A 102689-nucleotide genomic window follows, 5' to 3' on the forward strand; every position below is an offset into this window, starting at 1 on the left:
TTTGCCATTGCCTATCCACCGTCAACCCTTTGAGTGCCATTCCCCAATCAATCCTACCCAACTCGCTCCTCAGACCATCATAGTTTCCTTTATTTAAATTGAGGACCCTAGTCTCCGAGTCAACTACTTCATTCTCCATCTTAATGAAGAATTCGATCATATTATGATCGCTCCGACCCAAGGGGCCTCTTACAAGATTGCTAATTAATCCTTTCTCGTTACATAATACCCAGTCTAAGATGGCCTGATCTCTGGTTGGTTCCTCGACATATTGGTCCAGGAAACCATCCCGCAAACACTCCAGGAATTCCTCCTCCACAGTATTGTTACTCATTTGGTTGGCCCAATCTATATGTAGATTAAAGTCACCGCGGGGAACCATCGTTATCCTGGTTTCCCTCGCGTTTTGAATCCAGTCCATTACTTGAAGTGATAATGGACTGGTTTCAGTCTGAAGGATACTAGGATACCGTGACCAAATAGTGTTTCATCAATTTCTTGATGTAAGAGAGTGAGCGTTGCAATTTTATGGAGAAAATACCTCTGGTGTTAGGTACAGGAGTGGGGGATACAAGGAAGTAACACAAGGCCATGATTATGGTGTAGAGAAAAAGCATTTAGGTTTCTGGGGAGCCTTTGAGAAAAGGGAAGTCTTTACCGACTGGGTGGCTCCAGCTAAAATAAAAGGGACTGGGGTACAATAGGCAAACTGACAGAGGGGTATTTAAACTTGGAAATGTGAGGATTAGCGACCATAAAAAATAAATCACATGCCAGACAAGTAATAATCAGCAAGGGATGAACTGGGCAAAAGAGAATGAAAGAGCTGTGCACAAATGTTAGAAAGCTAACAGCAAAGATTGAATTAGATGGGTTAGTGACACAGGTATAACACGAAAAGAGCACAAATGGGATACAACATGTAAAGAGTAGAAACTGTTTAGAAGAGATAGATATAAGTGTGATGGAGGAGGTGGAGTGGCATTAAATATAAAGGAAATCATAAAGGTGCAGGGTAGACTGGACATCAAAGACTGAATCACACTGGATAGTTGAATGAGAGCCAGGAGAAATTAGTGGTAGGAATTTGCTACAGATCCTCAGAGCAAGTAGCATACAGTGATCAGATATTTTACAGGGAAATAAGAAAAGCACCCAGCAAAAGCAATGTTTTAATAATGGAGGATTTTAATTACCCAGATTTAAAATGGAGTTTGGGTAGTGCTAGTAGTAAAAGGGGAGCGTGTCATGGTTCAGTGGTAGCATTCCCAGCCGAGTCAGATGACTATGGGCTTGAGCCCTACTCCAGTCACGGTGAGCAAAGACAAAAGTCTGTCTTTGAATACTGGGTTGACATCCAGCAGGATGTGCACATCCTACAGGAGTGGAGTGGTAACTGGCGAGCAGGAGACCAGAGCTCCAGCCTCTGAGTACTGGGTTGACATCTAGCGGGGTTCTCGTATCCGATGGGGGTCGAGAGGCAAAACCCTTTCCCCCCCCCCCTCCCCCCACTCAATCCCCCCCCATTGTATTGAGGGAGTCGAGAGTCAGGCTAACATCAAGGAATAAACAGAAGGCTCGGCTGTTCAGCAACTAAGGCAATGGCCCAGAATTAGCTGGAGCAGGGCACCTCACGGCATGCCCAATTTGATTTTTTTCCCCTTAACCTTCAGCATGAAAAAAATTTGCGCTACACATTGCTGGAAGTGTAAGCTGAGGGCACCAGGGCATCTGAGACCTTGGTGAACGATGGGACCAACAATCCATCTCCTTAGCCAATGGGATTTAAGGGTAAGGGAAAGAAACAGGAATGACAGAGAAGGAAATAGGGTGAATTAGAGTTAAATTAGGAACAGAAAGAGAAATAGAGAGGGAAAGTTTTGATTGAGAGCGAGAGAAAAGAGACAAAGGAAAAGTAAGAATTTTTTTTTTTTTTTTAATTAATAACCTTCAAGAACAATTTACTACCTGCAGGAATGAGAGTCGAGTTTCAAGTGTTCCCTTTCTGAACTGGAAAGGTTGAGTGGCATTACAAGAACACAAATCGTGTCATTAAAAGGGACCTTACATCATTAAGTACCAGCCCTAACATTTTGTGGCGAGTTCAATTTGTTTAAAAGCGCAGATTTCTTGAAATTCACAGGGATGTTTGCGGGCAAGCTCCTGTTTTCATGAGGCTAATGGCGGAGTGGCGTAAATCACCCAGCAATTTGTGGCGATTTGCAACTCACGGGGTATCTCTTCCTCGCCATAAATTGCTGGATTATTTACACACTAATAACAGCGTGCAGATTAAATTTGCTGCTATTTTCCCAGCAAGTTCTAGACCAGCCATTACATTTTTTCTGTCATCGTGCCACCCACTTACATATTTTGTCCATTATTCTAATTCTGACACAGCATGCTCCATAGCTCTTATATTCTACACATTACATCTTATTTCAAAAGGTATATTTCAAATCTGCGGGCACCGTGCCAAGGAACAAGAGAAGGCTTAGCTGATTCATTCTAAGGGATTATTCCATTGTAAGAAATTGCAAAAAGGCAAGATTTCTGAAAAAGGTTTATTAACCCCTTGTGCACTGATTCCAATTCCCTCAAAGTGTTGTGCTATTTAGAATTTTGCCTATGTTTCTGATTCTGTGCAGCATTTATTTGTAAAGAAATCCAGAACAGTATTATAGCCTGTATAAAGAGGTCTAACAATGTAATATTTTCCAACATCTCAGGTGATAGAAAACATAATGGGCATCCGATGTATTCTCTGAGAAGCAATTCATCACAATCTGGTCTTTGCGAACTCAAATGTAACAGAGGATATGTTATAGAGACTCAGTCTGCTTATTGTAACTGTCGCCAAGCAAGGACAAAGTTGGAGAAAGCTCAAATTCTAACATTTTCCTGAAATGATGGGTTGGTAAGTGTTTCTGTAATTTCCTCTTCATCAACAACCAACATTGGGTCTTCCAACAGGGGCATTTGTGGATCTTAACCCTTTCACCAGCGTAAGCCTATGCAGAAATTTTAACTAAATACTACAGGATGGTTATTTGCCAGTTTTAGGATTACACTTATTTATTAAAAAAATACAATTTCTCATCTGTCAAATTTTCTGTAAACAGACAAAATCCAATGCAGTTCAACAAGGTGAATTCAAGTAACAGGCAACATGGAAATTCAACAATTCCTCTCAGTTGTCAGACATGGGGCCACAATAGCTTTTCACTAAACTTCAAAAGGGGTGAAAGCTGCAGTCATCATTTTTTTTTACCAAAATAAATCTTAGTGTTTTCATTAACACATCATAAGACAGCAGTGGAATGAGGTTTCAAAACTAAGGACCGTAGTCCTTAAATGAAAAGAAAAACACAGCAAGCTAGAACATGGAGGCCAAGTCCAAAGCCCCATTTATCCAGTTGCAGGGATTTTCTTCCACTTATGGATGTTGTCACTCACCAGGTGCTTGAACTACAATGATGTTACTAATGTCATGGCAACCGTCATGATAACCTAGCCCTGGCCCAAGAACTGATGCTAAAAATACCTTGGAAATAGATTAGAAACAGTTTACTTTCGGAAAATGTTTACTCTGATATTTCTTAAATAAAAAAATGAAACAGTATTGCATTTAGTGGGAAGCAACAACTTTGAAGTTCTAATCTTAGGCAAGTGAGCGTGGCTGCTCGTGTATCCGATTCATGATGCTATGAACTCCCTTTTCATTCAAGATCCAAGCACTGTGCTGTGTCTTGTGCTAAGAACAAACATCTGCAGAACTGGGGCGCTGTAAACCCTGATGAAAGGATGACCAATAACTGTAATAGGAACCATGAAAAAATAGTTGAACATTGCTTTCTCCAGTATATACTCAGCAGAGCATACATAATTAGATGATATCTTAAACAAGCTTTGACTTAATTCCTTTTGTCAACGATGATCAATTTAATCCTCAGGCAGAAATGGAGCTCAACTATTGTCTGTGGTGGTTTATTTTAAGTTTTCATTGATCATGTCAAATATGCAAAGATTTATACAGGTCCACTGTACAAAAAAAAGCATTTCTTCAACGATTTTGCTGAAACAATAATTTCTCTCCCCAGCATTGGTCCTTCATGTGTCCATTAAACAGATGAGGGATTTTGCTGGGTTCAAAAGGCAGATACTCTTAGATGACCATCCCAGCATTCTGATACCTTCAGCTGAAGAAATAGGTAGATTCTTTTACCTTCCCTAGATCAAATTCACCTGAAAGGAAAAAGAAACACAAAGCAATCAGTATAGGAGTGGATCAGGAAGGAAGAACTGATGCAAATCAAGTCAATTTCTCTGTGGAACTGCACGTGTCTGAAAAGACATTCCAGACTATTTATGAAAGCTCTTTCGCACTTAATGTACTGAGCTATGAATGTTTAGTGCTTTAGAAATGTTTCCTAATATGGATTAATAAAGATTTAATTAACAATATTATGGCATTAAAGGTCGTTTTTAATGAACTAATTAGCACTTGAAATGGCCATCTCCCATCAATGGCTTTTGCTCAATTTCTGGAATTCTGCAATGACTGCAGTCATTTCTTTCTCGAGGAAAGTACTATTGACTCAGAAGCACCACTGGGGTAGATCTTACACTTTCAAAGGACCTTAACATTTAGACATGGTCATCCATTGATGGTTTCTTATGAATGCTTTTTCAAATTTTGGTTCAGGGATGTTTCCCCAATCCAAGGCACCTTTCTTGATCTGGAATTTCAGAATCTTGATTGCAGTTCCTGGCTGGGCGTTGAGCCAGATTCTCGTGATGCAATGTAGCAGTTACTTGCAAACAGAAGGCGAATGTGGGGGCCTGTTTTTTGTATCATGCAGCGTACAGGCCTTCCACGAACAAAGGTGCAATATTTCATCACGTTTTCAAATGGAAGGGCTCAAAGGGAAGGAATTAAACTCGCTACAATCAATCTGCTGCAGGCGAGTGACTAGATCTAGGTCACAAAAGATTTTCTCCTGTTCCTTCCCCCATCCACCCAACTCCCAAAAAACAGATCAGTAAGCTGAGATACAGAAGCTATATTTTCAAAGCAGTGGAGTTTATATTAATATAAATTGCCCATGCTTTGTTCACATGATTTCATACTTAGGAGTACAGACACTGATGATGCTAAGCTTAAAAAGTTCAGACAGGTAAGAAAAGATACTGTGCAAGCCCAACTGTGCTTTGATTACACCAGCCCTTAGTTGCTTGTTGTTTTAATGCAATGGTTTGTCAGTGACAAAGAAAGAGGGGTCGATTTTCCTGGAGTCGTCAGGCGGGGTTTCAGGCATGTGTGTGGGGAGGGGGAATCCTGAATTCGGGGGTCCCGACACCATCCCGCCCAAAACCCCGCTCCACGCAAGTTTCAGAGGCGGTGGGTACCCGCCCCGCACTGGGACCCGCCGACCCGAGGCGGGAAGGGATTAGTGCCAATTAACTGCCTGTTAACAGGTAGTTAACAGGCAGTTTTTAGCCTAATCCCTATTTTGAGGGGTTTCGTGTGGGATTCCCGACGGCTCCAAACCACAACAGGTTAGAGCAGGCAGGCCGTCGGGTTGAAGGAGTTGGAGGGGGTCGCGATGTCGGTGTTCAGGTGAGTGATGGGTGCATGAGTGCAAAGGTAAGTGTGTTTGGTATGTCTAAAGTGTGTAAAGAACTTTTACTTACCTGTACTTACCTTAACAGCCTTTCTTCCTGTAGGCGTCGGGAGCGCATCACTCAGCCGGCACTTAAAGCTGAATGGCTGCGATCTGTGAAAAGTGACAGCCTTCAGCTTTGAGTGCTGCTGAGAGTTCTAACTGAGTCTGTGCAGAAGGACTCATGTTAGAACTCAGACTGTCAGTGTTTGGCAGCTTCAAACAGCTGTGAAACACTAATATTTCATCTGTCAAGAACTCTTGACAGATGAAATTGCAGTCTGTGACGTCACCTGTTGCCGGGTGGCCCTTAATTGGCCTGCTGAGCCCGTGGATTGGCTGGATGTCGATGTAGGCGGGTCTAAAACCCGAAAGTTGTAGTCCCGCCTTCTTCCCGACAGCTTCGGTTGACCCCAGAGTGTTCCAACCATCTGTCACTCATTCAGTACTGTTGCTCTCTGGGAATAAACTATAGAAAATACAGGAAACTACCAGATGTCTTCTTTCAGCTAATTAAACAATCTTCCAAGCTTCTTTGAGGAGCTTCATAGTTACTTGACCGCTAGACAGAAAGTATTTTACCAGCCCCTTTGGTAGCTCAGCGAGTTTATCCAGTGAATAAATCAGAAATGAGGAGGAATTTCTTCTCTCAGAGGGTCGTGAATCTTTGAAATTCTCTTCCCCAGAGAGCTGTGGAGGCTGGGTCATTGAATATATTTAAGGTGGAGATGGACAGATTTTTGAATGGTAAGGGAGTCAAGGGTTATGAGGAGCGGGCAGGGAAGTGGAGTTGAGGCCAAGATCAGATCAGCCAGATCTTATTGAATAGTGGAGCAGGCTCGAGGGGCCAAATGACCTACTCCTGCTCAAATGTCTTCTGTTCTTCTAACTGTGCATACAGGCCAGCAAGGTCCATGTTCAATCCATGTGTGGTGTTGAGTCAGCTGATCTTAGCCAGAATGATGGTAGGACACCACATCTTACGTCAGCAACCCTGGTTTAGGGTGGGCAAAAGTGGCTAGTGGGCAAAAGTGGCTAGGGTTCCAGTGACCCCTGCTGGAAAATATTGTGTGTGTATTGCGTGAGGGCGGGTTTGAGTTTGGCTGTGATACTTCCCTCGTAAAACAGCATGCAGCCACACTGTCAAGGCTCACACATGAATAACGGCTACTTAGGCAATGCACCAAAGAGTGGGATAAGTGCCAACAGAAACGGGAGAGGGAGAAATGAAAAACTGATGGCAAAAATTGTTCAGAAAAAATTCAATCCAATCAAAAAAGAGCTTTCTCTGGTTAAATGAAGTAAAGAAAAATGAGCACAGTTAATGCTCATCAAAAAACTGCTGTGATTATGCAGCTATTTTTTTCATGAAGGTATTTAATCAAATTTTTTTTCACCCTGTTACCTCTTAGAAGCCATTCATAATTGCCATCTCCTTCCGTACACCTTGTCCCTTCCAAAAAAGTACTCTAAAACCTATAGCATTTTATATAAAGAGTACATGTATTAATTAACTCCTTTGACTCAGAGTACAGATGTCTATTAATCTAATGCCAGACCTAATTTTTTCTTTTTCCTAAAGCAATTTGCTCAGTACCTGTCTTCGGAACTTTAGAGAGAAGCTCCAGCATTCTTTTGTACTCCTGAAGCCTTTTGGTTTTTCGATCGACACTGTAAAGGCAGAAATATTTGGCTGAAACCATGCTCAGATTTGTATGTTAAACAGAAAGTGCAGACAATATTGAGCATTTTTAATTCGCGCTTCTGATTGCTGTAAATCATATCTTTGAACAGATTATAATTTTGTATTGATTAAAAAGAGTGCAATACTCACGGAATGTTATGACGGTATTTGTTTACCAGGAATTTGGAAAGATCTTGAAGAATAGGTTGATTGTGTAGGGCTACAAACTGCTCACGGCAAACCTGCAACACATGTGTACAAGCACTATTCATTAACAAAACATACAGGCCACTACCTCATGGATTAAATGAGATTGGGTTGGAAGGTCTGTCTATGATGCACACTTAGGACCAAAAGCCTGCAGGAACAATAATATATAGGTCCAGTGTAATAGAGCTGCATTTCAGTAGAAATATATTCCTGAAGTACTGTATTACAAAGTAAATTGCAGAAGAGGAGAAGGAATTCATTCCTATGTTACAATTATTTTGATTGTATTAAAGGGATATTTACTGCACGGCCACTCAAGTTCTTTACTTTGTGAGATATAAATATCTCCAAATTTGCAGACGACACAAAGCTGGGTGGGAGGGTAAGCTGCGAGGAGGATGTCGGGAAACTCCAGTACGATTTGGACAGGTTGGGTGATTGGGCAGAAACATGGCAAATGCACTATAATGTGGATAAATGTGAGGTTATCCACTTTGGTGGCAAAAACAGGAAGGCAGATTATTATTTGAATGGCAATAGATTGGGAGAAGGGGAAGTGCAAAGAGACCTGGGTGTCCTTGTGCACCAGTCGCTGAAGGTAAGCATGCAGGTGCAGCAGGCGGTTAAGAGGGCAAATGGTATGTTGGCCTTCGTAGCAAGAGGGTTCGAGTACAGGAACAAGGATGTCTTGCTACAGTTGTACAGGGCCTTGGTGAGACCGCACCTTGAGTATTGTGTGCAGTTTTTGTCACCTTACCTGAGGAAGGACGTTCTTGCCATGGAGGGAGTGCAGCGAAGATTCACCAGGCTGATACCTGGGATGGCAGGAATGACGTATGAGGAGAGATTGTGTCGATTGGGCTTATACTCACTGGAGTTTAGAAGATTGAGAGGGGATCTCATCGAAACCTATAAAATTCTGTCAGGTCTGGACAGACTAGATGCAGGAAGGATGTTTCTGATGGCCGGGGAGTCCAGAACCAGGGGTCATAGTCTAAGGATAAGGGGTAAGCCATTTAGGACTGAAATGAGGAGGAATTTCTTCACCCAGAGAGTGGTGAACCTGTGGAATTCTCTGCCACAGAGGGCGGTGGAGGCCAGTTCATTAAATATATTCAAGAAAGAGTTGGATATGTTTCTTGAGGCTGAAGGGATCAAGGGATATGGGGAAAAGGCAGGGACAGGGTACTGAATTTGGATGATCAGCCATGATCACATTGAATGGCGGAGCAGGCTCGAAGGGCCAAATGGCCTACTCCTGCTCCTATCTTCTATGTTTCTATGTACTGGGATAGCTAACTGGGATAAATGTTGCTGTTTAGCGTGAAATTCCACAAGACTGGAAAGATAGAAAGACAAGCTTTAGGATCAACTGTCGATATATTACCCTATTTGTAACTTGTATAGTGAGCTTGCAATTCAACTGCAGTACAAGGTCACCCTGAAGTCATCCATTCAGTGCTTTCAGTCCACTGATCACAACGCTTACAGAAAACCTTCCTAGGATAAGACATGTTTTTGATAGCTGTTTACAAAAAGCTCAGTTAGGTAGAAAAGTCAGACTCGATTTACTGATTTCACATAAAAAATTGAAATTTTACAAATAAAAGCCTAATTACAAACATAGCTCAATCAGTGCACATTGTACAATAGTGTACATTATACTAACATTTTTGCATCGATTTGCAGCAGCTTTGGATGATCAATACAGAAGCACTTGTGTAACAAGGCCATCAGGTCACTGATCTAACTCCCAGCACCAATTTGTATTTATACAGCACCGTCATATAGAAAACATTCCACAGTATTTTACAGAAAGGAAGAAAAAATATATAGATAAAAGGAATAAAGGAGGAGAGGAAGAGACAATGAGCCATGATACAAGAATTAGGAGACGAGACGGAAAACTTGATGGAAAGGTGGCTTTTTGGGTAGGTTTTAAAGGTGGACAGAAATGTGGAGGGGGACAGGGGTTTTGGGGGAGGGTTCCAGAGAGTACAGGCTAGGCAGTTGAAGGCTCTGTCACTAATGGTGGGGCACTGGTGGCATTTGTTGTTGTTGTTGTCTGCTGGCTGAGTATCAGATGCTATAGATCTCGACCAGAGTCTGATCATGGCACCCTAACAATCATTTTAAAATCTTATTATTTAATAACACTCAAATACATCCATAAGTGGAGTTTTAAAAGAGGGATTGTACAGTGAATGTTTTACCTCCCAATACTTTAGTAAGTATTTCCATTCAGCGAATTGCGCAAAATGTGTTTATTTGTTTGGTGGTAAGGTCAGAGAAAAAGCTTGGACTTTTTCCCCCCATTTGAACACTTTGGGCAGGATTTTCATTGGGCCGTGGAGGCGGGATTGGAGGCACGTGGGGGGTTAAAATCTCGAAATCTGGGGGGGGGGGGGGCGCGAACCCATTCCGCCCCCAACCCGCCTCCATGCCAGTTTCAAAGGAGGCGGATACCTGACCTGTGCTGGGAGCCGCCTCCCCAAGGCGGGAAGGGGATTAGTGCCAATTAACTGCCTGTTAACAGGTAGTTTTTAGCCTAATCCCTATTTTTATTCCTGAAATGTGGGATTCCCGACGGCTCCAAACCACGCCAAGTTAGCGAGGCGTACCGTCGGGCTGAAGGGCTTGGAGGGTTCGAGAAGTCCAGTGTTCAGGTGAGTGATGGGTGCATGAGTGAAGAGGTAAGTGTGTTTGGTGTGTGTAAAGTGTTTAAAGAAGTTTTACTTACCTTTACAGCCTTCCTTCTTTCAGGTCTCGGGAGTCCCTCATCTCACCGGCACAGAAAGCAGAATGGCCGCGAGCTGTCAAAAGTTTCAGCATTCAGCTTTCTGTTCTGGTGAGATCTCTAAATCAGCCTGAGAGGAAGGAATTAACTTAGTGTACAGATTGTCAGTGTTTGACAGCTTCAAAGAGCTGTCAAACGCTCTCGACAAATGAAATGTCAATCTGTGACGTCACCTGTTGCCGGGTGGCTCTTAATTGGCCTGCTGACCCCGCTGGGTGGGCTCAACAAGGTCAATCAAGTGAAAATCGCGTGGGTTGGCCACAACTCGATGGAGACGGGGCTACAGCCCCGAAAGTTGTAGTCCCGCCTCCTACACGCCTCCAGTATCAAAATCCAGCCCTTTGAGTACAAGACTGCATGCAACTGTTGCTCTACCTACCTGAAGAAAATAAATGCATTTTTCCTGTCTTTCATCAGTCAATATGGGTATATTAGGGAAGGTTTTAATAAAATAAACTCTTTTGACTTGACTTTACATTTTGGTATACAATTTTCTCTTCCACTCCACCGCCACACACTATTTCCAAACAGAAGCCATGCTCCCAGGTTTGTGACAATGGCACACCATGTAAGTGATGTGGGTTTTCTCACCCTGGGATGTATTGGGGGTGATTTTCATTCAGAAGTCGGGAAGGAGGCGGGACTACAACTTTTGGGGTTGTAGTCCCGCCTCCATCGAGATGCGGCCAATCCACACGATTTTAACTTGATTGACCTTGTTGAGCCCGCCCAGCGGGTTCAGCAGGCCAATTAAGGGCCACCCGGCAACAGGTGACATCACAGACTGAAATTTCATCTGTCAAGACATTTTGACAGATGAAATATCAGTGTTTCACAGCTGTTTGAAGCTGTCAAACACTGACCGTCTTACTTCTAACCCAAGTCCTTCTACACAGACTCAGTTAGAAATCTCTCCGGCACAGAAAGCTGCAGGCTGTCACTTTTGACAGTTCGCAGCCGTTCTGCTTTCTGTGCCTGTTAGATGCTGGACTCCCGAAACCTAGAGGAAGGAAGGCTGTAAAGGTAAGTACAGGTAATTTAAACTTCTTTAGACACACCAAACACATTTACCTTTGCACTCATGCACCCATCACTCACCTGAACACCGACATCTCGACCCCTCCAAGTCCTTCAACCCGACGGCCCAACTCCTCTAACTTGGCGTGGTTTGGAGCCGTCGGGAATCCCACACTTCAAGCCTTAAAATAGGGATTAGGCTAAAAACTGCCTGTTAACTACCTGTTAACAGGCAGTTAATTGTCACTAATCCCTTCCCGCCTCGGGTAGGCGGATCCTAGTGCGGGGCGGGTGACCGCCTCCTTTGAAACTTACATGGAGGCGGGTTGGGGGCGGGATGGTGTCGGGACCCCCGAATTCAGGACTTTAACCCCCCCGCACGCCTCTAATCCCGACACCACAGGTCAGTTAAAATCGAGGCCATTGTCTCCACCCCGACACCACTGTCCCCCAGAAAACACAAAGCCAGTATTTAATGCATTCATTGGGAAATTGAGGGGCAAGGACAGCATGCTAGCAATAACAATCCATTCTGCAACTGGGGTTGTTTTATAATTATGGTGCAAAGGAAAGTTCAGAAATTTGCATCAAAAACAGGAGGGAAAACTTAGTGAAACTAGTATAGAACATTATGTACATGAAACATCCATTCTCACAATGTATACATATTTAAAAAAAATTAAAACAATAATAAACAGAAATAATGTAAGGGAGAATAGTTACCTTGTTCATGACATCTACTGTAAATGCATGCGTCCAGAAGCAGTCATGGACAGAGACAAATGTTAGCCCAGCACTGAAAAGACACAAAGTTATGTCAATGAGGTTTTCCTATTGATGCATCTATAGGACGTATCTAGTCTCAAAGTCCCGGAGCTTCTTACTTCAGTTTGTCACCAAGAAAACCTAATTTAACTTCTAAAACATTGCCTCCTTACAACCCTACCTCTTCCCCACCCTAAGGCAGCACCTCACTAATTGCTCTCATCAGCCTTCTGTCCGCCACCCTTCAAAAACTCTGGCTAATCCAAAACCCCACAGTTCATATCCCCTCTCTTACAAGGTCCAGCTCTCCCATCACCTCCATCCTTGCCCAACTCCACTGTCTCCCTGCGCCTCAGTGAATTGACTTCAAGATCATTGTCTTTAGATCCTTCTATGTGTCTGTTGCACCTCATTGAGACAATCATCCCTGCCTACACTGTCCATTCCACTGACTCTGGATTATTGTTTGATGGCCACTCCAATGTTAGAAGCTCATCATTCGGTCACTATGCCCGTCCCCTGTGATTCTCTCCCAGAAGCACTTGAGCTGTGCTACCTACCTCATTGACTTCAAAAGCTTTTAAAAAAACTTATGTCTTTCACTGTGCCTTCAGTCTTGCCCTTTGCTTCTATTGCTAGACGTCCACCTCTTCACCCCGACTCGTTTTTATGTAAGGAGCGTTATATAAAGGCAAGTTGTCGTTTACCCCCAGCCATATTATGAGCTACATAAACAGCTTGTGCAGTGGAGCCAGGGAGCGGGAAAGCTGAGGTTTATATAAAACATTTAATCAAATGGCCATAACCCTTTCCTTTTCAACAGTTGCTAGATGTACTGCTACATGACCAGGTTGTGCACTTGCTACCATTCTTCCAGTCAAGTTTCAGTTTAAAATAAAACACCAACATAAAAACACTGCAGACTTAAAAATATGAAAATATTGCAAAATAATCCATCAGAAATAACACTCTCAGTATGGACCAAACCACCACCAACAATTTACAGTACTCTTCAACTACATGCATAAATATAATTTCAATTTCCTTTTTTTGCTAATAGGATTTTTTAAAACCTTATAATAGTTTGCCATTGTAGAAAGAGATGATCTATGTGATGGTATGAAATGACATGACATGCAAACACATGGACCTGACCTGGTGTAATACACTTCAAACTAGACAAGGCTCTGGTATGCCTGCACTTGGAATATATTTTCAGTTTTGGTTTCTGGGCATGATGAAGGATATTGAGACTCGGGAAAGGGTGAAGAGGTCGGCGAGGAGCATACCAAATCTTGGGGTTCTTAGTTATGAGGATAAGCTCCAAGAGTTAGAGTCATTTACTTCGTAGTAATGCAGGCTCAGAGGGGATTATAACGTTTTTTAAATGATTAAAGAATGGGATACAGATTATTCAAAATGGACAAGGAATGCAGGACCAGAGGTCATGCCGATAAAAATCAGTGGGCAAATAAAGTATTTCTGCTTGCAGATGGTAATCATCCTCTGAAACAACGTGCTGAGCTGTGTGCTGAGTATGGGGTCTGTGTAGTCCTTTAGAAGACAAGCTAACAAGTTTCTGAAGGTGGGCATCTCCAATTATATGGAGTAAGTCTCTATTCAGGTGAGACTGCAGGGTCTCCTGGAGCTTGCTTGATTGCCTTATGGAATCAGACATTTTTTCTGAATTGGCCACAGGTTTTTTCCTCTATTTTTGTTTTCTCTTTCCCCAGGAAACAGCGTTACTAGGGGTGGCTAGATGGTGTGCAAGGTTGCACCATCGACTGGATGGGGCAGGCTTGATGGGCCTGATAGTGCAGTTGTAGGAGCCAATCTTCACTTTCAACATTGCAATGAAGTAAATTCTAATTGCCTGAAAACACACTTAGCTTGCACAATACAAGTGACTGATTTCATGGAACAAAAAAAGCAAATACAATTTAGCTTTATCTGTTCAAAAACTGTAGCCATATGCAAAGCCATTTTACTTTGTTGACGCCCGAAGGGTGACTCTTTCAAATACTCAGCAATACCTTTTGTTACTAGAAATGCTGAGATATTGTTCAGAGAGCTTAGAAAGTGTACTTATGGCATACATATGTCAAAATGATAACCTACAATTAAAGGAGCAAAGTATTAAACAAGACAGCATATAAACAGCTGATGCATTTTAATTGAGATGGTCTGGTGGAAATAGAACTCATCAGTACAGATTTGAATACATCACAAAGTTGTTTCCAGGCAATTATCTTCCATTCGGGAATGGTCTCATGAACAGGTGTCAGCGGTATATTTTATAAAAGTGCCCTTGGAACAAGTTGGTTGGAAAAATGACATGTCAGAAAATAATTTTCAGTTTGCTTTCTGAGCTCATCTAATCTCAGAACTGTATGCCAGAATCTCAGTTTGAACATTCACAGGCAACAGTACCCTTCTGTTGATTGTGAAACAATCAAATTTATACCATATGTTTGTTTTACCAGCAGGAATGGAAGGGAAAGCGTCACCTTGGGGAAAAACAGAGCCAACCAACAATTTACCTGATTTCTGTCCTCTTGCTGCTGTCCCATTCACTGATGACTTCACCCTCTATGGGGTTTCAAAGTACTTTACTTTTAGAGAGATTTTTTTTGTATTACTTTATGTAAGTTAAGACCGCCTGTATATACAATTCTTTTCTGAGGGAACAGAATGACCGCAAGGTCCCAACTAGTTTGTATACTATGTCTTGTGTCGATTTCTGTACAAGTTACAATGGGCCAAGTTTACACAGGCTCTATTGTAATGTAGGACAAGGAAAGAGTCTGAAATATTTAATAAGGCGGTCTGTTTAGCTATTTCCCCATGCAGCCATTGTGGTCGCCATCCCCAACTTAGCAGCTAAAACAAAAATCTAGGTAGACACGATTTATCTGGAAAAACTGGTTTGGAGGCAGAAATAGAATCGATGAAGCAATGATGTAACTCGATCATCAATTATATCTGTTGCAACATTTTGTTTTATACTTGTGTAAAAATAAGATTAAAATTAAGTGTATAATAGTAATAAACAGTATAGGAAAAAATTTGCAAAAAATATATAGGTTTGGAAAGTAAATTTAGTAACTTAAGGATCCAATCGCATTAAAAAAGTATATAAACAAAGCACGACACCCTAAGGAAGAAAATATTTTGCCAGTGATGAGGTTATAACCTTAAAAATACAAAAAAAATGGGTACAAACATTTCATATGTGATAAGGTTCAATTTGTAGTCTGGCTATCAGTCAATAGCTTACCTGTAGCAATAGAGTGCTGTTAGCATCATGTGAGTTGAATCAAGAGAATGAATGAAATTTGGTGGAAAAGCATTCTTCTGCTTCACTGTGTCAGGTCGTCTGCAGAAAACATAGAAAATACAAGGTCAGATTTTTATGGAGCACCATCCACTGGATTTTGGAACATGCCGTTGAATCAATACTCCACAGTGATAGTGGTTTTAGATTACACATAGTATCAGACATTATAATCAATATAATTCAATGAGAAACTTACATCTATCCATAATATATTAAAAGCCATGCTTATGACCTTCCTATCAACATTTAGTTTATTTCCTGGGTCATTTTTTTAAATGTCATCTTTTAATGAAAACATTTACAGGAAACTTTGGTTTATCCGGAGGTTAACTGTCCGGAATGCTCGAGCCACTGGCAAAAATCAGGAGCCGTTTCATTAAGTTTTTTTTCTTTTTGTTGTTTTTTTTTTACCAGTCAGGCTCTGCAAGGTCTCGCTGAAGCTGTTGCTAAGCTACAGAGACGCTTGCAAGGTACGGCCGACTGTTTAGAAGCTGTTGCTAAGCAACAGGGTTTGTTGCCAGATACGAAGCTCAAAATCTCCGTATGTTTCAACATTAGCGCTGGTTTGTCCGGCAGTTTTGATGGGACGGCAACAGCTCGGTCCCGTCGGTGCCGGATAGCAGAAAGTTTCCTGTATTGCGGTGCAACCATGTCAATATTCTTTAATGACAAAACTGTACTTCAACATTTGACAATGGTAAACCCATGTCAACATTTCACTGTCACACTCCACCAGTGAGCCAAACATCATATTCCACCCCCAGTACTGACAAACCCCAGGTACCCCTCCAAAGTGGGGGAGACCAAAGGGCCTTACAGATGCTGTCAAACCTGAGCACCCCAGCAAAATGCTGCCAAACTCCAGGAGCATCACACAAGTGCCAAACCCCTCCTCTCTCCAATACTATCAGATACCTGCCTCCAACTGGTATACTTTGGATACCATCTTGCTGTGTATCCTCAGCTTTAAAAATGGTGAGGTATAAAGGGTAAATGCATATGTGAAAGTATATATAGAAAATAAAAGCATCTTATGATGGCTTACACAGAATAATGAACAAAGTCATGGAATTCAATCTTCAAAGCTTTGGTTAAAATTTCAATATACTATAGCATGTAATAAAAACAGAATTCGACTTATTCAATGTATATCAATAGCCCCAATAAAGTATTGTGCTTACATGTCAAAATTGCCATATTGTTATAAAACAGCACATTCTCTGACTCACCAGGACTAATACCTCAGGGAATCTGCTTGCATTTTATATATTTTTGTTGAAAATTTATCATCCTATTTACACATCTAACAATAATTTTTTGCAGCACCACCTTCAACTTATGACAATTTAATTTAGAGATGAAAATGTCACACTGATGCAGTAGAGTGTGCCCCTCTGAGCTTAGGGAATGTGCATGGAATGTTAACACTGGATGACAAAAGAATGAATTCTCCCACCTGAAAAAATAAACCTGACAAGATGCCCATACATATTTAATAAAACAGGTATTTTTAGTCTCTATTAGCTAGATGAAAGAGGATGAGAGGCAGCAAATGTTGCAATCTACAGGAGACAGTGTACAAGTGGCGCTGCACTAGGCTGATTCACTCTGCAAGAGATCAAAAACAGGAGAATGGGGCAGGGGCACAGAGGATCAAAGGACTTGAATGAAGTCAAGGTAGATGTGAAGGAACAAGTAGGAAACTACAGCTAATGCATGGGACAAGACAGGCAGGTTAAAAAAAATGAGCACACTATGAATAAAAGCCTTTCCTGCATTAATGCAAGCCAGGGTTTTTTTTAAAGCACATATTATAGTAATATTGAAAAGATCACACTATAAATTGAGCATTTAACTATTTGAAGATTATACTGCCAACTTGTCAATTGCAGTAGTACTGATTTATAACCATTAGCATGAAAGCTAAAAAGTCCGTAGTCATTATAATGAAATTACATGTTTCAATGCTGATCATTAATACATAAACTGAACAAGACACATCAACGTTCCTTTTCTCTGCCTAGATTTTAAGCTAGACTTGTATATGTGAAAAACAGTGCATCAGAAAATCTTATCACACCACGCTGGACAATCACTGAAAAGCCAGCAATTTCGGATTTGTTTGCTCAAATGAGTCACACTAAATTCATTATTTTTTTCTACTTTTATCAGCTTAGTAACTTTAATCATCAATATGGCCTAGCAACTCAGAAGATATTTCTTTGGTATCGTGAACACAAGGTGAAAGAATTTACAAATCTATTATGTTACTGTTTTTTATGTTAATCCAAATGGCTTTTGCTGGTGTCAGTGTTCATCAGTATTATTCAGAATAGCATATTGTTTTAAAAATGCAATTGAACAGTTTAATGGACGCTGCAAAATTGCTATTCTATCATGCCGGACAATAAGGACACAATTTAAAATAATTCTCATGAATGCATTAGTGAGGGGCAACTGTGTAAAACCAAACATTAAGTGAAAATGAGTAAGAGTTTAATCCTATAAAATCTCTACTAAAAACAAAATAAAATATTAGATTCACAGAGAAATTCCTAAAATTTCACGAGGAATTGTCACAGTATCAGATCACTGAACATAAAATAAAATTTAGTAAGTCAAAAACCCAAGGGTTTTGCTTTGGCTCTACAGCCATGAAAACTAGTTTGTGGATTCAAGCAAAATACTGTTTATTCTAGTAAATTTCTAGTGCTTTCTCCCCATATCCCTTGATCCCCTTAGCCTTAAGAAATATATCTAACTCCTTCTTGAATATATTTAATGAATTGGCCTCCACTGCCTTCTGTGGTAGAGAATTCCACAGGTTCACCACTCTCTGGGTGAAGAAATTCCTACTCATCTCAGTCCTAAATAGCTTACCCCTTATCCTTAGACTGTGACCCCTGGTTCTGGACTCCCCGACCATCAGGAACAGCCTTCCTGCATCTAGTCTGTCTAGTCCTGCTAGAATTTTATAAGTTTCAATGAGATCCCCTCTCATTCTTCTAAACTCTCGCGAATATAAGCCCAATCGACGCAAACTTTCTTCATACGTCATTCCTGCCATCCCAGGTATCAGTCTGGTGAATCTTCGCTGCACTCCCTCCATGGCAAGAACATCCTTCCTCAGATAAGGTGACCAAAACTGCACACAATACTCAAGGGATGGTCTCACCAAGGCCCTGTACAACTGCAGCAAGACATCCTTGCTCCTGGACTCAAATCCTCTCACTATGAAGGCCAGCATACCATTTGCCTTCTTAACCGCCTGCTGCACCTGCATGCTTACCTTCAGCGACTGGTTCACAAGGACACCCAGGTCTAGTTGCACTTCCCCTTCTCCCAATCTATTGCCGTTCAGATAATAATCTGCCTTCCTGTTTTTGCCACCAAAGTGGATAACCTCGCATTTATTCACATTATACTGCATCTGCCATGCATCTGCCCAATCGCCCAAATCGTACTGGAGTTTCTCTGCATCCTCCTCACAGCACACCCAGCTTTGTGTCATCTGCAAACTTGGAGATATTACATCTAGTTCCCTTGTCTAGATCATTAATATATATTGTGATTATAAAGATAAATTACACAGCTCCTCACTAATTGCAAAAAATGACAACCCCACTTGCAACTGTTATTCCCTCAAAATTGACACCCTTAGGAGTGGACATTTATCATTTTACCACTGTGTAATGTGTTATAACATCTCCAAACAATACATTCTGTGGAATTCTTTCAGTGACTATACTAAAACAAAATTAGGCTGATCCACAGCATTTCTTAATAAAGAACACTCTGAACCATGCCACACCAGCAAAGATGTCTAATATGAATGTCCTGTTAAATGTGCACCTACTATAGTAGGCCTTCATCCCATTTCAAATATTCAATTTTAGCCTAATTTTTTTCTCTTGGAATTTCTAACTTCACGAATTTTCAAATTGACCTCAGTTTGTGCTATTACTTCCCTTACCCTGATAATGCAATTTCACTAAGATTGCAGTCATGCTCTAGCTACTAATCTCAAATCAGTAGTTACAGTATCTATTTGTAGCTGGCAGCATTGTAACTATCCTAAAATAAAAACAGAAGATGCTGGAAATACTCAGCCGGTCAGGCAGCATCTGTGGAGAGAGAGAGAGTTTGGCCCAGAACTTCGGGTCTCCACGGGTGAGTACGCACGGGGTACTCGCCCGTAGGCCCAATGGAAGTGCCGGTTTCCTGCATGCACTGCGCATGAGCAGGAAACCGGCACTTCCATTCCCCTGAAAGAAGGGGTTCAGAGGTCGAACGCGTACGCAGGAGAGGCTGCGCGTGCGCATCAAACTTATGTTTTTTTTGCAGGTTTTCCCGGGAGGATAAGTCTCCGGAATTTACACATTTAAAAAGCAGTCGTAAGGCCTGCTTTTTACAAGGTAAGTGGTGAATTAATTAAAATTAAAACATTTTTTCCACAGGTTTATTATTTTTAAATACTTTAAAGAAAGGTAAGTTTATTTTTAGCCCCGTTAGAAAGTAAAATTATTTTTTTCAAAAATTTAAATAGTTTAAAATAGTTATTTTATGTAATTTATAGTTTATTTAAAAAATGTGATGGTGTAGGAACGGAAGTTCCTATCCGAATAATGAAGTTCGACGCAGTGAAACAAAATAACCAAGTTTAATAAACAAACAACTTAACTGGTAAAACTACAGGAGCAGATGTAAACAGGTCTGTGCAGCCCCACAGCCTCTCTAAGGCTGCTACTAAATACTGGAAGCTGACGTCATGACGTCATCACGCTCACCGCGCCAACTGGGGGTCACGTGATCGGCGTCATGATGTCATCACGCGAAAATGCAAGAAACTACATACAGTTTAAAGGTGCAGTCCACAGCTGCACTACATGGTAGTTAAAGGAATGATTACTGATTGCCCAGTGTCTCTTGGTGGCTCCGCCACAATGGTTTTTTAAAAATTTATTTGAAGATTTAGTGATGTTTTGGGGCTCGTAGTATTTCTAAGTTTGACAGCACTTCCTGTCAAACTTATGAAGCATTCCCTGCTCCGATTGGCTCCCCATGGCCCACGTGATCCCAGGGGACGCTTCGAACTAACTGCGCCCCCTGGGATACGCAAGCACTGCGCACCGGCAGTTGGAGGAGGCCCAGGATCGGAATCCCACGCGGGCCCACAGCTCAACGGCCGGCGCGCAAGGTAAGTGCAGGTCAGGGGCTTACACCCGCGGGAAGCCCCCGACCCGAATTTCTGGGCCAATTGTTTCAGGTTCAGGTCTGACGAAGGGTCATCGACCTGAAACGTTAACTCTGTTTCTCTTTCCACAGATGCTGCCTGACCTTCTGAGTTATTCCAGCATTTTCTGTTTTTACTTCAGATGTCCAAAAGCAGTGTTATGCTTTTTTATCTTATTTATACTGCCTGGCTACAAATCTGACTCAAGGCCTGGAGATAGTCTGTGCATACCCGATTACATGCATGTACAAAGAATCTCCTCCTTCAATAAATTGTCAATACTTTGAGAACGTAGATGGGAGCAGCCACTTTGTCACATTTAAACATGCTCTGCTCAAGTGTCCAGGAGGTCCAACAGACCCCCTGAACATTTTCTACGCTAGGCTTGACGCCACACTGAACCTCCATCTCATGGTGTCTCGAGCTGGAGACAGTGTCCTCCAGGAGGTCTCTCACCACTTCCCCTTTGAAGTCAGATTGTGAACCCAATCCGCAGTTATAGTTACTTTTGTATCACTGCAAAGCGGAAACCACTTTGCAGCAATATAAAAGTGGCAGTTTAACATCAACAACGTATTTTCTAAGAATTCAGTGTCATACTGTGTCATTTTTACAAATGATGCTGTTGAAAATTCAAATTGCAAGAGAACATTAAGCTCCAGCAATTTAACAGAGATGACACATTGCTAAAATGATGATATTCTGCTTTTAATGCTCCAGGACAGCACAGTTAGTGAGAGGAGGGGCTGCACCCAGAATCTCAATGACAGAATGACTTTGGTCGAGCAAAGCCTATTATTCTGGTATAATTCTTTTTTCAGCCAAAGTGATCTAGAAATTGGCCAGAAGGAAGACCTCAACTCAAAACGCCCACAGAAAAATTTGAAGCTTCAAGGTCTCATTACACCTAATTGCACTATATTTACTGCAATGTTCTATTATATACTAGCTGGGGGGCCCGGCGTTGCCAGGGCAGTTTACTGGGCGGCGCGGTTCACGGCCGCCCGCTGCCGCTCACCCGCTCTGTGTCTCGGGCCGAGCAGTTGTGAGGCCCGGCCCGAGTGACCCCAACTCACCTCCCGCTCCGGCAGGCCGACGTAGCTGCCCCACTCGCTGTTGAGGAAAAGCAGGGGGAAAAAATGGCGGCTACGTTTCGGGAGGCTGCAGGATTAGGTCCCGCCCGTGACGCACCGATTGGTCAACCATCAGGTCACTGAACTGCAGGATTGGTCAACCATCATGTCACTCAACTCTATTGAGCGGTAGGATTGGTCAACTGTTAATGAGCGGATTTTTGAAATTTTTGTATACTGTCCGAACAATTTTTGTCTGACCAAAAAGTAAATACGCCTATGACACTCCCCTGATCATCAGCTTTCTTTTGATATAACATATGTGTAGGTACGCTCTATAACTTCGGACGGACAGACACCACTATCCTTTTATATATATACTAGCTCAAGTGCCCGGCGGTGCCGAGGGTCTTTTGAGGGCATGTTGTTGTTGGAAGAGAGAGCGAGCGAGCGACTGGGGGGAAGAGAGCGAGCGACCGGGGGGGAAGAGAGAGCGCGACCGGGGGGGAAGAGAGAGAGCGACCGGGGGGGAGAGAGCGCGCGACCGGGGGGAAGAGAGAGAGTGACCGGGGGGAAGAGAGAGAGCGCACGACCGGGTGGAAGAGAGCGCGCGACCGGGGGGAAGAGAGCGAGCGACCGGGGGGAAGAGAGAGCGCGACCGGGGGGAAGAGAGAGCGCGACCGGGGGGAAGAGAGCGAGCGACTGGGGGGAAGAGAGCGAGCGACCGGGGGGAAGAGAGCGAGCGACTGGGGGGGGAAGAGAGAGCGCGACTGGGGGGGGGAAGAGAGAGCGCGACTGGGGGGGGGAAGAGAGAGCGCGACTGGGGGGAAGAGAGCGCGCGACTGGGGGGAAGAGAGCGCGCGACTGGGGGGAAGAGAGAGCGCGACTGGGGGGAGGGGAGGGGAGGGGGGGGGGGAGGGGAGTCCCCGAGCCCCGCCCTCCCGAGGCCCAATCTTACGAGGCCCGAGCGCTGATCTCCCGAGCGCCGATCCCCCAAGCTCCCAAGCCCCGCCCCCCCCCCCCGAGGCTCACACCCACCCCCCCCGATCTCCGGAGGCCCGATCTCCTGAGCCCCGCCCGAGCCGGCTTCAAGAGCAGAGAGAGAGACGCCGCCGCGCAACCTACCGCGTGAGGCCCGGCCGGACTCAAGTCGCGCGCGCTGACTCCTGCCCCACCCGCCTTTACTAACATGGCGGCGATGGCGACGCTCGGCTCAGGCCCGCCCCCTCCAGCCTTCACAAAGATGGCGGAGATCGCGAGCCGCTTGTTCAGCGCGACGGGAGGTGCCTAGCTCGGGCGTGGCTGGGCAACAGAGGCCCAGGCTTACAGGCCTGGAAAAACGGTTAAAGGTAGGAAAATTCTAGATGTTACAGAAAAGTTTTACAAATTAATTAACTTTTTTTAAAAACAATGTGTGTTTTAAAAGCAACTTTTTTTTTTGCTGGAAATGTAGATTTGAAAAGAAACACGCAGAAAGCGGGAAAAAGAAATGAAAAGTTTGGAATCAAGATGGCGGCGACTCACCTCGGTTCAGAACGATAAGGCCCGCCCCCACACGCACCGATTGGTGAACCGTCAGGTCACCGAAGCGTAGGATTGGTCAGTCGTCCCGTCACTCGACTCTAGGGGGGCCCGCCCGCATGCGCCAGGAACCCGCCCCCGCCACGCAGCGATTGGTCGACCGTCGGGTCGCTCGACCGTACGATTGGTCGACCTTGACGTCACTCGATGCTAATGAGCGGAATGTTGAACCTTTTTTTGATACCGCGGGCGCAATTTTTGTCTCGCCGAAACGTAAATACGCTTATGATGGTTCTGGAATCGTAAGCTTTCTTTCAATGTAACACACGTGTAGGTACGCTCTATAACTTTCGAGTTTATACAATACAGACAGACGGAATGACAGACAGAAGAACCGCTTTATATATATATAAATAAATAAATAAGAAGATAGATAGATAAGATAGATAGATAGATAGAGTGGTGAGAGCTACAAGCATGTAGGGATCGAAGCTTTATTAACCTTTTTTCAGCTGAGGTCTGTTTAGGAGGTAAAGATTTTGTTGAACTTTAGGAGAAAGACGAAACACAAATTTGTGGAAGAGAAATCAGTGGTTTACTCATCATATTAACAAATCAGATGTTATTAGTTAAATATTACAATTGCTATGTATTAATTCCTTTACAAGGACTTCAATAACTCTCAGTGACTTTTCAAATCACACAATGAGGGTCTTTTTTGGATTACATTAAAGAGAGCAGTGGCAACCAAAGCACTGAGCTGGTGGAACTACTTAATGTTTTGTTTAAAACAGAAATAGAATTATGCACTATAAAATGTTAATAGTATTACCTACATAGATCTATTGGAATTAACTAGGTAAAAGTTCCTGGAATTATTGGCCATTTTTGGGACATTTAGTACATTAATAAAAGGGCAAACTGAAAATTATATACACTGCTCCATTATTGGTCATTTGTTAACAAATTGGGCAGTTGATTCTGAATGTACAATAATTTCCCCCTTTTGTCCAGTATTGTTGCAAAACACTGACATGCTCGGCAAAATACATGGGTAACTGCTTTATTTGTCTACTGTATTAGCACATTTTGACTCTAGCATTATTTCTAGAACAGAGATAAATACATCAGTATTTTAATTTTGGCTCACAACTTTTGCAACAGTTAAACATGCATCTATAAGACAGTGCAAGTTAGTATGCTATGAAATCAGCCTTAACTTTGGGCTTAAACTCAGCCGAAGATAAAATCTCTAATTTCTATAACTACACGGCATTGACATCCTTAAACAAAACTTATGAAATACTTACTGAGTTGCATCATGACTTATTTGCAAATTCAAATTCTGAAGATTGCTTCTGAGCTGTAAAAGAATCATTAAATATTGTTTCACTCGTTATAATATTTTAAATAAAATATACAATGACACAATTTCTAGATTATGTAACAATTGCGTTCTATTAACTTGAATTTCAATGTTTTATGTATTCCATTAAAGCATGTTTGCATTTAAAATACTGTCAAAAAACTATTGTATTTAATACATACATTTAATTCTGTAAATTGGTAAACCTCATGGAAGCAAACCTGCAATTCTGTATTTTTCATGTGCAACCCTTGAGCTTATAATTTATTTATATGATTGTATGATGTATTATATCATATATAATTGTATGAGAGATGTTGGTCGGCATTTATATTGGTCTGGTGCATCACCAAGCCATAAATAACTAAAGATTTCAGAATTGATTCCTGGTATGTGCTAAAGTAGCTGATCTCATCCAGGACAACAATTCAGACACCTTTGGGCTAGGAAGAGGTAAGCTCCCATGCCCAACTATTAGCCAGTGACCCCTGCCAGAAAAGGCATATGTGCAGACACTAGGACCAGACTGTAACATCCTCCATTTATGAATAGCCTGGCAGCACTGACTGTAACCTCATAGATGAAGAATGGCCACTTGGATAAGGTACTGGAGAGGAACCGTACCTGAGCAAGTCAGTGACTTCAGAACAAGGAAGAAAATTGGAGGTAAGGGGGGGGAAGAGAGGAAGGGGGGCAGAACAGTTGAAGAGCTGAAGGTTTTCCAATATGGTGGCACAATTACAAACATGATACAAATTTTTGCATCCAAATTGCAGTGGATAAGAAATGTTTATTCAATTGACTTCACTCTCACACACGTGATATGAGCACATTTTACAAATAAACATTAATTTGCAACCATGATTGTCAAAATGTCTTGTGCACGTCACATATTTATGAAATACAGTAGCAAAAATTTACAAAAGTTGGTCAGCATTGGTGTAATCATTCTAGTTATCTAGACAAGTTTTTATATTTATTCTAGCCTATTCCATTTAACAAGAGTCACCTTCAAGAGAGTATATTTAAAATCATTCATATTCTTGAAATAGATGTTCTTAAATTTCAAATATAAATAAAGATTTTCTTTTAAAATAGGTCATTGGTTGATGTTATATCAAATTCTGATGGCAATGTCAAAATATCACACATAGGTTACATTAATTTAAACAGTGCCATCCTTAAGTGTTTTGTTGCTCTCTTCCGTGACTAAGGATAATGTTCCAACAGCAATTAATCATTGTATAATACAACTCATTTGGCCACATTTTCATAGCACAAATAGCATAGGTTTTAATGCTTATATAATAGAATCATACACGGTAAAGCACTAGTTTTTGTGATCTATATCCATAAAAAGTGAGATTTTCAATTAACAAACAGAAAAAGCACAAAATTACAATTCATGATGTTATGCCATTATGTCATTTTAAAATCCTAAAATAACAAATACTTTAATACATATTAAGACAATCATAGTCAGGACTGTGCAACAATTCTTCTACTGGCTTTTCATCTAAACCTTAAAATAAAACTAAGCTCTACAATTCGCATAGAGCTGAAAGGTTCAGTATCACAGATCAATTTCTGTTTGCCTGAAGGAGAAAATTTGCATGATTCAGCCTATGAAGTACAGAGCCACAGAAATTTACAACACAGAAGGAGGCCATTCAGCCATCATGTCTGTGCTTGGTCTTTGCTACTCCATTTCAAAACTAATCCCTGCTCTCTCCATGCAGCGCTGTGTCATCCTCTGCTTCAAATAGGTAATAAGGTGAGCATGATTCAGTACTTTCTTCAAATACCATCTCTGTAATAGAAATTCTTGTCCAAGTACTTTTCGACTGGCTCTACCACTACAATAAGGTGACTGCACATGAATGTTCTTGAACACATTTCACAACATGTGAAACACTGGGTTTAAACTGTGTACAGGATTAGGACCTACAGAAAATTACAGTGTAAATGACTTGGACCTGTGCAGTGAACTGAGATGCTAACTTCAACAGAAGAAGCTCGAATAATTACACAACGCAGGGATGGATTAATGCCAAAAAACTAGCATAACAGTCATTAGAATACTACAGTAGCTGGAATCTTGCAAAATGCTCAAGATTTGAATTTTGCACCACTGTTAGGTCCACCAATACTAAATCTGAATTTCAAATACAGTGAAACATGTATAATCAGACACCTACAAAAAAACACTTATTGAGTAACTCAAATAACTCAGATGGTAAAGTATACAAGAGGCACCGTGAAACCACGGACACGTGCAAATTACGTACTATGGACAACCTTCAACGCACCAAGCCCTTTTACAGCTTAAAATATGGGGCACAGACTGTTGGAAAGCAGCTGTACCTGGAACTTTCACTGAGTCAGGATCACTGGTGCTTCCCCTTGCCGCTTGCTTCCTTTCTGCCCCAAAATTTTCTTGGGCCCGTCACTTTCGTTGAGGTCAGTACATGCAGGTTAGCGTGTTTTGTGTAAGAGAATGGGACGCTCTTTACCCAGCATCTATAGCGGCAGAGAAACTGCTCTATCTCTGGGATTGAGTGTCGCTTTGGATGCTGGTTAAAGAACTCCCCATTCGACAAAAAAGTTTCTTCCACAAAAACCGTTGTCGCCTCGTGCTGACCTGCATGCACTGACCTCAACAGCCTCCCGAATCAAGGAAAGCGCATGCAAACAGTGAGAGGGTCCGTCCTTTCCTGCCCGAGCACCGTGTCCATGCATTGTGTGCAGTTTTGGTCGCCTTATCTGAGGAAGGATGTTCTTACCATGGAAGGAGTTGTGAAGATTCACCAGGCTGATACCTGGGCTAGCAGGAATGACGTATGAGGAGAGATTGGGTCGATTGGCCTTGTACTCGCTGGAGTTTAGAAGAATGAGAGGGGATCTCATTGAAACTTATAAAATTCTAACAGGACTGGACAGACTAGGTGTAGGAAGGATGTCCCCGATGGTTGGGGAGTCCAGAACCAGGGGTCACAGTCTAAGGATAAGGGGTAAGCCATTTAGGACTGAAATGAGGAGGAATTTCTTCACCCAGAGAGTGGTGAACCTGTGGAATTCTCTACCACAGAAGGCAGTAGAGGCCAATTCATTAAATATATTCAAGAAGGAGTTGGATATATTTCTTAAGGCTAAAGGGATCAAGGGGTATGGGGAGAAAGCAGGGACCGGGTACTGAATTTGGATGATCAGCCATGATCGCATTGAGTGGCGGAGCAGGCTCGAGGGGCCGAATGGCCTACTCCTGCTCCTATCTTCTATGTTTCTATGTTTCATTCTTTCAGCGGCTGCTGACAGCTCCTCTCCCCCCTGACACTGCCATTGTCTTCTTTCCCTCGGCTTCTGATGGTGGATCGGCTTCTTTGAGGAGCTTTGGGATGTGAAGATGGGTGGCTGTCCCGGGTTCTCTATGTCTCTCCCAGCCATCAGTCAGTTTTCCTGCAGACTCACTGCTCAACCGGAAAACGGCAGTTTCACTCCTACACTTAATGTGACCTGTTGTATTTTCCCTCCCAAATGTCGTCAATTTGTTCTAAGACTTGCCTTTGGAAGCTTCAATATACCGGCATGACCTGCCATCACATTTCTCCCTTTTATTGTCCTGTGACTGCCCTAATGCTAGTAAGTAGAACTGAGAAACGCAGTTCATTACTGAAGTTACGCTCTGCTCCGGGTAACAGGAAACAGGAATTTAGACTGCAAAACTGTAAAGTGAACAGAGCTGAACACTGGTGTGTAGGAGGGGAGTTTAGCATTGTTACAGCTGATTAGGTGATCATAATCTAAGCTAGCTCTTAAAGATTGTTTGTAAAAGAAAATTTACATTACAATGACCATTTTGAAAATAAGTACACCCGCAAAATAGGACCGCTGATGGCAGTCCCTAAGGTATCTGTAATTTACAGGCTTCACTGTTCAGTTAACACCTATGCAGCCTCCAGTGTTCACAGCATTACATAACTAAAGATTAACCAACTAAGGGAGCTCACTGTTGAGACATAGTTCTGAGCAGTGCTCTGTTCAAGGGCCACTCGCCCAGATGTGGCTCTTGAACAAGTCACTGCTGAGGACCGTATCCATAAAGCAAATCGATGTGTTTAGACCCTTTTCATATTTTACCGATTATAAATGTCACTACAGTGGCCCATGAACAATAAAATTAAAACTGGAATGTTAAATGTCAACAATTCAATCATTCCACTCAAAAAAACCAGATTAGACTTACAGCCTACCACAAGCTATTTGTGAACAGATGGATGTTGGCATCAGTGAACACAGAAGTCAAGGAGCTCGTTTTACTAATTTGCTCAAGCCACTCTGATTTGACAAGTGTCCATGCATAAAAATAGTATGGTGGAGCAACACATTGGGACAACCCTGACTCTCTGTCTCATGACAGGGAGGGAATGACTTACAACATTGGCCCAGATTTTACCATAGGAATAACGGTGAGGCTATCAGCACTCACCGTTATAACGGAGAAAATCAGACAGCAACTTCTGGAGTACGCACATGCACAGTTAAATGCGGTAATCCGGAAGTTGCTGTCAGAGATACCCCACTCCTCCCACCTGTCTTTCCCAATCTTTATTTCGCTTTCTGTACATGATTTAAATCTAATTTATACTTCCTGATTTAGACTGTGTGTGGCTTGTGAGGATTCTTCAATCTGACTGGTTGAAGAGCCTGTTCACAGATGCCACAGGTCCACTGTAGAGGGCGCGTGCTGGATCAGACGCCGGATTAGAGGGAATCTACGCTGAGAAGCCTGCCAAAAACTCAGTGGGCAGCTGTCAGTGAGGTGAACGGCAAGTGTCATTCCATCGCCACGGATAGCAAAATTCGGGCCAATATGACAATAGGCTAGAGCTATAATAGGAAATAACAACAGAAAATGCTGGAAACTCAGCAGGCCAGGCAACATCCGTGGAGAGAAATCAGAGTCGACGTTTCGGGTCGAAACCCTTTTTCAAAACTGGAAAGGAAATGAAATAGATCGAAAGGCAGGGCTGGGACAGAACAAAAGAAGAAGAGACATTAAGAGGTATTCAAAACGAGACGAGATGGTGATAGGACTAGTGGAGATAAAAAAGACAGCTCAGATTAGGTGTGAAATGTTCTGGCAGAATGAGAGACGGCTGCCATGTGGGAGAGAGAAAAAAAAAAAGGGGGGGGGGGGGGAGGGAAAAACCAAAACAAAGGAGTGGATAAAAAATATAAGTAAAAATGTAATAGGGGCCGAGGTTATGATCTGAAATTGTTGAACTCGATATTGAGTCCGGAAGGCTGCAAAGTGCCTAGCTATAATAGGGTCAGAGAGGGTTTTGCAAGAGACACAAAAACTCTTGTGTACATACTAACAACTTGCATTGTAAAGTGGAGGAGGGGGAGCTTAATACAATGCTGTATGATACAGCCAATGGTTTTTATTTTCCTGTTTATATTTTGCCACACAGTACTGTGGTTTTCCCGATCATGACTTCTTTATACAAGCACTGAAATGACTATCTCATTATTCCATTACGATGGATGTAGCAGGATGAAATTATTGGACTGTACATCTGCTCTCAGATATGTGTGCTCTCTGCACACATATTGATTGATCGTGTCATCTCCTGTAATGTGAAAGCTAAATTGGTGACTGCTTTCCCATTCTAATTATTCTCAGCACTTGTTCTTGTGTACATCTCCAACCTTCCCATTGTCTGTCCTTGAAATCTAGTCAGCCTTCATTAAATTGTCTAGATAACAGGATGCAGGTTAGATAGAAGTAAACTGCATGCAATCGCTGGAGATGTTTAAAACACATAACTTACAAAGGTAAAAGCAAGAAAGATTAATCATATATATTACATGTCATATTAAACATGAAAATCAGTGTATCAAAAAAAAAACAGATGATGTTGCTGTTTGAAAATTTGGTCTTTTGCTCAACCGGAGCAGTTCCAATCAAACAGAAAAAATGTTGACTAATTAGCGCAGAACAAATGGCCAGGAGGAATAGTGGAGGCCAAAATCTTAAGCAGTTCAAGAGCCTGTAGGATATTATGATTGGGAGGAGGGGAGAAAAACTGCAGGTTTTCTTTTTGAGTGGATGAGGTAAGTTGGGCTGAATGTCCTCTTTCATCTGTATTCGTCTTCTGATTCCACAGGTTGAGTACTTTACCCAAGTGAGGTAATGTTTTCTTATGTGAGCCTGGGCAGTGAGGGCTATTTCACCATGGGGGGAATCACAGCCAGACCTGAACCTGTTCTCACCTGACATGCACACACAAACACTTTCTATTACAACAACCAGGGGTAGAAATATTGGCTAATTTTCCTCTTCCCAGACCCGGCCATTGAGGTCAATTATATGTCCCTGGTCTTATACTGGCTGAGATCAGTTAACTCTTCACCGACCAAGAACTGAAACTGGACTAGTCTTTCTGGATCAGGTATATACTGCCATTCTAAACAGAACCAAAGAAGGAGCTTGACTTACATTTAAAAAGACTAAGTTATAAGCATATACAAAATTTTAATGCAAAACCTGAATCACAGTCTTCAAAATAAGAGTCTTGAAAATGATGAATAAATAAAGAGTACATAGCAAGGACACCAAGTGATACAATTTATATACAAGTCTAGTGAATAACACATGAAAGACAAAGTCATTTGTGCATGACATTATGTTCAAAAATAATATGTTATAACCCAGTATGTTTTCAGTTTATGTTATGGCGATTTTTTAAAGTCAGATGGGAAGTTGCACTGGAAGTAATTAATTGCATTACCCTTGCATTTATAATTGTCAATCAGTTACTGTATATAAATATATATAAGGTTGTCCAAATAAGTTGCACAATGTAATTGAAAGTTTCAACCTCTCAGTAAGATAAGACTTTTGGAAATAAAATGGGCAGCTTCTAAAAGTTTGAATTAATCATAGAATCACAGAATGACACAGTACAGGAGGAGTGCATGTGGCCCACCGTGCCTGTGTAGAGCTATCCAATTAGTCCCACTCTCCTGCTCTTTCCCTATAGCTATGTAATTTTTTCCCCTGCATGTCGTTATTCAATTCCCTTTTGAAAGTTTCTATAGAATCTGCTTCCACCACCCTTTCAGGCAGTGCATTCCAAATCACAACAACTTGCTGTGTAAAAAAATGTTTCCTCCTGTTGCCTCTGGTTCTTTTGACAATCACCTTAAATCTGTCTCCTCTGGTCATCGACCCTTCTCCCACTGGAAAGAGTGTCTCCTTGTTTATTCTATCAAACTCGCTTGTGATTTTGAACACCTCTATCAAATCTCCTCTTAACCTTCTCTGCTCTAAGGAGAACAACCCCGGATTCTCCAGTCTCTCCACATAACTAAAGACCTCATCCCTGTGGTGTATGTGCCTTTAAGAGCAATTGTGGTGTATGTGCCTTTAAGAGCCCCAGGTGTGCGTAATGCCGGTAATTGCCACTTGGGCTATATAAGCCTGTGTATTGTGTATATCCTTTAGAACCCCCCCCCCAGACTTGCTTAGTAAATACCTATGAACCAACTCCTGTCTTCAGTGTCTTTATCTACACACGGACACTACAATCCCTGGTACCATTCTCATAAATCTCTTCTGCACCCTCTCCAAGGCCTTGACATCCTTCCCAAAGTGTGAACACAATAGTCCAGCTGAGGCCTAACCAGTGATTTATAAAGGTTTAGCGTAATTTTTTGCTTTTGTACTCTATGGGCTAGATTTTCCTGGAGCCGTCAGGCGGGGTTTCAGGCGTGTGGGGGGGGAGGGGGGGGGAAATCCTGAATTTGGGGTCCCGACACCATCCCGCCCCACGTAAGTTTCAGGGGCGGCGGGTACCCGCCCCGCACTGGGACCCGCCGAAACCAGGCGGGAAGGGATTAGTGCCAATTAACTGCCTGTTAACAGGTAGTTAACAGGCAGTTTTTAGCCTAATCCCTATTTTGAGGGGTTTCGTGTGGGTTTCCCGACGGCTCCAAACCACACCAGGTTAGAGCAGGCGGGCCGTCGGGTTGAAGGAGTTGGAGGGGTCGCGATGTCGGTGCTCAGGTGAGTGATGGGTGCATGAGTGTAAAGGTAAGTGTGTTTGGTGTGTCTAAAGTGTGTAAAGAACTTTTACTTACCTGTACTTACCTTCACAGCCTTTCTTCCTGTAGCCGTCGGGAGCCCATCACTCACCCGGAACTTAAAGCTGAATGGCTGCGATCTGTGAAAAGTGACAGCCTTCAGCTTTGAGTGTCGGTGAGAGTTCTATCTGAGTCTGTGCAGAATGACTCATGGTAGAACTCAAAGTGTCAGTGTTTCACAGCTTCAAACAGCTGTAAAACAATGATATTTCATCTGTCAAGAACTCTTGACAGATGAAATTTCAGTCTGTGACGTCACCTGTTGCCGGGTGGCCCTTAATTGGCCCGCTGAAACCGCTGGGCGGGCTCAACAAGGTCAATCAAGGGAGAATCGCGCGGATTGGCTGGACGTCGAAGTAGGCGGGTCAAAAACTCGAAAGGGGAAGTGCCGCCTTCTTCCCGACAGGTTCGGGAAAATCTACCCCTGTACCTCTATTGATAAAGCCAAGAATCCCATATGCTTTTTAACAGCCTTCTCAAATTGTTCTGCCACCTTCAAAGATTTGTGTACATACACCCCCAGTGTGGTGTATGTGCCTTTAAGAGCCCCTGTGTACTGTAATGCCGGTAGTGGCCACTCGGGCTATATAAGCCAGTATAGTGTCTTGTATCTGTTAGTTCACCTCCAGACTTTGTCCAGTAAACACCTGTAAACCAACTCCTGCATTCCGTGTCTCCATTAACACACGGACACAACAGTGGCGACGAATTGGAAACGGACTTAGCTGCAATTCGGCAGCACCTCAAGGAGATCGATTCCTCAGACGAAGGAAGAAGAATAAAAGAAAAAGAAAAAACTGTGGTTTCACCAGCTAGCCGGGCTGGTGGCAGGTACTGCAATAATCCTTCCTGGGCGGCGGGCTGGGGCTTGATCGGCTGGCTCTACAGCGGGGTCAAGCAGTGAAGGCGCAGGCAAACAGAGACGAAGGGTGGAGCACTCGGGAGATGGCCAGCTCTGCAAAGCAGGTCGGCGTTCGGACCACGCAAAGGGAGGGGAAAGTCCCAGAGAGTCCGGCGGGAACAAGTCTCCGACTATTAAAAATATTTGTATAAATAAAAACCGCGGAGAACAGTGTTGTCAGCAGCAACAGCGGCGGGAAAGCTCGGGAGGCGCCATTTTTTTTTTCAGCAAGGAAGAAAGGAAAGCGCGGGAGGCGCCATTTTTTTTCCAGGATGCCTAAGACTGGCAATATTACTGCTTTTGATAGTGATGTAGAGGATTGGACCACATATGTGGAAAGAGTGGAGGTATATTGCACAGCAAATGAAATAGAGGATGATAAAAAGGCATCGATACTCCTAAATCTAATGGGCGCAAAGACATACGGGCTGTTACGAAACTTAATCACTCCAGCCAAACCGATGGACAAGAATTTTAAGGAAATTGTTGATACCCTGCAGGAGCACTTAAACCCAACACCGCTGCTGATAGCGGAACGATTCAAATTCTTCAGGAGGAATCAGCACAAGAATGAAAGTAACGCTGATTACCTCACCGAATTAAGGAAGCTATCAAAGCACTGCCAATTCGGAGCAGGACTGGCAGATTCTCTTCGAGACAAATTCGTCTACGGTCTCCTAAGTGAAGGAACACAGAAAAGGCTACTTTCTGAGAAAGATTTAACACTGGACAAGGCTTTCAGTATGGCTGTATCATACGAAGCAGCAGCGAGAGGAGCTGCAGAGATACAGCAAAAGCCACAGGATTTCGGCACCCATGAAATGACACAGGGTTTCGAGAGATGTTATCAGTGCGGCAGATCCACCCATGACCAGAGGGACTGCTGGTTCAAGGACAAAGCATACAGGCAATGCGGAAAGATGGGACACATTGCACGTGTATGCCGATCTGGAAACAAAAAATCCACTGACCAAAAAAAAAACCAATAAAGAAAAGTACAAAAAGGTACAAATGATGACGGACAGTAGCTCTGAAGACCAGAAGAGCGATAGCGACTCCGGAAACAAGAGACTAAGCTGTCTCAAATTACATAATGTAATTGCCAAAGAAGATTACCAGACCATTTGGGTTACCCTCACGATAGCAGGGTCCCCAGTTAAAATGGAGCTAGATACAGGATCAGCTCTGACCGTCATAAGTCAACAGGATTACGAGCGGCTATTTCCGCATATACCCTTGAAAGACACATCCATTATCTTAAAAACATATACGGGGCAGAAAGTATACCCCAGAGGGAAAATAAGGGTGCCTGTTGTATACAACGGCAAGGAAATACAGAAGTTGCATTTATACGTTCTGCAAAATGGTGGTCCACCGCTGTTGGGACGTGAATGGATCAGAAAGATACGTTTAGACTGGCACTCCATTCAGGCACTGACGGTGACCAGTAAGAAAAAAAATGATGATGACGTCATACCTGGACGATTAAAAGAAATCTTGGCCAACGCCAAAGAAGTGTTCCAACAGGAACTAGGAACCTTGAAAGGCGTCACTGCCTCAATAAAGGTGGAAGATGCGGCAATTCCCAAGTTTTTTAAGGCAAGGCCGGTGCCATACGCAATTCGTCCAGCAGTTGAGGCAGAGCTGGAGAATTTGGAAAGGGCAGGCGTGTTATCCAAGATAGATTGGAGCGAGTGGGCAACACCCATCGTCCCGGTCATGAAGAAAACTTTGAATAATGATAAATCTGAAGAACAGAGAAAAATTCGCATCTGTGGGGACTTCAAGGTGACTGTAAACCCGGTCCTTCACACGGTACAGTATCCTTTTCCGAGGATAGAAGATATTTTCGCCTCACTATCCGGAGAGAAACGTTTCACAAAAATTGACTTGGCACAGGCATATCTACAGATGGAGGTTGAGGAGGCCTCTAAAAAGTATCTCACAATAAACATACACAAAGGCCTGTACCAGTAAAATCGACTGGTTTTCGGAGTAGCATCAGCTCCAGCTATCTGGCAAAGAGCTATGGAACAAGTCCTGCAAGGGATTCCTGGGACTCAATGCTACCTAGACGACATCCTTGTAACAGGAGAAAACGACAACGAGCACCTTGCCAATTTGGAGCAGGTGCTCACTAGGCTGAGAGAACAGGGCCTACGAGCAAACTGCCCCAAGTGCAAATTTTTCCAGAAACAAATATCATATTGTGGCCACATAATTAACGAAGAAGGGTTGCATAAGTCCCCTGAAAAAATTGAAGCGGTCATAAAAGCCCCAGCACCGAAAAATGTCTCACAATTAAGGTCGTTCCTGGGATTGATAAATTACTATCATAAATTTTTACTGAACTTGTCAACTGTTCTGCACCCTCTTAACGCACTGCTACAAACGGGAGTAATTTGGGAATGGAGCGAGGGCTGTAAACGTGCCTTCCATAAATGTAAAGGCTTGATCACATCCAAGGAAGTTTTGGCTCATTACAACCCATCACTGCCAATCAGACTGGCGTGCGATGCATCCCCTTACGGCGTAGGAGCAGTATTATCGCATAGATTCCCTGATGGCTCGGAGCGGCCGATAGCTTTTGCGTCACGCTCATTGAACTCAGCTGAGCGTAACTATGCCCAGGTCGACAGGGAAGCACTCAGCCTGGTATGGGGAGTGAGGAAATTCAACCATTACCTACACGGACAAAAATTTACCTTGTTGACTGACCATCAACCCCTCGTCTCCATATTCAACCCTAAAAAGGGCGTTCCCATTATGACAGCACAAAGGCTACAGAGGTGGTCCCTTTTCCTAGGGGCACACCGATATGACATAGAATACAAAGGATCAAAACAGCATGGAAATGCTGACGGTTTATCGCGTCTACCGTTGCCAACGGTAGAAGAAGCACCTACAGTGGACCCAGTGGAAATGTTCCACTCTACCATAGTAGATTGTCTACCAGTAACAAATTCTGTCATTGAAAAGGAAACGAGAAATGACCCGACTCTCTCACGAGTCTACGATTTAACGGGATGGCCAGCACATGGCGAACCACTGTTGCCAGCATTCTCGCAAAGAAGGGAACAGCTGTCAGTATGCCGAGGAACCTTGATGTGTGGATCCAGAGTGGTGATTCCACCCAAACTCCAGGATAAAGTGCTAAAGGAGCTTCACGAGGGGCATCTGGGTGGAGTGAAAATGAAGAACCTTGCCAGAGCGTTTGTGTGGTGGCCAGGTATCGATGGAGACATCGAAGAAATGACCAAGGGCTGTCTAGGATGCCAGAAGGTCCAAAACGCCCCACCACAAGCCCCTCTACATCCATGGGAGTGGCCCTCATCTCCATGGCAAAGGGTACACATCGACTTTGCTGGTCCATTTATGGACTCAATGTTCTTAATCGCGGTTGATGCACACTCCAAGTGGCCGGAGGTAATAAAGATGTCCTCCACCACCATGGAAAAAACCATCACAGTATTAAGGACCATATTTGCCAGGAATGGGCTGCCTGAACAGCACGGTGGCATAGTGGTTAGCACTGTTGCCTCACAGCGCCAGGGACCCGGGTTCAAATTCGGCCTCGGGTGACTGTCTGTGTGGAGTTTGCACATTCTCCCCGTGTTTGCGTGGGTTTCCTCCGGGTGCTCCGGTTTCCTCCCATAGTCCAAAGATGTGCGGGTTAGGTTAGATTGATTGGCCATGATAAATATTGACCCTTAGTGTTAGGGGGGATTAAATACGTGGGGTTACGGGGATAGGGCTTGGATGGGATGGCTGTCGGTGTAGGGACCGGGTGATAGGGTTTGGATGGTCAGTCATGATCTCGCTGAATGGCAGAGCAGGCTCGAAGGGCCGAATGGCCTACTCCTGCTCCTATCTTCTATGTTTCTATAATGGACCACAATTTGTGTCCGAAGAATTCAGAAAGTTCTTAAAAGACAATGGGGTTAAGCACTATACATCTGCCCCATACCATCCCGCCACCAATGGATTGGCTGAAAGGTTTGTCCAGACCTTCAAGAAGGCCATAAAGGCTATGGGTAATGAAGGCATTAATCTACAGCATAAGGTAGATAACTTCTTGTTTGCCTACAGGAATGCAACACATATGGTTACAAACCAAACTCCCGCCATGATGTTTTTCAATAGAAGACTAAGATGCCGGCTGGATTTGATCAAGCCAAACATCAGAAGGGACGTAGAGAACCGGCAATTTCAAGGCATGAATGAAAGGCCAACTAGAACCTTCCAGATAGGTCAACAAGTTTTGGCCCGGGACTACCGTACCGAGAAATGGCAGCCTGGAACTATTTGCACACGACTAGGACCGCTGATGTATACCGTGGACATTGGAGAAAGCATAATAAGGCACCATGCTGATCAGATCATAGAGTCATCCGAAAAGGGACAACCTACACCACAACTCTATACGCCTAATGATGAAGCAGAGATACCCATAGTATCTACCTCCGATCCGGTGATACTGGAACCAGATGAACCCGACACTGGCATTCAAGCCGAATCGACCTTGCCAAAAGAACCTACTACACCACCGAAAACTACTACACCACCAAGGCGTTATCCGGACCGAGTCAGGAAGCCTCCAGAGAGACTGACTTATAATTGATTAACTGCAGCAAATGTTTAGATTATTGTTCTTGTACACATGTTAATAACAATTACTTAAAATATTATGTACTGGTTGTCTAAAAGGGGAGGAATAGGGGAGGAATTGTGGTGTATGTGCCTTTAAGAGCCCCTGTGTACTGTAATGCCGGTAGTGGCCACTCGGGCTATATAAGCCTGTATAGTGTCTTGTATCTGTTAGTTCACCTCCAGACTTTGTCCAGTAAACACCTGTAAACCAACTCCTGCATTCCGTGTCTCCATTAACACACGGACACAACACCCAGGACTCTTTGTTTCAGCACCCCCTTTAAAATTGTACCATTTAGGTTTATACTGTACTGCCTCTTATCATTCGTCCTAACAAAATGCATCACTTCACGCTTCTGTGTTAAATTTCATCTGCCATCTGTCTGCCCATTTCATCAATCTGTTTAAGTTCTCCTGAGGTCTGCTACTATCCTCCTAATTGTTTACTACATTTCCGAGTTTTGTCTCTGGACTGTGTCTGAAGTATAAAGCCTTCCATTGACACAGTATCTCTCAATTTTGACAGATTGAATTATTGGTACATATCGATACTTAAACCATCCAGTGCAGTGTCATTGCCTGAACATCCATGTATTTTTTGCACAACTTGTAATCACACTGTACTGTGTTGATATGACTGGATTAGAATATGATTAAAGAAAGAAAGAACTTGAATTTATCGAACGCCTTCATGGCCTCAGGACATTCCATAGCACTTCATAGCAGGCACTTTTCAAGTGTAATCACTGATGTAATGTAGGAAACACGGCAGGCAATTTGCACACAGCAAGGTCCGACAGCAATGAGAAAGCCAGATAATCTGTTTTAGTGATGTTGGTTGAGAAACAAATATTGACCAGGACACTGGGAGAACTCCCCTGCTCTTCTTCAAATAGTGCCATGGGATCTTTTACACCCACCTGAGAGGGCAGATGGGGCCTTGGTTTAACGTCTCATCTGAAAGACGACACCTCCGACAGTGCAGCACTCCCTCGGTACTGCACTGAAGTGTCAAGTCTCTGGAGTGCAACTTGAACCCATGGCCTTCTGACGGAGAGGTGAGAGCGCTACCAACTGAGCCAATGCTGACACCTAATCATTTTGAAAAGTACAATAAGCTGTCTAAAATATCCTTTTCTTGACACTCCCGATTCCCTTTTGATTAAAGGAGAGGATTACTATTAGAGGTATCAGCAATCAATACATAAAATAAATGCCTTGCACGTAAAGGATCCATAACACCTCAAAGCATCACACATGGAGTGTCTGCCACACTTGCACCCGATTGGTTCAAATATTGCATTCATAAAAACAGCAACAATCGCATTTTCAAAATCAGCAACAATCACAACTGAACTGGTAGGATACCTGACAATAACTAGCAGCATCTATTAAAAGAGTTTCCACCCCCCCCCCCGCCCCCCCCACAAAAAAACGGACAAACTTCCTTGAGCAACAACTAGCATCTAACGGACCCCAAAATATGCTTTCTTACAGCACTTCCTCAAGGAATAGCTCAGCATATAAAGAATCAAATTTCTCTCTTCTGAACCAGTTAAGACCGTAGCCTCAAAGGAACAGTCCAAGGTACACGTAGCTCCACCTTAGCAGCTCCTTGGCTTTCATCAAGGCAATCCCTTTAAATCTACTGGGAAGGGGCTTTGGAGACATAAACATTCCCCATCTTAGTCTTTATATATTATGCATTACATGATAAGAACATAGGAATTGCAGATGAAAAAAGACCAAGTTCCATCTAGTTTGCCGTATATCATCCTAGCAACGGTAATGAAGTTGTTAACTGATCACACCAACCAATCTCTAACAATTAATCTACAACAGACCTAGAAACAGCACGAGAAAAACCCAGTGGTGGAGAGCTTTGGGAACCAGAGTAGAGGGAAGTCATGGACAGGATAGTAATAGAGAAGATGTACTAAAATGATTAGCATTACTGAAAGTTGGTAAGTCACCTGGTCCAGACAGAATGCGTCCTAGGTTTGTGAATGAAGCAAAAGTACAAATAGCAGAGGCATTGGTCACAATCTTTCAATCCTCATTGGATAAAGGAGTAGTGCCGGAGGACTGGAGTGTTGCTAATGTTATACCACTATTCAAGAAAGGGGAGAGGGATAAATCAGGCAACTACAGGCCAGTCAGCCTAACATTGGTGGTGGGGAAGTTATTGGAAACCATTATCAGGGACAAAATAAACTTTCATTTGGAAAGGCATGGCTTAATCATGAAGAGCTAGAATGGATTTGTTAAAGTCAAATCGTGCCTGACTAACTTGATTGAATTCTTTGATGAGGTAGCAGAGACGGTTGATCAAGGTAGTGCAGTAGATGGACTTCTGGAAGAATTTGACAAAGTGTCACACAGAAAGCTTATTTAGAAGACACAGGAAGCAAAAGGTAATGTTTTTCCAGACTGGGAGGTGGTTTGCAGTGGTGTTCCCCAAGGGTCAGTTCTGGGTCCGTTACTCTTTTCAATTTTTATAAACGACCTAGACTCAGGTGTATGGAGCAGCATTATAAAGTCTGCAGATGATACAAAAGTGGTAGATAGTGATGAGGATAGGTATAGGCTTCAGGATGACAGACAGGATGGTGAAATGGGCAGAAGCACGGCAGATGGATCTCAATGCAGAGAAGTGTGCAGTGATGCATTTTGGGAGGACTAATATGGAAAAACAATATACTATAAATGGCACGATTTTGAAAAGTGTAGATGAGCAGAAACCTTGGTGCCCATATACACAAATCCTTAAAGGTGGCACGACAAGTTGATAAGGTAGTTAAAAAAGCATACGAGTTACTTGGGTTTATAAAAAGAGGAATAGAATATAAAAGCAAAGAGATCATGCTCGAACTTTATAAATCACTGGTTAGGCCTGAGCTGGAGTATTGTGGACAATTCTGGGCACCACACTTTAGAGAAGATATAAAGGCCTTAGCAGGGGTACAGAGGAAGTTTACCAGGATGTTACCAGGGACAAGGGACTTCAGTTATGAGGAGAGGTTAGAAAAGTTCGGACTGTTCTCCTTGGAACAGAGAAGGTTAAGATGTGACCGAATAGATGTTTTCAAAATGATGTGAGGTTTTGATAAGAGTAGAGAAAAACTATTCCTTCTGGCGAGTGGGTTAATAACCAGCGGTGATAGATTTAAAATCACTGGCAAAAGATCTAAAGGGGAGATATGGAGAATTTTTTTCAGTCAGAGTCGTTAGGATCTGGAGCGCTCTACCTGAAAAGTTGATTCCATAAATAATTTTAAAAGGGAGTTGAACAGGTACTTGAGGATGAGGAACTTACAGGAGTGTGGGACTAAGCACGACTGCTCTTTCAAAGACCCAGCACAGGCACAATGGCATGAATGGCCTCCTTCTGTGCTGTAAGTTTCTATGGTTCTTTAGGTCCTTAGTCATCTTTTTCCTCCCAAGCTATTCCACTTACCACGTCATGTCTCAACTTATATTCATATATACGGTATCCCAAAATTTAATATTCTGAAATAAAGCTATCTAATTTGCATCTGGATGAATCAATACCAACACCATTTCCGTAGGGAGTCTGTTCCATAGATTGACCACTCGCTCGCTGAAATATTGTTTCCTCAGATTAGTTTTGATTTTAGTCCCCTTCAAGCGCAGGCAGTGTCCTCTCATGTTAGAAATTAGGGATATCTAAAATGTACATAGTTATGCGATTAAATTGTGATGCGAATAATACCGTGTTTAGATGATTGTATTACAGGAAACTTTCTGGTATCAGGCACGGACGGGACCGACGTGGTGCCGGTTCATCAACAATTCCGGATAATCGAACGCTATAGTAAAAGATACGGAGCTCAGAGCTCCGTATAAAGCAACAAACCCTGCAGCTTCAAAACAATCGGCACAAGTTGCAAGCGTCTCTGTAGCTTAGCAACAGCTTCAGCTACACCCTTGCACAGCAACAAATGGAGTAAAAAAAGTAATAAAAGTAAAAAAAGTTACCTGAACCGACTCCTGAATTTTGCCGGTGGATAGAGCGTTCCGTTATTTAGGGGCCGGTTAATCGAAAGTTTCCTGTAGAACTCGAGACAAAAGTGTCTCTTCAGACTAGTATTAGAATAGCTGGATAGATGCTTAGAACTTGCTTATGTTTTTGGTACCCTGAGGATGTTATAACATTCTGCACCATGACAAGTCACCCATGACCTTGCTTCCCAGGCTAGCTATCTGCTGTTTGCAAGTTGGGATTTCAACTTTGTTTTATGTATCTTTAATTTGACCAACTAAGGCTCAACGCCTATGTTTCTTCCATTACTGCTAATAACCATATTATAATGCTGCTAATAACCATATTATAATGCTAAGTTAGGATCTTGACTTTGTTTAACAAAGCTGCTTTAAAATGCATAAATTAACCAGTGTATGAGAATAGAATAGAAATATCTCTGGGAATTTAATGATTCATTCCATGGTACAACCGTTGACTTATAATGAGCAATATAGTACTAGAATATACATGTCTCTTTATATAAACTGCACTGTGAAACTGAAAATTGTACAATAAAATGCTCAAAAGACTGTGAAATTCCATTTGTCCCCGATGAAGTGACAATCAGCAGTCCATGGTCTGAAAGCTCTGACTAAAATGCAAAATTGACATGGGTCCTGAATTTTAAATTCACCATTTTATATCAATTTCAGTAGTACTTTAGAACAGAACTTTTGCCCAAACAGGATGAGTTATTAAAGGAATATAAAAAACATCTAAATATTATATTACTAACAGAGTAATTACTGATGTGTTCTTTAAGAACTGAAATAAATAATTAAAGATAACATTAAAAGTATGCAGCAGTACCTAGCAAGGACAAGCTTTTCTAGCTTTGGATGCTTCCAGTTTGGTCTCTTCTGGGCTAGTCTGAAACTCTTGGCTTTGATGTAAATAAATGGAACCATTTTAGGGTGCGTATGACTGTCCTGCAGAACAGGAACAGCAGGCAGTGATTCAAAATGGTGGGTCTCACTGATGGGTAAAGTGCAAGGTAAAAACAAGATATCTCCCAATCGACAAGATGTCCTAGTAACTTTTTTAGTTCATTTGAAGAAGCACTTTTATGAAGTAACTTTACTTTTTCCCTCTCTTTTAAGTGGTTATTTCATGTCAGCACTAAGATTTGAACATGTCTTTTGGATAATACAAATTCAGCATTCTGAATAATATGGAAAGATTGTAACATGATAATGAAGAGTCTGAAGAAAGGAAATCTAATGTTATTTTGGGGAGACCAAACGCAGATTGGGTGACCGCTTTGCGGAACACCTCCGTTCAGTCCGTAAGGGTGACCCCGAGCTTCCGGTCGCCTGTCATTTTAATTCACCGCTCCATTCCCACTCGGACCTCACCGTCCTTGGCCTCTTGTATTGTTCCACGGAAGCGCAACGTAAACTCGAGGAACAGCACCTCATCTTCCGATTAGGCACTCTGCAGCCTTCCGGACTCAATATCGAGTTCAACAATTTCAGATCATAACCTCGGCCCCTATTTCATTTTTTCTTGTAATTTTTCCACTCCTTTCCCCCCCCCCCCCCTTTCCTTTTGTTTCTCTCTCACACCTGGCAGCTATCTCTTGCCCTGCCAGTACACTTTACACCTAATCTCAGCCTATTACCATCTCGTCTAGCTTCTAATACCTTTTATTGTCTCTTTTACTTCTTTTGTTTCTTTTATTCTTTTGTCTGATCGCAGCCCTGCCTTCGATCTAGTTTCTTTTCTTTCCAGTTTTGAAGAAGGGTTCGACCCGAAACGTCAACTCAAATTTCTCTCCACGGATGTTGCCTGACCTGCTGAGTTTTTCCAGCATTTTCTGTTGTTAAATCTAATGTTAAGTTGATTTATATTTTTGATGTGACAAGGTTCAAGTACTGTATATGTTTATATGTACATAGTCCTATGCACTGATGCTATTAACAGACCTTCTCTTTCTTCGAAAGGAACTCAGAGGAGGAGAGAAAACTATTGGTCATGTTTGATCAAAACACTGCTAATATTTAGCTTTAATGAAGAGTTCAGGCATACAAACTGTACATGAGGTACTTGGAGAGTTAAGTTTGGTTTAAATCTACTGAAGAAATTCAAAGATGCAGATTTGAGCCCCATAATCAGGCTGTCACTTCAGTGCAGTATTGGGGGAGTGTAATATTAGCAGAGATGCTGCTGTTTGGGTGAGATGGCATTAAAGTGAGGCCTTACTCGTGTCTGATTGTTCAGGTAGAGGTTAAAGTATGCCAGGACCTGATCCTGGCAGAAATGGAGTCCATTATACCTTAAAAAGTCACTTCTCTTACTACAATCAATCAACTGCTGTTGGGAAAGAGGCATATTTGAAAAGTCAGCAATACAACTATATCTTAAAGATCTTTGGTATAGCCGACCCTTATACACTGTGACAAAATCCCTCCGCTCCTATTTCCCTCTGAGGCAAGCGCCTGGGTAGGGCCAGAATCGACGTGGATGCCTGCCTGCATATGATGCTGATTCCAGGAATTGGAGTAGCGTCATAGGTGCATCCAAGGGATAGATGGCAGTTTCTCACCATCCCAGAAGACAAATTTTCTAGTGTGTGATCTTTAAAGTTACTGAGGTGACTTTAGTGCTCATGAATAAAGTAACCAAATAAGTTCCAGCTCTTCCAGTGACAGCGCATGGGGTTTAGAAAAAAAGTACAATTTTCAACCCACACAAGTTTCATGCTGCAAACTGTAATTATAATTGAACACTCAGTACAATGCAAATTTACTTTTGTACAACATTGTGGCGGAATTAAAACCTACTGGTTTAAATCTGGTTTATTTTTCTCTAATATGCACCATACAAAGGGGAGAAAGATTAGTCGTTATTTCGGTGGGCTACAATTAATTTCTGCAAAATGCTAACTAAATAAAATGATTCAGGTTCAGTGGTAGTGATTCTAGACAATTGTTCAGCTGCGACACACTGGAAAAATATCAGTCTGAATGAGACCAAGCTGCTCTTCTCTAGTTAAACTATGATTATGTTGTAATTGTAAGATTATGTCCAAGCCACTGAAGACAAGTAATCTATGTGCAAAAGAAATTCTCTTCCCGCTAACAACAGCCACATGCTATGTGCACAGAATGATAATCTTGCCCAAGAGAAATTCTGCTTTTGCTCATCGGAAACTTCAAATTCAGAAGCTCACATGAAACAAAGTACATGAAAGATTGCTAATATGATCAATAACTGTTGAATTACAAATGCATTTAATATTTTCAACTAATGGATCCAACTGATGCCATCAGTCTGAAAACAGACTTCTGTCTAGCTGAGTGTTAGATCTTGACCGATGATAGGGTCATGAGACATACTGATGTGTGCGCCTTCGGTGTTAAAGCAGCAATGGAGAGTTGTCCACCACGGTTTGAAAGTGGATAAACATTGTTGAAAACTTCAAAGCATCAGAAAACCCAGTTAGTGGTTCAAACAGCAGCAGAATCGGTGACTGTACTGTAAGAATGGACTATTTTGAGGAATGGAGAATAGCAGACCGACGTGAAGGTTGAGAGCTACTGACCTGTCAATCAGTAATTTCCCAGAATTAGGTAGTCATCCATTATTTAAAAACACACTACAGCTGTACTTGTGGCAAAATACAGCATTCCCTCAGCTGATTTATAGTTTTTGTGGACAAAAAGGCCAGAATTTGATCCCCAAAACACAGGTGAAAATCCCATTCAATAAAAATGGAATTTGATTTAAATCAGCACCCCTACCCAAGGGGCTAAAAGGGTTAAATTGTGAGGATAGGTTGTATAGAATAGGCTTGTATTCCATTGGGATTAGAAGATGGCTGCATTTATTTGCAACACAAGTGGGTTGGACCAGATTTCCAGTTTGTCTGGAATGTGTAATTTGATCCTGACTGCTACAGAATAATTCAAGTTCTCTGCAATGTGTAATTTGATCCAGTCATTTTCAGGCAGGCAGGCTAGAGTTCAGTGTGCTGCTGTAATTGTACAGTATGGCTAAGGAAGGTGCAAATCATGTTAGAATGGTGATATGGTAGAATGCACAAAGTAGAGCTGTAGCTAGCTTTGTGAAGATCCTCTGTTATCTAGTGTTCTGCAGTTGTAATTATAGTTGTCCTTGGCTGGTAAAATAAAAGACTTTGGGAGAGAAATTCGGTATCACCCCGTTTGGGGCGCAATTATCGGCCGGGCGCAAAGTTTAGCGCCTGGCGCTAATTATCGCCTCCGACTGCAAACTTGGCTTCTATCGCCCCGGAGGTGATTGGAGCGCTAAATCAGGCGCTACACACCTCTCTTAAGGCGCTAACGCCGAGGAGCGAGGTGCTACCTCAGAGTTCTGGCGAAGCTCATGTGATGTCAGTCAGCAATGGAACACAGACACACTGGCGCCAGCCAGTTCTTAAAGGGGAGGGTCGATCTTGCTCTCCATCCACACCCTGCTCATTGCAGCCTTGACTCTCGGCCTGGAAAGACCTGTACATCAAATCTGCTGGAAAGAACAATGGAGAGGCCCAGGGAAAGAGCTCAGAGTGCAGCCCCCATAGTCTCTTCTAAATCAATGCAAGGAAGGTCAAATCAAAATGAACCTGCAAAGTGCTGCTCAGTACCCAAAACTCCTCCACACAGCGTTGAATCGCTCCAGAAGTGTCTCGCTCTCTCAGAATGCGTGGTGCAAAAATGTCGCCGACAAAGAAAGGCAGGAAGCGGTCGCCTTTAAATAGCGCTCCCCCAGTCCCTTCCCAACTGCAAAACTTTCCCCTCAACCTGTCGTTGCTAGCGGCAGGCGAAAAGGCAGGGGGCGCCACTCAATATCCAGTCCGGGGCACTACCGGGGCGTTGCACGCTCGACTGATGTCACGATCTGCGGGTGCAACAGAATTTGTTCCCCCCCCCCCCCCCCCCGATACTCTAATTAATGAGTTAGCTACTTCTTTGGAGTTTTATTTATTTTCCTTCTGGAAGTGATAAAAAATATTTAATTCAGAATGAAGAAACCAAGGTCAAGGCTACAACTTTAAGGCTGAAACGTTAATTAAAATAGGAAATGGAAAACAAGAGGAGCAAATACTCAATGGCTTTCGGATCTCAGGTGATGCTACTATAGCACAAAGCTAGTAAGGATTTGCCAGTCAATAAACCAATGGTTGCGGGCGTTGGGGTGCTTGTGTGTCTGTGCTAGTTTGCTAGAAGCATCTTCTTTCCTTCAAATACACAAATTGAAGTGGTATCTTATATTGAAATGGAATACTTTACACTCGAGTTGAATTTGAAAATATCGCGTTAAGATATCTTATTAGGTTTGAGGCAATCTAAAAATACATTTGTTCAAGCATATTAACTTGTTGTACAAACACATTGGCGTGGACTAAAATAGTTTCAGTAAACACATTTCTATTGTAAGTACTGTGCTTAATATTCAGTTTAATGACTCTGATTCATGTGACACTGTTACCTAAAAATTTAATTTGAAGTACAATAGACCTATTCATAACAGTAGTGAAATCTAACCATATTTAGTGTAGTTGGTACATATCAACTATGTTGCATCTTAGATATAATTGAATGTAATTATAACACTCCCAAATGCCAAATTGTAGGAAAATGAGTAATGTGATAATCCATAGAGGTTCATCGAACAGCGGAAGAACTCACTCATTATTTTCTAATCAAATAATCCTTATCCTTTTACTTAATCTTCACAAACTGTTTGGCTGCTCTACATTTTTGTCATTTTTTTATTGTGGGTTATATCAGTATTGACAAGCCCAAAAAAAACCACTCTGGGCAACAAGGCAGCAAGGCAGCGTGCTTCAGCAGGCCACACTTCCGGTTTCCTCTCCAGTTGGCTCTCCGGGGTCCAGGTGCATGCGCGACCGATCGATTGCTCATGCGCAGTCCCAAAACAGTCTTCAGGCTCCCCCATACAGTTGCGCATGCGCAGAAGGACCCGATATGCCTTCCAAGCAATCACTCCCTTAGAAGACTAAGGGGTGATCTAACTGAGGTGTTTAAAATGATTAAAGTATTTGATAGGGTAGATAGAGAAAAACTATTTCCTCTGGTGGTAGAGTCCAGAACAAGGAGGCATAACCTTAAACTGAGAGCTGTATCTAAGATTCAGGGGTGATATCTTGACACAAAGGGTAGTGGAAATCTGCAACTCTCCCTCCCAAAAAGCTGTTGAGGCTAGGTCAATTGAAAATTTCAAAACTGAAAGAGAGAGATTTTGTTAGGTAAGGGCTTTAAGGGATATGGATCCAAGGCAGGGAAATGGAGTTGAAATACAGAGCAGCTATGATCCAACTGAATGGCAGATCAGTTTATCAGATATACAAGTAAATTATTGTACAGTGCCCATTGTGCTTTTCATCAAGGTATAGATCTTTGTACAGTACTTACTAATGTAGTCCTGGTCCTGTGGTAAGGTTGCACAATTGGTAGTCCCAGTGGTGTCACCCACTCCACTGAACTTCCTGATCTTGCAATTAGTCGTGCACTTTCTGTCAGCCAGTCCTAAAGATAAAAAATGTTTCAAGTGAAAAGATGAAAGGAAGCAACAATTCACTGTAGCCCATGATTATTAAATTTTAATACAAAAACCCAAATGTCCAGCAATTTGTGATGGAAATCAACTGTAATAGTCCTGAGGTAATAAATCATTTGTTCATCCTTGTGGATTTCAATATGCACTTCGGCTTATCATTGTGATTATGGAACCATAAACACAGCTCAAGACCGTATGCCTAGACAGACCTGGAAGGCCTGCCATCTGCATTTTTAAGCAGCAAAATCCATTTTTGTAGCAATTTATGAATCATGATTTTTTTTTTTAATATAAAAATAGCTGCAGTGATATATGATGGGAAAGGTTAGCTGTTTGGATTCCTGATACAAAAATGGCAGCTTTCACAAAGATTGGAAGATAACACCCCAATTTTACTAAATTAAAAAGAACTCTAAGCAAATATATTTTTCCAGATTCTGCACGTAGAGGCTGGAATTAAATCGGTCAAGTATTAGTGATTTTAATTGCAGCATGTAGTTCACCTAAACATTAGTGATATTTGTACCAAGCAAAAGCTATTCGAGGCTTTTAAAGTACGGTATATGTAGCCAGAAGGAGCAAGACTGAATTTATGATCACATAATGGAGGCTATGGCCTAGAAATTGGGTTCTGGTCTTGCCAGGGCTGTAGCGCCAGAAAGTTTGCGCCAGCGGTAATGCGGCAGCGCCCGACGAAAATTCGGGTGCGCCGGGCCCAGACGGCGGCGGGCGCTAAAACCCTCCTTTAGCGCCTCAAAACGGGCGTCAACTTGGGTTTCCCGGCGCTAATCCCCCGCTGCGGCACCCGATGCGGTGCGGCAGGCGGGGGAACTGCAGGCCTCCTCCTCCTGTTAAGGAGGAGCTGCCTGCAGCCGACAACTGTCCGGCGGATTGACCCGACATCTGAGCCCGGCACCTCGGGGAAGTGCCGGGCTCGCATGAGGCACTGATCAGGGCCGCGGGGGGGGAATGCAGGAGTCCGGGAAGGGAGGTGCGGGCAGGCGGCCGCCGGCCGCCGCTCCACCTTTATGCGCCGGCGCACACTGGGGGAAGACTCTGTTGCCAGAGTCTTAGTTGCGCCTGCCACGGGCGAGGCGGGCGCAACTGAATTTCGGCTTGGGGCCGGGTTACCACGGCAACCGGGACGCTGCGCACACCGATGACGTCATCGGTGCCGGCGCAGCGCTACCGGTCTACCGCCGCGGAAGGGCCCCAGGCAATTTAGGAACCGGCGCCAATTGCAGCGCTAGGCCCTCTAGCGCCGCAAAATCGGTGCTAAGGGCACTGAATTTCTAGGCCTATGTTTTTAAAGTTAGGCACCAAAATTGAGAATAGGTAGCCGAACTTGAAAAGCTCACACTTATATTAAAACTGCAATTTTGGTCTTAACCATCGGAAAGCTCAGTATTGTTTCCAGCTTGCAAATTATGCATCATTCTATTTAACAGAAATAATTTTGAGACCAGCTTTACAAAGAAGAATGTTGTAATATTTTCATCATCAATAAGTAACATGTTGGTTTAAATGCCAATCCACACCTCTACAGGCTTTCAGCTGCAGCCCCAATCAAACAATAACTGCCTTCAGGAAGTCAATTTTTGCGCTACGCTACAAAATGGTTAAAACGTTTTTGTTCCAAATGGATCAGGTGGAATGTGCGCTGTTTAGTGTGGAGATGAGCCAGTTTTGGTCCCTGGGCCGTGCCGAGTTCGCTGCCGGGGCCTTACACAGGGTGTGAGAGACTGAGTTAGCAGAAGGTGAATGTCGGGGACCCAACCTGAATGGCAGGTGCAGCCTGTCTGAGGGTAACAGCAACAGTTTGGTGAGTGTATGTTTGAGACCAGAGAGTGACACCACAGTAAATATTAGAAAACATGCTCTAGGTGTTGGACCAACAGACAAGTTTACTACTGGTAGTAATGCCAAGGTGATCTACCAGTACAAAAAAAGCCACATTCTAGGAAACAAGAGTACAAAGAAAATGAGATCTGGTGCAAACTGAACTCATTTATCACAATGCGCCTAATCTCCTAGTCTAGTGACATTCAAGCTGCATCATGCACTACAGTAAATAACTTGCTAATTTTATCATTTCGATTTATTTAAAAAGTAGACCTGCAAATTCTTTAAAGCAGCTGTTTCAGATCATTACGACTGGTCTGTACGCTGGTGATTTGCACTTTGTATACCTTAAATTTATTGAAAGCTGTAACCTTGCTTCAACTCCCCCCTCTTGTTTTGCAACAAAAAAATTGAACGCACTGATTAAGCCATATAAGCATCAATTCCCCTGCAGTATAACCGTAGTTAGTGAAATTACCTGAATTTCCCTGGTGCCAGTAAACATCTCTTTCAGGCTGCTGAAAACCTGCTGCACCAGGTAATGAGAAGCATCCCACACATAGTCCTGAAAATTAAATAAAATCAAGCAGTTAGGTTTAATTTTCCACTTTCATTAAGGTCAGTGCACAAACAAAAGGCGGCCTGAAAGTTCCCATCAGACATGTGAAGTGCACACCTGTGGCACAGCACACAAGGGAATGTAAAGCTGCGTGACCAGACAGCACTTATTGACATATGGAGCTCCTGTAATGAATCGCCACAAAATCATTTTGTTTTGAAGATAAAATGTTCAATTAAAAACTGAATTACATTTTATTCATTTATTCATTGTAGCTTTAGTAGGCAAACACAAAATGCTACATTTTAATCTGGCTTTGTACATCAAAAGCATTTGTGCTCTGAAGCATTATCTTCGACAGACATAACTTTGCCTCCTTTCAATGCAAATTTGGACTTTCATACAAGCAACTAGGACAGGTATGGCCATATAAATTTCCAAATGTTTACTGAGGTTTTTTTTCCTGGAGTAATTTATTATTTTAATAAGTTTTCTCACTAAAAGCTTGGAATCATGTAGATAAAAGAATACAAGAGGCAGATACATTACCCATTTCCTCCATAGGCCCTTGAATAGGAAAATGGTATAATGAAAAAGGCCCAAGAGGATTTGAAAGCTTGTGCACCTTTACTTGCATCTTACTATCCTGAATCACATCTATTTCAATAGATTGGAAAGGTGAAAGTTAAACGTATAGAGAACAAATGGTGGCTTTGCAGGACAGCAAATTAGGTAGGTGATGGTGTGGCTGAGGGGTGTGCAGACATGTCAAAAGTTAAGAATGCTTTTCTTTTTCGATGTTATTTATTTTTCATCCTTTAACTGCAGGTCTTGAATTCTTACTCTTTCCTTAATTACGCTCTGTTCAATAGTACCCCTATGGCTCAATAGTATCTGATTTCAGCCAGGAGACGAGTGCAGCTCCTACAGCTGGCTTCAATGCTTCCATATTGAGAGCAGAAATGGGTTATCCAGCAACCTCCTGCTTGTGTGGACATCAGGTGGAGACAGGATTGGGCTTGGCTTTGGTGGCCCTGTAGCTGAACAACCCTATTACTTAGGGCATGGTACCGGAGGACGATCAGCACCCGTGGAAATCCCCAGTGCCTGATAATCTACATCCCAGGGTACTTAAGGAAGTGGCCCTAGATATAGTAGATGCATTGCTGGTCATCTTCCAGAACTCAACAGACTCTGGAACAGTACCCATGGATTGGAGGGTAGCCAATGTTACCCCACTATTCAAAAAAGGTGGCAGAGAAAAAGCGGGGAATTATAGACCGGTAAGCCTGACATCGGTAGTGGGGAAAATGCTAGAGTCCATTATAAAAGATGTAATAGCAGAGCACTTGGAAAGCAGTGACAGGATCGGACAAAGTCAACATGGATTTACAAAAGGTAAATCATGCTTGACTAATCTACTGGAATTTTTTGAGGATGTAACTGGTAAAATAGATAAGGGAGAACCAGTGGATGTGGTGTATTTGGACTTTCAGAAGGCTTTCGATAAGGTCCCGCATAAGAGGTTAGCGTGCAAAATTAAGGCACATGGGATTGGGGGCAAGGTATTGACTTGGATAGAGAACTGGTTGGCGGACAGAAAGCAAAGAGTTGGAATAAACGGATCGTTTTCCGAGTGGCAGGCAGTGACTAGTGGGGTACCGCAAGGATCGGTCCTAGGACCCCAGCTGTTCACAATATATATTAATGATCTGGACGAGGGAATTGGATGTAATATCTCCAAATTTGCAGACGACACAAAGCTGGGTGGGAGGGTATGCTGTGAGAAGGATGTCGTGAAACTCCAGTACGATTTGGACAGGTTGGGTGATTAGGCAGAAACATGGCAAATGCACTATAATGTGGATAAATGTGAGGTTATCCACTTTGGTGGCAAAAACAGGAAGGCAGATTATTATTTGAATGGCAATAGATTGGGAGAAGGGGAAGTGCAAAGAGACCTGGGTGTTCTTGTGCACCAGTCGCTGAAGGTAAGCATGCAGGTGCAGCAGGCGGTTAAGAAGGCAAATGGTATGTTGGCCTTCGTAGCAAGAGGGTTCGAGTACAAGAACAAGGATGTCTTGCTGCAGTTGTACAGGGCCTTGGTGAGACCGCACCTTGAGTATTGTGTGCAGTTTTGGTCACCTTACCTGAGGAAGGACGTTCTTGCCATGGAGGGAGTGCAGCGAAGATTCACCTGGGATGGCAGGAATGACGTACGAGGAGAGATTGTGTCAATTGGGCTTATACTCACTGGAGTTTAGAAGATTGAGAGGGGATCTCATCGAAACCTATAAAATTCTGTCAGGTCTGGACAGACTAGATGCAGAAAGGATGTTTCTGATGGTCGGGGAGTCCAGAACCAGGGGTCATAGTCTAAGGATAAGGGGTAAGCCATTTAGGGCTGAAATGAGGAGGAATTTCTTCACCCAGAGAGTGGTGAACCTGTGGAATTCTCTGCCACAGAAGGCAGTAGAGGTCAATTCATTAAATATATTCAAGAAAGAGTTGGATATATTTCTTAAGGCTAAAGGGATCAAGGGATATGGGGAGAAGGCAGGGACAGGGTACTGAATTTGGATGATCAGCCATGATCTCACTGAATGGCGGAGCAGGCTCGAAGGGCCGAATGGCCTACTCCTACTCCTATCTTCTATGGAACTATACCCGAGCGAGGAATAAACATCTTCAGGTAAGGAAGGAAAGGGAAATAAATTGGCAAGAAAGAAACACTCCTTTCTTCAATTCCGATGATGCTAGATTCAAGTTCGTTGCCGCGTGTGCTCCCTACCAAACAGAGCATCAGTGAGATCTGGATAATATTAAAGAAAAGATTAAGACTAAGATGAAAGTGACTAAAAACTTGCTTGAAATGTGTCAGAGCTCGGTCAGATCCTAAATGTGGCAGCAACTGATTAGAACTTAGCATTCACAATATCTATTAATGATCTAGACAAGGGAACTAGATGTAATATCTCCAAATTTGCAGACGACACAAAGCTGGGTGGGCGTGTGTGCTGTGAGGAGGATGCTGAGAAACTCCAGGATGATTTGGACAGGTTGGGTGATTGGGCAGAAGCATGGCAGATGCAATATAACGTGGATAAATGTGAGGTTATCCACTTTGGTGGCAAAAACAGGAAGACAGATAATCTGAATGGCAATAGATTGGGAGAAGGGGAAGTGCAACGAGACCTGGGTGTCCTTGTGCACCAGTCGCTGAAGGTAAGCATGCAGGTGCAGCAGGCGGTTAAGAAGGCAAATGGTATGTTGGCCTTCGTAGCGAGAGGGTTCGAGTACAGGAACAAGGATGTCTTGCTGCAGTTATACAGGGCCTTAGTGAGACCACATCTTGAGTATTGTGTGCAGTTTTGGTCGCCTTATCTGAGGAAGGATGTTCTTGCCATGGAAGGAGTTCAGCGAAGATTCACCAGGCTGATACCTGGGATGGCAGGAATGATGTATGAGGAGAGATTGGGTCGATTGGGCTTGTACCCGCTGGAGTTTAGAAGAATGAGAGGGGATCTCATTGAAACTTATAAAATTCTGGCAGGACTGGACAGACTAGATGCAGGGAGGATGTTCCCGATGGTCAGGGAATCCAGAACCAGGGGTCACAGTCTAAGGATAAGGGGTTGGCCTTTTAGGACAGAAATGAGGAGGAATTTCTTCACCCAGAGAGTGGTGAACCTGTGGAATTCTCTACCACAGAAGGCAGTAGAGGCCAATTCATTAAATATATTCAAGAAGGAGTTGGATACATTTCTTAAGGCTAAAGGGATCAAGGGGTATGGGGAGAAAGCAGGGACCGGGTACTGAATTTGGATGATCAGCCATGATCACATTGAATGGTGGAGCAGGCTCGAGGGGCCAAATAGCCTACTCCTGCTCCTATCTTCTATGTTTCTATGTTAAAAGGTAGCAAGATCAAGCAGTTAAATTTCTACCATCACATACACAAATAAGGTTTGCGAATACATCTAACAAATTATTTGACAATACCAAACAAATGAATTAAGGATGAAGACTTACAATTCCCATAGATCCTACCTATAGATTTAGCATTCAATATTGCTCGGCTTTTCCACGTGAATGCTGTCAGAGTTCACATCTTAATTATCATGGTGGCTGGCAGTTTTGTGTGCCACTTTTCATTACTGTTGTTACACAGGATTCTAATGCTCCTGTAGCCTTTACATTTTTGCATCAAGACATCCCTAAATGTTTCCTGCATTACAGCAATGATTACATTTCAACAGTACTTTATTGGCTGCAAAGCGCTTTGGGATGTCCTGAGGTCATGAAAGACACTATATAAATGTAAGTCTTTCTTTTCTTTCTATTACATCACCGTTAAGATTTTTTTCTGTTTAAAGCAAGATTACAACACTAGACCATGGAACTTCGATGCAAAATAACGAATGTGCAATAGGAAATGTGTTCTACTGAAAAGCAATATACTTTTGTTGCACAGGATTATAATACTCTTATAGCCTTTACAGCTGTGTATCAGGACATCCTTGAGCAATGTAATTTAGTAAGCTTTTATTCCTAAACATAAGTTCATAGCCGATTCAGATTAAAGTGTCTGGAAAAATGCAAACATTGCCCTTAAGCCTATTATCCTGAGGATTATGATTATATGTTGTGACAAGATGCTTGGTATATTGCAAATTGCCAAATTCAAGTAATTTCAGTTGGGCTGTTTAACTCTGCTGTTTATCCAACTCAGCAAATAAAGTGAATCAGGCTAACTGACAAGGAAAAAGTCAAACATTTCTGAGTTGGCCACTTGACAAATATTGAATTCATTAAAAAAATGCACAGGCAGGGGTGCTGATGCACAAGCTCAAATTCTTTTCAGGTCATTTACATTTCATTACAGCTCAATGCACTTCAGTGGATTTTAGGATATTTCAAAACAAACAGAAATTGAAAATCCTAAAATATCTTTTCTATGACCAGTGTGTTCAATTAATTAAGCAATGTTAGCTGTGAACTTTCGTTAAGTGGTTACTTTTTTGCTTAGATCTTGTATTTAATCCATATGGGTTTATTCACTATCCTGCTGCAGTTACCAATTCAAAGCACAGTACTGTACGACAGTACCTGGTTATTTCTCAGTTGCTTTCACGAAAAAAACTAATGCTCTATGAAAGCTCTACTTTGAAACCTAGAGCAAAATCCTTATTCAAAAGGCTAAAAGCAGTTAGCATTTCTGAAATTAGATACTTTTTGCTTCAATCATTATTGGTTCAGCACCAGGTCGTACGAGTCATGCTTGGAATTGTCTCTTTTAGATGCTGATTAATCTACTCAGCATTTCCAGAATTTTCTGTTTTTGTATCAGAATTTGCAGCATTCTCGTTTTTCCTTTTGTGCCAAATCGTAGCAGCTTCTTTAAATCACAGTGCGAGGTTAAGACAAGACTAATGTCCTGTTTATGCAGTACACTCACTTGCAAATTGGAATACTTCACGCATCTTCCAGTTTATAATGGGCAGAAAAACAAAAAACAGATTGCCAGACGAGCAGATTCTCCCGGCGCGAAATTGTTTGCCTGGAAAATCTGTTTCAGCTGGACTAAAACTAGAATTGTCCAGGTTACCCGGGCCCTGGAAGAAAAACAGGGAATGAATGCTGAGCCTTTGCTCATGAGCGTAAAAACCACTGCATTCTGTTTGGTACCTTTGGAAAATCTTCAATTTCCTTCAATCTTTTTTCAATCTGCAGACGCCCACCAAATCGTGTCACACCATATACCACAGTCATCACCGTCTGTTTCACGACTTTACGACTAATGAAGCCGTCCAAGATTTGAGCAATTTTGACACCTTTTTCAGCATCTCGTTTTCTATATTCCTCAACCTGAGGGGGAAAACACGAGGCACTTGCATAATGAACCCAAAGAACACATTCAACAGAAAAGTAGTGGCACTAACAGCAGAGATATGTTATTCGCCAAATTCCAGTGTGATGCACGGAGACTGAACTTGATTTATTGATCTATTCTGATATTCTCCTTGATACTGGTATTTCTTATAGAATTGTAGCAAAGCTACTTTAGAAGAATTAGAATAAAAGGGATTCAATTTGTTTTGTTGCAGTTTTCAAATGCATATGCTCTTAACATTTATTATTTACAAAAGATATCCTGTAATTTTCATGGGCTCAGTACAATATTTCCTCATTATTGCATGTATTGTTACCTCACTGATGGAAGAAACTACTCCAAAAATGTCTTTTGTTGCAATGCACCCTCCCTCGGGCTCCTAAAACCAGAGGATCCAGCGTATTATTAGAACTAAGCCTTGTAGAAACGACCTAATACTTCTAATAACTGGATTATTTGTACTTTGGTAGAACGTGACTATAATCCTCGAGGGTTAACAATATTAACATTTATTACCATACTTTCACTGTCACTTGTTACAGGATCAGGTCCATTTTACATAAGTCAATCAATGGTTCCACAATATTTTTATCAAAGCTAAATCATTTCTTCCCGTCTGGCACAAATATGCACAGTAGCACCAATTCATAATATTAATGCCCTTTTATTTTTCGTTAGATGTAGAAAATACTCCAGACTACTAAACACTGTTTGGTAGTGCGCTGCTGTCTCACCCACTAGGAGGCCTGTATTATGAATGAGAAACAGATCACCCACTGTGAATGTTCCTAGTTCATCCAACTCATTCACTTACCTGCTGTGCTACCCCAGTATAAACATCCTGCGGTACCTCACAAGGCATTAGGTTCACAGAGGTTGCACCAATTACATCACGTCCTAGAGCAGCGTAGTGTTGCAAGCCGTTACAAGATCCATCCTGTTAAATGACAAATAAAATACATAATGATAATAAAATATTTCCAATGATTTGGCCTACGTTGAATCGGCACTACACAACTGAGTTTTTAAAAATCACAGTTTACTAACGCACCAAGAATGTCGTATATAAATACACTCTGCATTTTTTGTTTTGACATCTTCGGTTTACATGCTTTTTAAATCAATGGAGGAGATAAAAAAAGACATTTCATCAATGCTAATATGGTTACCTTAATTAGCTACCATGTAGTGTCCTAGGCCCAACCATCTTCAGCTGCTTCATCGATGACCTTCCCTCCAACATAAGGTCAGAAATGGGGATGTTCGCTGATGACTGCACAGTGTTCAGTGCCATTTGCAACTCCTCAGATAATGAAGCAGTCCATGCCCGCATGCAACAAGACCTGGACAACATTCAGGCTTGGGCTGATAAGTGGCAGGTAACATTCGCGCCACAGAAGTGCCAGGCAATGACTATCTCCAACAAGCGAGAGTCTAATCACCGCCCCTTGACATTCAACAGCATTACCATCGCCGAATCCCCCACCATCAACATCCTGGGGGTCACCATTGACCAGAAACTTAACTGGACCAGCCACATAAATACTGTGGCAACAAGAGCAGGTCAGAGGCTAGGTATTCTGCGGCGAGTGTCTCACCTTCTGACTCCCCAAAGCCTTTCCACCATCTACAAGGCACAAGTAAGGAGTGTGATGGAATACTCTCCACTTGCCTGGTTGAATGCAGCTCCAACAACACTCAAGAAGCTCGACATCATCCAGGACAAAGCAGCCCGCTTGATTGGCACCCCATCCACCACCTTAAACATTCACTTCCTCCATCACCGGCGTACCGTGGCTGCAGTGTGTACCATCTACAAAATGCACTGCAGCAATTCGCTAAGGCTTCTTCAACAGCACCTCCCAAACCCGCGACCTCTACCATCTAGAAGGACAAGGGCAGCAGACGCATGGGAACACCACCACCTCCAAGTTCCCCTCCAAGTCACACACTATCCTGACTTGGAAGTATATCGCCATTCCTTCATCGTTGCTGGGTCAAAATCCTGGAGCTCCCTCCCTAACAGCACTGTGGGAGTAGCTTCACCACACGGACTGCAGCAGTTCAAGAAAGCGGCTCACCACCACCTTCTCAAGGGCAATTAGGGATGGACAATAAATGCTGGCCATACCAGCGACGCCCACATCCCATGAACGAATAAAAAAGAAATTGTAGGCCAATTTTTAGAAAGAATAGAATCTCTGAGTAAATACACATAAGGGTTAGAGTAAATCTAACTCCTTGAATTACATTTGTGGGAAAATTACGTAAATGTTATATCTGCCTTAATCACTCTTAGGGTCTGACTGGTTGTCTTATACATGTCTATCCAAATAATTCTACTTATTATTGGGTTAAATGCAACAGTACTCCTTTATCATTATCTGACTTTTTCTTAAGAACATGCTTTTCTTCCTATATTTCAGCAAGTTTTCCTGCATAGTGTATCTACACACACAAGTGCAAACACATCTATAACAAAACTGCTTCCATGATTCTCTGGTAAATTTCAGGGACCAGGTCAAAAGACAAAGATTAAACAACTCTATGCCTTTGCTCTTTATACTTATTTTGAAGAGTGACACAGGAATGGAACTTAACACAAAGTTTGATTGAGAAGTGTGATGTACAGGAGATGCATGCTGGACAACCAGGGGGGAATTTTAACCTTAAAAAACGGGTGGGTTTGGAGCATGGGGGTAGTTAAATTGTTAAAAATGGGATTCCCAACCTGATCCCGCCTCCAACCCGCCCACTTCCGGTCGCACCGGAGGCGGGACAGGGTGGGCGACCAACCCGCTCCCGGGAGCGGACCGTCAATTTAATTATAAGGAGGCTGGAAGCCTCTTTTTTAACCTCCATTCTGTTTTTAACTGCATGTAGATGGGTTTCACACAATCCGTGAAATCCAGCAGTTAAAGCAAGACGGGGACTGCTGGATCCAGGAGGCAAGTACCTTTAATACCTACATCCTGGATCCAGGGTCCCTAACCTAACTCACCCCCCACGATTGGAGACCTCCTCACGAGGCCTCCGATCACACCCCCAGGCACTCCCCCCCCCCCCCCCCACCCCCCCTACCCCCCCTGTCCTCAGCGATGATGCCGAGGCCAGCCACGATCCTCGCTTCCCCCGCCCTCCCGATCCATTTAAAGGCTCGGCCGAAGGTCTATCTGCCCGCAGCTAGCCAGCCTCTCAATCTGACTGGCTTCGGGCGGGAAACCAGGGCCTCGCATGCAAATCAGGCCCTGCTGTTAAAGTCAGCAGGGCCTGCGGAAAACCCAGCCTCCCGGGTTTCCCAACCACCTCAGAGACACCCGCGCGCCCCCCCCCCCCAGACAAAATTCCAGCCACTGTTTTTATTGCTAATAGAGCAACCATATTGCTCATGGTAAATCAGGCAACCCGGTGTTTATTACAATGGGGGGAGGGGGGTCTTTATTGCCATGTAAGACATAACATCAGGGCCGCTAATTAAGTGACTGAATGAGCCTAATTCTAGTTTTTATTAAATGGCATTCTGGGATTTTTGCTGGTGTTTTGGGGAATGAATTCCATAACCCTGTTCATTATTCTGTGAAAATTGGGTATCTAGTGGGGATGCCGAGTCTCTCGGTGAGATAATGTTAGAGTGAAGCTTCTGGAGGAGCAGGGCAACTCGGACAGCAACTTCCTGATTTCCGTGTTTAACTGTGTAAGTGCGGCAACGTTCCCTCTAAGCTGCGCGGCCACAGTGCTCCAGGGAACGCGCGCAGCTGGCTTTTCAATGTAAAAACCGCACATGCGTGGTATTCTGAATGGCTTGCACAGACCCTTAAAGGCACCAAAATAAACTTAGAGGGAACATTGATGTACAGTCGCCAGAAGTTGCTGGCCGATTTACTCCTAATAACAGGAGCCTCACCGTTATTTCTACTGCAAAATCCGGGCCATTACCTCCCCTTTTACAATAAATACTAAATATAAACTTTATCTGAATAAAGGGCTGGATTTTGCCAATGGGGAGCTTTTGGAGGCGGGACTCCCACTTGTCGGGTTTCAGTCCCGCCTCCATCAACTTCTGGCCAACCCACGCTATTTTCCCTTGAGTGACCTTGTTAAGCCTGCCCAGCGGGCTTAGCAGGCCAATTATGGGAAACCGGTTGCAGAGAACGTTTCATTTGTCAAAAATTTTTGACAGCTGAATTGTCATCGTTTGACAGCTCTGTGAAGCTGTCAAACACTGACATTCTCTGTAGTTTGATGAGTTCTTGAATTCAAGACCTCATCGAACCTCTTTCTTTTGCAGAAATGAGATGGTTGTTGCATTGGAGAATGCAGCGGCCATCTGTCATCTCTACCGTGGAGGTGCGAGACTCTCCGCATACCCACCGACTGAAGCCTGCAGGAAGAAACAAAGGTAAGTAAACTTTTTCTAACATTTTGCACTTACCTCAGATACTCACCTCTCCACACTTGCACCCATCACTCACCTCCACAGAACACTTTTGGACCCCTCCGACCCCCGCAGACCCACTACTCGCCTCGGTGACCTGGCGGGGTTCGGAGACTTCGGGAAGCCCGCACTTGTGTAGGCAAAAAGGAGATAATCCTATTTTCTGCCTGTTAACTAACTAGACGGGACCCGGCACGGGACGGCTACCCGCCTCCTGGCAAGATAGCACAGAGGCGGGATGGGCACCCGCCCCCAAATTCTGCCATTTTCCCAGCAGTCCCGCCTCCAAACCCGCCTCCCCGGGGCTGGCAAGATCGCGCCCATAGTTTTTGAAGTTTATCCTCTCGCTTTTCTTCAAATAATTGACAAAAAACTGAGCAGAAACTGCTAGAAGCTATAAGAAAATATTCCAGCAGTTCAGAGACTTAACAGTAATGATGCATTCTGGATTATTGTATACCACGCACAAACTCAGACTACAAAATCTGAAATCAACTATCACCGTCACAACTCGGGGCAAAAATATCATGTCCTAGTCCAGGCTTTTGGGAGAGGCTGAGTCTGTCAAGATAAACTTCAGTGAAGGCATTAAAAGAAACTGAAATTTTAAAAAATGTATTTTGTTTAAACCCTTATTTTGGACATTAGTTATTTCAGTTAGAGAAACAAAAGGCAAGTGAACTTTTTTTCAGAAAGCCTTTGAAGCAATTTGTAGGAAACTGCAGCACCACCTAGTGGCCATCGCTTTAATTAGACAGTGACAGGGGTTACATTGTGCTTTTCCATTGTTAATGTGACTCTAGGCATTTATAATGGGAAGAGTTGACACAAAGTGTGGAAAAAAGCATTTCAGCAGGAAGTAACGATATACAGAAACAGAACTGTTGTCGCAAGCTCATGTTTGTGAGGGGGAATTGCTCGGGTATGGAAGGAGGGAGAGGTGCCTATCTCCAGTAGAATTTGGTAGGATGTTTGGAAGCATGTTTGGAAGCAATTTACCCAGAAACAACAAATTAAGTGACTTGATTGATTTATGGGTCATTTTCCTTACTCACTGCAGGTAAATAAATGAATGCCGCAGTTACTTAAATGCATCGCTACCTGTAAGATGGAATACTAGCCCTTTCCTGTCCAACTGTTCAGAATGTGGCTTATTAGAAATATATAAAATGTTGGTTTTAAATCTTTCCCATTTGCATTCTAGCAAATAGCCAGGTCTGACTATTCAGAAGGACACGACACACCTTGGTGTTGGAAACCTTTTTTGATTTAATGGGGGCTAAGAGAGGCTTTTGAAAATCAGAACTTAGACACTAAGACAGTTGCAAAGGAAGCAATTCACTGTCCTGGGTGGTAGAACAGGGTATAAAGAGATTGTGCTTTTAAGTCGAGTAAGACAATCCACTAATTTACACATTCTTTGGTATTCATTATTACCATTAGAATTCACAATTAATAAATAATGACAGTTGTTAATACAGGACCATGTAGAGAACATTCTTATATATAGAAATTAAAATGTAGAAACAGGCCATTCAGCCCCCTCAGTCCATGTCGGCATTTACCCTCCACACAAGCAATCATTCCTAACGACATTTACCCACCCTGTTCCCATATCCCTTCATCCCTTTTCCCTACTTGGAATTTTAAAATCATTGTTCCGAGTGTATCTGATAGCTGGAACTCCAGTACTGATTTCACAATAATAGATACCAGAACTGAGCACGGACACAATGGAATTTTCAAGGTCTTCCGTGCACTACTATATAAAGGTAAATAGAAATAGTCAAAAATTACATATCAGAAAATGTACTGAATATTCAGTACATTAAAGGTTAAGCATTATGTTTTATTCATGTTAAATGCATTTTAATATTAGACCTGGAAGGATTATCCTACATTTTCACACAAAAACAATGCCACCAAGAGTACAATTACTCATTTGTTTGCAACCAATTACTTTGACGTTCCCGACATTTCCACTTAAACAGGATATAGCAGTTGTCGTTGAGGTTATAAAATTATGCTGCCCTAATTTTGAAAACTGAAAAAACATGGCACTCAAAAGGCCTCATGCCTATTTATCTATAATGTCAGAATTTAGGCTTTATTGAAGTAGCAACATGCATGCTTATCCTAATCAGTGGAGTATTACAGTATTGTGGGTTTCACAAGGTCATTAGGTTGCTGTTGTTGTTATGCCATGCATAATTAATATGTAGTTTCTTATATGTGAAGACTGCTATCTGCAGCCATGCTCTAGATTTAAAGCAGCCACAATTTCCAACAGTACTGAATCATTCTAACGGAATTCAAAAAAATTCACCTCCTTCATTTTTAAACATGCAAGTAGTATATTTTCCAGCGATCGCTGCTATAAATGAAATTTAATATTGCTAACAGACCACTTGCACTGGCACATAGCCTACTGGCCCATTTAAATACTGCTATTAATCAACTGAATAAAATCATCTCTGTCCTTTCAGTAATTCCCTATAAAGCAACATTAGAATTTTTAAAAACTATTCGAACTACAGATACATGTCATCCGCCAGTGAGTGAGTGGAAATGTGAAGCTGGATATTTGTGTTAGTTGGATTCAACGTCAAATTCTCGCAAGTGAAAGGACATAGTTCCGATCATTGTGCTACCCCGTTATAACAAATTTTACGTCCTTGAGAAGGTATGATCATGTTCATCAGGTCTTAAAATCGGTTCTGAATCAGAAAATTAGGCCAACCAAATCAACGCACATAACTAGAAGAAATCTATCAAAGACAAAAAGCACGTTGCATCATCTCTTCCTCTTTCCGAGGACCCTAAATTGACAGAGCTCCTTACCTCCCTCAGCGCTTCCTTCCTCCTCCAATCTACAGCCTTTTATAATTCAAGCTTGCAATCACCAATCATTAGTAATGTTTTTTTTTTTAACCTTGATGATGTCCTGCATCATGACCGTGGCTCTTGACCTATATTGCTCATTAAAAATAAAATTGCCAACAACTGACTCACAGAAGTTAACATTACAACTAAAACAAAAGAAAAAAAAACCCGGCAGATGCTGGAGATCTGAAGTAAAAGCCAAAAAAAAGCTTGAAATACGCAACAGGTGAGTCAGCATCAAAGAGAAAATCCACTGCTCTTTACAGCTGCTAAGTGACATGCAGTAAAATTTAACCGTCTAGTAGTCGATTCCAATTACACAGTAAACCATATTTTGCTTTATAAGCAATGTAATTTTCAGTTTTCTGTATAAGGTCTATTAATCACGATAAACCTTTGATCCAAATGCCATTTTTACTTCAGTATCCTGAGATTAACCATTAATCAGTATTTCTAAATAGTTGAAGATATTATGCGATGCACCCAAGATTGTTCTCTGAACAGCACATCTCCTGCCAACCAAAAAAAAAAACCAGACAAGGAAATTCTGTGGATTTAGTAACTAGGAGGGCACTGCTCCAACTTCAGGAAGTGAATGTCTTCCAGTAAATCTCCAATATACTGTCAATGCAGAAAAAAGTAAAATTTGCTGATGGATATTGAAATTGCCAGAACAATTCACTAACTACAACAATCAGTTCCTCAGGTCTTCCAAAACACCAGCCACTCAGTAAATCTACCAGGTACACTTCACATTATGAATGTAATGCATATCAATGTGTTGTTACCAAAGAGTACCTACAGTAAAAATAAATCTAAAAGATATTTAAGTCTTAAGCAATTTTCATTAAGATGGATACAATATTGTCACCAAATTAAAATAAAAAATTATGTTCTAACTTCTTTTATTCCCCTGTACCCTGCTATCAAACAAGCACACCTCTCCAATAGTAGGACAATCCTAGGAGCTGGCTTCATGACTGGTATCAATAGTGCTCTGGGATCAACTGGCATGAGGCATTCGTTCAATGTCAGCATTAACTTTGTCCAGACACATCCTGCATCATCTGCCCCGACTTCAGACACCTGAGGTTATAGCCATACCAACTGGCGCCATTGCTCCAAGCATCAACATTTATATTGAAAAATTCCTACGCAAATATTTATTATGGGAAAACTCTACCTAAACACGTCCACATTCATAATGGGAAAACAGTATGTAAACACGTTGCTGGTTCGTTGATGAACCAATCATCATATAAAGAAAGAAAGACGACAGACTTGCATTTATATAGCTCCTTTCATGACCACTGGATGTCCCAAAGCGCTTTACAGCCAATGAAGTACTTTTTGACGTGCAGTCGCTGTTGTAATATAGGAAACGCGGCAACCAATTTGCGTACAGCAAGCTCCCACAAACAGCAATGGGATAATGACCAGATACTTTGTTTTAGTGATGTTGGTTGAGGGATAAATATTGGCCAGGACACCGGGAATAACTCCCCAGCTCTTCTTCAAAATAGTGCCATGGGATCTTTTACGTCCACCTGAGAGCGCAGACAGCACCTCGGTTTAACGTCTCATCCAAAAGATGGAACCTCCAACAATGCAGCACTCCCTCAGTACTGCACTCAAGTGTCAGCCTAGATTTATGTGCTCAAGTGTCTGGAGTGAGATTTAAACCCACAACCTTGTGATTCAGGAGCGAGTACGCTACCAACTGACATGGAATGCTTTCTGAAAATATTTTTGGCTACCAATTTGTTCCTCAGTAACTAAAATTTCTAATGTTTAAAATAAGGTTTAAAAAAAGTAATGCCTTTTACAACATGAATATTATCCACTGAATTGTGTGTGTATTTTAGTACAGGAAACTTTGGTTTATCCAGAGGCTGTATGTCCGGAATACTCGATCTAACGGCAAGAATCAGGAGCCGTTTTTTAGTTCTCGTTCTTTTTATTCCCCAGTCAGGCACTGCAAGGTCTGTAGCTATAGCAACAGCTTCAGCTAGAGATGCTTGCAGCTACAGCCGACTCTTTAGAAGCTGTTGCTAAGCAACAGTGTTTGTTGTCAGATACGGAGATGAAAACCTCCGTATGCTTCAACATTAACTTTGTATGTCCGGCAGTTTTGATAGATCGGCAACACGCCGGTCCCATCGGTGCCGGATATCACAAAGTTTCCTGTACTTTCATCCAAGATTTTGTTTGAAAACCTCAGGCTCTCCCAAAAGCTTAGACTATGACTGTATATTTTTGATTAGAACAGTGACTCTGTAAGCTGAAGGCAGATCCTGCAGTCTGAATATGCGCAGGGCATAGAGTTTTCCAGGATGCATCATTCGCATTTAGCTTATATAAAATATTTATTTCTTAGAAGATCTTGTGCTCATGGTGAGCCGGAGGTGATACAATAGCGGTGTTACCAACTAAGTATGATGGTGAAAAACTTACAGAAAGTTAGTGCAATATTTACAGAAAGGGCACACTATATGCAAGACTTTTAGGAAATCATACCTAGATATTGGTCTCTCTCTCTGCGCACACAGAAAGGTCTCAAAATGTCATGGTAATCAGACAGGCATTTCTTGGGAGTACTTGCGCGACAATCATTCAATGTTAAAACATCAATTTAGGAAGTGGCCAGGAAATTAGCATATGTACTGACAACTGCTGCTGGAACAGTGACCTTAAACTAAATACAACTACCTAGTAAAATTTATAAGTATTGTAAATATTAAAACATTTTCTAGGACATCAGTTCCATTTTATGTTTGCAATACTGTAATCATCCAAAGCAGGTCATCTTGTTGTTTAAAGTAACTTTCTGTTCTGCATGTGTAATGAGACATAGAGGAAAAAAATCTTAACTATATGTTTGTCTAAATATTTCAGAACTTACCTGATGGACTGGGAAATAGGAGATGTATTTGGTTGGATCAGGCGATCTAACAGCATGTGCTATCTCTGTGCAGCAGGCCAATACTTGCCAAGGCTCATCTGCATTCATCCACCATTTCCTCCCCTGGGAAAAGCAAACAGCAGCTTAGACACACAGACACATCATTTTATGTAAACACCGTTAATCAAGGGCAAATGATCTGCACTTATACTCTTCCCTGGCGTTTTTTTTTTTAGGCACTCAGATGCTTTCAACTGTTTAAATCAAAACCAATTTCTACATTGAAATATGTTATGTTGAAACATGATTTTAATTCATCATTTAAAATTGGATAATTTTTGTATATTATCCTGTGAAAGAAAAGCTTTTAAGTGCTAGAAATATGAAGGAGTGACTTATACACCAGTGCAACTTGTATGTGTGAAGTTCTACATAACTTAAGCTTTTCGTATAATTGCAACTGAACATTTTAGATCACTTACCAGTTTTTAATTGGGCAGCTAAACAAAATATAAGCCCTTCACTTTCAGTATTTCAGCTTTGCTAGTACATGGAGTACAGCCACATTTCAAACATGAGCATTATTTCACAGAAATGAATCAACATTCCAATTTTTAACCTGTCATGCATAAATAAATTGGTTGCATTCAATTTCCTTTTCTCATTTTTTGGTCTGATGTACTTGCTGGTTTTCATCACCTTCCATTATTCCCTATTTTTGGTGGTGGGCAAGGTTTCATGGGCCACTATTTGAATCATCTGATGGTGCCAAAGGTGAATATGGCCACTGCACACCTCCTCCTACAAGCATATGTCCTTTTGGCTGACACTAGGGTTGTAAAATAATTCATGGGAGCGAACATTTGACTACTGTGGATGTTTTTCTCGGGGGGGGGGGGGGGGGGGGGGGGGGGAGGGGTGAAGAAAAATCATAACAAATTTGGGGATTCTATAAAACCTGCATTGGAATACATCATACATAGAAGTAGCAATCTTTTTTTAACTACTGCATTACTTCAAATTCATTGAATAGCATGACGTGTATTTAACTGCCAAATTTAGCTGCCCATTTCAAATACTGTAGAATAGTGCAAAACTAGAAAATGCAGATTAATATTTAATCTATTAATACAATAATGTAAATCACCCAATTGGACCGGCATGTTTGAGCTGATGTTCACTTACTGTTAAAGGGTTATCTGCCGAATCCAAGATGTTGTCCATTACTTCATCAGCATAATCAAGTCTCTCCTTGAGGGAGCTCTTTTTCTTAAAGCCAGTTAAGTTAACAAAATGAATCTTCAACCAATTTAACCCATGTTCTCCCAAGGGCTTTCCTTCTGCAAACAACAATATGGCACGAGTGACATCACTGCCCAGGTGGTTAAAATGTGGTGGGCATGGGTACGTCCTTCCTCGGAAGTCCATGTTGTGAGGAAACCAGAATATATCATCTTTGATATGGTTGGCTATGGAAAGCTTGTAAAGGGCATCCATTCGAAGGCTGTGCATTTCAGCTGACCTTTTCCTGACCCAAGCAATCTTCTTTTTCAATACAGACTTGGCTGCTGGGCTAATCTCGTTTTTTGGATCATACTTGGGCATGTCTGGAGCTTCAGAAAGTGGAGGTGGAATCTCCAGCTTCTCGTTTCCTTTGCCATTAAAAATAGAAATAATTAAATCGAGCATTGGTTTGTTGACTTTCCAAGCACAGTTCCCAAGCTGATTTAGGGTATCTAGTACTGCGTGCAAGTCACTACTCTTGCATTTCTCCAAAAGTAACTGATGCTGTAGAGCTCCTTCCACGCACCGCATTAGTTTGGTGGGGGTCAGCACATAGGCTCCAAGCCTAGATGAAGTCCATGGGATGGGAGCACACACCATCGGCATGACACTGGAGTCAAAGATCAAGGTTGTCTCTGCAGCTTCTGAAAGGATCTGAGTTAGAATTGGATGTGGCTTGATAAAACCAATCTGCAAAAAAAAAAGACACAATAACAAAAGGTTTCTAACAAAAATATTAACCCAGCTTGGTTTTTTTCAGATGCTGATGACCTGTTGTGTATTTCCAGCATTTTCTGTTTTTTTTTCAGATTTCCAACATTTGCATTTTAAAAGAAATTAAGAACAAAATGGTCCCTACATTTGCTATAACTTTCACTAACATACACTTAGTGATATAAATTCGATTTCTGTGCAAATTTCTCCTCCTTGATCAATTGGTTTCAAACATTTTGTAGCTTCCTCTTTCTCTTCATACCATTCCTCCATGACTACACTGAAGCTCCATTACTACATGACAGCAAAGTGCCCTTTGTAAAGAAATGTGGACAGAGTCAATTTTCCGCTCCCACTTCACAACCCACACCGTGCAATTCTCCAACTATTATGCATTTTGCCTGAGCACCCAACTGAAAACTGGAGAACCTATCACACCCATGGTTGACAAACATTGGTGATGGAGGTCGAGGGGGAGGATAAGGAGTCCCCATACACAACATTCACCACCAAGAATCAGTTTCCAGCATTATCTGAATGCCACTCTGTATGAGTAGCCCAGAGTCACGTCTGCCAGTTTTACATTCACTGGCCATGCGCACACTAATTGAACTGGGCTTTAGATTCAACTAAAAGGAACTACAGATATTCTAGATTATAACAAATTACGCACATAGTATGGAGAGTAGCCATGCATTATTCCACAAACTCTCACCACTTGACATTTTAAGCTCAGTTCATGAAAGGTATCCTTCAATTGAATATGGACTCAGCCACTGATGAGGGAAGACCTTGTTCTAGAAGTTGAAGCTGTTCAATAACCATGCTGACAGCTGAAAGTATTCCTGTTCTGGATATAGATTTGTTCTCCCACTGTGAAAGCAGGCACCATCGATGGGAAATAAGAATGCTAACTACCCTTAAGATCCCAAAGAACTATGATTGACAAAGCCTGTATGGAGGTGATCAGAATGAGTTTTGTCTGGTCCACCAAGGGGATGATGGCAAAGGAAGGAAATGCAAACAGAAACCTAGTTGCACAATATTTGCTAATTACCTGAAGATAAATATTCCAGTGATAGACGCAAGGCAGCAAAGGGATTCACACTTGAGTTGCCACTCCCAAAAGGGTGAAGGGCCAAGAAAGATAACACGTGGGCCCAGGAACCATCATGCCAGCCATATATCGCCATTCCTTCATCGTCACTGGGTCAAAATTCTAGAACTCCCTACTTAACTGTACTGTGGGAGTACCTTCACCACACGGACTGCAGCAGTTCAAGGCGGTGGCTCGCCACCACCTTCTCAAGGGCAACTAGGGCTGGGCAATCAATGCTGGCCCGCGAATTGAATAAGTAATAAAAAAATATGGGAATCATATTCTGCTTTGGAGGTTGTATGATGGAATGAAACCAAAAGTACAATGGACATGGAACCAAACTGTGAGAATGGACTGAGAACAAGTGGACTTCCACAACTCTGAAGGTACAGTAGACATCATAAAACCAAAACAGAAATCTGGTGAATGATCATACTCCACACCATGTTTTGCTTTCAGATGCTGAATGGGTAGATGCATATTTCTCGAATTTTCGGTTTTTATTTCAGATTTCCAGAATTCTTGTTTTTTCCTTTTGCTGTGCAGGATAAATGCAACTCTCCATCAGCCATTACAATGTGGGGTCCATTTAAATGCTTCTGCCAATCTCAGCAGCCTGATATTGCTGTGTTAATTCTGTTCAGTACAAATCAGTAACTCAATCACAAGTGAGGCTGAAAATGAGCAATTTGTTAATGACCAAACTGTGTGCACATTATTTCCTTTAAAGCTTTCTTAAGTGACCTTTGTAACTGCAGTGGCACATATTCATTTTACTGGACACAAAAAGTTTGTTGTTAATATTCATTTAAATAGACAGTAAAAACCTGAAGAAATATGAAAATACCACTGTAAGCTTTTTAGATCAGGCTATAAGATTCCCCCCCCCCCAACAAGATATAAACGGAATAAATGAGGTCACAAATTAGCGAACTGTGACAGTCTCTACGCAATGTCAAAATTTCAATTTCCTGCCATTCTAAAACCATTTAAACATATAAAATTGCAGCCAAATTACTAAATTATAGCCTTAATACTCCTCCATAATATTGTGTGTTTTGTCAGCTCCTGGCCAGACTGGTGTCATTATAATTTCTCTTACATTTCTCAGTGAGCAGATTAACATCCCAAAGAAGGAACAGCTGATAGCATTATATGAAATACTTCATTCCATTTACCTGCTCGATTAGTCAGCCGTGAATCAAATAAAATTTGAAGATTCAGATTTGAAATAAAAAGTGACTGCATAAATGGATTCTTCCATAACCATCTTTTTTGTTCTGTCCGACTGTGCAGACCTACTGATGTCTAATTGACATCCCAACAATACATAGATTTGAACAAAAAGCACTAGAAAGAAATTGTTCTACCTAGCTGTAGCTGCTTTTCAAATACCCTTTGTCATAATTTTATAGAACATGTCTCTCACATTCTGGGTTACCGGCACTACTTCGAGGTAGTGAATCATGCAATACCAGAATTTTCAGCTGTGGCTCAGTTGGTGACACTCTCACCTCGGAGTCAGAAGGTTGTGGATTCAAGTCCCAGTCCAGGGACTTGAGCACAAACATCTAAGCAGACACGCCAGTGCAGTGCTGAGGGAATGCTGCACTATCAGAAGTGCCGTCTTTCGGATGGGACGTTAAACCAAGGGGCCCATCTGCTCTCTACAGGTGGACGTAAAAGATCTCATTATACTATTTCGAAGAAGAACAGGGGCGTTATCCTCAGTGTCCTGGCCAATATTTATCCCTCAAAGCATCACTAAAAAACAGATTATCTAATCATTATCACATTGCTGTTTGTGGGAGCTTGCTGTGCACAAATTGGCTGCCACCATTTCCTACATTACAACAGTGACTGCACTTCAAAAGTACTTAATTGGCTGTAAAGCGCTTTGGGATGGCCTGAGGTCATGAAAGGCGCTATATAAATGCAAGTCTTTCTTTCATTCTTTCTTTCTCATAAGCCGCACTCACCCACTTCAGTATGAAAAATCCCTCAGTTCTCACAAATACAGACGCAAGATAAGTTGGCTTTAGCCAACACTTGCTTGGTTAAGTATAGGTTAAAGTAGATTCTTCAAAATAACAATACAATATCTATGAAACATACAAAAGAAAACTCATGACTCATGTGCCTCACCTGTTTGTTACTGCGAAAGCTGTACATGTGATACAAGACAGGAATAAGTTTCTTCTCATGACCTGGGTTTTGGGTGTATATGGGGATTTTAATTTCACGAACCAGTAGATCCACTAGATGAGTTCCCAAATGTACAATCAGAACATGTGGCCAGGGAGAATCTTCACTTAACAGCGAAGGACCTAAATTCATCTTTCTTTCCAGTTTCATCAAGTACTCACGAGGCAGGAAGTTGTCCAGCTAGAATTGAAATACAGTTTAAAAATTAATGTTTTTAACCACACGTAAATAAATCAGAGGCTTGCAAAAGAATAATTATAGTTGATAAGTGTCCAACCCTTGTCTTGAATTTATATTCAGTCAGAGCAATAAAAGGTCAGAAGGAATGCCGAGTTTGCCCTATAATGACAACTTTAGAGGATGCCTCTATGTTACTACTTATAAAATCTAAGGTGTAATTGTCCTTTTTTGGCTTTCTCTACACTTGCACTTTCAAGGAATTATGTATTTGCATGCCTCTCTTCATTCCTCCACACTATTTAACATCTTGATTTGAGCTTATATTCCCTATTTCTCGCTTTTCCTCCCAAAACACATTATTTCATACTCTTCTGCATTAAATTGCATCTGCTATCAGTCTGCCCAACCCACTAACCTGTCTATGCCCTCTAAGTCTTTTATAGTATTCCTCACCGTTTCTAAAAACTGCCACTTTTGTGTCCTCATAAAAATTAAATATTCTGTCCACCGAAGTCGGAATCATCAAAATATCTCAAGAAAAAAAATGGACCAAGCACTGGCCCTCTAAGTACCGTTCAACCATTCTCTAATCCAAGCAACACTCACAGACTCAATATCGAGTTCAACAATTTCAGATCATAACCTCGGCCCCTATTTCATTTTTTCTTGTAATTTTTCCACTCCTTTCCCCCCCCCCCCCCCCCTTTCCTTGTTTCGCTCTCACACCTGGCAGCTATCCCTTGCCCTGCCAGCACACTTTACACCCAATCTCAGCCTATTACCATCTCGTCTAGCTTCTAACACCTTTCATTGTCTCTTTTTTACTTCTTCTGTTTCTTTTATTCTTTTGTCCGATCGCAGCCCTGCCTCCGATCCATCTTTTCTTTCCAGTTTTGAAGAAGGGTTCGACCCGAAACGTCAACTCAAATTTCTGTCCACGGATGTTGCCTGACCTGCTGAGTTTTTCCAGCATTTTCTGTTGTTATTACTCATTAACCCTGACCGCTTGTTTCATGTCTGTCAACCAAGTTACTAGTCATGCTGCTGCATTTCCTCTTGTACCACGTTCCTAAATTTTTGCAATTTAATGGGATTATTTTACAGTTTGTGTCCTGCCTCATGCAAATAAAACTAGCATCTATATTTTCTTATACCCATCAGTGGAACATTTTGGCATTAGTGTTATGGGTCTGGTTGATAGTTCTGTTTGTCTCTTTTCCCACTTGTTACATTGTCGTTATTTCAAAATCTTTAAAAATATTATGATTGGCACCTTATGCAAGAGCAAGACTCATGATATCAGTGTAAATTTACAAAACTGGCAAATGCTTAAAAGTATATTACAAAAAGTTGGTATGTAACATCAAAATGTTTGTGAAAGGAAGTGAGATAGGGCACACTAATACAAATATTATATCCATTCTTAGTGAGGTTTCTTGAGAAACTTGTGATAAAACTGATGGACAAAGTCATCTTAATCTTATTTATAGAATCATAGAATGGTTACAGCACAGAAGGAGGCCATTCGGCTCAACGAGCCCGTGCCGGCTCTCTGCAAGAGTACTTCAGCTAGTCCCACTTTTCCTTTCCTGCATGGCCTTTCCCCATAGCCATGCAATTTTTTTTCCTTCAGATACTTATCCAATTCCCTTTTGAAAGCCACGCGCAACAATCGCCAGGCAGGAGTGTTCCCTCCCAGTCGGGGAACACTTTAGCAGTCAAGGACATTCAGCCTCCGATCTTCGGGTAAGCATTCTCCAAGGCGACCTTCGAGACACACGACAACGCAAAATCGGCGAGCAGAAACTGAGAGCCAAGTTCCGCACTCATGAGGACGGCCTCAACCGGGATCTTGGGTTCATGTCACGCTACATGTAATCCCACCTGACGTAGGGTTACCCAGACTCGAGTCGTCGTTGGCTTGTTCTCTCTACACAGATGCAGCCGGACCTGCTGTGATTTCCAGCAAAAAAAATGTTTTGTCTTTTTTTTGTTTTTCATACAGACCCCAGCATCTGCAACATTTGACCCCTTGTGACCCATCCTCATTGTTCTTTGATGTAGTTTTCCTGACTGACCTGTTTGGACAACATTCACACCTTTGATTGCTGTGATTATCTCTCTGCCGAGATGTGATAAATGGCAGTTAGAAAGATTACCTGTAATCATCTGGCATTATTCTCTGACTATATAAGCTGTGTCTTTATGCATCTCTCCACTTCACCTGACGAAGGAGCAGCGCTCCGAAAGCTTGTGATTTCAAATAAAGCTGTTGGACTATAACCTGGTGTTATGTGACTTCTTACATTTGACCACCCTTTCAGGCAGTGCATTCCAGATCCTAACCACTCGCTGCGTAAAAAAGTTTTTCCTCACGTCGACTTTGGTTCTTTTGCCAACCACCTTGAATCTGTCTCCTCTGGTTCTCGACCCTTCCACCAATGGGAACAGTTTCTCTCTATCTACTCTGTCTAGACCTGTCATGATTTTGAACACCGCCATCATATCTCCTCTCAACCTTCTCTGCTCCAAGGAGAACAATCCCAGCTTCTCTAGTCTATCCACGTAACTGAAGTCCCTCATCCCTGGAATCATTCTCGTGAATCTTTTCTGCACCCTCTCTAAGGCCTTCACATCCTTTCTAAAGTGCAGTGCCCAGAATTGGACACAATACTCCAGTTGAGGCCGAACCAGTGTTTTATAAAGGTTCATCATAACTTCCTTGCTTTTGTACTGTATGCCTCTATTTATGAAGCCCAGTATCCCGTATGCTTTTTTAACCGCTTTCTCAACCTGCCCTGCCACCTTCAACAATTTGTGTACATATACCCCCAGATATTTGATATAAATTCGGCGTGACTTTTCTGCAGATATAAGCAGCTGTGTTTTAAACTTTATCATTCTGGAAAATATTCAGACAGGATTTTAATATATTTATTACATCGGATCTGAGAACCAATGCCAAAATCATCTTGCTGTGTGCTGCTGATGATGCACAATAGTTTCCAATCCAACAGAGTGCCAACTTGAGAGCTTTTTTGAAATTAGAAAAAAAATCAGCCTATTTCTCATCTGTTCTTATCTACTTTTTGTTTAAGCAATTTTTTAGAAACAAAATATTCAGTCCGTATTACCTCAGTATCCTTTGCCAAGAGTTCAATGTAGGCATGATAAATGTCTTTTATCTTATCCACCATCTCATTTTTAATCTTCTTTCGTACTGAATACTTGTTGTAGATTCTGTTACCCAATTCCTTAGCAATTATCAGTAATGCCTCTCCATTTGGAGGGATATTTGCAATACTCTGAAAGGCAGCATGGAAAATATTAAATTAACACTCAAGGTTTCAAACCTTGCCCATTCATCAAGTAATCATCATCTCTATTGTAGGTCACGTAGGCTAAAGTTCAAAATGATTGGTTTAAGTAATAACTAGCTTTTGTTGCACTCAAAACAAGTTTTTTTTTGCATAACATTTCCTTATTCACAATGTTCTTAAATAATGGAAAAAGCTGCAACACTTGGGCGATCCCTCATTACATCCCCAGGTACAGTTCTACCATGTTTTCGCCGTGATGGTCCAGCCATCATGGTGTGGGACAGATTTGATGGACCATCTGGTCTTTTCCTGCCCATCAATTTTGTATGTTCGTAGGTTCTGACAATTCAAGGTTAACAATATAACAAACTGCGTTGTTATACCATCACGTTTGCTTTGATATAAAACCGTTTCAAGCACTGATGAGAAAGCAGCTGTATAGCTCAGGCTTCAGATCAGTGGCCTGAATCCCAAGCGCACTATAAAGTGCAAAACCACTTCCTAGAAATAGTCTCGCACTGCTTAGGCTTCACATTAGGGCATTAAGACTGCAATTTAAAGCCACGTTTAAAAGAATTGTCTGCAAATTTTTGTTTTGCTACTAGACAAGCACAGAAGCTTCTGTGTTATGAACATATTTTATTCTAAAAGCAGCATTTTGAAAGAAAGAAATGGGTTGTGAGCTATATGCACCTCTTCAAAAAATAACATACCTTTTTATAAATTACCTTGATGCATTTGAAAATGTTTGGTTAAGAATGAACATTTATTGGAGACAAATCTAAGGACAATGCTAAGAAAAAGTGCAGATTAGGAATTTAGTTTAGATTCCATCAGATACTTTCAGTTATTCTTTAGCATTTTTTGTGACAAACCCAACATTCTTAAGAACATAAGAAATAGGAGCAGGAGTAGGCCATTTGGCCCCTCAAGCCTGCTCCGCCATTCAATAAGATCATGGCTGATCTGATCATGAACTCGACTTTCCCGCCCGCTCCCCATAACCCTAGACTCCCCTGTAGCTCAAATATCGGTCTATCTCCGCCTTGAATATATTCAATGACTCCGCCTCCACAGCTCTCTGGAGTAGAGAATTCCAAAGATTCTCAACCCTCACAGAAGAAATTCCTCCTCATCTCCATTTTAAATGGGCAACCCCTTATTCTGAAGCTATGCCCCCTATTTCTAGATTCCCCCATGAAGGGAAACAACCTCTCAGCATCTACCCTGTCAAGGCCCCTCCGAATCTTCTATGTTTCAATAAGATCACCTCTCATTCTTCTAAATTCCAATGAGTACAGGCCCAACCTGCTCAACCTTTCTTCATAAGACAACCCCTTCATCTCAGGAATCAACCGCGTGAACCTTCTCTGAACTGCCTCCAATGCAAGTATATCCCTCCTTAAATAAGGAGACCAAAACTGCACGCAGTACTCTAAGTGTGGTCTCACCAGCGCCCTGTATTGTAGCAAGACTTCCCTACTTTTATACTCCATCTCCCTTGCAATAAGGGCCAACACTACATTTGCTGTACCTGCATGCTAACTTTTTGTGTTTCATGTACGAGGACCCCCAGATCCCTCTGTACCGCAGCATTTTGTAGTCTCTCTCCATTTAAATAATTGCTTTTTTATTCTTAACCTTACATTTTCCCACATTATGCTCCATCTGCCAAACTTTTGCTCACTCACTTAACCTCTCTATATCCCTTTGCAGACTCTGTGTCCTCCTCACAACTTGCTTTCCCACCTATCTTTGTATTAGCGGCAAATTTGGTTACAGTACACTCGGTCCCTTCATCCATGTCATTAATATAGATTGGAAATAGTTGAGGCCCCAGCACTGATCCCTGTGGCACCCCACTAGTTACAGTTTGCCAAACTGAAAATGACCCATTTATCCCGACTCTCTGTTTTCTGTTAGTTAGCCAATCCTCTATCCATGCTAATATATTACCCCCAACACTATGAGCTCTTATCTTGTGCAGTAATCTTTTATGTGGCACCTTATCGAATGCCTTCTGGAAATCCAAATACACTACATCTACTGGTTCCCCTTTATCCACCCTGGTCGTTACATCCTCAAAGAACTCTCGTAAATTTGTCAAACACGATTTCCCTTTCATAAAACCATGTTGACTCTGCTTGATTGTATTATGATTTGCTAAATGTCCTGCTATTACTTCCTTAAGAATGGATTTCAGTATTTTCCCAATGACAGATGTTAGGCTAACTGGCCTATAGTTTCTTGCTTTTTGTCTCCCTCCTTTCTTGAATAGGGGCATTACATTGGCGGTTTTCCAATCCGCTGGGACCTCGCCAGAGCCCAAGGAATTTTGGTAGATTACAACCAACGCATCCACTTCTTTTAAGACCCTAGGATGCAGGCCATCAGGTCCAGGAGACTTGTCAGCCATTAGTCCCATTAGTTTGCCTAGTACTTTTTCTCTAGTGATAGTGATTGTTTTAAGTTCCTCCTTCCTTATAGCCCCTTGATTATCAATTATTATTGGGATGCTTTTAAGTGTCTTCTACCGCGAAGACCGACCGATACAAAATATTTGTTCAAAGTCTCTGCCATTTCCGTTTCCCATTATTAATTCCCCAGTCTCATTCTCTAAGGGACCATCGTTTACTTTAGCTACTCTCTTCCTTTTTATATACCTGTAGAAGCTTACTGTCTGTTTTTATATTTTTTGCTAGTTTACTTTCATAATCTATCCTCTCCCTCTAATATTTTTTTAGGCCTCCTTTGCTGCTTTCTAAAAATTTCCCAATCCTCTGGCCTACTACTAACCTTCACAACATTGTATACCTTTTCTTTCAATTTGATACCATCCTTAACTTCCTTAGTTAGTCACGGATGGTTCATCCTTCTCGTAGTCTCTCTCTCTCACTGGAATAAACCCTCGCTGAGAGTAATGAAATATCTCCTTAAATGTCTGCCACTGCTTATCTACTGTTTTACCCTTTAATCTATTTTCCCAATCCACTTTAGCCAACTCTGTCTTTGTCCCCCAACTTTGAATCCCTTAATTCTAGCTTCCGAACTACTCAAAGCAATAGAACTACATGGGTCCAAGTCATCAATAACATCCTGCATTACTGCAACCAAAGCTCATTATCCCTTCTTGTGCGCCTCCAGCTTTCCATAGTCCAACGTAGATGACCATTACATCCTCCTACACACTCCATTCTCCATGGTATCACCATTTCTTGGATTCTATTTTTACCTATCCTTAAATAACTAACACACCTCCTGCAATGTCTTCTGCTCCCACATGGTCACCTCCAGTGTGCCCCAGAATTCCATCCTAAGTATCCTCCAATCCCTTGTTTACATGCTACCTCTTGGTGACGTTATCCATAAGCGTAGTCTCGGCTGCCATATGTATTCTGATGACACCCAGCTTGACTTTTGAGCCCACACTAGAGTCCCCAAATACCACTGTTCTGTCTGATTACCTGTCAGATATTCCTCCAATTAAATATTGGCAAGACTGAAGTTATCCTGTTTGGTTCTTGCCAGAAACTTTGCACCCTCACGCAATTCAAAACCTCTGTCTAACTGCTCACTCAAGCAGAGCTCGACAGCGCACAACTTAGGGATCCAGCTCAATCCTGAGCTAAGCTTCAAGGCTCACATCCAGCCCATCACCAAGACTGTCTATTTCTACCTAACAGGATTTTGTCTGCCTCTGTCCCTACCTCACCTGCACTGTCACTGAAATCAATAACCACACTTTTAGCACTTTCAAGCAATGATTTTTTTTCATTTCCTCAGCCACTTTACTCGAACTCGAGGTGAAATGATCTCCTATGTCCCAGTTTTCACTCTTCTGAGTCTGAATTTCTGTGCTGTCATTCCCCTCCCTCTGTTCCATCAGGAAAAGCCTTGGGACATTTTTTCCTACATTAAAGATGCTACATAAATGCAAGTTGTTGTCATGCCCTACACTTTGGAATTCCATCTCTTCTCACCTCAAAACCTACCACATTTGAAGGTGCCTCCCCTAACCTGCTTCTCCCACGACCCACCCAGCATCCATTACCTTCCTTTGTGAAGTGCCTTGAGACTTTTCACTACACTGAAGGCACTGTAATTGTGTTAGTCTATATAGCCAAAGAGCATGGCGCAGAACACTATCAAGGTTGAAAGGATCAGGAAAGACATGTGGTTTTAAGTATAAAACAACATGAACTCTATAGAATATATTAAAAAAAGACTGACATTTATATAGCGCCTTTCATGACCACCGAACGTCTCAAAGCGCTTTACAGCCAATGAATATTTTTTTGGAATGTAGTCACTGTTGTAATGTTAGAAACGCGGCAGCCAAATTGCGCACAGCAAGCTCCCACTAACAGCAATGTGATAATGACATATATTGGCCAGGACAACGGGGATAACTCCCCTGCTCTTCTTCACAATAGTGCCAGGGGATCTTTTGCATCCACCTGAGAAAGATGGGGCCTCAGTTTAACGTCTCATCTGAAAAACGGCACCTCCAACAGTGCAGCACTCCCTCAGCACTGCATGAGTGTCAGCCTAGCTTTATGTGCTCAAGTCCCTGGAGTGGGCCTTGAACCCACAACCTTCTGACTCAGAGGCAAGTGTGCTACCCACTGTGCCACAGCTGACACTTCAAAAGGCTTCAATGTTGGGCCCATTCAGTCTTCGGCCTTCAGAAGCAGGACTAAGGCTCTGCTCCTGAACAATGCTTCGCTGTCGGTGTTTGAAATTCAGTCAGGATGAAGCTCCCTCTAATTTTTTTTAAGTTAAATTACAAGGCCCCAAAGCCAGCAATAATAGGAGATATGCAGCTAGTTGTTCCCCATTAACATCAACCCATTACTGTACTGTCCATTCTTCCCCCTGTCCCCTATGGCTCTCCTCTCCAGTTCCTCCACGTCCTTCCACTCTCCCCACACCCTGTCTCCTTCCCATCCGTCTCTCCACCCCTGGCCCCTCCACTCCAGGCTTATTGTTGTTGTCTACTGAAGCAGTTTGGCCATTTACTCTAGACCTCAAATCCATTCATGCAGCAAGGATTAAATGCCCGAAGCATGCATTGAAATTTGTGCTTGATTAAAACACTCAATGCCAGTCTGACGTGAATGCTTGTCTTCATAGCTGTACCAAGTCTATACTCAATTGCAGCTAATGTATTTCAAACTAATCTCTAGCTTAGTGCAAAAAGGATAAAAGCCAGGAGACTTTGATCATCCAATTTCTGACGTGTGAACCAGAAATCTGTCCTGAGGTGCACTTCCAAAGCTAGCTGTGCCACGAAGCAATCTTTAATTCCCTCAAAGTGCTAAAATACATTGGGCCATAATTTGCGGCCCCTACGGGTGCGTACGAGGTGTGTAAGGGCCGCGCAAGTTCCGGGTTTAGGCATGCGAAGCACATGCGCGAAAACCCGGAACTTGCGATGTCAAGATGACATCGCAAATGCGAATGCCTGTGAAATTCTTACGCCTGGTAAAAGCAGGAGTAAGGCCTGCTTTTACCAGCGTTAGAGTTTAAAAAATAATTTAAATTGTATTTTTATCAATCATTTATACATTAAAAACCTGTACAATAACCTAAGTTTATTTTTAGCCCCTTTAAAACATTAAATTTTTCAAAAAGATAAATTTTTGTTTTAAATATTTAATTAAATAGCATTTTAATTCATTTTAAATATATAATTTTTTAAAAATTTGTTTGATGTGTAGATGCATTTTTTTGGGTAGTCCCAGTCATGCTTATGGGGATTCTATACATACGGAATCCCCAGAAGCATGAATGGGGATCCCCTTCTTTCATTCGTTGGGCCGGCCCACGTGGTCTCAGGGGCGCTTGCGAACCGCGTGCGCCCCGGGATACGTGGGCCTCTACTCGTGGGCACCCGGAGGAGCCCAGGACTGCGAGTCGCCGTACCTCCCGGACCATCAGGTACGTGGGCATTTTATTTGCGGATCGGAGGCATTTCCCCGCGGGAAATCTCTGACCGCAAATTCTGGGCCTTCGTTTATTAACAGTTTGTGAATCTGATCACACTTTTATCTTTCATACCTGTATCATAATGTCTACATACTCCTTATCATCCAGCAGACAGAGATAAGGATAGAGATTCATTCTCCAGGAACAACTTCTATCACCAGCCAAATGGAACTTGCACTCACGAAATGCCTGCAGTAGAGATTTTTGCCACTTAGCACGCAAGTCTGCCAGACGTTTCCGCTGATTCAAAACAACACAATCGCTGTTAGTGGTCATCAGTTCTAATAAATGTTACATACATGTCACTTTAAAAAAAAAAATAAACCACTATCCAGCTGACGCAATTGCACCAGCTACCACACAGATTAAAAGCCCTCGGTATAACTGCATTACTCTTTCCTGAACCCCAAAATGGGCAGAGCACTATTAAAAAGGGGTAGAAAATGCATATTGTTTTCAGCTGTCAAATTCAAAAAATACGTAACTATTAAATGGAAGTCAATTACACATGATGGGACTTAATAACTGAATACAGACCATTAGATTATGCATAACATAAATATTTACAAAATAGGAAACATTCATGGAAGTCTGACAAACATATTTCTTCATTTAATATTTTGTGCTCCCATGCCACCCTAAAGGTGATTAGCAAGCACAAATCCAAGCTGGAAAACCAGATGTGACATTTTTGACAATGACAGCTAATAGCATCAGTTGTATAAAGGCCAAGATGTCCACGAGTGTCATTAACAAACAGCAAAGGCACTTCGGGCATGCAGCCAACATTTGACTTTTTGCCTTCAATTTTAGAGGAAGGGACTGTGATCCAAGTTAAAAAGATACACAAAAGAACTCTTCCAATTTTCCTGCTTTATATTGTACGTGCACTTAGTAGAACAGATATACCATTCTTTTCATCTTCTCTGTAATGGGTTTTGTTACTTCAACAGAATCGATAGTAACAGTATCCGCTTGCTCCTTTCTTAGCTGTCTATCAAATCTCTCCTTCAGTTCTTCTACACAGAGATCCAATTTGGGGTATTTGACAGGCTCAACCTAAAATAAAACAAGGTGCTTAATATGTGCAATTGCTATTTATCCATCAGTGATATCATTTATTCATCAGGATAGGGTAGCCTAGTGATTATGGCACTGGTAACCCAGAGGTTGCAAGTTCAAATCCCACCATATACAAGTTGTGAAACTGCTGTGAAAAAATCTGGCAATTTGTGGGCGAGCACCAGAAAATGACTATGAAAATAGTGGAATTGTTGTAAAAGCCCAACTGGTTCCGTAATGTCCTTGAGGGAAGGGAACCTGCTCGGTATGGGCCTGCATGTGACGCCATACTAAGTGATTGCTTCTCAATGGTCTCAGGGCACCTACGGGTGGGCAATAAATACGACCTTGCCAGTGACACCCACATCCTAAGATCCTGACCATTCAAATACTACTTGTTGGCCTAATGCTCCCTTTTCTCGGGCACTGTGCCCCCTTTCAAACCTTCCATAATCATCCCACTCTTTCAAAAACAGAGTCTTGCCCCCTTGCCTCCCTCTTCTCCAACTAACAGTCCATCTCCAACTTCCTCTCCAAGGTTCTCGGATGGGCAATCACCAGTCAGCTTCATGCCCACCTCCACCTACTTAAAACCTTCAGCCTGGCTTCTGTCTCACCCATAGTAGTGAGACCTCTCTGGCCAATGTCACCAACATTCTGTGTGACTGTGACAGTGGAGCGTCTTCCCTCCTTGATCTCTGTTATTCTACACTATTTTCTATCTGGAAAATCATGCAGGAGTAAATTGGGCTTGCCGACCTCTGCAGCTGAATCCTCCCTATGCATTACCGTTCGGTACTGTGAACTGTAAATTGTAACAGTGACTCCACTATCTCATTATGCACTTATGCTACCTCCTAATGTGACCAATATCTTTTATCTCTAGAACCATAAACTGCAGATATTATCCACATTCTGTAATAAGCTTAGGGTAAATAATTTATAAAACAATCGCACCAATTAATATTACATACAGTACTGTATTATACCCTTGACCTATTAACACTTCATTTTTGCCTTCAGGCCGTAGGAAAAGAATAGGGTTGGTATTTAAGATCAAATAGTAGGTTAATGAAAGGGAATGAGGAGTTCATGAGGCAACCTGCTCAGCTACCTCAGCCTTCTTCCCAATTGTAATTCCTAGCCAAGTGCAAATTGACCACACAAGCTGGGGGTTTAATTATGGCCTTCTTGATTTCACGAGACTACTTCACTGTGGGAATAAGCAGTTGCTTAAGTGATGTTTGCAAGATTACACTTTCTAAACCGGTGTTTAAAAATGATAATATTCAGCATTTAAATCTCAGACTAAGAAGTGTCTTAGAGGGAACTAATCATTGGTACTGGACATTAAGGAATCAATAGTGTTTTTGGGAGCTGTAAACAGTATGTTTGTCAGCTGTACAACAAACCGTTAGAGCTATTACGTAAAACATGAAGTACAGGCATGACCTCAAAATTCATAGGTAGCATACCCTGCCCAGTAGGAAATGTATTTTAAATATGATTTTGCCTCCCTCCCCAATGCAAGCAGCATGATGTAACATCACTCCAAGCTCTATAAATTAGAGTTGCCTACTCTCCAAATAAGAAACATCCAACATGTACTGCAAGAAACCCTCCGTATTCCTATAACATAACATTTCATTTTCTGAAGCTATTTCTTTACAAAGGAGAAAATAAAACTGCTCTCCAAATTAATGCTGAAACACCATCAAAAAATGATTTGTAGCTTTAGTAACAAAACCGTTCAAGCTTCAATATTTATCGGGCGGTGTCATTGATTATCTCATCCATGCAGATGCACTGAATACAATATATCTATTGACTTTTCAGTCCCCCTTCTTCGGGAGAACATTCCTGAAACATGCTATACAATTTTTGTTGAAGCAGTTTAATTATACTAGCCAGGTGAGTTTTGACACTTCTTTGGGGAGGCCGATAGTTTACTCCATTTCTTTTTGTAGCAGATAAAAATAAAAGCTTTCAGGAACACAATAAGCACAATACACTGGAATAATATGCGTGTATATTCAACTAAAAGGGTGTCTCTTAAAATACATTACTTACAATTTATTGCATTAAAATATGTCACCTTGAAAATGCTTTCCATCAGCAGAGCAGCACGTTGATATGTTAATGCCACAATTACACTGTAAAACTTTGGAAAGCTGCTCTGTAGGCTGACTGCAGCCTCCACTATTATAGAAACTAATCCCTTTAACATTGTAGGGTGATCCCTACAGCACTGATTTCTCATTTGAATAGCAGTTGTTTGTAAGTTGCGCTTCACAAGGCTTTAGCTGTTGGTGGCATCATCTCCAATGGCTCAGAAAGATTCATACAGGTCATTGATCAAAAAACCTGCTTTGCTGGTCTGTCACAGGCAGGCAGAATATCCTGTCTACCAGCACCCAAAAGCCATGGTTGCCTTGATAAACAAGCTACCTCCTCTGGTGATGCAGGTCACTTTGGGGAGCAGCAGCGCCATCTCGTATGCCGCAAACTGACAATATAAACGCATCATAACTGGCAGGACCCGCACCAAAAGTGGCAGGACACGGGTTCCTGCAAACAAATTTCAGATCTTAATTAGATTGTAGAGGAGCCACCAATTGCTGGCTTCAGTCTGCTCTGCTGTGTTCATCAGTGTAAATAAGCAAGCCATTCCATGTGCAATGTGCGAATTACATATGGTCACCAAATAACAATTCTGTTAAAAGGGTGTAATTCATTTGGGGAAAATTATTTTCCATGTGGTACTGTACTTAAAATGCAATTCTCTCCCCCATACCTTTGAATAAAAGTGCTTCACTAATGGAGATTGGCAAACCTCCACTTCAGGTTCAGCTAAGAGCTGGAAGTTGGGCTGTACAGCACAAATGGCTTTCAATACCATTTCTCTTTCATCTTTATGGAACACACAAGTCTTAAACAAGTCTTGCGTTGTGAAGCCATCTTCCTCTAGCTGCTGAATGCACCTAGGAAATATAATTTTATGCAGATTATGAGTAACTTCTTAAATGTGAAAAGATGTTGCACAGATTTCTAATCTTCCCAAAAGTCAGAGATTTTCTCTTGATGTACTATACTACTAAATCCATAATACTCTGGAGATAGTACAGTATTCACTTAGTCTTAATTTGTGAAAACAAACGTCTAGAGAGTCATTTTTATTCAAACTCTCCTGTTTGGGAGTGGCCAAAATCATTGCCTTTAACAGCGAACCGTCAGGCCAAGTCTCCTTGCTGCGACGGCACTCTGATGTCACCAAACATAAGACATTGGGGGCTATGACTTTATACTGACCTAAGCACTAATCTGGAGCCACCCAACCCTGGGAAAGTGACCCACACTGAAAATGCAGCTAATATAAAAGTACTTCTTCTTGTTAGCTTGCTTCACTTGCTAACGCTGTCACCTATAGTTTGATAAGATTGTGGGTTTGAGCCCAATACAAAGATTCAAAATCTGAGCTGACACTCCGATGCAGTACTGAAGGAGTAGTGCACTGTTGGAGGTGCTGTCCTTTGGATGAGATGTTAAGCCAAAGTCACGACACTATGTGAAGAGCAGGGAGTTCTCCCACTGTCCTGGCAAGATTTCCTCCTTCAACCAATACCACCAAAGAAATAATAGTCATTAATTTCATAGCTGTTTCTGGGAAGTTGCTATACACAAACAGTTACCGCAGTTCAGCTACATAAGAGTCACTGTAATTCAAGAGCCATTCATTTTATATGAAGTATTTTGAGACATTTAAATGTGATATGGCACTATCCATGTTTGGAAGTACTGTATACTTTTTCTTGCTCCCACCAGTTAGATTTGGTCAACCACTGCTCTTTCACTTTGCTCATTTTCAGAGCATTACAGCACTCAAATATGACACAAAATAACATTTCACAGGGCACTGAGTCCCTGTTCCCTGACTTCAGCAGAGACATCCCATTAAAATAAAATGTAATCCTTATGGTATTTGCAGCAGGCAGTCCAGTTACACTTTTCATGAGGGGAAAAACATATCTGCACTGTCTGCTGGGAGACAGATTGAATTTTATTTTAATGAATTTATTTAAAACCTGTTTTTTTATGGCAGATTACCCCAGCCAGTCCACACAAGCAATTTGAAATGGATTGCAGCTGCTCCCAAGCACTTTCCTAAGCCAAAATTACAGTGTAAGCAAGATCTCAGACACAAATGAATCAAGATATCAGACACAAATTATTTTATCTATCATGTTGGAACATTTCTAATTTAGTGGAAAGCTACATGCACTTAATAAGTAGTTACTATGGTAATACATTTGAGGTGGAGGACCTGCACTGGTAGTTTGCTATGTTGATCTCCCTTTTGCTAAAGATATTGGGCCCGGTTTTGCGGTCAATGGTGAACGAACGACGCCAGCTTTTCATTACACTTGCGCTTGCCCACAGACTTTCTGTAGGGTTTTGCACTGGAACTGGCTGTGATTAGAAAACCATATCAGCACAGCGCCCTCTACAGGGGATCTGGGACCTGTGTGAACAGGACAAGCAACCATGTATCTCCTTAACCAATCGGATTAAAGTATTGTGACTGAACAGCACAGAGCCTGAACCAGGAAGGGTTAGTTAGAATGGCCCAGAAATTCGGGTCGGAGGCTTCCCGCGGGTGTAAGCCCCCGACCTGCACTTACCTTGTGCGCCGGCCGTTGAGCTGTGGGCCCCCGTGGAATTCCGATCCAGGGCCTGCTCCAACTGCCGGCGCGCAGTGCTTGCGTATCCCAGGGGCGCAGTTAGTTCGAAGCGTCCCCTGGGATCACATGGGCCATGGAGAGCCAATCGGAGCAGGGAATGCCCATTCATAAGAAAACTTATAAATACTATGGGCCCCAAAACATCACTAAATCTTCAAATAATTTATTTTTTTATTTTTTAAATCACATTTTTTAAATAAACTATAAATTACATGAAATAACTATTTTAAACAATAATTTAAATTTTTGAAAAAAATAATTTTATTTTCTAACGGGGCTAAAAATAAACTTACCTTGCTTTAAAGTATTTAAAAATAATAAACCTGTGGAAAAAATATTTTAATTTTAATTAATTCACCACTTACCTTGTAAAAAGCAGGCCTTACGCCTGCTTTTTAAATGTGTAACTTCTGGAGACTTACCTTCCCGGGAAAACCTGCAAAAAAAACGTAAGTTCGATGCGCACGCACAGCCTCTCCTGCGCACGCGTTCAAACTCTGAACCCCTTCGTTCAGGGGAACGGAAGTGCCGGTTTCCCGCGCATGCGCAGTGTAGGCACGAAACCGGCACTTCCATTGGGCCTACGGGTGAGTATCCCATGCGTACTCACCCGTGGAGACCCATATTTCTGGGCCTATTAATAGTTAATTCAATACCAAATCTGTACAGAAAGCAAAATAAAAAGAGGGAAAGAAAGATGGGATTAAGAGAGATAAAAGAGACACAGAGAAAAAAAAATAATAATTTTATTGATAAAAATCTCCAACAATAATTACAATCTGAAGGAATAAGACTCACACTTTTAAATGTTAATTTTCAGTGCCAGAGAGGTTGTTTGGCAGTAATTAAGACTTATCACACAGTTAAAAATTTACTGACACTGGAATGGACAAGCCCTAACTTTTTCTGGCAAGTTTAGTGGGTATCTATCACGCAAGTACAGCAACTTCACGCCGGTCCATGTGTTTCAATGCCAAGTCTCTCGGCGAGATACCGGTATAACTTCTGGACGAGCAGGGCGATCCGGATAGCAACTTCCTGATTTCTGCACTTAACTGCGCATGTGCAGTCGCTGGAAGTTGCTGTCCGATTTACACTTTAATAACGGTGAGCGCTGTTAGCCTCACCGTTTTTACTGTAAAATCCGGGCCATACTGTCTGAATTAGCTATTTACTTTAGTTTACCGTGTCTTAAATCAACGTCTCCTAATTCTGATAGTGTCACAGAAGTTGGCAGCATGCAGTACAAGGTGTAAACAATAAAGTAGTGCTACTTGGCCAGTATTCTTAGCAGTAATGTACACCTAAAACTTACTCCCTTAACAGTAATTAGTATAAAATCTGTAGACAGAGTATGGAATGAACTGCAGGGGTCAAGGAGATTGGAAGACCAGCCAGGTACTAGGATTCAAACTCGAAATCCCAAACATTTCAGTGTTCTACCGCATAGTCACAAAGGTTTTTCTTTTTTCATTCTTTATTTTACTTTCTCCACGCCCCGCTTCTGCTGAAGGTGTTGGCACTTGTTGAGGTATGGTTCTGTGGCTGCCCTCTGGCACCTTAGTTCTCTCACCACCTGCCGCAAGTCCAGTCTGGCACCTATGTCCTTCAGTGATGGCACTACTGAGACACTTGATGATGGACAGTGAAGAATCCCACCCAGAGCACATTTTGCTACTCTCAGTGCTTCCTCCAAGTGATGTTTAACAGCTGAGGGAGAGTGGTAGGTGCTAACCAGCAGGAGGTTTCCTTGCCCATGTTTGACCTGAAGCCATGAATCTTCATGGGCTACTAATCATAACCGAGTGCAATCCTGAACTCTCTCACTTTTCCAGCAGGTATCACCGGGTACCAATCAGGATTAGAAGACCTGGGTGATATTTCTCCCTGTCCTAGTCGAGGTATGCTAAGGACGATTGTACTGCGTCTACTATCGCTGGCAGAAATCAGTTAACTTAGCACAGACTGAGAACTGTGTTTCTTTCCCACTCTTCAGTTTTACTGCACATCGCATTAGACAGCTTGGTGAAATAATTTTTTGCGACAAAGCTTAATTATCAACCTTAATCTCGGTTTGAAAGCCTGGAACCTTTTAATTGCACAAGGGAAGTGAAATTAATTTTGCATCCATGAGCAATTATTAGGGAATTTGTAACAGTTTTTTTCTGTTTCGCCATTTACAAATTACCTAATATCTCAAGGAAATTTAGATAATCATATTTAATTTGCTGAGTCACTGTCCAGCATGTTAATCACAAACATCAAGTTGCTGCTGTGACTGCACTGTTTGCAGTGCAGCAGCATCCACAGACAGCTGAATCTAAAATAATTTGGCTTAACATTTCACAAGCATATACAGGAAACTGTGTGCTATCCGGCACCGACGGGACCGAGCTGTTGCCGTCCCATCAAAACTGCCGGACAAACCAGCGCTAATGTTGAAACATACGGAGATTTTGAGCTCCATATCTGGCAACAAACCCTACAGCTTCTAAACAGTCGGCCGTACCTTGCAAGCGTCTCTGTAGTGTAGCAACAGCTTCAGCGAGACCTTGCAGAGCCTGACTGGTGAAAAAAAAGCAACGAAAAGTTAAAAAAACCTAACGAAACGGCTCCTGATTTTTGCCGGTGGCTCGAGCATTCCAGACAGTTAACCTCCGGATAAACCAAAGTTTCCTGTATTAGATAGTGTAGGAGAGGGATATTTCCAACATTAGCACTAGATTTATTACATAATCTACTAGGTTGTCAGAACAAAAACCACAGCTGCCTTCCATTAAGTTTCATTCAACTCCATTTTGAATCAATTCCGTTAGCAAATTTTGTTTGACAAGGCTCCTGCGAAGCGCCTCGGGACAATTTTCGACATTACAGGCGCTATAAAAATGCAAGTTGTTATTTTTGAGATTGGTCGTTTGAGAAAATGGGACAATTTCTGCTAGCCAGCTGGTGTACCAATATGCTATGCCAGTAGTCACAGCACAAAGGTGTCACAGCTCTAAGGGGTGCAGCAGGCAACGTGGTGAACAGGTAGTGGTGCCAAGAAGCCAGCTGCGTTGAGAATTGCAGTAAAGCTTTGGTTATGGATCAAGGTCAGGTCAAGATGATTTGAGTTTCAAAACTCCAACTTGATGCTGAAAACTGTGGGCTCCAGGGTTAATAATGATGACATTCTCTGCAATATCAAGCATTGTTTAACTGGATTCTTTTTGGGAGTGGCAACCTCAAGTGAAACCTGCTATAAAATCAATATTTTAAAAATAATAAATAATATTTCCACGGTATGAATGGTTATTCGCCTGATCCAGTATGTTGTAAAAGTGAGTTTCTCCTTGAAATAGAGGTGAAGGAAAAGGATGACAGAGTGAACCCTTTAGGATGCGCTGTGCAAGAGATTTAATTGTCGGTACCGAGTTGAAATCTCTACGCATTCCAAGGCCCACAGTACATCATAATGGCCTGGATTTTATGGGGCCTATGACTGCGTACGTGGCCGTAAGTGCCCCGCAGGTTCCGGGTTTCCGCACACACTGTGCATGCGCGAAAACCCGGAACTTGTGATGTCAAGTTTCAGCTTGACAGATCATCCGCATGCGCAGGAAATGGACACTTGCTGGCGGAGAGTTGGGCTATTTGTCCAATTACTGCCCACAAAACTCTTACATCTGGTAAAAGCAGGCACAGGGCCTTCTTTTACCAGCGTAAGTGTTTAAATAAATATTAAAATAAATTTTTAAAAATCATTTAAACATTTTAAAACCTTTAAAATTAGTTTGTTATTTCTGGCCCCACTAAAAATGTTTAAATTTATTTTTCAAAAAAATTACATTTTTGTTTTAAATCACAGAATCACAGAAACCCCACAGTGCAGATAGAGGCCATTTCGGCCCATCGAGCCTGCACCGACACATATCCTACCCGATCCCTGTAACCCCTACACCAACACATATCCCACCCTATCCCCCTAACGGTCAATTTATCATAGCCAATCAACCTAACCCGCACATCTTTGGACTGTGGGAGGAAACCGGAGCACCCGGAGAAAACCCACGCAAACACGGGGAGAATGTGCAAACTCCACACAGACATTTAATTAAATTGTATTTTTATTAATTTTAAACATATGGTGATTTATTTTTATTATAAGGTTGTGTGAAAACATATTTTTTATGTCATGCCTATTATGCTTATGGGGATTCCCATAAGCACAATGGGAATCCCCCTTTTTGATTGGTTGGGCCGGCCCAAGTGACCCCAGGGATGCTTCCGAACCGCATTCGCTCCTGGGATATGTGGGCCTCTACGCAGGCCTACGCCTGCAGGCCCAGGACTGCAAGAGTCCGAAGATACGGAGGCACCAGGTAGGCGCGTACTTTTCTTGCGGATCGGAGGCATTCGCCCGCGGGAAGCCTCCGACCGCAATTTCAGGGACACTGTGTTTGAAAAGTGTTGTGCTCAGCTGCAATTTAGAGGTCCACCCAGTGTGCAAAATGATCCAAACATCAAGACCGCTACCCTTTACCTCGTATCCTCTGTTCAATTCGACCTATGCGTGCTCAACTGCTTTTGCTACACTTCAACATGCAAAAATCATAGTACAGATTTGTTCGAACTGATGCTCACATTTCAGAGTTGTTACGCTCCTGCAAAACTAGGTAGAATCTGTTTTCCATGTGCCTATCTGTGTAGCACTGTGGGACCTTTATTTACATTAAAGATGCTATATAAATGGAGGATTATTTCAACTTTTGGAAACTAATTACATTTGTTTGATAATCAAAAATGAATAGAATTTTGTCTCAATGCTACTCAACAAAAGTTCTCTCTGCACAGATGTGGCCGGACCTGCTGTGATTTCCAGCAAAAAAAAAAATATATATATTTTTTTTCTTGATTGTTTTTTGTTTTTCATACAGACCCCAGCATCAGCAACATTTGACCCCTTGTGACCCCACCTCATTGTTCTTTGATGTAATGTTTTCCTGACTGACCTGTTTGGACACCATTCACACCTTTGATTGCTGTGATTATCTCTCTGCCGAGGTGTGATAAAGGGCAGTTAGAAAGATTACCTGTAATCATCTGGCAGTGTTCTCTGACTATATATGCTGTGCCTATATGCATCTCTCCACTTCACCTGACGAAGGAGCAGTGCTCCAAAAGCTTGTGATTTCAAATAAAGCTGTTGGACTATAACCTGGTATTGTGTGACTTCTCACATTTGTCCACCCCAGTCCAACACCGGCATCTCCACATCATGAAAATATCTATACTAGTATACATGTTTTAATCTAGGGTACTTCATTGCAATGGGGTGCTATGGACTTGTATAAATGACCCAAAATTTGTCTTTTAAAAAATTATAAAAAATAGAAGAGTAAAGTACATTACAGGAAACTCTTTATTATCCGGCACCGACGGGACCGGCGTGGTGCCGGTTTATCAAAAAGTCCGGATTACAGAGAGGTATAATTAAAAGGTACGAGAGCTCCGTACACAGCAACAAATCCAGGCTTCCCTGTTGCTTTAGCAACATGTGCAGGAACTCCGGCCACAATGTTGTACTGGGATCCATTTTTGGCACCATTCGCCCAGGATCCAAGCTGAAATGAAAAGGACCTGAACACTTGAGCCTCTTTCTTCAAGGTAAAATTTTCTTTTTGCGGCTCTTGAGCTTTAAAAGGTTTGCCATCCTTAGACCAGGGCAGAAAGGCAATGCCTGGTGTTGGCACTAAGTCATCACACACCAGAAGGCCCCAGGCTCAATTCCTAGTCTCTGCTGAGTTCGCTGGTCTTAGCTGGAGCACAGGCGCTACATATGGACTTGGAACTCCTTGGCTGGAGAGCTGCAAATCAGTCAGGGTTCTCGATGAGCATATTGTGGCCCATGCTGGAAAGTACATGTGGGTGGACAGGATGGGGCTAAATTTGATGCCACCTATAGACAAATTGCCTGCCAACACTCACTAGCTAGCGACACACACACAGAAAATGGCTGTTTAGGTGAGGTACTGGAGGGCAATTGGGTTCTCTGGAACCAGGCCCCACCAAGGGAGAAAAATGAGAACACATTTGGCAAAAAAAACTTCCACCTGGCAGGACACTCCCTCAATTTCGAGTGATTTTCAGATATCCCCCACACCAGGAAGCCATTCTACTTAACAATAGAGGCACATCAGGAAAATTTGTCTTTTAAAAAATTATTATAAAAATAGAAGAGTAGAGTACATTATATTGAAAATACTTCACACTATCCTTTTTCTTTCAAGTTCCATGTTCCGGTAAGGTTGATAGCTAAAAGTAAAAATTATTTGTTTAATTCTCCACCCGTCACTTCCCTTGAAGGTAGTGATGTGTGTGGGGGCAATGTTCCAAAGCACGAGCAGCCCTTCACTAATTCTAGCCCCTAGCTTTCATTTTGCTGTTATCTCATTACTTCAACCTTTCAATGCTTAGAACCCGGTTCAATTCCCTACAGTTCCAGACCTTATAACACGATTTAACCACCACTATGAGCATGCACAAGTCATTTGTATTTTCATTCACACATCACTCCTTGATAGATGTAAAAATATTTACTTTATTAGAATATGTTCAAAGTGGCATCTCTAATTAAAAATGTGTCAGCTGTGGCTCAGTTGGTAGCACCCTCGCCTGAGTCAGAAGGTTGTGGGTTCAAGTCCCACTCCCAAGACTTAAGCTCAAACATCAAGTCTGACACTCCAGTGCAGTACTGCGGAGGTGCCGTCTTTTGGATGAGACGTTAAACCAAGCTCCCGTCTGCTCTCTCAGGTGGACGAGAAAGATCCCATGGCACTATTTCGAAGAGGAGCAGGGGATTTATCCCCAGTGTCCTGGCCAAAATTTTTCCCTCAATCAACATCACCAAAAACAGATTATCTGGTCATTATCACATTGCTGTTTGTGGGAGCTTGCTGTGTGCAAATTGGCTGTCGCGTTTCCTACATTACAACAGTGGCTACACTTCAAAAAGTACTTAATTGGCTGTAAAGCACTTTGGGATGTCCGGTGCTCGTGAAAGGCACTATGTAAGTCTTTCTTTCTTTATATTACACACTGCCCCTTTCCCATCTCCCCCTTACCCCCAACTCCCGTCCTTCAATCTCCAGTGCTATTCCACTGCACCCGCAACTTTGTCCATTAAGCCAGCTCCTTCCCACCCCACCCCCCAAAGCCTATAACCCTGCTCTACCCTCCTGTTGCAACTAATGACCTCTAACCCTCCTCCACCTTCCTCTTCATGCCCCACCCTGCTCCACCTTCAACTCTTCCCTCTTCTGGTTACAGTTCTCCCTCAGCTCTTGTTCAATTATCCCTTGCCATCTAACCCTGCTTGATCTGAAGACTTCACTTAATCTGGACTGTGTGTGCAATGCCACAGGAAAAAGAAAAGACTTGCATTTCTATAGCGCTTTTCACGTCCACCGAACATCTCAAAGCGCTTTACAGCCAATGAAGTACTTTTTGGAGTGTAGGACACCAATTAGTATGTTGAAAGCATGAAATGCAATGTCACTGAAACATCCTGCAGGTACACAATAGTCAATGCATAGAGAAACAGATAGATTTGTTGATATACTTTGGAGTCATTAGAAATACTTTCAGCTCTTAAAATAATTCCCTTAGAAAGACAATACTTTAATCATGGGCATTCCGATAAGTAATCACTTTTTATTTAACCAAGAAAACTGACTGCTTAATGATCTTTAGTGTCAACCATTACAGAAGGAAATTAACTGGTATTGACCACTGACCCCTATCCTCTAATTATATACCCCATTTTGTATTTGTATAATTACTTTCTGTATATGTCTGAAATAAATCTTAAAATAGAACTTAATGAGGTTACTGTTCTCTAAATGTGATCATAATCAATAAGGCACATTATCTACGGTACGACCTTGCACAGCAAATTAAGAGACTGTGATGTACTCACCATTACAAGAAATTTAGGTCAATATAAAATAATTTCTTCCTTGATTGGCTTTGAGTTTTTAGTTTAGTTTTCACCTAAACTGCCTTTATCAATTTGTAAAAGGTACTAATAATTCAGCAAACACTGGTGTCTATATTGGTGTCTCCTTCTTGATGTCTGAGTTGAAAATTAATATGCAGTGGATCAATCTTGAAGCACAGTGTTATATAAATACTCCTTCAATGCTGAATAGCAAAGACATTATGTAAACAGTATGGTGGGGGAGTCTAGGACAAGGGGTCATAATCGTGAAATCAGATTTGACCATTCAGGAGAGAAGTTAGGAAAGAGTTCTTCACACAAAGGGTGGTAGAAGTGTGGAACTCTCTCCCACAAAAAAGACTTGCATTTATATGGCGCCTTTCACGACCACCAGATGTCCCAAAGCGCTTGACACCCAATTAAGTGCTTTTTGAATGTAATGTAGGAAATGGTAAAAAGCAGTAGATGCTAGCTTAATGAATAATTTTAAATTGGCGATCAATAGATTTTTGGTAGCTAAGTGATATGGAGCCAAGGTAGGTAAATGGAGTTATGATACTTGTCAGCCATGATCTCATTGAATGGCAGAACAAATTCGAGGGGTTGACTGGCCTACTCCTGTTCCTATGTTCCTTTTGGAAAAAAATGTATTTTGATCACAATTTATGCAAATTCTACCTCAAACCCAGTCACAAGCATTAAATCCTAGAGGATGCCTGTCAAGCAGGTCCACCTACCACTACTGGCACTGAGGTTTTCTAGCTACCAGCTGGAATGCTACATGGAGCACCACAGGACAAAAGAACATTCCATCTCTGGGAAGGGCGAAATATAAACCATGGTGACATCTGCACCAGCCAAATGACAACGGTGAAAGAGTGCAGGGGCACTGCGTTTAGGGTACAAATAAGCTTTCATTTACTACGATTATATAGTTAACAAAAAATGTTAAAACATAATCTAACCTACAAACTGCCTCTATTAGGGGAAAAAATGACGAATGGTCAAGCGTTTAAAATTCTCATCCTTGTTTTCAAATCCTTCCATGGCCTCCATCTCTATTACCTCCTCCAGTCCTACAACCGCCCCCTACTCCCCCGACCCCGCGATATCGGCGCTCCTCCAATTCCGGCCTCTTTCAGATTCCCCATTTTTATGGTTCCACAATTGGTGGCCATGTCTTCAGCTACCTAGGTCCTAAACTCTGGAATTCCCTCCCTAAACCTCTCCACCTCGCTTTCCTCCTTTTAAGACACTCCTTAAAACCTACCTCTTTGACCAAGCTTTTGGTCACTTGCTCTAAGATCTCCTTATGTGGCTAGGTGTCAAATTTTGTTCGATAACGCTTGTGAAGTACCGTGGGGCAATTTACTTCGTTAAAGGTGCTATATAAATGCAAGTCGTTGTTATTGTGTATAATGCAGTAAAATAGACCTTCAGCAACACTGGTCTCTGCACTAGCTCAACTACTATGGATGCCAGTGCTTAGATCAGCTAATATCTTATTTAACACCATTACATTTCTAGACACAGTTGAAATAAAGTACAACTAAATTAAATATCCCTAAACGTAAACTGCGGATGTTGCTAATGCTTTCTGGGCCAGTACTGCAACTTGGCGACAGACTAAGTTTTATGTGCTCTAAAATCTAACCTTGTGCTCCTTCTAAATAATGCATGGTTCTCCTGGTTAGAGGATGCCCTGGAGTGTCAAAACAGAGCAACTCTCTTTTCTAGCACTTTTTACAGACGCAAGCTCAAGGCATCTGAAATAGAGATGCTAGGCGGCTTTAAATCAACCATTTCCAGGCTTCTGCCCAGCAACAATCAAGCAGCCCCTTTACGTACTACCTGCAGCCTTTAAATGATGTGCAACTGTTTGCCAATTGACTGTAAGCTCCCATTACCAAACCCAATTTAGACTGGGAGCTTGCTGCTCATGTAGAGTGAGCTCATCCCAGTGCAATTTCAGCAAACACAAAGCTTGCTGCATTCCCGATCCCACCATTTCAGTGCTGGGATCAGAAATTATACTATCACGCATAGAAATTCAGTGGCGCCCCGTTTGGGGCGCCAGCCTCACCAGGGCGCCGGAAGTACCGCCCCGGAAGGAGTCGCAGCTGCCCGCCACAAATTCACTTTCAGCGCCCCAGAGGGAAGCGCGGCGCTACTCGAGGCGCCCCGCATCCCTCTTGGGGCGCTGCAACTGAAGATCGCAGCTCAACGTGCTGCAGCGCCACACGCTGTGGTACTGCAGGCCTTCCTCCCCTTCTTAAAGGGGAGGGGCCTGCTGCAGCACGCTCAAAGAGTGCGAGTGCCAGCAAAAGAGCCCGGCACCGAGGAGAAGTGCCGGGCTCTTGGGACACAGCCGGCACTCCGCGGGGGGGGGGGGGGGGCTCAGGAGGCCGGGGACGGCCGCGCGGAGAGGTGCTGGCAGGCGGCCAGCAAAAAAAATGGCCGCCCTGCACCTCAGCGCCTCTACCGCCGCAGGTAGGCCCCCCTGAACCGGAATTGCGACCAGCATTAAAACGGGGCGCTACTAAATTTCACGATCAGAGCGGTAGCAGGGCGCTGCGCACACCGATGACGTCATCGGTAGCGGCGCAGCGCTAACGGCTAGCGCCACCATTAGCGTCCCGCTAAATTTAGCGGGAGGCATGGCCAGTGGCGTACAACCCACTAAGTGCCCTCTTAGGGCGCTAATCGAGTAGCGCCGCGCTTCCCTCTGGGGCGCTGAAAGTGAATTTGCGGCGGGCGGCCGCGGCTCCTTCCAGGGTGGTACTTCCGGCGCCCTGGCGAGGCTGGCGCCCCGTTTCTAGGCCTATGGAGTTTTATGCAAAATTATCAATCTGTAGTCATCCTTTCAGATGTTCAAAAGGACAATCTTCAGTTGCTCTGAAAACTACCAACTAACTGGAGTAAGACATCAACTACCTGGCCTAATATAACAAGATGTAAGAACTAGCAAAACAACTGACAAAAACAGCAGCCGTCGAGATTGTCTTTCTTACACTGAGATTTGACAGTATAAGGTTTTGCACCTTTAACAGGTTAGAATCTCTCACTTACACAATAAAGAAATGGCCAAAGGTTAATGGAATGTTATACTAACTTCCCAGTTTACCCTTCTAAATTGTTTGAACCTCGTCATGGAAGAACCTCTTTCCCTCACAAAAGGAAATCCATTTTGGATGAAAATACAGATGGTGAGTGCGGGAGTCATGGCTAAATTGACCTGTCAGTTTGAGTGTCATTTCTGAAAGTACTTCCTCAAGCTGTTCTCCAAAGAACAGTGTCTCCTAACAGCCAAGGGCAGACTTGAGATGCTTAATCAGGCATATCTGTGGAACTGTAAACTCTGAAGTGCACAGCTACTCCTAAGAACATATCACCATCCACCGGCAGTACTGCATTATCCCTCACCAGGGCCTAGGCTTCATGGCAATGGATAAACTCAGCCATTCCTAGGGTATAAAATCTACCCATTACACCTCATATTTAGTCATCCTGATTGATAAAATGCTCAAAAAGAACAATCTGCCACCAGTTCTATCTCACATGAACAACCTGCAACTGTAACCTCTGTACATGTAATTTACCACCATCTTGAAAATGTCCAAAAATGTGGCGTGGTTTTAAAAGTCAAAGATAAGTACAACAGAAAAAATACTTTCATTAGCCAAACACCTCCATTTATACCTCGGCGAATCGTGCATAATAGAAGACCAATGTGTACAAAATCCTTCACCAAATTTCTGATCGAGATATATGACAATATAATCTGCCGCTAAAATACTTTTAAACTGTTGACAGCTATATAAAGATTTCAATGATTTGACATCACTGTATGTGGCATGCTGCTGCTTACTGCGACACCTCACCAGAAGGATGGCATCACATGGCAGGTACCATGGCAGCCACAGCGTGTTCTCAGTATCGGGCTAATCAGTAAGTACAGCTACAAATGCATCAACTGAAATCATCAGTTATGCTAAAATGAATAGCTGATTCAACAAAGCAGTTCAAATCCGCCATTCTCAATGTGACAGATGTGAACACAGCTTGTGTTTTTGTATCAATAGATTTTAAATCAAGAAATACATATGAGTGGCATTTTTCCACTCAGCACAGTCCTAAATTAAACACACAGTGTTGTCATTACTGTAACTTCGCCACCATTTTCATGTGGCCCTTCATATTACTACTGCCAGGCAATGCTCCATGTAATTTTTTTTTGGTGTGCTGCGTGGCCCATCCAATTTTTCCCACATGCGCGGTTATTTCAATTGAAAAGCCAGTGAGCGGCCTGCGCGGGACCGCCAGACGGCTGTATGACCGCACAGCTTAGCGGGAACGCTGATGACAGGCCATTTGAAATTGCAGGAAATGGAACATTGGGAGAATATGCAAGCAGATGACGACTGCTGAAATTAAAAAGTCAAAGACTTTAGGAGGATCCTCAATAAACACGAGTTAAAGGAGAACACTGATTACAGTACATACTGAGATGCAAAGGGCACAGGAGCCATCTAGTGGATAAAACAGGTACATATTACTGTACCATGTCCACTCTTATCTCCCGCCGTAGTTACAGTTGTAGTATTGGTGTGAAGTAGTTGCGCTTCATACCAAGTGTAAATCTGTAGTCAGAGTGAAGCGTAGAGAGACTCCCTCCTTCCAGGGAATGTGGTTCTGCTCCACCCTGGAGTCAGATCAGCCTCTCATTCCAGATTTTTAATACAATTTTAGCATCAGTATGTAGTGCAACCACTTTGCTTTGACACTACCAGTTCCTAAGTAAATGCAGCTACAGACTGTTTCACATTTAAACATGCAATTTTTCATAACTTGGTCCATTAAGAACAATTTTACCAAGAGTACTTTAAATTGTCGAATCTGTTCAGTGGTAGCCCTGTCACCTCTAAGTTAGGTGGTCATGGGTTCAAGTCCCACTCCAGCACTTGACCACCTAATCTAGGCTGACACTTCAGTACAACGCTGAGGGCGTGCAACATTGCTTGAGGGGCCATTTTTTCAAATGTTAAACCGAGGTCATAAAAGTCCATGGCACTGTTCGAAGAAGAACTCCCCTAGTGTCCTTGCCAACATTTCTCACTCAACTAACACTACCAAAAAACACATTAACCAGTCATTTGTAAGATTTCTGTTTATGGCAACTTACTGTGCACAAATTGGCTGCGTGTTTGCGTAGATAACAGTAACTACACTTAAAAAGTACTTAATTGGCTGTTAAACGCTTTGGTGTAGCCTGATGATGTGAAAGGCATGATACAAATTCAAGTTCTTTCTAAATTGTCGCCAACAGAAGACAGACCCGTAGTTTTGTCACATTCATGTCTCCCCTGTTCACATCCCTCTAATAGAGATGGGCAGTGGGGTGAGATGCTGCATAAAAAAGTCAAATAGTAGACTGGAAGTAGAATCAAGTTAATCAGAGTTAGTTGAAGCGATCCATCGTTTAAACATGATTATAGTTAAAAAAAAAGAGCAAAAGCATTATAAAAAAATAGAACATGCTGGAAATACATAGCAGGTCAGAGTCCAAAAAAAGAAATAGGATCGCACTTCAGGTAGGATTCGTGTCATTTTTTTTTATTAGTTCATGGGATGAAGGCGTCGTTGGCAAGACCAACATTTACTGCCCATCCCTAATTGGCCTTAAGAAGGTGGTGGTGAGCCGCCTTCTTAAACCGCTGCAGTCCGTGTGGTGAAGGTGCTCCCACAGTGCTGTTAGGGAGGGAGTTCCAGGATTTTGACCCAGCGACGATGAAGGATCGGCGATGTATTTCCAAGTCAGGATGGTGTGTGACTCAGAGGGGAACTTGGAGGTGGTGGTGTTCCCATGCGTCTGCTGCCCTTGTCCTTCTAGGTGGAAGAGGTCGCGGGTTTGGGAGGTGCTGCCGAAGAAGCCTTGGTGAGTTGCTGCAATGCATCTTGTAGATGGTACACGCTGCAGCCACAGTACGCCGGTGGTGGAGGGAGTGAATGTTTAAGGTGGTGGATGGGGTGCCAATCAAACGGGCTGCTTTGTCCTGGATGGTGTCGAGCTTCTTGAGTGTTGTTGGAGCCGCACTCATTCAGGCAGGTGGAAAGTATTCCATCACATTTCTGACTTGTGCCTTGTAGATGGTGGAAAGGCTTTGGGGAGTCAGGAGGTGAGACACTCGCCGCAGATTACCCAGCCTGCTCTTGTCGCCACAGTATTTATGTGGCTGGTCCAGTTAAGTTTCTGGTCAATGGTTACCCCCAGGATGTTGATGGTGGGGGGATTCGGCGATGGTAATGCCGCTGAATGTCAAGGGGCAGTGGTTAAGACTCTCGCTTGTTGGAAATAGTCAGATCTGGTACTGTCTGTGGGTGTGGGAGTGGGGCTGGGAGGAGGGTTTTAAGGTGTTTACATTTGAGACTTCAGCATGGACTGCAGGAGGGCAATGAAGGTTCAGTGGCATTCCATAAAAGCAGATTGAAGAGAAAAGATTTGAAATGGTTTCTGAATGTTGAAAGAAATGGCAAGGCAAGGAGAATTAGGCAGGGAGCTCCAGAGGACAGGAGACATAGTGGCTGAATGAACAGCAAACCGATGATGGAACTGAGGGAGTGGGGGACGATCGATAGCAGTGGGGGGGCAGGGG

The 102689-nt window shown here is 42.3% G+C and overlaps 1 protein-coding gene across 1 annotated transcript; it reads right to left on the minus strand.

The window, feature by feature from the left end:
• Window positions 1-3960: 3960 nt before the first annotated feature.
• polrmt (polymerase (RNA) mitochondrial (DNA directed)) lies at window positions 3961-86335 on the minus strand. Its single transcript, XM_086004599.1, has 17 exons — window positions 86114-86335; window positions 83167-83316; window positions 82330-82497; window positions 76084-76254; window positions 72710-72949; window positions 68653-69441; window positions 67468-67590; window positions 58062-58184; window positions 57043-57222; window positions 51274-51360; window positions 48809-48922; window positions 24611-24663; window positions 15414-15512; window positions 12095-12167; window positions 7498-7589; window positions 7261-7334; window positions 3961-4245 (listed from the first exon to the last, which is right to left on the minus strand). Exons 1-17 carry the CDS (start codon window positions 86216-86218, stop codon window positions 4196-4198), a joined length of 2691 nt encoding a protein of 896 aa, XP_085860725.1. The 5' UTR covers window positions 86219-86335; the 3' UTR covers window positions 3961-4195.
• Window positions 86336-102689: the final 16354 nt, after the last annotated feature.

Source organism: Somniosus microcephalus, chromosome 13 (genome assembly GCF_052327205.1).
Source record: "Somniosus microcephalus isolate GS21.2 chromosome 13, FLI_Smic_1.0, whole genome shotgun sequence".
Lineage (NCBI taxonomy): Eukaryota > Metazoa > Chordata > Chondrichthyes > Squaliformes > Somniosidae > Somniosus > Somniosus microcephalus.

What these genes read in the sequence shown, in the direction of transcription:
- polrmt (XM_086004599.1), bottom strand. Translation starts at nt 86,218, where the DNA reads ATGGTATTGAAAGCCATTTGTGCTGTACAGCCCAACTTCCAGCTCTTA. An exon ending in AAATTGAAGATTTTCCAAAG is followed by an intron (nt 51,361 to 57,042) that starts GTACCAAACAGA and finishes TTTAATTTTCAG; the next exon opens with GACTATGTGTGGGATGCTTC. An exon ending in ACAGGACCAGGACTACATTA is followed by an intron (nt 24,664 to 48,808) that starts GTAAGTACTGTA and finishes ATTCTTTTACAG; the next exon opens with CTCAGAAGCAATCTTCAGAA.